At 47.3% G+C, this 139,221-nt stretch overlaps 2 protein-coding genes across 5 annotated transcripts; one reads left to right on the forward strand and one right to left on the reverse strand.

The window, feature by feature from the left end:
* Nucleotides 1-58,107: 58,107 nt before the first annotated feature.
* LOC103643439 (uncharacterized) lies at nucleotides 58,108-64,128 on the forward strand. Its single transcript, XM_008666621.3, has 2 exons — nucleotides 58,108-58,930; nucleotides 63,264-64,128. The coding sequence occupies exons 1-2, from the start codon at nucleotides 58,400-58,402 to the stop codon at nucleotides 63,879-63,881; spliced, it is 1,149 nt and encodes a 382-aa protein (XP_008664843.1). The 5' UTR covers nucleotides 58,108-58,399; the 3' UTR covers nucleotides 63,882-64,128.
* Nucleotides 64,129-64,690: 562 nt separating this feature from the next.
* LOC103643440 (endoribonuclease Dicer homolog 3b) lies at nucleotides 64,691-108,713 on the reverse strand. 4 transcript variants are annotated; one of them, XR_002266402.2, is made up of 26 exons: nucleotides 108,440-108,566; nucleotides 108,182-108,365; nucleotides 107,964-108,077; nucleotides 106,822-106,956; nucleotides 106,526-106,595; nucleotides 105,047-105,111; nucleotides 104,802-104,933; nucleotides 104,511-104,663; nucleotides 103,355-103,490; nucleotides 103,138-103,243; nucleotides 102,853-103,045; nucleotides 102,621-102,781; nucleotides 102,258-102,473; nucleotides 101,294-101,559; nucleotides 100,175-100,449; nucleotides 99,584-100,092; nucleotides 99,396-99,493; nucleotides 99,072-99,280; nucleotides 98,784-98,993; nucleotides 97,946-98,428; nucleotides 97,580-97,861; nucleotides 97,043-97,369; nucleotides 92,094-92,180; nucleotides 91,927-91,999; nucleotides 89,477-91,517; nucleotides 64,691-65,093 (listed from the first exon to the last, which is right to left on the reverse strand). XR_002266402.2 is itself a non-coding variant. In XM_008666622.2 (26 exons), exons 1-26 carry the CDS (start codon nucleotides 108,541-108,543, stop codon nucleotides 64,859-64,861), a joined length of 4,935 nt encoding a protein of 1,644 aa, XP_008664844.1. In that variant the 5' UTR covers nucleotides 108,544-108,713; the 3' UTR covers nucleotides 64,691-64,858. The 4 variants fall into 4 exon arrangements, 2 of the variants coding, with proteins under 2 accessions (XP_008664844.1, XP_008664845.1); XM_008666622.2 differs by having other exon boundaries at nucleotides 91,406-91,517; nucleotides 108,440-108,713; XM_008666623.4 differs by lacking the exon at nucleotides 102,258-102,473 and having other exon boundaries at nucleotides 91,406-91,517; nucleotides 108,440-108,704.
* Nucleotides 108,714-139,221: the final 30,508 nt, after the last annotated feature.

Raw genomic sequence — 139,221 nt, forward strand, 5'->3', positions numbered from 1 at the left:
AAGGGGGTTTTTTAAGTGTTTAATTCCTATACCTTCAGGCTGTTGTACGCAAGACTGTCTGCGAGATCTTCTTTCGTCATGGTGCTTAATCCAGATTCAAGCTTCGGGAAACCAATACTTCTGGCCATTTCTCGGCAGACAGATAGCTCTTTGTTGTCAGGCAGGCAGTATAAGAAGTCATCTTCATTCGTTCCATTGAATATTACTGCCCCCTTCGGATATTTTAGTTCCTTTGCATAATGGATGGCTTCATGAGTTTCTTCTTCAGATAGCTTCTTCCCCGAAGCATGTCGTATCATGTAATCACGCATGCTGGCAGGTGCTTCGGGGATGGCGGTGTCAGTTTCTTCAACTAATACTGGTTCTGGAATTTTTATTGCTTCGGCTTCAAAAGGTTGCTCCTTGTAGGGCTCTGAAGGCCCAGCTTCAGCTTCAGCTTGTTGAGCCGAAGCTTCAGTAGAAGCTTCAGCAACTTCAACACTCTTTTTTGGAATTGTGCTTGAAGACTTAATTGTCTCCAAGACGTCTAGTACATTTACCATTCTTTTCCTTTTTGGGGTCACTGATGGCCCCTTTTGGTTTTTTGCTGTTTCAATATTTACTGCAGGACTCAAAACTTCTAATGTTTTTTCCTTAGTCGGCTTTTTCGCTTCTTCCATTTTTTCTGTGGATGGTGCTTCGGCCATCTCTGCAGTTTCTGGCAGCAAGGTTGGCTGTTCAGCTTCGGTGGCCGAAGAAGCTTCTCCGGTGAACTCAGGCACCGAAGCTGGTTCAATATAGCGTGGCCGGTGTGTGAGGACTTTTATCCTCTTTCTCTTTGATTCTGGCTCGCTAGGATCAGTTGCAGCTTCCTCTTCTGCAGAGGTTGTGTTCTTTCTTTTCTGCCCTCGAGTGGGATAACGATAGTCAGGGTAAAAGAACCCAATTGCATCAAACACCCGATTGAGTCTCTTCTTTTTTCGGCCTCCGAAGGCTGCTGATAACGCAGTGTTCTCAGCCTTCGAATATGCGCCAAGAAGTTCGTCACTTAATATTTCAATGTTTTTCAACCAGTCGTCGTCAGGTTCGACAAATTTGTCCCCATATTTGAATGTGTATTTTAATCTGACTAGTCCGCCTTCGTCGGACTCTTTGATGGTTTCCTTCGGCATTTCCCACTTTTCTGCAAGTGGCCATACCCTGAAGGCAATATGTTCTTGGACCAAGTCCCTTGTCCCAATAAACGAGCAGACTACTCCGAAGGCCCTTTGGCATTCTTCGGCAGCTTCGTTCATTTCGACCTTCGGCCTTCGAAGACCGAAGCGTTGCCAGATTGGTCGCATAATGATATTCTTCACATTCTCTTGATCTGATAGGTCATTCTTCACATAAAACCATTCCGTCATCCAGGCTCCGGGCCACCTCTTCCGAAAGGTCGGCACAGGGCAGCTTGACCCGGAGCGCGCGCCGAAGCTGTAGCACCCAAAGTTGTTGTGATATTGCTCCTTTCCCCAGGGCTTCGTCTCGTATAATAACTCATGAATGTTACAGAAGCTTTTAGCGTTTGGTTCCAAACCTTGGCTCCTTGCAGCCCAGACAAATATCCCCATTCTTATAATGGCTTCAGGAGTAATTTGATGCAAGAAGATTTGAAATGTTTTCAGTACCTCAATAACGAAGTTGCTTAAGGGAAATCGAAGCCCAGCTTTGAGAAAGCTTCGGAAGATTACGACCTCATCTTCTTCGGGGGTGGGGGTAGTCTTTTCTTCAGCGTCAGCCCTCACAATAGTTATATCTCGAAAGTATCGCCCCCTCATATTATCAATATGGCTCTGTTTGATGGCGGTTTTCCCAAAAACCGCGTGACTTGGTCGCCACGGTCGATCTTCGGCCTCTTCCCCGCCACTTTCTACATCAAAACTGTCGCTGTCATCAGTGTCTTCGGACAGACCTTCAAGAATTTCCTTGGTGATCTTCTCTGTATTGGTCTCCGCCATCGCCATAATGAACCCCAAGTTCTTTTCTTCCTCAAGACTCAGCTTCGTCTCAGCAGCGATCTTCTTACCTTCAGGCATCTTCGGAAGCGCTCAAAAACTGTTTCTAAGTCCGAAGCTTAAAAATCAAAAAGATCAGCAAATCTTAGTGCACAAGAGCTAAAAATTTTAGTGGGCCGAAGCAGAAGGCAAGTGTGCGTACCAAATCAGTTCGCGATGTGATCTTATTTATACGCCTAGGGCGTTGAAAATTGAAAGGCCCCGCTTGTCAGTAGATGTTGCTATTCTAGCAAAGGGAAGGTGTTTTTTCGGACCTTCGGCTCAAGGCCTTCGTCCATATCGCAATCTGAATTTATTATTTACAAATTAATATTGCGAGGGGCTACTGTTGGGGGCCTTCGTCCTCCGAAGGTCCTCAAAAACATGATTTGACAATGTTTTCCGAGTGGATTATGTGAACAGGTATTTTCGGATCCAGAATTATGAATATGGAGCACGGCCAGGACGAAGCCTGAACCAGACGAAGGTCGAGTGTAGCCGAAGCTGTGCGCAGGGAAGCTTCGGCGCGATGGCAGAAGGGGGAACCGACTTAAAGATGAAAAGACTTCGGGGGCCTCGACAGATTTCCATAAGCCGTTAACAAATGTAATGGACATGGATGTAATTTTACGTGGGCTGCGTCCCGCGTCTATAAATAGATGAACAGTACTCCCGTACTGTTCACGCTGACTTGGCATTGGCTTTTGCATCACGCTTGTACTTTTTACCTTCTCTCAGGACCAAAGGTACATTTGTAATTTAAAATCATTTCTATTTCTCCATGTTAATAAAATAGAAATGATTTTATGTTAATGTTTGTATTTCATGCTTTATATGAATCCTTCGGCATTACTTATTATATTCCCGAAGGTATGTCTATGATAACCTTCGTCCTAAATCATTATTTCCCGAAGGGACATAATGTTTCGAAGGACGAAGGACCTTAATGTGTAACACTTTTTATGTTGCCTTGTTCTTAATTCGAAGCATTTGAGAACAAGTCACCAACACTAATAATATGCGAATTGACTCAAGCCTAGCTACGGGTGCATAGGTTTCACCAAAATCCAAACCTTCGACTTGGGAGTATCCCTTGGCCACAAGTCGGGCTTTGTTCCTTGTCACCACACCATGCTCATCTTGTTTGTTGCGGAAGACCCACTTGGTTCCTACAACATTTTGGTTAGGACGTGGAACTAAATGCCATACCTCGTTCCTAGTGAAGTTGTTGAGCTCCTCTTGCATCGCCATCACCCAATCCGAATCTTGGAGTGCTTCGTCTACCCTGTGTGGCTCAATAGAGGAAACAAAAGAGTAATGCTCACAAAAATGTGCAACACGAGATCTAGTGGTTACCCCCTTATGAATGTCGCCGAGGATGGTGTCGACGGGGTGATCTCGTTGGATTGCTTGGTGGACTCTTGGGTGTGGCGGCCTTGGTTCTTCATCCTCCTTGTCTTGATCATTTTCATCTCCCCCTTGATCATTGCTGTCATCTTGAGGTGGCTCATCTCTTTGATCTTCTCCTTCATCAACTTGAGCCTCATCCTCATTTTGAGTTGGTGGAGATGCTTGCGTGGAGGAGGATGGTTGGTCTTGTGCATTTGGAGGCTCTTCGGATTCCTTAGGACACACATCCCCAATGGACATGTTCCTTAGCGCGATGCACGGAGCCTCTTCTTCACCTATCTCATCAAGATCAACTTGCTCTGCTTGAGAGTCGTTAGTCTCATCAAACACAACGTCACAAGAAACTTCAACAAGTCCTGAGGACTTGTTAAAGACTCTATATACCCTTGTGTTTGAATCATATCCTAGTAAAAAGCCTTCTACTGTCTTAGGAGTAAATTTAGATTTTCTACCTATTTTAACAAGAATAAAGCATTTACTACCAAAGACTCTAAAATATGAAATATTGGGCTTTTTACCGGTTAGGAGTTCGTATGATGTCTTCTTGAGGATTCGGTGTAGATATAACCGGTTGATGGCATAGCAAGCGGTGTTAACCGCCTCGGCCCAAAACCGATCCGGCGTCTTGTACTCATCAAGCATGGTTCTTGCCATGTCCAATAGAGTTCGATTCTTCCTCTCCACTACACCATTTTGTTGTGGGGTGTAGGGAGAAGAGAACTCATGCTTGATGCCCTCCTCCTCAAGGAAGCCTTCAATTTGAGAGTTCTTAACTCCGTCCCGTTGTCGCTTCTTAATTTCTTGATCCTTAAGCCGAACTCATTTTGAGCTCGTCTCAAGAATCCCTTTAAGGTCTCTTGGGTTTGAGATTTTTCCTGCAAAAAGAACACCCAAGTGAAGCGAGAATAATCATCCACAATAACTAGACAGTACTTACTCCCGCCGATGCTTATGTAAGCAATCGGGCCGAATAGATCCATGTGTAGGAGCTCCAGTGGCCTGTCAGTCGTCATGATGTTCTTGTGTGGATGATGAACACCAACTTGCTTCCTGGCTTGGCATGCGCTACAAATCATGTCTTTCTCAAAATGAACATTTGTTAATCCTAAAATGTGCTCTCCCTTTAGAAGCTTATGAAGATTCATCATTCCAACATGGGCTAGTCGGCGGTGCCAGAGCCAACCCATGTTAGTCTTAGCTATTAAGCAAGTGTCGAGTTCAGCTCTATCAAAATCTACCAAGTATAGCTGACCCTCTAACACTCCCTTAAATGCTATTGAATCATCACTTCTTCTAAAGACAGTGACACCTACATCAGTAAACAGACAGTTGTAGCCCATTTGACATAATTGGGAAACGGAAAGCAAGTTATAATCTAAGGAATCAACAAGAAAAACATTGGAAATGGAATGGTCAGGAGATATAGCTATTTTACCCAAACCTTTGACCAAACCTTGATTTCCATCCTCGAATGTGATAGCTCATTGGGGATCTTGGTTTTTTTCATAAGAGGAGAACATTTTCTTCTCCCCTGTCATGTGGTTTGTGCACCCGCTATCGATGATCCAACTTGAGCCCCCGGATGCATAAACCTACAAAACAAATTTAGTTCTTGACTTTAGGTACCCAAACGATTTTGGGTCCTTTAGCATTAGACACAAGAACTTTGGGTACCCAAACACAAGTCTTGGAGCCCTTGTGTTTGCCCCCAACAAACTTGGCAACTACCTTGCCGGATTTGTTAGTCAAAACATAAGATGCATCAAAAGTTTTAAATGAAATGTCATGAACATTTGATGCATTAGGAGTTTTCTTCTTAGGCAACTTAGCACGGGTTGGTTGCCTAGAGCTAGATGTCTCACCCTTATACATAAAAGCATGATTAGGGCCAGAGTGAGACTTCCTAGAGTGAATTCTCCTAATTTTGCTCTCGGGATAGCCGGCAGGGTATAAAATGTAGCCCTCATTATCCTGAGGCATGGGAGCATTGCCCTTAACAAAGTTGGACAATTTCTTAGGAGGGGCATTAAGTTTGACATTGTCTCCCCTTTGGAAGCCAATGCCATCCTTGATGCCAGGGCGTCTCCCACTATAGAGCATACTTCTAGCAAATTTAAACTTTTCATTTTCTAAGTTATGCTCGGCAATTTTAGCATCTAATTTTGCTATATGATCATTTTGTTGTTTAATTAAAGCCATATGACCATGAATAGCATCAATATCAACATCTCTACATCTAGTGCAAATAGAAACATGCTCAACAGTAGATGTAGAGGGTTTGCAAGATTTTAATTCTACAACCTTAGCATGTAATATATCATTTTCACTTATAAGGTTAGAAATAGTAACATTGCAAACATCAAAATCTTTAGCCTTAACAAGCAATTTTTCATTTTCAATCTTAAGGCTAGCAAGAGAGATGTTTAATTCTTCAATCTTAGCAAGCAAATTATTATTATCATTTCTAAGATTAGGAATTGAAACATCACAAACATGAGAATCAACCTTAGCTAACAAATTAGCATTCTCATTTCTAAGGTTGTCAATAGTCTCATGGCAAGTGCTTAACTCACTAGATAGTTTTTCACATTTTTCCACTTCTAGAGCGTAATCATTTTTAACCTTAACATGCTTCTTATTTTCCTTGATTAGGAAGTCCTCTTGGGAGTCCAAGAGTTCATCCTTCTCATGGATGGCACTAATTAGTTCATTTAATTTTTCTTTTTGTTGCATGTTTAGGTTGGCAAAAAGGGTACGCAAATTATCCTCCTCATCACTAGCATTATCATCACTAGAGAACTCATATTTAGTGGAGGATTTGGATTTAACCTTCTTCCTTTTGCCGTCCTTTGCCATGAGGCACTTGTGGCCAACGTTGGGGAAGAGAAGTCCCTTGGTGACGGCGATGTTGGCGGCGTCCTCGTCGGAGGAGGAGTCGGTGGAGCTCTCGTCGGAGTCCCACTCGCGGCACATATGGGCATCACCGCCCTTCTTCTTGTGGTACCTCTTATTTTCCTTTCTTCTCCCCTTCTTGTTGTCGCCCCTGTTACTGTCACTAGAAATAGGACATTTGGCAATAAAGTGACCGGGCTTAGCACACTTGTAGCAAACTTTCTTGGAGCAGGGCTTGTAATCTTTCCCCCTCCTTTGCTTGAGGATTTGGCGGAAGCTTTTGATGATAAGCACCATTTCCTCATTGTCGAGCTTGGAGGCGTCGATTGGTTGTCTACTTGATGTAGACTCCTCCTTCTTCTCCTCCATCGCCTTGAATGCCACCGGTTGTGCTTCGGGCGTGGCGAAGGTGCCTTGCTCGATGATTTTCTTTGAGCCTTTAATCATTAGCTCAAAGCTCACAAATTCCGAGTCGTAGTCTTCATCCCCTATGAATGGTACCTGTACACCAAACTCAACAACATTCCAAATGCTTGTGTGGAGTGAGGTTAGATGATGCCTCATTTTATCACTCCACATGTTATAATCTTCACCGTCAAAAACCGATGGTTTGCCTAATGGAACGGAGAGTAAAGGAGTACGCTTTGAAATATGTGGGTAGCGTAGGGGAATCTTACTATACTTCTTGCGCTCATGGTGCTTAGAAGTGACGGACGGCGCGTAGGAGCCGGAGGTCGATGGTGATGAAGAGTCGGTCTCGTAGTAGACCACTTTCCTCATCCTCTTTTGCTTGTCGCCTCTCCGATGCGACTTGTGGGAAGAGGATTTCTTTTCCTTCCCCTTCCCTTTGTTGGAGGAGTCTTTCTTCTCCTTCCTCTTGTTGCGGGACTCTTCCGATGAAGTCTCCCCGTGGCTTGTAGTGGGCTTGTCGCCGGTCTCCATCTCCTTCTTGGCGTGATCTCCCGACATCACTTCGAGCGGTTAGGCTCTAATGAAGCACCAGGCTTTGATACCAATTGAAAGTCGCCTAGAGGGGGGGTGAATAGGGTGAAACTGAAATTTACAAAGTTAATCACAACTACAAGCCGGGTTAGCGTTAGAAATATAAACGAGTCCGAGAGAGGGCGTAAAGACAAATCGCGAGTGAGTGAAGAAGTGAGACGCAAGGATTTATTTTACCTAGGTTCGGTTCTCGCAAACCTACTCCCCGTTGAGGAGGCCACAAAGGCCGGGTCTATTTCAACCCTTTCCCTCTCTCAAACGGTCCCTCGGACCGAGTGAGCTTCTCTTCTCAAATCAATCGGGAACAAAACTTCCCCGCAAGGACCACCACACAATTGGTGTCTCTTGCCTCGGTTACAAATGAGTTTTGATCACAAGAACAAATGAGAAAGAAAGAAGCAATCCAAGCGCAAGAGCTCAAAAGAACACAACAAATCTCTCTCACTAATCACTAAAGCCTTGTGTGGAATTGGGAGAGGATTTGATCACTTTGGTGTGTCTTGTATTGAATGCCTAGCTCTTGTAAGGTGTAGAAGTGTGAAAACTTGGATGACTTGAATGAGGGGTGGTTGGGGGTATTTATAGCCCCAACCACCAAACAAGCCGTTGGTGAAGCCTGCTGTCGCATGGCACACCGGATAGTCCGGTGTACACCGGACACTGTCCGGTGCGCCAGCCACGTCACCTGGCCGTTAGGGTTCGACCGTTGGAGCTCTGACTGGTGGGGTCGCCTGGCTGTCCGGTGGTGCACCGGACAAGTACTGTAGACTGTCCGGTGTGCCACCCGAGCGTGCTCTGCTCCTCTGCGCACGCTGGCGCGCATTTAATGCTGTAGTAGGTGACCGTTGGCGCAGACATAGCCGTTGCTCCGCTGTCACACCGGACAGTCCGGTGTACACCGGACATGTCTGGTGAATTATAGCGGAGCGGATTCCCGAAGCTGGCGAGTTCAGAGTCGCTTCTCCTTGGAGCACCGGACACTGTCCGGTGAATTATAGTGGAGCGCCTCTGAGTTTTGCCGAAGGTGATGAGTTTAGCTTGGAGTCCCCTGGTGCACTGGACATTGTCCGGTGGTGCACCGGACACTGTCCGGTGGCACACCAGACAGTCCGGTGCGCCAGAAGGGTGCCTTCGGTTATCCCCTGCTCTCTTTGTTGAACCCTTTTCTTGGTCTTTTTCATTGGCTATTTGTGAACCTTTGGCACCTGTAGAACTTATAAACTAGAGCAAACTAGTTAGTCCAATTATTTGCGTTGGGCAATTCAACCACCAAAATCAATTTAGGAAATAGGTGTAAGCCTAATTCCCTTTCAGCCGCGAGATCCAAAACTCGAGGGCGAAACGACCGTTCCTCGAACGGCTCGCGCATGCACAACGGCTGCCCCGCGAACCACTCGCCCCGTTGCATTAACTTTGCGGCAGGGCGGGCGACACCTTTGGCAGGCGAAGCGGGCGACGCTTCACCTCCGCCATAATGACCACGTCAAAAAAGGTGTGCCACGTCGTTCAATTTCGTATTCTTTTCCTCTTCCCCTTTCTCTCTCTTGCTACAGGGACCAGGAAAGGGATACTCCGAAAGGGATCCTTCTCCGCGAAGGAAGCGGGCCCCGAGCCCCCCTACTGATCAGAGGTTCGAAGGCTGGCCCCTTGGAAGGGTTCGACAGCCGCCTCAGAGCATTCGGGCTCCGCGCCCACTACTGGTCAGAGGTTCGAAGGCTGGCCCCTCGGAAGGGTTCGACAGCCGCCTCAGGCCACTCGGGCTCCGTGCCCACTACTGATCAGGGGTTCGTAGGCTGGCCCCCCGAAGGGTTCGACAGCCGCCTCAGAGCACGCAGAGCGAGGGATGACTCTGGGTACGTTTGATACATAACCAAGGCTCGGGCTACGCTCCCGAGGTACCCTAGGACATTTCTGAGACCAGCAGGAGCGATTCTATAACGGAATCCCATCAGAGGGAGGCATCGAGCCCTCAGACCCTATCGAACGGGACCGGGTCCTGCAAATCACCTGCAGGTACTTTTAGAGCACGCCTCTGGGCCACTAGCCGACCCTTATCGAACGGGGCACGGGCGTCCACTCGGATCACCCGTTAGCAACTCACTGGAGACACCATGTTCGGCGCCCTCCGAGGGCAACATGGCGCTTTCCCCCCCCTCCTCCTTGTGGAAAGGCGACGCCGAGGCGTATGAAAAAAGCCGAGTCTGCCCTTGACCGTCCTCTCGCCCTGTGCCGAGGCTCGGGGGCTGCTCTCGCAAAACCGGCTTCGGCCAAACCGTTGACAGCGTCAACATACCAGCCCGAGAACTCGGAACCTGACTATGCACCCGGGCAACGACCAGTTCACATGAGGGAACAACCAGACCGGTCGAGCCATCACGAAAGGCACTAAGACCTCGAAGGAGTCAAACCACTCCTCCGAGGCCTCGGGGGCTACACTCGGCGGGTGCGCTCGCGCGCACCCACCGGAACAAAATGCAATCGAGAAAGGCCGGTCCCCTTGCAAAAAAGTGCGACAAAGCCTCCAAGCGAGTACCCACACTCCCTTTGAGGCTCGGGGGCTACTATTGGGGACCGTAATTAGGGGTACCCCCAAGACTCCTAATCTTAGCTGGTAACCCCCATCAGCACAAAGCTGCAAAGGCCTGATGGGTGCAATTCAGGTCAAGGCTCCGTCCACTCAAGGGACACGATCTCGCCTCGCCCGAGCCCAGCCTCAGGCAGGAACAGTAGACCAAGGCAGATTCACGCCTCCCCCGAGGGTCTCCTCAAGCAACGGACACACCTTCGACTCGCCCGAGGCCTAGCTCGGGCAGGCTTCGCGGAGAAGCAACCTTGGCCAGATCGCCTCGCCAGCCGACCGGATCGCAGGAGCATTTAATGCAAGGATCGCCTGACACCTTATCCTGACGCGTGCTCTCCAGTCGACAAGGCTGAAGTGACCGCAGTCACTTCGCCCCTCCACTGACTGCCCTGACAGGAAAGCAGCGCCGCCTGCGCCGCTCCGACTGCTGTGCCACCCGCCAGGGTGAGGCTGACAGCAGCCAAGTCCAGCCTCAGGCACCATAGGAATCTCCGCCTCGCCCGACCCCAGGGCTCGGACTCAACCTCGACTCCGGAAGACGGTCTCTGCCTCGCCCGACCCTAGGACTCGGACTCAACCTCGACTCTGGAAGATGGTCTCCGCCTCGGCCGACCCCAGGGCTCGGACTCAACCTCGACTCCGAAAGACGGTCTCCGCCTCGCCCAACCCCAGGGCTCGGGCTCCACCTCGACCTCGGACGACGGTCTCCGCCTCGCCCGACCCCAGGGCTCGGACTCGACCTCGACCTCGGACAACGGTCTTCGCCTCGCCCGACCCCCGGGTTCGGACCCAGCCTCGACATCGGAGGAGCCACCGCCTCGCCCGACCTCGGGCTCGGACCGACCACATCGCAGGGGGGTACATCATTACCCTACCCCTAGCTAGCTCAGGCTACGGGGAACAAGACCGGCGTCCCATCTGGCTCGCCCCGGTAAAACAAGTAATGATGGCACCCCACGTGCTCCATGACGACAGCGGTTCTCAGCCCCCTACGGAAGCAAGGATACGTCAGCAAGGATCCGACAGCCCCGACACATGTGCTTCTACAAGGTTCAAGCGCTCCTCTGACGGCCACGACGCCACATGAACAGGGTTCCAACACCTCTCCGACTGCCACGACGGCATGTACATAGGGCTCTAGCTCCCCTCTGCTAGACACGTTAGCACACTGCTACACCCCCCGTTGTACACCTGGACCCTCTCCTTACATCTATAAAAGGAAGGTCCCGGTCCCTCGTACGGAAAGGGTGGCCGCGCGGGAGAACGGGCTGACGCGCAGTCTCACGCCCCCCCTCTCTCTCCCTCGCGAACGCTTGTAACCCCTACTGCAAGCGCATCCGCCCTGGGCGCAGGACAACACGAGGCCGCGGTTTCCCCTTACTGTTTTCCCCCCTTGTGTTCCTCCGTCTCGCGCCGACCCATCTGGGCTAGGACACGCAGTGACAATTTACTCGTCGGTCCAGGGACCCCCCGGGGTCGAAACGCCGACAAATGTATGTACCTATATTTTAGATAATTGTTCATTGAATAGTTAGTGATGTATCCATTTGATAGTGACATGTCTAGGCATGTTTGTTTTCACTTATAATCAACTCAGATTAAATAATACTATTTAAATAATATAGATGGTAAATAAACATATAAATTATTTGGCTAGATTATATAATTTAGAGGTCATATTATTATAATCTCATAAACTGCTTCCCATATGCCTATTCTATGTTATTTGGTAAAAAGATCCACTGCCCATGACAACTTCAAGAGAATTTAACCACCATTGCCACTCTTTTAAAAAAATGTTACATGTATTTATTCTTGCTCCCGACACACAGAATATGACTAGAATTAATAATCAAAGTTCCAACGACCCAAATTATTTTATCTCATATATAATTTAGATTATGTAATCTATAAGCTGAAACAAATGCACTTTATCATCTACTAGTACAATGCCAGTTCGTTGCGACAATAATAAATTATCTAATAAAAATTGGTGCACAACGATTACATAAACAAGCAACACATATTATCATCGACCCATGACAAGATTAGAGAAAGCATAGAACATGCTTGAATATATGGTTGAATTTATGGTTTACAAGTGCCATTGCCCACCTTTAGATCAAAATAACACGTAAGCGAGATCAATAATAAGAGGAGAAAATATGTAAGTTGGATGAAGTTTGAACTTACATTATGCACACTATGGAAACAAAGTTCTTTACTGAGTACTGCAGGTACTTGGCAAAGAGGACTCAGTGAATTGTTTATCGACAACAACCTCTTTGCCGATTACTTTATGTCGAACACTCGATAAAGAAAAGTCACCGTGACGGTGCCAAGTGGCGCTGACAGAGCCTTTGCCGAGTGCCAAGCCAACAAGCACTCCGCAAAGGGAGCTCCAGTAGGCTCCCATGCCAGTTTCTGTGCCAAGTGTGCGAACTGGCACTTGGCAAAGGAGACTTTGTCAAGTGCTAGGCCAGCAGGCACTCGGCAAAGGGAGCTCCCTTAGGCCCCAAGCGCGGTCTCTGTGCCAAGTGTGCGTGCCACAACCGTAACAGTCGGCAAAGAAGCTTTACTGGTTCCAGGTGTACATTCTTTGTCGAGTGCAATGGTCAATGCACTCGGCAAAGGCACTCTTTGTCGTGTGTCGCACTCACAAAGTGACTAGAGACCCTATTTTTATTTGTTTTTGTTATTCCATCCATCCAAACAAAACATACATATCATTGACATCACACACACACACATATATATATATCACAAAATTATCTCATATATCACCAACACCACTATCTCGCAAAGAGCACAGAGCTCACAAGTTTGTGACAAAGATCACTAAGTTTAGACCAAGTATTACCAACATCAACAAGTTTCACAACATAAGTATCACCAACACTCACAAATATAAGTATCACAAGGTTTATAAACATAAGTTTCATAATCAACACTACGTTTAGAAGATTAGCGAGGTGGCCAGCTGGTCTGGTTCGGTGAAGGGTTGGGCGAATGAGGGTTATTTGATGACGCACGATTGATTATGCACATTGAAGAGATTGCATGTGTGAGACAAGATAAATATATATCTCACAACTAAAAATTTGACAACATTTTATGAAACTTGTCACGCACTATATGTACAAACCTAGGAGCCTTTCACATGAAACTTCTACGGAGGCCGACTATGTTTGCACACATCATATGTGACAGCTTTCATGAAACACTGTCAAATATTTATACATATGATATCATGATATCTCAACAAGTTTCATGGTTTTCTGACTTGGTTTGTGTTTAATACAATTTTAAAACAATTGGATCGCAACTTTGCGGTCATGTTTCACGGACATGATGTTCAAAATTTCTGGTCTATGCCTAAATAAGACCTGATCTTATGCTCAATAACATGAATATCATTTTTGCAATTATTGTTTTCCATTATTCGAGTGATTTGCTGTCCAAATTTGAATTATCCAAAGAAATTCAATTAAATAAACTTAATCTAATAGGTATATCAAACACTTTGAGAAATGTGCCAAAATTGAACATGTAGGTCCAGAGACTGTAGTAATACACCACAAAAAAGATGGGGCAAAAAGAAAAAAACCAAATAAACTATGTCAAGTGTTTGTAGAAGACACTCGGTAAAGACTTAACTTTGCTTGTGTTTTCCTTGGATACTCGACATAGTTAACGGTTGTCAGTTGTCGTATGCTATTGATGACGCTTTAACGAGTGCACTAATGTGTCGAGAGTTGGACACTCGAGTGTTGTTTTATACCGAGTGTTTGGCTCTCGGTAAATAGTACATTATGCCGAGTGTGTCGGTGTTTTGGGTCCGACCGCGCACCCAGGGTTGTCCCTCAAGGTGCTTTGTGGAGTAGGAAGGTGTCACCAACTGTAGCTCGATGGTTCGTGCCAGATGCACGAGAAACAGTGGACAACCTTGTACAGGTTCGGGCCACTTGGAGGTGCGTAATACCCTACGTCCTGGAGTGGATCTTTTATATGGCTGATTACAAGAGAATTATCTAGTATGAGGAATACCAGAGAGTCGAGTGAATGGCTAAAGGTGAGATCTGTCTCTTGAAGGGGTGCTCCCTAGGCCTTATATATTCGACCGTGGAGCTTTACATGTGGATATGATAACTGCATATGCCTAAGTAATAGCGAACCGACCGAGCTTATCTTCCTATAATTCCGCCGACCTATCCCTATTCAGTTCCACGGTAGGAGGGCACCGCGCGGGAAAGTAGGATCAGTGCTGTAGATAATGCTTAAGCTCGGTGAACCATACAGGCTTAAGTCGATCCATCTTTGTGTTGATCCGTTCTGTTGAAAACTCCTTCTGGCCCACGAAGGGATGGCCTTGCGGAATAATGGGCCTGGGGCCTTCCGTGAGGCCTTCTTTTCTTCTAGTGGACCCGGGGGATATCCGTCCCCCACAGAGTGTTGTTGTTTGTCGAGAGCAGCACTCGACAAAGATATCTTTATCGAGTGCTCGAGATTTTGCATTTGGCAAACCTCTGAGCACTTGGCAAAGAACATGTTTCCGGTAGTGGTATGGTTCCCAAATAAGGTAGATATCAAATCCTGTGCGGAGATATGGTCTGCTGGTTTTAGACAAGTCACCACAGAATGTTTCAGATGCCAATTGCTCATTGTCCTAATGTTTAAATTTGACCTTGTTAGAAAAGGTAGGATAAATTGTATGCATTATTGACAGTTTCATGCAACCCTAAATAAGTAATTTCAACGAGAAATTATGATAATCAACAAGGCTCACTTTTATATATGTATTCAGTCTTTTTGCTGGTTCGTTATCACAATACTTCTCTAGATTGCCATTTGAATATGGCTTGGTTATTGTGGTCAAAGAAGGGAACATCGTTCCATCTCTCTTAGCAGCATTTTCAATGGCAACCATGGGAGCATGTTTTAGAGGATGCCATGCAAAATGGCCATCACAAGGCAATGGCTTCTGCTCACAAGTCTTCCTTTTCATCCACCCAAGGATTTATACATGACATTTCCATGTTCAAACTATCGCGTTTGGAAAGAAAGGCTCCTGGAAGTGACAAATTGCTACCATTACTAATTCATTCATTCAAAGAGCAGGTAACATCTACATTTTCTTCAGAAAATGTGTTCCCTTCAGGCGTATCATGCTTGTGTGTCTGGTCCATGGCCTTTGCAACTATTTGCATGCTTCATGGATCAACAAGGATTGCATCATATTAAGCTACATTTCTCATGACATATCAAGGAACAATCAAATTTGTAGCTCAGGAAAACACTATTTTATTCATAGAGTTTCGCACTCTCACTCAACCTCATTCGAGTATTTCCACACACCACCCCAGAATCGAGCTATGCTAGAGGAATCACTAATAATGTGTTTGGTTCTAGGTTTGGATTTGTCCGTTGTTGGAACCGACTAACACGTGGTCAAGCGGGTCCAAACACTAGGGTGCGGGAGTACTCAGGTGCTCAACAAAACAGTAGGTAGGAACTGTAGCGTATTGTTAAGCGTGTCCCATCAATATACAGTGTGGGGATATTTATAGGTAACCAGGTGGGTGGCGTGCCCTTTTGAGGACAATTATGCCCCCGATTACCTGCTACAGTCCCAAAATATTCCCTCCCATGGGGTCATTATAGGTCATTACAGTGATGTTAAATACAACTTGATTAAATGCATAGTAAACTCTACCCCAGAGAGGGGCTTACAAGTGGTCCTAAATGGTCAGCAGGGCGCAGCGTGGGCCCAACCATCGAGAGGTGCGATCCTCACCTGTGAGCGACACCCTTCGCTTTGTGGCGCTGGGTCTTTGATCCTTGCCAAGGCTACGGCTCGGAACCGCCCAAGCTGGCGGCGTCACTGAGCAAAGTCATGAGGAGCCCTCGCTATAAATGGTAGGTCACTTCGCTTCAAAACCTTCGACAGTTCTTGGACAGAGACCTCGACTTTGGTAATGGTCGAAGCGCCCTTCGCCTCTTGTTTCTGTGATAGAACCTATTCAATTTATGTTAAAGAAACCAATCGAGGGGGGCGGAGGACCTTCGCTCCAACATCCATCATGGACTGATCCCGTAAGATGAAGGATCAACTTGTCCGACATTTTTCAAGGAACGAACTCGACCTAAGGAATTACCCTTTTGTTGGTCGCCTGGGGTACTATGAGGAATGACTTTGTGATGGATGACTCGGTCTTGCGATGCAAACCAAACGCCATGGTTAGGCTTAGATGTTGGATCAGATGATTCCTCATGGCTTCGTGACGCAAACCAAATAGCCTGTGAAGGAATAAGGTGAAGAGCGGTGGCAGTGCAGTTACCATTACCAGCTTTGATGAGCGCGTGCCAGAGCTCCTTGTGCATGATTAAGGGTGGTAATGGGCTCAGTTGGGGGCCTTCGGCTTCCGAAGGTCCTCAAAAACATGATTTAACTATGTCTCTGGAGTATAATGTGTAAACAGGTACCTTCGGACATAAATCAAAACCACAGCGTGAAGATGCACAAAGAGTATGAAGGATGGCGCAAGCCGAAGCTATGCGCAGGGGAGCTTCGGCGTGATAGCAGAAAAAGGAACCGACTTAAAAGGGAAAAGGCTATTTAGACCCCGATGGATTGCTATAGAGTTATTAGCAAATGTAAAGGGCATGGGTGTAATTTTACATGGGCTGCGTCCCGTACCTATAAATAGATGAACAGTGCTCCCGTACTGTTCACGCTGACTTGGCATTTACTTTCACGTCACGCTTGTACCCCTGCTTTCCTTCGAGCCGAAGGTACATTTATAATTTGTTATTGTTGATACAGTAACACAAATAAAAATAAGTTGATAATAACATTTAAAGTGTTTATATTATTTTTCATATCTTGTGTATGAATCCTTCTTCATCATTTATTGTGCTTATGAAGGTTTGTCCTTCATAACCTTCGTCTGGAATTCATTATATCCAAAGGGAGATAATGCTTCGAAGGACGAAGGACTTTAACATTTAACACTTTTTATGTTGCCTTGTTCTTAACTCTTAGCATTTGAGAACAAGTCCCCAACATTGGCGCCCACCTCCGGTGAACTCACTTCCACTTTTTGAGTTTCTAACACCTTCGGCAAGCATAGACCTTCGTCATGCCGCCAAAGAAAGCTTCAGCAACAGGGGCTGCTGCTCTGCAGCCGCTGGACCCCAACCAGGAGACCCTCTCTCTTCGGGAGGCCCGAAGCCAGAAGAGGAAGGCCACCAGTCCAACGCCTCAGGACGACGACTTGGACCAAGAGATCAGAAATATGGAGATGCTCCATCAGCAGGTGCAAAGGAAGAAGGAAAAGATGGCTAGGCTGGCGGATCTGCAAAGGCAGATAGACGAAGCCTCTGAAGAAGTTCGCCATCTTACTCAAGATGAGCAGAACCGAAGGCCTCAACACAGAGAGCTTCATCAAGAGGGCTTCTTCAATGAGGATGACTGGTATGAGAATTTCCATCATGGGAATTTTGCTTTTGATGATGCTTCTCCTTTGTCAGCAGAACTGCAGGCTACACCTTGGCCTCCGTCTTACAAGCCACCTCAACTCCCCATGTATGACGGACACTCAGATCCGAAGCAGTTTCTGATGAGCTACGAAGCAAAATATCTTCCTATGGTGGCAATACTGCAGTCATGGCGAAGTCTTTCGTCATGGCCGTCAAGAATGTTGCACAAACCTGGTACTCCTCCCTTCGGCCAGGAACAATCACATCATGGCGGAAGCTGAAGGATATGCTGATCACCAGTTTCTAAGGGTTTCAAACGAAGCCGGTCACTGCTCAAGCCTTATTCCAGTGCACCCAAGACCACGAAGAATATCTTCAGGCGTATGTCCGAAGGTTCTTACGCCTGAGGGCACAAGCGCCAACAGTGCCCAATGAAATTGTCATTGAGGCCATGATTAAGGGGCTTCGGCCGGGACCTTCAGCTCAATATTTTGCCAGGAAGCCCCCTCAGACTTTGGAGAAACTGCTTCAGAAGATGGATGAATACATCCGCGCTGACAATGACTTTCGGCAGAGAAGGGAGGAAGCTTACATGTTCTCCAAAATAGCCAGGGGCTTCGGAGGGAGAATTCATCCTAGACATGTCAGATCGATTCATTCCACTCAGAATGATGATAGGGGAAGCCAGCAGCAGAAGCCGCAATATTCCTCCCAGGCTTCGGGGCAGCAGCAGAGCTATCCTCGGCCTCTAGCTCCAAGGGGCAGAGGTGCCAGGGGCTTCGGAGGAAGATTTGGGGATCAGCCCAGGAAAATTTATTGCCTATTCTATGGTGAGGACAAGGGCCACACCACCAGGATGTGCCATGTCACCATCTAGAAACAAAAGGAAATAGCAGAAGCTGCAGCCCAACAGACCCAGCCGAAGCAAGTTATGCATACTGCTTCGTACCACTCGCCTTATATCCCAGAGTATGTGGGCAACCACCCTGCAGCTTCTGTTGCTTCGGCAAGTCAATCTCAGGCATCTTGGCAACAGCCTCCACCTCCACCACCAATGCAACAAGGCCAGCAGCCAGAAGGGAGTCAACATAATCAACACCAACGAGACTTCAGAGAAGAGTCCGAAGCTCGCACAGTCAACAGTACTGTGCCAGAATCGAAGCACATTTACTAACAAATATCCTACCTCGGCAGTAGTTTTTGCATTCAGTATCATTTTCTTTTTAATAAGGAACAATTATTGAAAGCCTAAGTGTTTTTTGTTGTTTTCAATTTCTTGTAATAGCTTCGCCTTTGCCATAGTACAAATATACTTTCTCCACAGAATAACGGAGTCCAAAAAGTTGCCGAAGCAAAAGAACTTATGGTTACAGGGAGAACCTCCGAAATAACAAAAAGTCGTTCCTAAGGGAGTGCAGTGTAAGTTTTCTGCTCAAAAGTCGTTCCGAAGGGAATGCAGAGCTTACAGCGAAAAATAAACGCTGATTCCGCTGAAGTAAAAGGCGAAGAAGCTCCTAAGGGAGGCTTACAGTGAAAAATAAACGCTGATTCCGCTGAAGTAAAAGGCGAAGAAGCTCCTAAGGGAGGCTTACAGCGAAAAATAAACGCTGATTCCGCTAAAGTAAAAGGCGAAGAAGCTCCTAAGGGAGGCTTACAGCGGAAAATAAACGCTGATTCCGCTGAAGTAAAAGGCGAAGAAGCTCCTAAGGGAGGCTTACAGTGAAAAATCAATGTCGATCTTCGGTAAACATCATTTTGCATAACATCACATCATCATATCATTTGCATAAGCATAACATCATACATCATATTCCATCAATAACGCAAGAAGGGGGTTCAATGTCGATATTCGGAGATTGTTTCGAAGAAACAGTGCCAAGGCACAAAAATAATTATTCAAGAAGCATACCTTCGTCAAACTCTGAAATGAAAAGATCTATTGGTTACTGATTTTACGAAGATTGGATGTTTTCTATGAAAATATGGATATTATTTACGAAGCATGAAAAGAAGGGAAGGTGTTTTTTCGCCGAAGGCTCAAAACGGTATGTATGTAAAGTTTCATGCATCGTAAAGAATTGAACCATAAATAGCTTATATATTACATTCAAAGTTACAAAATATTACACATATTGTTCAACAAATATTACATTCCAAATGTTTTTACAATAACATCTAATCTTCCCTTAGAACTACTTCTGCAGCTTCGTTTAGTAGTTGATCAACAACTTTGTCCATGATAGCTTCGGCCATTTTTCTAATCTCGTCATCCCCCTTTATGTTGGGGTCCGCTAATGGCTCGGCGGGCTCTGAGGGAGGAGAAGGTGCGGCTATGTTACAAAGTGTAGACAAGTTCGAAATCAAAAAGTTACAACAAAAACCCAAAAACTAGTAGTTAATACCTATTCGCCCTTCGAGATCCGCACTTTTCTCAGCGGCCTCTGCTACTTTTCTAGCGTCATGAATACCTTTTTTGCTTCTTCGTATAATTTCTTGAGCCATCTCCCGGCCATCATTTTCCCAGATGTCAGAGAAAAATTTTCCAACAACCAAACTTGCCTCGGCCGAAGGATCTTTTATGTCTTCAGAAGATAAATCGGTTTCGATCTGTGCCAAGGATTTCACGTGATTGCAGCCTTTTTTCTCCAAAACAGTGGCAATCCCTCTAGCACCCGAGAAGGCACATATGTCTCCGCGGCTTTTCAAGACTTCTTCAAAAGCTTCAGCTTCGTGGCTGATCCATCCAATTGGGCCTTCGGGGTCGCCCCTCATGAAATTTTCTTCGCTTGAGAACGCGCCAACTCTGGCGAAGCTGGTCCTCATTTTCTTAACACATTCTATAGATTTTTCATAACACCTTTTCATGGATGCACGAAGCTCCTCAATGTTTTTTTCTAAATGATTTGCCCATTGTTCACTAATTTCTCGTTTTGCTTCTTCAACTGTGCATTCTTCTTTAGCTCTGGCCAGCTGTTTTCGAAGATCCTCAAGTTCGCGCTTCTGAGCCTCGGCTTGAGCTTTGAAAGCAGCTTCGTCTTCTTTTATTTTGTTCACCAACGAATGTAATATTTTATCTTTTTCGAGACCTTCGTTCCTTAGTTCAATTACCTCGGAACGAAGGTTGCTCAAGGCTATGGTACACCCTTCGTCTTCGACATCTTTTTGTGCCCTGAGGGCATTGCTAAGTATAAGGCCCTGCAAAAAATGCGTTAATAAAGTTTAAGCAAATGAAAAATTTTGGTTTCAAGGAATAATACAAAGATCTCATTTTTTACCTTTAAACTATTATACGCTAAGCTGTCGGCCAGCTCGTCCTTTGACAACACCGAGAGCCCGTCTTCTAATGTTGGGAATCCGAAGCTCTTGCTCATCTCCCAACAGACAGAAATCTCCTTGCTGTCAGGGAGACAATACAAGAAGTCTTCTTCTCCGCTGCCGTTGAATATCAGCGCCCCTTTTGGATATTTCAATTTTTGCGCATAGAATTGAGCTTCTCTTTTTTCTTTTTCGCTCAGATTTTTACCCGAAGCATGACGTAATACATAGTCAGAAGCTTCAGAAGATGCTTCGGGAATAGGTGTGGCGATTTTCTCAGATAAAGCTTCTTCTGCAGATTCTTTTTTCGTTTCTTTTTCAATTTCCAAGAATTCCCTCTTGGTAGGCTCTGAAAGCCCAGTTTCAGTTTCCGCTTGACTTTTGATAGCTTCGGCCCCAGTTTGTGTCTTTGGAACTTCGGCAGCTATCCTCCGAGTAGCGCTTGAAGATTTTATCGTTTCCAGTACATCTAGCACGTTAACCATTCTTTTCCTCTTGGGGGTTGTAGTAAGGTCTTTTTGTGTCATCGGCATTGGCAATGGCACCTCAACTCTTGTTGAAGGACTTAAAATTTCCGATGTCTTTGTTTCTTCAGCCCTCAGTTCTTCTATTTTTTCCAACTCCGACATTTTGGCCGACTCTTCAATATTCGACAGGGGAGTCCGCTCCTTGGCTTCGGTGGCCGAAGAGGTCTCACCGACAAACTCAGGCACTGTGGCCGGTTCAATATAGCGTGGCCGGTGCGTAAGAACCTTCATCTTTTTCCTCTTCGGCGCTAGCTCACTAGGAGCGGCTGAAGCAACTTCCTTCGCAGAAGCCGTATCTTTCCTTTTTTGACCCCGTGTTGGGTAACGGTAGTCAGGATAGACGAACCCAATGGCATCAAATACTCGGTTGAGTCTTTTTTTCTTCCGGCCTCCGAAGGCCGTGGACAGTGAAGTATCTTCTGCCTTCGAGTATGGCCCAAGCAGTTCATCGCTTGTGGCCTCAATACATTTCAGCCAGTCATCATCTGGCTCGACAAACTTATCTCCATATTTGAAGGTATATTTTAACCTAACTAGTCCACCTTCATCAGGTTTGCTAATGGTTTCCTTTGGCATTTCCCACTTCTCTACAAGTGGCCATACTCTGAAGGCAATGTGTTCCTGAATCAAATCCCTTGTCCCGATGAAAGAGCAAACTACACCGAAGGCTCTCCGGCATTCTTCGGCTGCTTCGTCAATATCCACCTTCGGTTTCCGAAGGCCAAAACGCTGCCAGATGGGGTGCATGATGATATCTTTAATATCTTCTCGTGCCTTCAAGTCGTTTTTCACATAGAACCATTCCTTCATCCAGTCCCCGGGCCATCTCTTCCGAAAAGTTGGTACGGGACAGCTTGACCCAGAGCGGGCACCGAAGCTATAACAGCCAAAATTGTTATGATATTGCTCTTTACCCCATGGTTTCGTTTCATATAATAACTCATGCATATTGCATAAACTTTTTGCATTTGGCTCCAAACCTTGGCTCTTCACGGCCCATACGAAGATTCCCATCCTTATGATTGCTTCGGGAGTGATTTGATGGAGACAGATTTCAAATATCTTCAAAACTTCCACCACGAAACTGCTCAAAGGAAACCGAAGTCCAGCCTTGAGGAAACTTCGGAATATCACGACTTCATTCTCCTCGGGAGTCGGACAAGTTTTCTCAACTTCGTCAGCCCTCACAATAGATAAATCCCGAAAATATCTACCCCTCATATTGACAAGATGGCTTTGCTTTATGCTTGATTTTCCAAAAACTGCATGGCTTGGTCGCCAGGGTCGATCTTCGGAATCTTCACCACCACTTTCCACATCATAGCTGTCACTATCACCAGTGTCTTCAGATAAACCCTCTAAGATCTCCCTAGTAATCTTCTCTGTATTTGTCTTTTCTATTGATTCAAGAAAGCCGAGATTCATCTCCTCAGAAAGGCTCAGCTTCGATTCAGCGACATCTTTCTTATCTTCAGACATCTTTGAAAATGCTGAGAAAGTGCTCTCAAAACCGAAGCTTAAAAATTTAAAAAGCCAAGCAAGTGTTGGTGCGCAAGGGCTAAAAGTTGGGTGAGCAAGAAGCAGATGGCAAGAAAGCATGCCAAATGAACTCGTGGTGAGCTCTTATTTATACGCGTAGTGCGTTAAAAGCTGGAGGGTCCCGCTTGTCAATGACTGTTGCTATTTGTCGGTGTTTCGAAACCCGGGGGGGTCCCTGGACCGACGAGTGAATTGTCGCCGCGTGCCCCAGCCTAGATGGGTTGGCGCAAGGCGGAACGCGAAGGGGGGAGAAGCAGCCGGAGGGAGACAGGCGTGGGAGGTGGAACCCGCGGCCTTCGTGTTAGCCCCGCGCCCAGGTCGGGTGCGCTTGCAGTAGGGGGTTACAAGCGTCCACGCAGGAGGGAGCGAGCGGCCTTGCGCGAGCGCCGTCCCGTCCTTCCCCGCGTGGCTAACCCTCTGTAAGAGGGCCCTGGACCTCCCTTTTATAGGCGAAGGAGAGGATCCAGGTGTACAATGGGGGGTGTAGCAGTGTGCTACCGTGTCTAGCGGAGGAGAGCTAGCGCCCTAAGTACATGCCATCGTGGCAACCGGAGAGGTTTTGGCACCCAGTTCGCGTGATGTCGTGGCCGTCAGAGGAGCGCTGGAGCCTGGCAGAAGGACAGCTGTCGGGGCTGTCGAGTCCTTGCTGACGTCCTCTTGCTTCCGTAAGGGGGCTCAGAGCCGCCGTCGTCACAGGGCATGCGGGGCGCCATCATTACTCGTATAGTGGAGCGAGCCAGATGGGACACCGGTCTTGTTCCCCGTAGCCTGAGTCAGCTCGGGGTAGGGTAATGATGGCGCCTCCTGTCGACGTGGTCGGTCCGTGCCCTAGGTTGGGCGAGGTGGAGGCTCCTCTGAGGTCGAGGTCGAGTCTGTCTTTCAAGGTCGGGGTCGACTCCGAGCCCCGGGGTCGGACAAGGCGGAGACTGTCGGCTGAGGCCAGGGCTGAGTCCGAGCCCTGTGGTCGGGCGAAGCGGAGTTCGTCGTCCTTCGGGGCTGAGCCCGAGTCCGAGCCCTGGGGTCGGGCGAGGCGGAGTTCGTCGTCTTCCAGGGCTGAGCCCGAGTCCGAGCCCTGGGGTCGGGCGAGGCGGAGTTCGTCGTCTTCCGGGGCTGAGCCCGAGTCCGAGCCCTAAGGTCGGGCGGAGCGGAGTTCGTCGTCTTCCGGGGCTGAGCCCGAGTCCGAGCCCTGGGGTCGGGCGGAGCGGAGTTCGTCGTCTTCCGGGGCTGAGCCCGAGTCCGAGCCCTGGGGTCGGGCGGAGCGGAGTTCGCCGTCTTCCGGGGCTGAGCCCGAGTCCGAGCCCTGGGGTCGGGCGAAGCGGAGTTTCCTATGACGCCTGAGGCCAGTCTTGGCTGTTGTCAGCCTCACTCTGTCGAGTGGCTCAGCAGTCGGAGCGGCGCAGGCGGCGCTGTCCTCTTGTCAGATCGGTCAGTGGAGCGGCGAAGTGACTGCGGTCACTTCGGCTCTGTCGACTGGAGGGCGTGCGTCAGGATAAAGGTGTCAGGCCACCTTTGCATTAAATGCCCCTGCGATTTGGTCGGTTGGCGTGGCAATTTGGCCAAGGTTACTTCTTGGTGAAGACTGGGCCTCGTGCGAGCCGAAGGTGTGTCCGTTGCTGGAGGGGGTCCTCGGGCGAGACGTAGATCCTCCGGGGTCGGCTGCCCTTGCCCGAGGCTAGGCTCGGGCGAGGCGCGATCGCGTCCCTCGAATGGACCGATCCTTGACTTAATCGCACCCATCAGGCCTTTGCAGCTTTGTGCTGATGGGGGTTACCAGCTGAGATTTAGGAGTCTTGAGGGTACCCCTAATTATAGTCCCCGACAGTAGCCCCCGAGCCTCGAAGGGAGTGTTAATACTCGCTTGGAGGCTTTTGCCGCACTTTTTGCAAGGGGACCAGCCTTTTTTGGTTGCATTTTGTTCCGGTGGGTGCGTGCGAGCGCACCCGCCGGGTGTAGCCCCCGAGGCCTCGGAGGAGTAGTTTCACTCCTTCGAGGTCTTAGTGCGTTTCGCAACACTTCGGCTGGTCTGGTTGTTCCCTCATGCGAGCTGGTCGTAGCCCGGGTGCATGGTCGGGTCCCAAGTTCTCGGGCTGGTATGTTGACGCTATCAACGGTGTGGCCGGAGCCGGGTTTGCGAGAGCAGCCCCTGAGCCTCCGCACAGGGCGAGAGGACGGTCAAGGACAGACTCGTCTTTTTTACATACGCCCCTGCGTCGCTTTTCCGCAAGGAGGAGGGGCGGGGGAAAGCGCCATGTTGCCCTCGGAGGGCGCCGAACATGGTGTCTCCGGTGAGCTGCTGGCGGGTAATCCGAGTGGACGCCCGTGCCCCATTTGTTAGGGGTCGGCTAGAGGCCCGGAGGCGCGCTCCAAAAGTACCTGCGGGTGATCTGCCGGACCCGGTCCCCTTTTGACGGGGTCCGAGGGCTCGATGCCTCCCTCTGATGGGATTCCGTTACAAGATCGCTCCCGCTGGTCTCGGAAATGTCCTAGGGTACCTCGGGAGCGTAGCCCAAGCCTTGGTTATGTATCGAACGTACCCAGGGTCATCCCTCGCTCTGTGTCTGAGGCGACTGTGAACCCTTCGAGGGCCAGCCTATGAACCCCTGATCAGTAGTGGGCGTGGAGCCCGAGTGGCCAGAGGCGGCCGTTGAACCCTTCCGAGGGGCCGGCCATCAAACCTCTGACCAGTAGTGGGCGCAGAACCCAAGCGCTCTGAGGCGGCCGTTGAACCCCTCCGAGGGGCCAGCCTTTGAACCTCTGATCAGTAGGGAGGCTCGGGGCCTGTTTCCTTCACGGAGAAGGATCCTTTTCGGGGTATCCCCCTCTCCCGGTCCCTGTTGTAAGAGAGAGAAAGAGGAAAAGGAAAAGGATACGAAATCAAATGACGTGGCGTACCTTTTTCGACGCGGTCATTATGGCGAAGGCGAAGCGTCGCTTGCTTCTCCCGCCTGAGGCGCCGCCTGTCCCGCCTCGGAGTTAATGCGACGGGGCGAGTGGTTCGCAAGGCGACCGTTGCGCGTGCGCGGGCCATTCGAGGACGGATCACGGGCGTGCCGTCTTCACGCCGTGAGAGAGGGTTCTCTCGCTGCCCCTGGATGGGACGTGAGCTTGGCTGACGACGTGACCGCTGCTCCTGCCCGCCTACCACCGCCATTACTACCGGCCCATTTGTGGCCGCATTGACCGTCGCGCCTGGCTGGCACTGCTGGGTCACACGCAGGGTTGCCTCGAGTCGCGGTATTGGCTCCGCAGTCGAGGAGGCACGGTAGTGGCGCGAGTGGCGGTGCAGTTGCTCGCACGTAGCAACCGGCGCGCCGGTTGCATGACGCGTAGGCCTAGACCTCCATGCTGAGCGCGTTGGAGTCGAAGGGGCGCACCCACTTGGCGCGGTTGCATGCCGACTGCATGGCTATCCACCCTTTCACCCGTTGGTCTGGGCGAAAGTGGAGGAATGCTTGTAACCGCTGGGCAGTTGCATGCCCTGCGCGTGGCGGTTTGGCTCCTTCTGCCCTGGACCAGCTTGCATGACGCGTGGGGCCCAGCCCCCGTGCCGTAGGGGGAGGACCTTGGAGCGTGTTGGAGAAGACTCAGCCCACGACGGCTGGGGACGCAAGTAGGGAGAGTTGTCTTTAAAAGGAGGGTGACCCCCTTGAAAGACGACCATGTCTTCGCGCTCCCTTATGCATCGTGTCTTTCCACCTTCCGAGCCCTCAGATGGGGGACGCCCGCAATCCTTCCGCCTTGTCATCGGAGGAACGCAACTTCGTGGAAGTTGGTACCTTTGAGCCATCGTTCGGCTTCAAGGATTTTCATCACGCGGCCCGGCTGCATCCCCTCGCCGGTGGTCACCCAAGATGGTGACCACCAGCCCCTGGATGGGGAGAAGCAAGCCGGGATGCGATCTTGGTCCCGCCCTCAGCTTCAAGGATGTTCATCATCCTTGCTGTGGCGGAGGCTGGGCTGAGCCAGAGCTCTACCTCCCGCGCGGGTTCGTGGGTCAGCCTCTCCTTCAGCATTCAAGGGAGAGGGCGCTCACTGGCCCTGCGAGCGGGGCGGACTTCGACAACGCGGGGCTGGTCGACGACGGGCGTCGCCAGCTTCAGCACGTTGGGCTCGCCGGCTTCGCTCCCGGTGCCCCCTCCCGCCGCAAGGGCAGTTGTCGCACCGTGCACACGGGTGGACCACCCAAGACATCGCGCGCCGCTAGGGCGGCGTTCGTGTTCTAGGGCTGTCCTGCCTTTGCACCGGTACGGCGCCTCCGCGTGGAGGTCGGCACCCCGCTCGTCCGGGAGGATCCGAGTGGGGATCTACTGATGGGCTGACGGCTCCGGTCGTCGGTGCCGAGGTGGATGCGGCTCGAGAAGTCCCCGTCACCGATGGGATCACCGCCACCATCCGCGCTCCGGGCCTCCGGCTCTTTGTACTTGTCCTCGCCCCTCGAGCGTCGGCGTGGGCGAGGGCAAGGTCACAGCGGCGTTCGCCCTGAGGCCATCGCTGCTGTAGTTCGGCCACCTGGAGCGGGGGTCATTGTCGCGGCTGCCGGAGCGGGCGACGGCGAGCCACCCGTCGGCCTTCTGTTGCTCCGCAGGCCCCCCAATCGTGTGGGGTTGTTCGTACCTGCGAAGGTGGAACCGGAGTTCCGTTTGTAATGGCACTTTGAGTGCCAGTGTCTTGTTCATTGTGGCTGTCGGGGCCTGAACATGTATGTATTTTCGGCGCGGAGCCATGTTTTTTCTTCATTTCGAGCACTAAGACTCGCCTGTTGGTTATCTGAACCGCTTCACCAAGCGTGAGTCGCCTCGTGCGAAGGTGACGAGTGAGGTATCCATATCCCGGAGGCGTAGGAGTCCCTCGGCTCGGTCGGCATTGCTGTCCGAGGCTTCTCTTGCTTAGTTAAAGGAACCCCTCGGCCGCTCTTTGATGAGCCAAAGCCGGAGGTAGCGGTGTCAGCACGGACAGAGGCAGAGTTGGCTCGGGAAGAAGATTTGGTCGGCCGGAGCCTGGCCGGGTCGTCCACTGGCGGGACCGACGCTGGAGTTGAGCTACCGAGGCCACAAGTCGGGCTGATGTCTTCGGGGGACAGCTGGCCGAGGCCTCGGGGTGGCCAGCCGAGCCGTCTGCTCGAGCCGGATTCCTGGAGAAGACCTTGGCGGCGATGGTCCGGGTGCGGTGCTGATGTCGTCCTTCAGAGTGGGGATCCTCCAACCGCGTCGCCATCCGAGGCTAGGTCAGACCCCGCCGAAGGTGTAGTTGACGCCGAGGGTGCTGCTGCCCCCTTCAACTGTCGACGTCCGGGCCTGCAGGATTGGGTTGTCTTGTAGCGTGTGTATGTTTTCTGCGGCCGCCGAGGCCCAAACATACCATCGTCGTGTTGTAAAGCTGCATTTCTTTTCCTCTTGTTTGAGTATCCGGACTTATTTGTCGGTAACAGAATTGTTTGTGCGGGCGAGAGTTGCTTTTCACGGAAGGTGATGAGTGAGGTATCCGTATCCCGGAGGCATAGGAATCCCTCGGCTCGGTCGGCCTTGCCGCTTACGCGCACTCTTACTCATCCATAGGGTTCTGTCACCGACGCAGTCGAGAAGGCCCGGAAAATCGTTCTGGCAGAGGAGCTTTCGAGCGTGGAGACTTGTTCGGTCCGCGGAATCACTTATCCGAGCGCGAGTTACTTATCGCAGAAGGTGATGAGTGAGGTATCCGTATCCCGGAGGCGTAGGAGTCCCTCGGCTCGGTCAGCCTTGGCTGCTTACGTGTACTCCGTCGTTTTCAGGATCCACTTTCGAAGTAGTCGAAAAGCACGAAAGGCATTCTAGCAGAAAAGATTTTTTTCTTTTTTGAGGAAAATTTCGACGCAGAGGGGGTTCCCCCCTTCTAGCCCCCGAGGGAGGGTCGAGCTTTGCCGAGGCAAGGCTGACCCTTCCTTGACGACCAGACTTTGTGCGTGAACGAGGTATACGAACAACTTGAAAGCATCTTAAGGGTAGAAGCGACGTAGCTGTTGGATGTTCCAAGCGTTGCTGTAGACCTCGCCTTGACTGTTGGCCAGCTTGTATGTTCCGGGCTTCAGAATTTTGGCGACGACGAATGGCCCTTCCCAGGGAGGCGTGAGTTTGTGCCGCCCTTGGGTGTCTTGTCGCAGCCGAAGCACCAGGTCGCCCCCCTGGAGGTCTCGGGACCGAACCCCTCGGGCGTGGTAGCGTCGCAGGGACTGCTGGTACCGCGCCGAGTGTAGTAAGGCCACGTCCCGAGCCTCTTCCAGCTGGTCCAGTGAGTCTTCTCGATTAGCTTGATTGCTTTGGTCGGTGTAGGCCCTCGTCCTCGGGGAACCGTATTCTAAGTCTATGGGCAAGATGGCCTTGGCCCCATAGACTATAAAGAACGGTGTGAAGCCCGTGGCTCGGCTCGGCGTTGTCCTCAGACTCCAGACCACCGAGGGGAGCTCCTTCATCCGTCGCTTGCCGAACTTGTTGAGGTCGTTGTAGATCCGAGGCTTGAGTCCTTGCAGAATCATGCCGTTAGCACGTTCTACCTGCCCATTCGTCATGGGGTGAGCCACGGCGGCCTAGTCCTCCCGGATGTGGTGATCCTCGCAGAAGTCCAGGAACTTTCTGCCGGTGAACTGGGTGCCGTTGTCGGTGATGATAGAGTTCGGGACCCCAAAGCGATGGATGATGTTGGTGAAGAATGCCACCGCCTGTTCGGACCTGATGTTGTTTAGGGGTCGGACCTCGATCCACTTGGAGAATTTGTCGATGGCGACCAGCAGGTGCGTGTAGCCCCTGGGTGCCTTCTGCAAGGGGCCGACTAGGTCTAGACCCCACAGCAAACGGCCAGGTGATGGGTATGGTCTGCAGAGCCTGAGCGGGCAGGTGGGTCTGCCTTGTGTAGAACTGACACCCTTCGCAGGCGCGGACAATTCTAGTGGCGTCGGCCACCGCCGTCGGCCAGTAGAAACCTTGTCGGAAGGCGTTTCCAACAAGGGTTCGAGGTGCTGCGTGATGGCCGCAAGCCCCCGAGTGTATCTCTTGTAAGAGCTCCTGACCTTCGGCGATGGAAATGCATCGCTGGAGGATGCCCGAGGGGCTGCGGTGGTAGAGCTCCTTCTCATCTCCCAGCAAGACGAACGACTTGGCGCGCCGCGCCACTCGCCGAGCTTCAGCTTGGTCGAGGGGTAGCTCTCCTCGGTGGAGATATTGCAGGTACGGGGTCTGCCAGTTTCGATCAGGCGTGACCTCGCTTCGCTCCCCCTCGATGCGCAGTGCCTCACCCTCGGGGGCCGAGGGTACCTCGGGCTGAGCCGAGGGTGCCTCGGGCTGGGCCGAGGGTACCTCGAACCGTGCCGAGGGTACCTCGGACTGAGCCGAGGGTGCCTCGGGCTCGGCCGAGGCCTTCTCGGGATCGGGTGTGTCGTCGGTCTTGACGGAGGGTTGATGCAGGTCTCGGGAGAATACGTCCGGGGGAACCGTTGTTCGCCCCGGGGCTATTTTAGCCAGCTCGTCCGCAGTCTCGTTGTAGCGTCGGGCGATGTGGTTGAGCTCGAGCCCGTAGAACTTGTCTTCCAGGCGCCGAACCTCATCGCAGTAGGCTTCCATCTTCGGGTCGCGGCAGTGGGAGTTCTTCATGACTTGGTCGATGACGAGCTGCGAGTCACCGCGAGCGTCGAGGCGTCGGACCCCTAGCTCGATGGCGATTCGCAACCCATTTACCAGAGCCTCGTACTCAGCCACGTTGTTGGACGCCGGGAAGTGGAGGCGTAGCACGTAGCGTAGGTGCTTTTCGAGGGGCGAGACGAAGAGCAGGCCCGCGCCGGCCCCCGTCTTCATCAGCGATCCGTCGAAAAACATGGTCCAGAGCTCCGGTTGGATCGGAGCTGTTGGGAGCTGGGTGTCGACCCATTCAGCCACGAAGTCCGCCAAGACCTGGGACTTGATGGCCTTCCGAGGGGCGAACGAGATCGTCTCGCCCATGATCTCCACCGCCCACTTTGCAATTCTACCCGAGGCCTCTCGGGACTGGATGATCTCCCCCAGGGGGAAGGATGACACCACAGTCACCGGATGAGACTCGAAGTAGTGTCGCAACTTCCGCCGCGTCAGGATCACCGCGTACAGCAGCTTATGAATTTGTGGGTAACGGATCTTGGTCTCGGACAGTACCTCACTAATGAAGTAGACTGGCCTCTGGACGGGCAATGCATGCCCCTCTTCTCGTCTCTCAACCACAATCGCGGCGCTAACCACCTGAGTAGTCGCGGCGACGTAGATCAAGAGGGCTTCTCCAGCAGCGAGGGGCACCAAGATGGGCACGTTCGTGAGGAGCGCCTTCAGGTTCCCGAGGGCTTCCTCGGTCTCAGGGGTCCAGGTAAAGCACTCGGCCTTCCTTAAGAGGCGGTACAGCGGCAGGCCTCTTTCGCCGAGGCGCGAGATGAAACGGCTCAGAGCCGCGAGGCATCCCATGACCCTCTGTACGCCTTTCAAGTCCTTGATGGGCCCCATGCTGGTGATGGCCGCGATCTTCTCCGGGTTGGCCTCGATGCTCCGCTCGGAGACGATGAACCCCAAGAGCATGCCTCGGGGACCCCGAAGACACACTTTTCGGGATTGAGCTTCACGCCTTTCACCTTGAGACATCGAAATGTCACTTCAAGGTCGGAAAGGAGGTCGGAGGCCTTCCTCGTCTTGACTACGATGTCATCGACGTAGGCCTCGACCTTTCGGCCGATGTGTTCACCGAACACATGGTTCATGCATCGCTGGTACGTTGCACCCGCATTCCTCAAGCCGAACGACATGGTAACATAGCAGTACATGCCGAAGGGTGTGATGAAAGAAGTCGCGAGCTGGTCGGACTCTTTCATCCTGATCTGGTGATACCCTAAGTAGGCATCGAGGAAAGACAAGGTTTCGCACCCAGCAGTGGAATCCATGATTTGATCGATGTGAGGCAGAGGGTAGGGAACTTTCGGACATGCTTTGTTTAGACCAGTGTAGTCTACACACATCCGCCATTTCCCCCCTTTCTTTCTCACAAGCACAGGGTTGGCAAGCCATTCGGGATGGAATACCTCTTTGATGAACCCTGCCGCCATTAGCTTGTGGATCTCGTCGCCTATGGCTCTGCGCTTTTCTTCGTCGAATCAGCGCAGAGGCTGCTTCACCGGTTGAGCTCCAGCTCGGATATCCAGCGAGTGCTCGGCGACTTCCCTCGGTATGCCAGGCATGTTCGAGGGACTCCACGCGAAAACATTGGCGTTTGCGCGGAGAAAGTCGACGAGCACTGCTTCCTATTTGGGGTCGAGCTCGGAGCCGATCCGGATCTGCTTGGAGGCGTCGCTGCAGGGGTCGAGAGGAACGGACTTAACCGTCTCCGCTGGCTCAAAGTTGTCGGCGTGGCGCTTCACGTCTGGCGCCTCCCTAGAGAGGTTCTCCAGGTCGGTGATGAGGGCCTCGGACTCGGCGAGGGCCTCGGCGTACTCCACGCACTCCACGTCGCATTCGTACGCGTGTCGGTACGTGGGCCCGACGGTGATGACCCTGTTGGGGCCCGACATCTTGAGCTTGAGGTAGGTGTAGTTGGGGACGACCATGAACTTGGCGTAGCATGGCCTCCCCAACACTACGTGGTAGGTTCCTCGAAACCCGACCACTTCGAACGTGAGGGTCTCCCTTCGAAAGTTGGAGGGCGTCCCGAAGCAGACAGGTAGATCGAGTCGTCCGAGGGGTTGGACGCGCTTCCCGGGATGATCCCGTGGAAAGGCGCAGCGCCCGTCCGGACCGAGGACAGATCAATCCGCAGGAGCCCGAGGGTCTCGGCGTAGATGATGTTGAGGCCGCTGCCTCCGTCCATGAGGACCTTGGTGAGCCTGACGTTGCCGATGATGGGGTCGACAACGAGCGGGTATTTCCCCGGGCTCGGCACATGGTCGGGATGGTCGGCCTGGTCGAAGGTGATGGGCTTGTCGGACCAGTCTAGGTAGACTGGCGCTACCACCTTTACCGAGCAGACCTCCCGACGCTCTTGCTTGTGGTGCCGAGTCGAGGCGTTTGCCACTTGCCCACCGTAGATCATGAAGCAGTCGCGGACCTCGGGGAACTCTCCCGCCTTGTGATCTTCCTTCTTAGCGTCGTCGAGGGCCTTGCCACCCTCCGTGGGTGGCCCGGCCTTGTGAAAGTGGCATCGAAGCATGGCACACTCCTCAAGGGTGTGCTTGACGGGCCCCTGATGATAGGGGCACGGCTCCTTGAGCATCTTGTCGAAGAGGTTGGCACCTCCGGGAGGTTTCCGAGGGTTCTTGTACTCAGCAGCGGCGACAAGGTCCGCGTCGGCGGCGTCGCGTTTCGCTTGCGACTTCTTCTTGCCTTTCTTCTTGGTGCCGCGCTGAGTTGGCGCCTCGGGAACATCTTCCGGTGGGCGGCCCTAGGGCTACTTGTCCTTCCGGAAGATGGCCTCAACCGCCTCCTGGCCAGAGGCGAACTTGGTGGCGTTGTCCATCAGCTCGCTCGCCCTGGTGGGGGTCTTGTGACCTAGCTTGCTCACCAGGTCGCGGCAGGTGGTGCCGGCGAGGAACACGCCGATGACATCTGAATCGGTGACGTTGGGCAGCTCGGTGCGCTGCTTCGAGAATCGCCGGATGTAGTCCCGGAGAGACTCTCCCGGCTGCTGGCGGCAGCTTCGGAGATCCCAGGAGTTTCCAGGACGCACGTACGTGCCTTGGAAATTGCCGGCGAAGGCTTGGACCAGGTCGTCCCAGTCGGAGATCTGCCCCGGGGGCAGGTGCTCCAGCCAGGCTCGAGCGGTGTCGGAGAGGAACAGGGGGAGGTTGCGGATGATGAGATTATCATCGTCCGTTCCACCCAGTTGGCAGGCCAGCCGATAGTCCGCGAGCCACAGTTCTGGTCTCGTCTCCCCCGAGTACTTTGTGATAGTAGTCGAGGTTCGGAACCGGGTCGGGAACGACGCCTGTCGTATGGCGCGGCTGAAAGCCCGCGGACCAGGTGGTTCGGGCGAAGGACTCCGATCCTCCTCGTTGTCGTAGCGTCCCCCACACCTGGGGTGGTAGCCTCGGCGTACCCTCTCGTCGAGGTGGGCCCGACGGCTGTGATGATGGTGCTCGTTGCCGAGGCGACCCGGGGCCGCAGGCGCTGTATTGCACGTGCGCCCGGTGTGGACCGAGGCTTCCCGCATGAATCGGGAAGTCGCGGCGCAATGTTCCGAGGGGTACCCCTGCCTTCGGGAGGCGGAGCTTTCGGCCCGTCGAACCGCGTCGTCCTCCAGGAGATTCTTGAGCTCTCCCTGGATACGCCACCCCTCGGTGGTTGATGGCTCCGGCATCGCGCGGAGAAGTATTGCCGCTGCAGCCAGGTTCTGGCCGACTCCACTGGAAACCGGTGGCGGCCTTACCCTGACGTTGTCGGCGATGTGGTGCTGGATGCCCTGGGGGAGATGACGTGCTTCTCCGGCCGGAGGTTGGCCCGCCCATTCCTGCCCGATGTTCCGGCGGATTGGCTCAAGCGTTCCTGCTCCCTCGTCGAGCCTGGCCTGCATCTCGCGGATTTGCTCGAGTTGTGGGTCATGACCCCCCACCGGAACGGGGACCACAGCTAGCTCCCGAAGGATGTCAACGCGAGGCACGGGCCTAGGGGGATCACCGTTCTTCGGTATACCAAGATGGTTGCCTTCGCCGGGACCCCCTAGATCGACGTGGAAACATTCGCGACTTGGGCCGCAGTCCTCATCGTCGAGGCTGCGGCTACCGTCGAAACAGTCGGAAAGGCAGTAGTCGCATGCGATCATGAAGTCCCGCACGGCACTAGGGTTACCAAGTCTGGAGAAATCCCAACAGAGGTTGGGCTCGCCATCTTCCTCGGACCCCGAGGGCCCGTAGGTCGAGACGGCCTTCAGCCGGTCCCAGGGTGACCACACACGATACCCCAAAGGGTTTGGACTCGCCTCTATGAGAGTGTCCACCGAAGCGGAGTTGCTTGGCGGGTCGAGGTTGAATCCAAAAGACGCGAGATGGGAATCGGTCGGTACCTTTTGGTCGACGGGCGGTGATGAAGTCACGTCAGGGACTGACTGCACCGTCGTCTCAGGTACGAGGGTGACGCCCAGCAAGTCCTTCGCGAGCGTGCTGGCGTCGTCCGTTTGCTTGAGGTTGGTGTGTTGCGGGGAGATGGCGCTCGTCTTCGTCTCAGACGCGAGGCCGATGCCCGACGCGCTCTCCGTTGGGGCGCCAGCTCCGTCGACTCGCTCGATAGCCAACGAGGTGTCGCCTCCTGCTTGGCCTTGGTTGCCCCGCCTCCTCCTCCGTCGGCGGGGCAGGGGATGGGACAAGCCAGAATGTCGTCCTTCCACCACGTGGGGAAGGCGTCGTCGATTTCCCCGCCGGCGGGCGGGTTGTCGACCGCCATTGTCGCTGTCGCGCGGCGGGGGAAGGAGTATCATGTCGTAGCTGCCGTCGAGGGACATGAACTCAAGACTCCCGAAACGGAGCACCGTCCCGGGCTGGAGAGGTTGCTGGAGACTGCCCATCTGGAGCTTGACGGGAAGCTGTTCGTCAACACGCAGCAGGCCCCTACCTGGCGCGCCAACTGTCGGTGTTTCGAAACCCGGGGGGTCCCTAGACCGACGAGTGAATTGTCGCCACGTGCCCCAGCCCAGATGGGTCGGCGCGAGGCGGAACGCGAAGGGGGGAGAAGCAGCCGGAGGGAGACAGGCGTGGGAGGTGGAACCCGCAGCCTTCGTGTTAGCCCCGCGCCCAGGTCGGGTGCACTTGCAGTAGGGGGTTACAAGCGTCCACGCGGGAGGGAGCGAGCGGCCTTGCGCGAGCGCCGTCCCGTCCTTCCCTGCGCGGCCAACCCTTTGTAAGAGGGCCCTGGACCTCCCTTTTATAGGCGAAGGAGAGGATCCAGGTGTACAATGGGGGGTGTAGCAGTGTGCTACCGTGTCTAGCGGAGGTAGGCCTGCAAATGGGTTGGGTGTAAATGGGTATTTTAGGTGGGTTTAAGAAATGATTTTGTTTTGGTGGGTTGTAATGGGTTTTAATTATTAACGGGTTGGGTTGGGTGGGTTTATTTTATATTGCGGGTCAAAATGGTTGATACACATAGGTATAGATGGATTTCTATAGGTACGGGTTTCCATGGGTATTCACCAATCAGACTACCACCCTAATCAGTACCATTTTATTTCAGGTTTAGAGAAGTCTTTGATTTCTTTAGTCACACACAGCACACTATATTATACAATTTTATCAGTACCATTTTATTTGAAAATGTGACCAACTATAAAGTTGCATAACCTTTTGAGATCTACAAATTCTATTTTAATAGTTTCTACATCCTAGGCCGTTTACAAAATTTGAATTTTAAATTTGAAAACTCCACACTATTTTTTCAATGATAAGATGATTTCAAATAAAAAAGTTGACAATTACAAAGTTTCATTACATTTTAAGACCTACAACTTTTATTTTGGTGGTTTTTCCATCCGAGGTAGTTTGAAAAATTCAAATTTTAAAATTCAAACATAGTTTTGCATGACAAGATGATTTCAAACCAAAACATTGTCAACTACAAAGTTTCATAACTCTTCAATACCTACAACTTTCATGTTGGTGGTTTTTTCTTTCGAGGTTGTTTTCAAAATTCAAATTTTAAATTTTTTAAATTCAGACATAGTTTTCGTTGACAATATGACTTCAAATGAAAAAGTTGTCAACTACAAACTTCTATAACTTTTCAAGATCTACAAAGTTTATTTTGGTTGTTTGATCATTTGTTCATCTCACATGATAGTTTTTCCATAAACTATGAGAGAGATATAGGTTTTATGAATAAATTTATTTTTAGTTTATCATATGAAAAAATGTTCAAAATATAAAATGTACATCATGATGAGTTATACAAATTTGTAGTTGAAAACTTTTTCATTTGAATTAATTTACTGCTTTAAAATGTGTTTTTTAAATTGTCTTTGGCTAGTGTTGGAAAAAAGCACTCGGCAAAGAGCTCTTTGTCGAGTGTTATATTTTTGACACTCGACAAAGAAGCTCTTTGTCGAGTGTTAAAAAAACTATCAGTATGTATGCAACTATGTTTTTTATGTCACTGAAACTATCTATAAAATTATCACTGTGTATCAGTGTATGCAGTTGGCTTGATGTGAGACAATAAGCTAAACCCACGGCTTTTCCATGGGTTTCCACCCAATTACGGGTTGGTTTGGGATCAATAATGTTATTGGATGGGTTGGGTTTAACTTCCTTCAAGTATTTTTGGTTGGGTGCGGGATGGATATCAAAGTAATTAGATTTGGGTATGGGTGGGAATGGATTGGATTTTTTGCCATTAGCAGGCCTAAGCAGAGGAGAGCTAGCGTCCTAAGTACATGCCATCGTGGCAGCCGGAGAGGTTTCGGCACCCAGTTCGCGTGATGTCGTGGCCATCGGAGGAGCGCTGGAGCCTGGCGGAAGGACAGCTGTCGGGGCTGTCGAGTCCTTGCTGACGTCCTCTTGCTTCCGTAAGGGGGCTGAGAGCCGCCGTCGTCACAGGGCATACGGGGCGCCATCATTACTCGTATAGTGGAGCGAGCCAGATGGGACGCCGATCTTGTTCCCCGTAGCCTGAGTCAGCTCGGGGTAGGGTAATGATGGTGCCTCCTGTCGACGTGGTCGGTCCGTGCCCTAGGTTGGGCGAGGTGGAGGCTCCTCCGAGGTCGAGGTCGAGTCTGTCTTCCATGGTCGGGGTCGAGTCCGAGCCCCCGGGTCGGACAAGGCGGAGACCGTCGGCTGAGGCCAGGGCTGAGTCCGAGCCCTGGGGTCGGGCGAAGCGGAGTTCGTCGTCCTTCGGGGCTGAGCCCGAGTCCGACCCCTGGGGTCGGGCGAGGCGGAGTTCGTCGTCTTCCGGGGCTGAGCCCGAGTCTGAGCCCTGGGGTCGGGCGAGGCGGAGTTCGTCGTCTTCCGGGGCTGAGCCCGAGTCCGAGCCCTGGGGTCGAGTGGAGCAGAGTTCGTCGTCTTCCGGGGCTGAGCCCGAGTCCGAGCCCTGGGGTCGGGCGGAGCGGAGTTCGCCGTCTTTTGGGGCTAAGCCCGAGTCCGAGCCCTGGGGTCGGGCGGAGGCGGAGTTCGCCATCTTCCGGGGTTGAGCCCGAGTCCGAGCCCTGGGGTCGGGCGAAGCGGAGTTTCCTATGACGCCTGAGGCCGGACTTGGCTGCTGTCAGCCTCACTCTGTCGAGTGGCTCAGCAGTCGGAGCGGCGCAGGCGGCGCTGTCCTCTTGTCAGACCGGTCAGTAGAGCGGCGAAGTGACTGCGATCACTTCGGCTCTGTTGACTGGAGGGCATGCGTCAGGATAAAGGTGTCAGGCCACCTTTGCATTAAATGCCCCTGCGATTTGGTCGGTTGGCGTGGCGATTTGGCCAAGGTTGCTTCTTGATGAAGACTGGGCCTCGAGCGAGCCGAAGGTGTGTCCGTTGCTGGAGGGGGTCCTCGGGCGAGACGTAGATCCTCCGGGGTCGGCTGCCCTTGCCCGAGGCTGGGCTCGGGCAAGGCGCGATCGCGTCCCTCGAATGGACCGATCCTTGAGTTAATCGCACCCATCAGGCCTTTGCAGCTTTGTGCTGATGGGGGTTACCAGCTGAGATTTAGGAGTCTTGAGGGTAACTCTAATTATGGTCCCCGACACTATTCTAGCAAAGGGAAGGTGTTTTTTCGGACCTTCGGCTTAAGACCTTCGTCCATGTCGCAATCTGAATTTATTACTTTAACAAATTAATATTGCGAGGGGCTACTGTTGGGGGCCTTCAGCTTCCGAAGGTCCTCAAAAACATGATTTAACTATGTCTCTGGAGTATAATGTGTAAACAGGTACCTTCGGACATAAATCAAAACCACAGCGTGAAGATGCACAAAGAGTATGAAGGATGGCGCAGAGCCGAAGCTATGCGCAGGGGAGCTTCGGCGTGATAGCAGAAAAAGGAACCGACTTAAAAGGGAAAAGGCTATTTAGACCCCGATGGATTGCTATAGAGTTATTAACAAATGTAAAGGGCATGGGTGTAATTTTACATGGGCTGCGTCCCGTACCTATAAATAGATGAACAGTGCTCCCGTACTATTCACGCTGACTTGGCATTTACTTTTATGTCACGCTTGTACCCCTGCTTTCCTTCGAGCCGAAGGTACATTTATAATTTGTTATTGTTGATACAGTAACACAAATAAAAATAAGTTGATAATAACATTTAAAGTGTTTATATTATTTTTCATATCTTGTGTATGAATCCTTCTTCATCATTTATTGTGCTTATGAAGGTTTGTCCTTCATAACCTTCGTCTGGAATTCATTATATCCAAAGGGAGATAATGCTTCGAAGGACGAAGGACTTTAATATTTAACACTTTTTATGTTGCCTTGTTCTTAACTCTTAGCATTTGAGAACAAGTCCCCAACAGGCTCTAAATTTTACACTATAAAATTTAAGGATCGAATCAGATTAGGATTGGACTCTATTTCTATTCATTTTAATTAAATTTTATTAAGTGTTCTAACCTATTGTGAAGAAACATTTGGATCGTAATCCTTTGCCACCCTAGGAAGGATAGATCTGTTGCGTTCAATGTCGATGGCTAGGAAGATGCGGTAGAGCTCTAGCTCCTTGTCGACCATGTACCTCGGAAGTCGTTGAAGCCGATGAGACCGTTGCAGTCATGGTCATAGGCCCGAAGTAGCGCGCGCGTGTAGTCCTTGGTGCATGCACCACCGGTCCCCTCTAGGACGCGCAGCGCAACGAGTTCGACCATGATCAACGTGTAGTTGAGGTGGCCCCACCCCTTGGCGCTAAAGAAACCGAAGACGCTGCAGATCTGCGTCTCTCTCTCCGCCTCTGATAGATCTGTGGTACGGTTAGTTAGATGGGCAGTGCGTGCCCCACAGAGTGAGGGACGGGGGTGGTTGGGAATGAGGGGGCGAAAGGGAGGAGGAAGAGAGAGAGAGAGGAGTGTAGGTTGATCGAAGGAAAATTGAGGGAGGTTTGTGCAAAAATTTGACGTAGGACAACCATTGAAACTAGTGCTTTATAATAGCAAAGAAAAACATTTAACCCTCTCTCTCAAACACATTCATCAGTTAGTTCTACATGCACGTATCCATGGAGGTGAATGCATATGCATGTATGTAAGATTCAGTCAGTATTTGATGAAAAATAGTTATTACTACTCTATTCATCCTAAAATAAAGAAAATCTAAGATATTGTTTGATAAAATAAGAAACATGATAAAATACTACCTTGCACGTCACTAATTAGGATGGAGAGAGTAGTTCAATTATTTCCCCCTTTAGTTACTAGTAAAAGTCTCTGGTTTGGTTTTGGTAATCGAATGGCAACCTAGATGGATTAATATGGGTTTATATTGAGATACATAGGTACTTAGTCCATAGATAGTCTATTATAAGCAATACTTAAATCCATGGTTGAGAGCAACTTGATCATGTTGAAGTGCTCGACTAGTTATGGTGAAGAAGCTCATTGCATATGAGACATAATATAGTGTAATGTGGCTAGGCGGAGAATATTAAGAGATATAGTTTAGCTACGAAGGACTAGGTTGCTAGTGTAAAGGGCAAGTCAGAGGCTCATATGAGATGGACTGTGTAGTGGTGAAGCTGGAGCAATGACTTGATAATGATAAATAGGGTGCAAGGATGAAGAGCAAGTGAAGTTGCAATTGATGAATTGTTGGTCACGTACATTGATTCCTTTAGGGGACCAAAGCAGGGCAACATAATTAGAGATAAAATACCTTCATTCCTCCAATCTATCTAATGGATAGATTGAGGGATAAATGTTATTATAATTAAAGACCTTTAAATAATAGAATAGAAATGCTTCAGAGAGATTATTACTGCTATGTCTCCTTTATTATCTTTTCCTAGCTACAGATAGTTACTTGTATACCTTTAAGAGTTGATGTGAAGGCAAGGTAATCATAGCTTCGGAGGCAAAGCAGTCTGGATCTCCGACAGCAGCCCCATCTGTATGGCATTGTACCTCTATTTATAGTTACGAGCGAGAGTACAACTTCATTCAGAATCACAATTATGTCCTTAGATCCTATACATAGAAACTGCATGATCCTATAGGGGCACCATCGTCTTTTCCTTTATAGACATGTTGACCAAGCCTCCAGGTTTTTTCCCTCGTCTCCTTGTTGTTGCGTGTTCAGACCATAGGGCCGAAGCTTCCTAGCCTCGCCTTCGTGCATACACCGTTCAATCGAAGATTAACTTTATCGCTACTTTGAAGGTCCTAAAACTAACTCAAAAGTTATATGTATATGCATGTATTAATGTTTTGAGGACCTTCGACAGGAGAATGCCCCCAACATGAACCCATAACGCTAGGTGATTACATGAAGTGGATCATAGCATCTACGAAAGATCAAGCCAAGTGTTATTTTTTGTTGATTACAAGTAGTTTGATAGAGGTTGATGTTTAGGTAGCATCATTGCTAAAGAAGATAAAATGTATGGACAAGACAAATATATGATTTGTATGGAATTTTATTTCACTAGTTAAAGGTTGTGTAGAGAATAACCGCACAAATAGGTTTAGGATATGTGGTCGTACTATTAAGAGGATTAACGTATTTATATATTGGTCATCTAGTGCTACTTGAGTGATTTTACTTTGCATACATTGCTAGGATGGAGTGGCGATTAAAAGTTGAGAGAAAAACCTATAAAAATGGTTTGAAAAATGATAAGCCTTAAAGGTGTTGACATGCTATGAGATATCTTTTTGAGTTCACATGGTTTGGGAAAGTGCTTTAGTATGAGCCTAATAATGGGATATATCTTGGATTAGAATTCTTATTTGACCATTATGATTTTGACCAATTATTTAAGTGAGTTATGTAGCCATTTTAATAAGCTTTCAAGAAATTCCAAGGTCATCGAAATCGGAGTTTAGGTGCACAAATTATGGTCATTTTAGTTGAGTTGGGGAACCTTACTTGGAATTTATAATTGCTTGGCCATTTTTTTTGAAAAAAGCTAACATATTGGACACATAGAGAAGTCCCTGTCTCGAAACTTTTGAACTAGGGCGCTCGAAATTTCTAAGGTGGGCTGAGTGGGTGCGTGTTTGATTAGTTTGACTCTACTATTGGGCGTTAGAGAAGAGGCCTAGAATTTTGAGCCTTATGGGCCAGAAATTCCGAGGTTAGGTTGAAAACATGAGTAATGGCTAATTTTGTCCCATCTTTAAATGGACAGGATGATGGGTTGTGGGTTGTTTGCTGAGTACTTGGGAACTTTGTGTTAATCATTTGAGGTGTGTTTTTATCCCTCATCTCACATTTTCTTTGTTGTTAAGTACATTCATTTGTGAGAGAGCACTTCTAGTATAGTTTTTTGAGAGATTGCTTGAGTGGCACTAGGTAGAGTGTCGCAAGCTAGTGGTTCTTATTACTTTTGGAGTGTTCCACCTCGTAGATGGCTTGGTGGCTTGTGGTCTCTATCATGAAGCCCGTGTGAAGTTTGTGCATGGCTCCAGAGAAGGATTTGTGAGGGTGTTGTGCCTGCCATGTGCAAGATCATGAAGAGCAACTCTAGTTGAGCAAGGTGTGAAGAGCACTAATTGGTCCGACATGATCAAAATGCGAGAGCTTTTGTGTGAGGACTCCCTTTGGTGAAAAGAGTGATTTTGTGTGACCACCACTTGCAAGATGAACAACAACAACCTTGGCCATGCCTCAATGGGGATTAAGTAGTTGGTGAACCATAAACCTCACAATAAAAATTGTCATGTCAACTTGTCATCATCTATCATTAGTTTGTGTATCCCTAACACAAGCTTGTATTTACTCATTCATATCTTGTGCTTGTGTTGTTGCTCTTGTGACTCGTTGCTTGTGCAGTTTGCTAGTTGCTCCCTTGTGCTAGTTAACTTATGTATCTAAATATCCTTGCTTGGTTTATATAACTAAGTAGTGGTAGCTCTCTAGTTTAGCTTGTGTAGATTTTCTAGTTGATTAGTGCTAGTGTAGTACTAGTGGTGTTTAGACTTTGTGCGCTTTACTCACTAATTATATTTGTGAGGTTAACTCTCACTATCTTGGTACCTTATTTCTTCAATTAGAATCTTTTGTAAGATGCTTGTGATAAAGATAGGGGTGTAGTCTCAGTTAGGCCGTTTACTTTGTTTCTGCCTTTAGATTGGTTAGTCAATGAAATTAGTTTTTAAAAGGAATATTTATTCCATTTTAGTCTACCATCTTGATCCTACAACTAATTGGTTGTTTCATGTGACACTAAGTTTAAAAGAAATTTCAATAATTTCTAACAAAAAGATAAGGGATGTAGGAGATTAAGCATCCAGAATACCTTGTATTTGATATAAATTTTAAACTCTAGATCCCTTAATTCTAGAATAGAGATAGTAACCAGAGGCATTCTACCATGTCTATCCTCACTAAAAGCATCAACAAAAAATGGTATATTCTAGAAAACAACACTACAAAAACCATAACTAATCACAATTGAGAGAATAGTTGTTGGATACAAAATATTTGTTAATTTATCATGTTGGCAACTATAAAAATAATGTGTCTTGCTTTAAATTACCCAAATTTGGCATTGTAAAAATATATAATCCAAAATATCCTACCATCTATCATTAAATTAGCCATATAACAAAGTATTATGAGTAGATTAAAGTGATCACATTGCTATATAGGAAGAGGAGGGTGTGTGCTTTGATTAGAGCCACTTAATACTATAGCCAACTTTGAACATATAAAATCATACATAATAACTCAAATACCATCTAGATATGAAAATAGATTTTTGTATGTGTATCTCTAGTACAAAAAATGCACCCTATTATATAATCCTAGAAACTAGGTATGTAGTCTAGGAAAGTAAAGACACTCAAATGGAGTGCATAAGTAAATAAAAAAATGTAAATAAGGATATATAATGGAAAATCAACAAGGTGAATTTTTACAAAGATATCGGAAAGTTTGTGCTTTCCAATAATCTTTGTTGGAATCTCTCGCAAGGGCTAATCTTACAATTAAACTGTCACAAAATGGAATATCCTTGAGGGTCGAAAGCTCTTAAGAAAACCATGCAAATTGTCAAGAAAACTACTTTTGCTGGACAATCCTCATGGAAGAACCACCGATAGTTGAGAGAGAAAATTTTGATTACCTTGGGGTCACCTTAAACCAACAGTAATGACCATGGCCATCAACGTTGATAAATGATCACATAGGTCCAAAACTGGTGGTCGTAGGAGCTCCAAACCAACAATGATGATGTTTCTATAGTAGTGAATTACTCCCCATGAATTTGAATTACCTTGATGATTTTTAATAACACTAAAGGAAATTTAAAAATACCTTGGTTGTTTTGAATAAAACCCAAGAAAATAAGAAATAACTTAGTAGTTTGTAATGACATTCAAGGAGACATGGAATTACCTTAGTGGTTTGGACTAGCAATCAAGAGAATATGAAATTACCTTGGCTATTTGGGTTAGCACTAAATAATATGCAATTAATTGGAGGTTCCATTCAATCACCAAGGTAATGATACATCCTTGGGGGTTTAATTTCACCCATAAAGGAAATTGTTGACCATCAAAAATATTACATTTTCTTGTAGTATTTGGCAAATCCATGGCTGGTTAGAGAGTTTTCCCCACATGATAGCATGGGCCTTTTCCTTGCATATCCCTAAGTGCTATTTTTTGTCATCACTTGATAGAGCTTTGGCCAAAACCCTAAGATCCTCTCCTCCTACGGACAATACCAATGATCACTTCACATTCGTGGTTGGACAATCTTGCAAGACCTATAAGGCCGTTACGACAAATCTTAGTTTGTGCAAACACAAACATAAAAAGAGGTGTTCAAACCTCTTCTAAATGTAAGCTAACAACTAAAGCAATGTGCTAAGCATCCTAAACTACTGGCAATCAAACTCTAAGCATGAGCTAGTAGTGGTAGTATTAATCTTCAAAAGCACTCCTTGGATAGTGAAGCTCTCAAATATAATCTATGTACACTTTAGGTAGCATCGACAACCAAATAATGGTCAGTCAAAGTAGGGTATAGATATGCCAACTAAGCAACTCAACTAGCTATTGCAACCATCAATAACATTTTCTACAATTATTGGTTGATAACCATGCCACAACATGGCCTTGTGAATTTTGCCACTAAATAAATATGCATCACTAATGCATTGTGCCACTAAACTAGCCGTTAATAAACATGACACAACATGGCCTAGTGAATTTTGGAATGTTTGTGCCTCCTGTGCATCATGTTGCACATCTCTGTTTTTGCTAGATTGTGATGGTGGCCTCAAAAGTGTGTGGAGTACCTAAAAGGAGTGTAGACAAAGCTAAAGATACTTGGTGGTAGAATGAGGAAGTCAAAATGTCTAGTAAGGATAATAAAAATGCTACATATGTCTATACCATGATAGGAGTGTGGACAACATAGAGAAGTATAAGGTAGAAAAAACACTACAAATAGGTTGTAAGTGCAGAAAAGGGTAGGGAATATGATGATCTTTACCAACTTTTGAGTACCAAGGAAGGATACAGGGACATATATAGGATGGCTAGGGTCCATGAGAGGAAGACAAGGTACTTCAACCAAGTTAAATGCATTAAGAATGAACGGAGCACCTCTTGGTGAAGAAGGATGAGACCATACATAAATGGTGAGAGTATTTTGATAAATTGTTCAATGGGGAGAATGAAGACACATCCTTTTAGCTGGATGACTCTTTTGATGCCACTAATAGATGCTTTGTGTGTAGGATCCAAGAATCTAAGGTTAGAGAGGTATTGAAAAGTATGAAAGGGGGTGAAGTGATGGGCCCTAATTATATCCTAGTTGGGGTATGGAGATGCTTCGGGGACATAACTATAATATGGCTAACCAAGTTATTCAACCATATCTTTCGGTTGAATAAGATGCTTGATGAGTAGAGGACATATTCAAAGTTGTACTAATTACCGATAAATTAAGTTCATGCACCATACTATGAAGCTATGAGAGAGAGTTATCAAGCATCGTATGAGAGGAATAATGAGGATATCTTTGAATCAATTTGGTTTCATGCCCGAAAGAAGGACCTACACATGGTTTTTATTGATTTGGATAAGGCTTATGACAAAATACCAAGGAACATTATGTTATGAGATTTGAATAAACATAAAGTTCCAATGAAGTACATTGGACTCATTAAGAACATGTACAACAATGTTTTGGCTAGTGTTTGAACAAGTGATGAGGACATGGATGACTTATCGATTAGAACACATGACTACATCAAGGATCAACTTTGAGCCCTTACCCTTTTGCCTTGGTTATGGATTAGGTCACAAGGGACATACAAGGGGATATCCCTTGGTGTATGTTTTTTTGTGGATGTAGTGCTACTTGATGAAAGTCGAGTAGGAGTAAATAGGAAACTAGATTTATGGTAGAAGACTCTAGAATCCAAAGGTTTGAGACTCATTATAATTAAAGCTAAATATATATGACGTGATTTCGACACTACTACACATAAGGAAGGATATGTTTGGAAGGTCAAGTAGTGCCTAGAACGGATACCTTTAGGCATTTAGGCTTAATGCTACAGAGAGTCAAGGATATTGACTAAGATGTTAGCCATTGAATCAAAAGTGGCATGGAGCATTTGACATTTTATATGACAAGAGGGTACCACAAAAGGTAAAATGAAAGTTTTAGCCTTAAATAGTAGTGTAGGGTGTTGGCCTACGAAAAGATGACATGTGTTAGCAAATTAGTGTTGTGAAAATGTGTATGTTGCGTTTGACTTGTGACCATGCAAGAAGGAATCAAGAACATAATGATGATATGCGTGACAGGTTAGAGGTAGCACCAATTGCATAAAAGCTTGCCTAACATTGGTTGAGATGGTTTTGACATGTCCAACAGAGGCCTCCAAAAGTACCAGTGGGTAGTGGGATTCTAAGGTGCGACAACAATAGGAAAAGAGGACGACCAAAATTGACACGGGAAGATGGAGTAAAATGAGACTTGAAAAGATAGAATATATCCGAAGATTTAGCCTTAAATAGGAGTACATAAAAAACAATTATTCATGTGTCTGAACCTTGACTTTTGGGTTTTGTTGGGCTTCTAACTCTAGCATATCATAACTTGTTTGGTACTAAAAGGCTTTGTTGTTATTGTCTGATGGTTACTTTCTTTTATGTACCACAACTTATAGTGGTTCTTAGTGCCTTCTTCCTCTATCTTGTACACAACTCTAGTGTTAATGCTCTAGCCATTTGTCGAAGCACCGGACCATATGGCAATCTAATGTTCATCGAGTCTTGGTCCATGTGTGCTACTTTAGTCACTACAACAATCATTTGTTTTATCTGGTGGTGCTATTCTATTTGTTAACTGATTATTTTTGTATGATTTGCTTATATTCTTCACACGTCCTACTCCAAACTTCATTTCTTCGATACCTTGGGCTACTCCTGCATATCGTACAGGTCCTTAACGAATGCTTGATCTTCCTTGAGTTGCATTACCTAAGTACATCACTTTGCATCCATAAGCGATAGCACTAGTATCTAATATACTAGCAAATACTATTAGTCCTATTAGCGATGTTATGACATAATCACTAAAGACACAATTATCTTATTTAGAGGATAATTCATTCTTCATAGATAGTTATTCCTTGTTATAATAGGGGGTTTCCCCTTTCCAATCATGCCTCCATATTTTCCATTGCAGGCAACTTTTTGGATGTCAAAATTGTCAAGATAAAATCAAAGAGGAAGGCAACTAACTTTTTAGGCGGTATAATCAGATTTAACGACTACTATTTTGCCTATAGTATATGAAACAATTTAGGATGGAAAAATACATCTTTTTAATTGAAAAATATAAGTTTTTTGTCCTCTTTATCCATCTCCCTCTATCAAAATGACCAGAAAAGACATTTGAAATGGTTCTTATCCATGTGTTTAATCTTATCCGTCTCTGCCCTGCTTCCATGTGGGCAAAGACCTATATAGAGAATACTAGTTAGGTTCCCATACATTGCTATGGTTTGCATTTATACTTCAGTATATAGTATAAAATGCGAAGACGTGTGTTCTGTTGGCTAGATAGATGTGAACGTGGGTTAATTTGAAACTGGTAGTAGAGAAAGAGGGTCTTGATCTTGATAATTTATCCATAATTTCTAGTTTATTAGTTTCTTTCTAATAACACAAAGTACGTGCACATGTATACTTCACTTCTCCCCTAAAATATAAACCACCAAAAAAATGTTGCCCCTATATCAGTAATAAGCTCTGCTACAACTTACAAGTAATCTGTTATTTTTATACATTTTTGTTATAAAACAAGCAAACATAGTCAATTTATGTATTTCACCTACACATTTCATCCTTTCATACATGCATGTGGTTAGGGATGAAAACGGTCGGTAAACACTAAAACCATTACCGTTTTCATATTTTTTATCGGAAACAAAATCGAAAACGGTAACTCCGGAAACGGAAATGATATCGGTATTTTGGAAACATCAGAAACGAAAGTTTGGTGCGGAAAATACACCAAGAACAGTCGAAACCTAAAATACGATCGGTAAACATATCAAACTTCACAATACAAAAAAGTTGACAAAAGATCACAAAGACCACAAGTTCACAATTCATGATATAACAAGTTCACAATATAACAAGTTCATAAGGATCACAAATTTATAATATAAAAAATTTACAAAGATCATAAGTTCACAATATAACAAGTTCACAGTATAACAAGTTCATAAAGATCACAAGTTCACAGACTCAAAGTTCATAATTCACAATATCCACTCAATCTAGCTGACATGGCATGCTTACTTATGAAATATTTTTTCCTCACATAAAGAGTTTTTTCACAACCTCACAGGAAAACCGTAAAACCTAGTGTGTGGAAAAGATAGATTGTTGGCTCTCTATCATTATATATTACTAATACATAACATGTACATAGAAAATGGTGGATTCATTCGAGAGACCAAATCGTTAATCCTAACTACCTTCCAACACCATCTATCCCAAAAAATTTTAAGGCATTCAAAAAATACAAAAATAAGTAATCCTTAACTAGAGACGTATAGGCGATGCGAAAAATCACATGCTGGGAAATTCCGAAAAATCTAAGAAACAATTCTAAAAAAATCCGAGACACAATTCCGGAAAATTCTGAGACACAAATCCGGTAATTTCCGACAAAAACCGGTAACTGAAGGAAACGGTCGGTAAAACACCACGCCGATTCCGATACCGATTCTGATAGAAAATTCTGAAAACTGATTCCGTTTTTGAAAAAAACCGTTACCGGTGAATCCGATCGAAAAATTTCGAAATCGGTTTGCGGATTACCGAAAAATTCCGAAACCGTTTTCATCCCTACATGTGGTGGAGTCAAACCAAACAAAAAAAGGGTTATGCTGTGGCTTTGCGACTCTGATTCAGTAGAGTAAATCCTAAGCAAACATAGTCAATTTATTTGCTTTACATCATCCATCCGAAATCTTAAATCACAACCTTTTTTGCATGTTGTGTGTCCATGCACGGATCAACGATTAGTGTATATATGAAAAATGTGGCTTATCTTAATCACTTGACCTAGACTCTAGACGAGGATGAAATCATGTGCATACTTCTTTTCCGAAGCACAACGGTAAACATATTCTAGAATCTAGATTATGACCACTGTTTCGTCAACACGCGGGTGTCGCTGGCTGTTTCTAGTGATGTGTTACCAAGCACAACGGTAAACACAACCACAAAATAATCCGCTTCTCTCTTAAGGAATAGTCGCTTCATCTTAGTATTGAAGAAAAAAAAGGAGCAATATATGCGATCATCCAAACGTGGTGATCATAACACTGGTGCCTACTTTGCTTGGACAGAAAGGCAAGAAGTTTTCTTCGATACGAAGATCGAGGGAGTAGGAGTTTCGACTGAATCAATAATCCACAGCAAAAATGATGAGTTGACCAAATGAAACACGACATTTTAATTTGTTTAGAAAAAAGCATCGAGCACATAAATAAGTAAATGGAAATTATATAGTTTATAAATAGAATTGAAAATTACATTTCTTGAAAAAAGTACACAATACATAGGACAAATTAAAATTGCATTACTTTGTAAAATTTAAAATTACACAATGTACAAACAAATAAAACTTACTTGAAAAATAAAAATTTATGTAACTCAAAAAATAAAATCTAATTCTCATGGTGCAGATCTCAAATTATACTCCATTATAATAGTTTTGGAGCTGATCATGCATCGACCTTGTATGGATTACAGTCTCACACTGAAAGATGGTTGGAAAGCCCGTCGGTGCTTCGGGGGTGATAGTTGGTGCTGCAATTAAGGACTCAACTATCCTGAAGTCATCCACGTCGTATGATACTCCACGCTGATCGTCAATGACCATATATTATGCAGAATGATACATGCACACATAACCACAATGAATATTTAGCGGGAAAAAGGAATGACTTGGGGCAATGAGGATATGAAATCGAGCTTTGAGCACCCCAAATACCCTCTCTATGTTCTTCTATGCACACTCGTGGCATGCAGCAAACACTTCGAAATCTGTGGCATGCACCCTTGTTGTACTCATGGCCATCACCATGAAGTTCACATTTGGTGCTTCACCCTTAAGAACACCAGTGAACAACGATGACTGGTTTAGCACGTTCACATCGTTGTTCGACCCCGCCACCCCAAAAAAGCATGCCGAATCCACAAGTCATACAAGGCAAATGCCTCAAACATGGTGGTCAGGGATCCAATCTCACCTTGAAAATTATCCTCTCGATCCAATGGGATAGTTCCTTAGTTTCAGCTCATAAAATCTATACTCCCTATCATACTAGGAAACCACATTTTCTCTCCCTTAGCTAACAATTGTTTGAGATCATCGATAGTTGGATGACGAATTTTCTCCACACTAAACATGAAATAGCACCTCTATGAAATAGGCAAGCATGTGTAGACCAGTTGTGCACTTCTAGTGGGGGACCACTATGATTCAGTGCATCGTTTCTAAGAGTGAAGTAGGGGGAATGCTCACCCAACCTCTCCAAAATTTGAACGAAGAGTCTCCTTCACATGTGGTATCTTCAATGAAACTATAATAGCATGTAGATGCATGGGTCGTTGATAGTCTTGCATCAATTGATCATGGGAGGCTACACATTCATGGTCGATGTAGCTTCAACGTTGTGTCCTTCGCCTCCTTGTTGTTGAAGATTAGAGGCAATCTTTGACGCCTATTGCATTATAGTTTGTTGCGGCAACTCAATCACCTCGCCTTTGATTATGTCAATATCCAAACTTGATGAAGAAATCTCAACAACGCTTTACTTCAACATAACAAGGGTGAGATAAGTATGGTAGAGGATTTTGCAGTGTGAGTTATGTGAATGAGTACAAACATTCCTCCTCTATTTATCTATCAGATTCTAGATTTTTTGAGTTTTTGGGATTTTCTGAAAATTTTGAAATTGAAAATGGCACAAATCAATCTAAAAGTGCCATGTGTGAACATGCGATCGACACTAACTGGTCAGGGTTGATACCGACCGGTGCTCTAGTGGTGGAGGCGGTATTGACTTGTACAGGTCCAACATGGTCAGTACCGACCCTAATGTCGGTCGATAGCCCAGGCAACCATGTGCTCTTGCCAATCAGCGATGAAGCCATGACATTCGATACCAACCACAGGCAGTTCCATGTAAGTGGGTGGTTTAGCCTAGTACTAGAACCATTCTAAACTTGGTAGACAAGCATAAGCCACATGGTGACACCTTCTTTTGGCAATACCTCAACAATGGTAGTGTCTTTAGCATGGTGTCATGCCTCGATGATGGCCCTAAAGTTGCTTTGTCCAAGCACTCATGTCGCCTTTGTCGTGTAGAGGTTTATGGTGATGGGATTCTACATCTGTGGATGGAAGGGCGACACGATTCTATGGTTGCAAATGGAAGGGTGGTGGCGATGGATGCGCGTGACTGGGAAAACTATTAGAGTTTATAGGCCAAGGTCTATTTATCTTATAATAATATTTACAATAAATCTAAAAGATCCATTCCTAAATAGTAGGATAGTTCATTTATATTCTAATAATATTTAGAATAAATGCTAAAAATACATTCCTAAATAATAGAATAGCAAAAAGTTATCTCACATAGGCAGTAAATGAGGTTATTTATAAATTCAAGGGATGTCCTCCTCGTAAATAGAAACAAGATGAAAAGAGCTTTCTTAGTACCAAGTGACCTCAGACTTTCTCGCGCCCTAATGCCAGCGTGATGATGATGTGCAAGGAGAGGGGTGTCTTCAAAACCTCGATCTACTAAAGAACCCAAGAAGGGATGAATCAGGTTTTTGATAGCAGTCTTGTGACTCCTCGCTAAGTTGATCTACACTACAACGTCCTCAAGTCTTCATCAAGCCTTCAGCCTTGATCTCATTGCCAACTACGCTGGAGTTATCCCCTCTATATGAAATAACGAGTTTCCCTCTCATGTTTTATATAGATTTAATTGACTATATGGATATTGATGTTATTGCTATATGTGGTATACCTCTAGTTCATTTAGCAGTTGAATTATAGATTAATTTAGTCTCTAAAGTATGCAACTGTCTAATATTACCAAAACCAGGTAGGTACTTTAAGATGGGTAATAGCTTTGCTGATGCAATGAAATCTGAGAAGTTTGGTGGATCAAACTTTAACATACAGTGCACAAAACTTGATTTACGACTCACTGTCATGGACCCGTCTTGGATTGTGAAGCCTTCGAAAGGTCCTCTAGCTGTAAAAAACATGCAGAGTTCGACAACAATAATGTGATAACAATAGGTTGCATCTTGAGTGTGTTGTCTGACAAGATCTATAATGTGTATATGAGCATAAAGAGCACAAAAGAGCTCATGAAAGCTACCAAACATAAATACAATGCCTTTTATGTTGGATATGAGTTGTATGTTATTGAGCATTATAATAACAACAAGATGGTTAACAATCGCTTTGTTGTTGAACAGTCTGATGAGATACAACTTATTGTTGGTGAGCTTCAGCAATTTGAATGTTTCTTATCTAATCTATTTGTGGTAGGGGTATTATTGCCAAATTACCTCCAACTTGAATGAATTTTGCCATGGCAAATGCATGAGGTAAAACATATTTGTTAATAATTTGTTAGCCTCTCTTGATGTTAAAGTCAGATAAAGGATGGTGCATATACAACATGTGAGGCTGTCTAGTGCTAATATTATTCAACATGCTGAAGAAAGAAGAGAAAGACAAAAATCATACAGACCACTAACTTCAAAAAAGAAGATAAACAAGATGTCATTTGCTATATTTGTGGGGAGACTAAACACTTCGCCAAAAAATGACACACTAGGAAGGGATCAAGAATAGTAAACAAGGATTAAATAAATATGTCAAAATGGTTGCGAGAGATGCTAGAGCAATAGGCTATAGTAATAATTATATTATTTTTAGTATATCAATATACTTAATGGTAGGTTGATATGGGGGTCCACTATTCATGTTTGTGCTAACATATCTCTATTTTTCTTTTTGTCATACCACAAGTGGTGCCTCCACCTTGCTAGAGATTGGGTCACATACTTTTGCTCATGGTATTGGTACAATTGTTCTGAAGTTTATTTTAGGGAAGATTGTGTGACTATAAAATATGCAACATGCGTCAGCAATATACAAGAATCTCATTAGTGGTTCATTGCTATGTCGAGATGGTTTTAAGTTTGTTTGATAAAGCAGTCGTGCATCATTTTGAACTATATATTGGTAAAGGTTATGATAGTGGAGGCTTGTTTCACTTTTTTAATTCATATTTTAATAATTTAGTTATGAACCATATTGATTATTTGGGTAATGATGCTAAGATTAATGTGTGGCACTCTCATTTATGTTATGTTAATTTTTAAAGTATCTCTCAACTATCTACTTCATGTTTAATTTCAAAACTGCATGTGGTCAAAGGTTCCAAATGTCAAGCTTGTGTGCAAGCTAAACAACCAAAAAACACCTTGGTATGGATGAAAGGGGTTTGACACTTCTAAAACTCATATATTATAATATTTGTGAAATAAATGGTATATTGAGTAAATGGGATATAAGTTTATGATGACTTTTATCGATGATGCAGCTATATATTGGCATGCGTCCTTACTGAAAACAATAGATGAAGCATTAGATTGCTTTAGACTCTATAAGGTTGAGATTGAGAATTAATTAGATACAAGAATTAAAAAGTTAAGATTAGATCAAGATGCAGAGTATTTCTTAAATGATTCTTCTCAATTTTGCATAAAAATAGTCATATATGAAAGAATGTCTCCTTATTCGCTCCAATCAAACAGTTGCTAAAAGAAAGAACACTATTACTAACCTAATTAATATTATGTTGGATATTGTGGGTTTATTTAAGGCTTGGTGGAAGGAGGTTGTTCTAATGGTGAATCATGTATTGAATAGAGAGTTCTTATGAAGAACGATGAGATAACTTCATATGAAGGGTAGGAGCAGAGAAAACCATTAATCTCATATTTGTACACATGCAGTTATTTCGCAAAAGTTAGTATATCGAAAATTTAAAAACACAAACTTAGACCGAAAACTCCTCATGGGGTCCTTCTAGGTTGCTCTTATCATAGCGTCGTTTATAGATTTCTAGTTGTCAATCTAAATCACCTGATCTGTTTGTTGATACAATAATTGTATATAGAGATGCTACATTTTTTGAAAATATATTTCCAATAAAATATGCATATAATTCTTCTAATCAGAAAATTGGGTTACCATTTGAGTGATCTATTTCAAATGAAAATATTGAACAATCGCAAGAGGATGAGAACAGTGAAATTGCTTTAAGAAAGAGAAAGAGATAAAGGATTCCAAGGTCCTTTCATGATGATTTCATAGTATACCTCATAGATGATACACCTAAGTCAATTCTAGAAATGTATTCAACACCTAAAGCAAATGATTAGAAAGATGTTGTCTGAAGCAAGATGGATTCTATCATAGTCAATGGGACTTGGGAAATCATAAATTGTCCACACAATTGTAAATTAGTTGGATGCATGTGGGAGATCAAGAAGAAGCTTAGGCCTCATGGTACAATTAAAATGTAGAACAACATGCTTGTGGTTGAAGGGATACATAGAAAGAAGGCAAGTACTTCTTTGATACTTACTCCCTGTTGTTAGCATGACTATAATTTGGATACTCTTATCATTGGCTGCCTCATATGGGCTTCTAATCCTTCAAATGAAGGTGGAGACAACTTTCCTCAATGAAGTGTTAGATGATAAAATCTATATGGATTAGCCTAGAGGATTTGTAATACCTAGATAAGATGGAAACATGTTTAAGTTATTAATGTCTTTGCATGCACTGAATCGAGCATCAATGCAGTGGCATGAAAATTTTGATAATAGTCTTACACAAGCAGACTTTGTTGTTAGTGAAGTTGACAAATGTGTGTACTACTATTATGCTGGGTGTGGAGGAGTTACTATGTGCTTATGTATTAATGTTATATCGATTTTGGGATGGATATTGATGTCATAAGTGAGATGGAACCTTTTCTTTCGTAGAGCTTTGATATAAAGATTTGGGTGAGGCTAATGTTATTCTGAACATCGAGTTAATAAAAAATGAGGGTGGGGTTACCCTTCTGCAATCACATTATATTGAGAAGGTTTTGAGCTATTTTTCTATAAGGAAAACAAACCTTCTCCAAATCCTTATGATCCTAGTTTAGTTCTTTGAAAGAATAAGGGACTAGGAAGAGACTAGCTAAGGTATTCTTAGATAATTGGTTCGCTCATGTACTTAGCTGGTGTTACTTGACTTGATATCTCCTTTGTTGTCAGCAAATTGAACTAGTTTACTACTTATGCGGAAATTGATCATTGGCGCACTTGAGAAAGTTATGCACTACTTAAGTGGTACAATAATTTACGAACTTTACTATACTAGATATTCTAAGGTACTTAAGGGATATAGTGATTCTAACTGAATATTTGATGCTGATGAGATAAAGGCAAGGGGTGGATATGTATTTACTCATAGAGTAGCTATTGTTTCATGGAGGTCGTACACACATATCACATTGATGAAGTCAAGCATGTAAATAGAACTTGTTATATTAGCTACATCTACTATTGAGTTCGAATGGCTCAGAAAGCTTTTGTTAGATTTATCAACTGTGGAAAAACTTATTCCAACTACCCTTATAAACCGCTATAACCAAACAATTATCATGAAAGTGGCAAGTTCAAAGGATAATTTGAGGTTCTTAAGACATGTGAGAAGACAATCAAAGTCTATCAGAAAATTGAGAAAAAAAACTCTTGAGTAATATCTATCGATTATGTGAATACATCTAAGAATGTGGCATATTCATTCATGAAAGGTCTATCAAGGAATGAGATAGATAATGCATCAAAGAAGATGGATTTGAGGCCCACATAAGTTGCACATGGTGGCAACCAAATCTTCATGGTCAAAGATCCCATGAATTAGGATTTAGGAAAACAAGTTATAAGTGTAACTAGGTGAGTATACATTATATTACCCACTCTAGTGAAGATGTATTACTCTCTAGTTTGTAAGGAATGATGTTTTTTGTCTTAAAGTGTTCACATGATTAAGAGCGAGATCCTGTCATATAGGATATTCTTGTACGAATACACCTATATGAGCTTACCATTGGTCGTGGTGAGTTATGTAAATGATTTAAGAATCTCATGAAAGAGATAGGAGTATGACTTAAAAATTTCTACATGAGGAAGTAGCCTTTTAGGCATCATGTATTGTTCCTACACTTAAGTGAGACCAGTTCACACAAGACTACAAATTCAAGGCATAGTCCATTGAATAGTTGTGAGTTGGTGTAACTTTTGAGTTTAGATGGATGCTCAACTTAAAAATTTTCATCATAAAAATGGTATATCAAATAGTGTTTGAGGATATTTCAAGAGTTGATTAGGTTGTTGTCTTTGAGACCCAGTGGAGGATTGTTGGAGTGCATGGGCTAAAGTCATATTTATCTTCCAATAAAATTTAGAATTAATCTCAAAGACCCACTCCTACGTGGTGAGATGATGGAAAATTAGTTCCACATGAATAGTAAAGGTGGTTATCTTGAGCAAGCTCACATATAAATTAGGGGAACATCCTTATCTAAACAAGATGAAAAAAAATTCTATGTTCCTTAGTACTAGGCGACCTCAGGCTCCCTCCATCCCTGACACAGGTGCGACGACGGTTCGTGGGGGGAGAGAAAGCTACGAGCAACTTGGGTTTACCTAAGCAAAAAGTTGTGCAGCATTTTAGCACACTTGTCCTCCTACGAGGGCAAAGGAATAGCACGTAATCGCGGATAGTAGAACGCCTACTTCTCTCTACTAATGAACAACATAAGTTTCCGAGAAGATATAGTCGTTCCTCAGAGTCGCCAATTCCAATTGAGCAACTCCAACAACCTAGGTAAAATGTTTAGATTCGGTAAAAACAAAGAGAAAAATCTAGTTTAAAACGCATCCAACAGATTCACTATTTATCTTTCTTCTGTATCTTGCTTGGTATTTTCTCCCCCTTAGGCCATGTTTGGTTCTACCCCAATCCATATGAATTGAGGGGGATTGAGAGGGTTTCAATCTCTAGTAAGTCAAAATCCCCTCCAATCCGTATCAATCCCCTTCAATCCATATGGATTGAAAATAACCGAACAAGCCCTTACTGATTATATTTGAGGAGGACATACAAACTCAAAAGTTGCATCACCCTCCATCCCTCCTGCATGCACGTTTCGTACGGCCCAACAACTATGGAACAGCGGTTGCATGTGAGGCAAGGAAACAAAATACCTATTGGTTACTTTACTTTTTATTTAGCTATCTATTTCAAATAGTTACTCTACCTTTTATTTCGCTATCTATTTCAGATGGTCTTCTATAACATTATATATTTAGCTATAATTATACATAAGCTCTTGAAGATGCTCTTAATCCCGGTCCGTTTTTAAGCATTTTGGTTGCAAACTTGCGCGCAGCCCCCCTGTCCTCGCTGGCGCCAGTGTTTGTCTGCCTCTTGCGCGGTCACTACAAAGCGGTCTCTGCCACGTTTTCTAATAGGCCCGACCGTGACCTGTTTTTTTTTTAAAAAATTCCTCCTCGCCTTAGCTTTCGCGATCGAGCTGGTCTACCTCTACGTGCCAAGGCCCTGAGTTGCAGTCATGATCCCCACAAGCAACACCGCGTTCGCGTGCGCCTGTAGAAAACTGTGGCCAGCGGCCTCTTCTAAACTCGATCGAGCAGGTGACGCACATAGCTAGCTAGCCTAGCTGAAGTTCTTTATCCGGTCAATTCAAGCCGCCAGATACGATCACAAGAACACAGTTAAGAAGCTTCCAAGCCTCTGATTGCTTCCGGCGCGGTGACATGTCATGTCTCCAGTCTCCTGGGCGCCGGCCGTCGTCGTCGTTGCGGCTCTAGCTGGCTAGCGTGGCGAGGACCATGCCTGCTGTGCTTAACGAGAACGAGGATGGCGCCGCCGCTGCCGATCTCGAGAGGCAGCAGTGCTGGTGCTCCTGCTCCTGCTCCTGCCTGCCGTTATGCCTCTGGCCGGGCGCGTCCGGGTCCCGGGGTCCCAGGAAACCCGGCGGCACGGGAGCGAAGAGGAGGCGGTGGCGTCGCAGGCTCAAGCTGTCATGGCTGGTGTGGCCGTGGTCTCCGAAGAGCGGCAAGGGGGATGCGGGCGGCGGCGGCGATGACAGCAGCAAGGAGGGGATGAAGAAGCGGAGGAGGAAGGACGGGCGGCGCAGGCTCAAGCTGTCATGGCTGGCGTGGCCGTGGTCACGGAGAAGCGACAAGGGGGACGCGGGCGGCGACGGGGACGACAGCAGCAAGGAGGGGAAGAAGCGGAGGAGGAAGGGAGGGCGACGCCGGCTGCTGCTGCTGCTGACGACGACGACGTCGCTGCAGCTCAAGAAGGCGCTCGCGTCGGTCGTCTCCGGGGAGAGCGCCCTACTGCCTGCGCCGGCCAAGGTACGTCCGATCCGATCGGTGGTGGAGTGGAGGTCGATTGATCGTGTCATGGGCGCGGTCGGTTCTCTGTCCTCACCGCGACTACTCACCGCTGCTTGCTCGATGGGTATCGTTGACTTTGTCGTGCTTATTAACTATATCTATATTTGCTCTAAATATTTCGGGTAACTACAAGAACACATATAACTTAGTTTTTATAAATAAATAATAATTATATTTAAATAAATATCTTAATAATTATTTATCTATACTACTCTGTTAAAAATCTAATGTGAGTATCTGATGCTACCATAACTTTGTGGACCCTAGCGCCCACGCAGCAAGCTACTGCGTCTGTTTAGCCCCCGATTCTATCCACGCAGCTACCACACCGTGCAAAAAATGTAGAGCGAGCACTCGAATCCACACTACAGCTCTAGAAATTTGTGGCTAACCATCAGATCACACGTATCTTAGCGTTTAGAAATAAAAAATAATTATATTTAAATAAATATCTTAATACTTATTTATATGATATATAAAAATCGTATCAAAACACTGGTTACTGTTTTAAATATTAGTGCTTAGTTTTGACGTGGACGGTGTAATTAGAGGCTAGTTGTAGGTGGGTGGTTTAACGGGATCGACCGGCGTCGTCGTGGGCTCGTGGCCATGGGCGCCGCGCGAGGCTGCGTCATATCATTGACCCACCAACGCCGTCGCCGGCCTCTCTCTCTCAAAGTGGCGCATCACTGTTGTGACTTGTGAGGTTTTATTTTAGGCGTGCGTGCGACTACGGCTATGGGTTTACGGTTTACTAAAACCTCTTGGACTGGACTGCTAGCCCTGTTTTCCTGACTGAAATCAAGCAGGATCGGTACTAGTGCTCACGGGTCATAATCAATAGCGAGTGGCGTTTGAATTTGAACCAGGCCTTCTCAACAAAAAAAATCATTCAAACGTGAAATAATCATGTTAGGTTCATACCAGATGTTAGTCCGAACTCTTATTTGATGATGATTGAAGCTTCAGCAAGAATTAACCCATCACCACGAACTCTTAAGAACTCTCAACTGATCCTAACGATCAAGTTTGAGCCCTCAGATCCTGTAGAATAAGAGATATAGTCTCCGCAGTAGGGCACTCTATAAACTTAGAGCCTTTTGCTAGATTTTACAACAGAGCAAGAAACACAACAACACAATACTAAAAACCCAGATCACAAGAGCACACTCTCTCTAGAATGACTATCTCTAAACAAAAGGGGTGCTCGGATCTCTTGAAATGGTTTGAAGGTGTTTGCACAAGTGTTTGGCAATGATGCATAGATCTAGTGGAGATTAGTGTCTCGAATGCGCTCAGGGGCGGAGGGCCCAATATGGCCCAACCTAGGCAATATCTTGGACCGGCCCAAATAGAGATTAGTTCTTCCATCTCACTGTCTCAGCCCGTCAGCCGCCATCGCGAGTCAATTGTCCGCGACCGTAAGCGCTAAGCCGTCCGCCGCCCGTCGCCGCGTCCCGCAGGCCGCACTCCCGCTCGGCCGCGCCTGGCCTGCCGGCGCGCAGCGGCAGCGTGCTGCAGGCTCTGCAGCAGCTTGGGCGCTCAGTTGCGGGCTGCTCCGCTGCTGCCTGCTCGCTTGCTGGCTGCTCCAGCCTGGCCGCCTCCCTGCTCGCCTGCTGCCTGCTCGCTTGCTGGCTGCTTCCGCCTGGCCGCCTCCCTGCTCGCCTACTGCCTGCTGGCTGCTCCTGTGCTTGGCTGCTTGGTGCTCGCTCGTGCTGCAGCCTCCAGCTCAAGTGCTCGCCCGTGAGTATTTAAATTATTGAATATAGTCTAGTTCAGTAGTTCATTGCGTGCAGTCCAATTCTAAATAAGAAAACTTGACAAATGCAATTGCCTAGATCTTCTAAACTAGATTCAACTAAAGGTATATTCTTATTTCACTTGTTCAACAATTTTTACTTCAATTTGCCATTGGTAACTTATTTTTTCTTTTCTCTAGATTTTATTCGCTATATGACATTTGGTTGTAAATGGATGGTAATCAAGATGACTATTAAATAAGGTATTTTAACATCTATTACTTATTTTGTAGATACAGGTTATTTTAAACTGTGTCATAAATTTGTATTTTTCGTTGCGTTAGCAACACCTAATTTTTTTTGGCGTCCTCCGCCACTGAATGCGCTGTTTGGGGTATTTATAGCCCCAAACCCCTCAAATAATTATTGAGAAGCACTAGTAGAAAAAGATTCAAAGCTTGCGGGGCGATATAATTTTACAGATGGATTCCGTTATCAACCGCCTGTGTTATTTTTAGTGGCGGTTCCTTAAGAAAACCGTCACTAGAAATAGTATTTCTACATGCGGTTACTTAAGAAAACCGCTTGTAAAAATCCATAATTTTTACTGGCGGTTTTTTAAGGAACCGTATGTAGAAATACGTTTTCTAGTGACGGTTTTATTAAGAAACCGCCACTAGAAATCATTTTTATCCTTACTTTTTCGAGTTTTTCAAACAACCTCGTATGATGAAACAATCAAAAAAGGTTGTAGATCTCTAAAAGTTATGAAACTATGTAGTTGACAACTTTTTTATTTGAACTCATTTCGGTTCTCAAAAATTGAATCTAAGTATGTCAAATTTAAAATTCAAATTTTGTAAACTATCTCGGATGAAAAAAGTGTCAAAATGAAAGTTGTAGAACTTCAAAAGTTATTCAACTTTGTAGTTGACAACTTTTTTATTTGAATTCATTTACGGCCTCAAGTAATTAATTTACACTTAGTTGGTTGTAATATGTGAACAAAAAAACTACAAACTAGAGACAAAGCATGCAATAGACGGAGTGATAGTGGAGGGTATGCGTGAGGGTGAGGTTGGCGGTTCGATTCCTAACAATTGCGACTGGCGGCAGTGGAAAGAAATCGATTTCCACTGGCGGTTTTCTTAACTCAACGGCAAGTAGAAATCAATTTTCACTTTCGGTCCTCATTTACCCGCCTATAAAAATGATGATTTTTACTAGCCCCTAGCACCGACGGTTCTAAGAACGTGAGTAAAAATAGGTTCACAACCGTCACTATAGAGTTTGTTTGTACTAGTGAAGATTGCTGAAAATCAGCTTTCCTTGGGTGCACCAGCCCGGTTCAATGCACCATCGGACCTCCAATGGTCACCTTAATATCAATGGGATCTGCTCTAACCTTGCCTTGTTCGGTGGCACCAAACCGGTCTGGTGCACCACTAGACTTCACCACATGCCTGCCATGCCACCTAGCCGTTGTAGCTAAATGTTGAAAGCTAAAGTTTTTGTTTGACCTGACTAGTCCGGTACACACCGAACTGGTCCGACGTGCCGAAGTGCTTCTGGTCTCCTCTTTAGACCTCTCTAGAAAAGTGGTTCGGTGTGCTACTATACTGGTCCGGTGTGCCAGGCCGCTAGAGTATTGAAAACATGCTCTCTGCGTAAGTGGTCCGGTGCACCACTGGACTAGTCTGGCGCACGAGGCAATCGATGACCTACTGCAGGCTTCTCTGTAAACATGGTCCGGTGTGCCACTAGACAGATGGCTTCCCTTGAGAGTATTTCTATGACTTAGACAAACTTATTTAGAGTCTGTCCATCCAGTCTAAGTCATAGTTTTAGTCCTTTTTCAAATCTCTAATGTAGAATCATGTTCTAGCTTAAACTTAGTATAAAAACACAACTTTTCCAAAATATAACTTTCCAAATTCTCTAAGGTGCTAGAAAACATTTCTATGTACATTTATAACTTATTCCAACCTTTGAATTGTTTTTTATATTTTTATATCCATAGAAGAAGTGCATCACTCTAATTTTTTCTAGCTTTGCTACTGATGTTAGCTGATAACCTCTTCAATTATCTAACTATAATTTATGAGGAAATTTTTTTATATGTTACTGTAATTTTGTACAGTATCTTGTTTGCCATCGTAAATGTCCTAATCTCTTCTATATTACTTGGATGTAGTTTCGTACCTTTGTCAGTTTGTCCTAATCTCTTCTTTACTCTCATTATATTAATTGTCAATTAGTATAAGGTAATAAAATCAGTCGTTGGTCTCCTTATATATCTAGCTAACGTGTGATTGTTGTATACTGTCTATATCTATTAGGGTTTGAGAGTATTTTGTGCAGACAAGCGGATGTCTGTATGAAATGGAGGGGTTCGACATTCGCTGACACCATCATAGGCACCAAGTCAACCACATATATAACTAGCGCTTTACATGTCATCCCACGATCCCAAATAACTCAGTACATCCATCAGTATTCTCTAACGGTCCATGCCATCGCTCAAACGCTCATTGCCATGGCGCACTCCGCAGGTGAGCAGTTTCGGCGACGCCAAGAAGCAAAGCAACCGCAGGCCACGACGGCCAACGGCAGAGGACGCGGCACGCGGAAGCCGACAACCGCAACCCTCGGCAACTGCTGCGACCGCGAGCACCGGATCGACCACGGCGGTGCCTGCTGGTTCTCGGCCGGAGACGACGAGCCAGCCGAGCCCTAAACCAACCGAAGGGTCCGCTGCCTCCGGCCGCACCTGGCGGGCGCCGTCGAGGCGCCAGCGCCACTCGCTTCATCAGCCCGACTGCTCCTGCTCCAGCAGCGGCCTGTGGACGGCGGCGACGACGCTGGGCGTGATCGTGCTCCTCGGCCGCGTCATCGCCGTGGTCTTCCTATGCTCGTGCCTGTACGGCGCGCGCTTCGTCCGGGCCTGGGCTGCCGGCGACGCCGGTGCCAGCGCCAAGGCCCAGCTGAGCGGCGAAGGCGGCGTCGTTGGCGTTGGTAGCAGTAGCCGGTGCTTCAGTGATCCGGTGGCGGTGGCCGGCGACGAGGTCGCGGCGGAGATGTGCACCACGGAGGAGCGCAAGAAGAAGGTGGTCATGGCAGGGTTGCTCGACAGGGCCGGCAAGGCACCCTCGTCGCGCTTTCGTAGGTGATTACAAGCGGACGCTGTAAATGATGCCGTTTAGTTAGGGCTTCAACTGGTGATAGGCTGGTTATCTTTTACTTTCATTTTTTCGCCATGGTGGAGAATTGGCAATTTGACATGAAGAGCTGCTTACACGCTCAATCGCTGGTATATATGAGATTGTTAGGACGACATTTTGTGATTTGCGTGGGCACGTACTAATTGGTTTTGAGGTGGAAATTTTCATACCAATGCAAAATGTTTTGCTCGGCCTATCAAATGATCCGTAGTTTAGAATACACATGTTTCTTAAGTCGCTCCCAGTATCTGTAGTGCTCTAGCTTCAACCCCGAGTGCTCAGATGTTACTGCTAATGCTGAACGTGGAGCTCACCAGTCCCACCGTCTATTTCAAACTAAGGGCTACTTTGAGAACAAGGGTTGATTTGGTGATAAGAAGATCACGGAAGGATTGAAGGGGATTGAGGGGTAAATAAACTGAGGGGGTGTTTGAATGCACTATAACTAATAGTTAGTTGGCTAAAAATTGTTAGTTAAATTAGCTAGCTAACAAATAACTACCTAACTATTAACTAATTTACCAAAAATAGCTAATAGCTGAACTATTAGCTAGGGTGTTTGGATGTTTCAACTAATATTAGCCACTAACTATTAGTTTTAGTGCATTCAAACACCCCCTAATTTCTCCCTCAACCCCCTCCAATCCTCCCGGGTCACCAAATCAGCCCTAAGGGGATTGAGGTAGAAATGAACTAATTTTCTCTCTAATCCTTTTCAATCCCGAAGCGGATTTGAGTTTCCAAACTAGCCCTAACAGTGTTTTGCATCTCCATTTATTCATATTGGTAAGCTCAGTCTAAGTCAATAAATGGCAATGTACTGTACCAGCAAATACTTTACGGAGTATCGAGTGTCTCACAAACATTTTCAACAGAAATCACATTGGGAGGGAGATAGTAACCCCAACATTAATCAGTGTTGTCCATTAACTGGCATTATTATTATTATCCATGTTGCTTGGCTGCGTCTCGCATATGCAGACTCCGAGTTCTTCGAATTTCTTAAGCATTAGCAGAGACGCTGAGTCTTGAGACCTCTTCTTGTCAGTCCGGGGCTCACCTTGAAGTGTAATGACCGTCACATCAGGTATGTGCAAGGTGATAGTTGAAACGAAGCTATTGAAGTTTGTAGTTGTAACCCCATCCAGAACAATAGGAGTCCTGTTGCAACAAAAACAAACCTAAAAATTAAACCAAATGTTGCTCAAATTATCTGTAAGAAAATATTCATCCAGAAAAAAATGCAGCTCAGCTATATAATTACGTATATGATTGTTTAGGCTTCATGAATAAATAAACTAGTATTATATATGGGTGCGTTTGGTTTGAGGGACAACAGTGGATGGGATGTAACCATCCATGAATTTAGGGATAGATATCCATGTTGTCAGTTTGGTTGGATGTATGTGGCTGCCCATGTTTCTGTTTGGTTAGATGGATGAGATGGTAATACTCCCTCTATTTTTTATTTACTGCGTTTTAGTTGAAAAATAAACTATCCGATAACAAATATTCGAAAACAGAACAAGTACTTAACTAATTATATTTATAATGTTTAAAAATAATAACTAATTATACATTAACACTCATTTTATCATGATAGTCATGAATTACAAATAAAATATGTTAATTAGTATCCTAACTAGCATACAAAACATGCAGTAATTAACATATTAGCACTTATCAAACTTAACCTTGACATCATAGTTACTAAGCAATAATATAACACACTAATAATCTTTGATTTTTTACTAATGACAAAGATTAGCAAACATGGATGAGCTCGTCTGGCAATTTTTTGGTGCCAGGGATATCCAACATCTGAGAGAATATTCTCATGTCAGAGACATTTATATCCAGCTTGCTCACAAACCAAATATCACATCCATAAACTGCCATCCTACATCCAGGGATATCCAGCAAACCAAAAGAACCTTATATGAACACTAAAAAAATAGACCAAAGTTTTATTTTGATAATACTCCCTCCGTCCCAAAATAGTATTTCTTTTGGTTCTTGATTTTTATGTCCATATTAAAACAGTTGATAATAGGGTACCCTTGATAATAAATCTCTCTCTCTCTCTATATATATATCTATATATATATACACACACATTAAAATTCTAAAATGAAATTTAACTTGGGACAGAGGGAGTAGTTGTTATGGTGGGCGTCCAGTACAGGTGCCGCAACAAGGCTGGTAGTCCTAATTAGGGGGCTAAACCGGCTTAGGCTAATTGGGTTGTTAGCAAGGCCCTTTTAGCAGTAGAATAAAGAGGCTAAAGGCCTTTTAGGTTAATCTGTAATAGGAGGTTATTTATACCTTAATTGCAATAAAATGAGAACAGGCTGTGATCAACATATTGTTGATCAGCCGCCGTCCTGCCCTAATTTCTTCTCCCCTGCTGTCTTCTCCCAGACCGTGAGAACCACGTCCTCCTCTCATCGCCAACCGCTCAAGGAGCGGCCATCTACCACACACAGCTACAACCTAAGGAGAAGAGGGCATACCAATCTGGTATCGGAGATGCCGGGCAACGACGACAACACTGCCAGCGAAGTCGCATCTGCTGCGGCGCCAAACACCACTAGCGCAGCCCTGGAGCATAAGATGGACACCATGATGAAGGCCCTTGTAGATCTCGCCACCAAGGTGTCCAATCTGGCGCTGCATGTGACAAAAATCGATGGGCGCACAACTCCCATAGTGTCCGCCGCCGGCAACCATCTAGGGTTTCCTTACGGTCTCCCAGGTTATGGCGGCATTCCAGAGACAGGCACCATCGACCTCCACCAGGCCACCACCAGCTACAACTGAAAGGGAAATAGGCTTTAAACCTTTTCCTAAATGATTTTGGTGATTGAATGTCCAACACAAACAATTGGACTAATTAGTTTGCTCTAGATTATATGTTCTACAGGTGCCAAAGATTCAACATAAAACCAATAAAAAGAACAAGACAAGAGTCAAAATAAAGGAGCAAAGGGGCAACCGAAGGCACCCCTGGTCTGGCGCACCGGACTGTCCGGTGTGCCACCGGACAGTGAACAGTACCTGTCCGGTGCACCAGGGAACGCTGACTCCAACTCTTCATTCTCGGGAATTCTCGGAAGCCGGCGCGCTATAATTCACCAGACTGTCCGGTGTACACCGGACAGTGTCCGGTGCTCCAACGGAACGCGGCCTCAGGAACTCGGCAGCCTCGGGATTTCACGAAGACTGCTCCGCTAAAATTCACCGGACTGTCCGGTGTGCACCGGACTGTCCGGTGTGCTAGCGGAGCAACGGTCATCTTCGCGCCAACGGTCGACTCTGACGGTATACAGTGCAGAACAGTACACGCGGCAGAAGTCAGAGCAGAGGATCAGAGAGGCACCGGACTGTCCGGTGTGCACCGGACTGTCCGGTGCCACATGAGGACAAAAGCCTCCAACGGTCGACCAGCTCCAACCCCAACGGATAGGATGACGTGGCTGGGGCACCGGACATGTCCGGTGTGCACCGGACTGTCCGGTGCGCCCATCGCCAGCAGACTTCATCAACGGCTAGTTTTTGGATGTTGGCTATAAATACCACCCCAACCGGCCACTTCAAGGGGTGGGAGTCCAAGCAACATTCCAAGTCATCTAGTTGACATACTCAAGCTCTCCCAACCACCTATATTCATTGATCCATCCTATACACAAGATTTAGTCCACTACAACCAACACAAGTGCCACAAAAGAGAGAGCAAGCAATTGAGAGCTACTCAATTGAGTTTAGCCCTAGCGCCTTGTGAGATTCATTGAGAGATAGTGTGTGCTACATCTTTGTGTTCATTTGCGCGTGGAGTTTTTTGACTCCCATTCGAACTTCCTCCAAAGTGTTGGAGGCTTGTAAAAGCTAGCAAGAGACACCAAAGATTGTGGTGGTCCTTGTGGGATCGAGAGTGATCCTTGAGAAGAAGAAGAGCTCGCCGATCCTTGTGTGATCGGGAGAGAGGGAAAGGGTTGAAAAAGACCCGTCCTTAAGTGGACTCCTCAACGGGGACTAGGCCTTCGAGGGCCGAACCTCGGTAAAACAAATCACCCGTGTTCATTGTGCTTTTGCTTGTGATTTGTTTGCTTTCCCTTACTCTAAGTTCTCTTGCACTATTCTTTGCTCATATCATTTGGTGTTGCTTCAAGTTAAAATCTCATTTAAGAGAAGCAACACCCCGCAAGAAAAGAACTTGAGCTAGTGCTCTTTTTCATCTAAGCTTTCTTGCTTTGTTATCATAGAATTATTAGTTGTATTGATTTATCACTTCCGCATTACTTGAAAGCTACACTCTTTACTAGCAAGAACTTAGTTTTTTTTCCGATAATTGTTCATCTTGTTCTAACCACTAATCAAAGGATCTAGTTGGGGGATAAAGTTTTAATTTTCAGGTTTCGCCTATCCACCCCCCCTCTAGGCGACTTTCAATTGGTATCAGAGCTAGGCACTTCATCTTGAGTCTAACAACTCGAAGTGATGGCTCGTAGAAGATCCCAAAAGAACAAGAAGACTCCTCCAACGAACGCAACTCAAAAGGAGGTAACTCTTGAGATATTATGTGATGATTGTTCTAATTATGATTCATGGTCTACTAGTGTGATAAATGCCTTTAGAACCATACATCCTCAATTAGAACAAATTATTGACAAGAGTATTTTTCCCTCTAGTTTTAATGGAGAAATTAATTCCGAAGAGGATCAAAGATGTTATCGCTTAAACTACCTAGCTCTTGACATCTTAAACAATTCTCTTAGCAAAGAAGATTATCGTGCCTTCATATCAAACTATGACGAATCCATTCCCGATGCGCATGATATTTGGACTAGAATTAAAATCAAGTTTGATGAGTCCAAACATAATAATTCATTTGATGCCTCTACTTCCTTTAGTTGTTGTGATACTAACCCTTGCAAGGAAGAAGGAGAAAATGAACGATGGAGACCAAACGATGAATCCACCTCTCCAAAAGGTTTGTCTTCCCATTTCGATTCCCACATGTGTTGTGTGGCTAATGAAAATGATAGCGGAAGCACCAATGAGGATAAGGAGGAAGAAAGAAGCTTTGTGCATCTCTACGCTCGCCTAAGCCAAGAAGATAAGGCGGTCATGCTCAAACTTCTAGAAAGAGCGAAAGAGCAAAGCGAAGCTCGTCAAAGGCTAGAAGATATTCTCTCCATAAAGATGCAACACTTTGACGAGTTGACTAAAGAACATGAGGAGCTAAAGTGCTCTCATGATGATTTGGTCCAAAGGTATGAAACTATTTCAATTGAGCAAGATAACACTTCACATTGTATCGCTCAATTAGTAAATAGGAATACCTTGCTCAAGGACCAAGTAGAAAAGCTAAAAGTTGAAAATCTAGCTTTTCAAGATAAATATGATATGCTTCTATGTTCTCATGAAAATCTTATGGATAATCATATCATATTAAACATTGCTCATGAGATTGTAATAGAGAACTTAAAATCCCAACAATCTCATTCGTGCACATGTATTCAAATTGATACTATATTACCATGTGCTAATGCTTGTTGTTTGTCAACAAGCAAATCTTCCTTTGAGCTAAAATTTGCAGGAACAAATGATGATACATATCAAAAGCTCAAAGAAGAAAATGAGAGGCTAAAGATGAGCTTGACACAACTTAAAGGGAAATGCATCGCTCAACCTTCTCAAGATAACCGTGATCACATGGTGAAGAAGCTTGAGACGGGGACAACCGTGGCATGCACTACATCCCTTGAAGAAAATGTCAAGGATTTGAGGATTGCCAAGAGGAAGAAACAAAAGATGAAATTCAACACCTCCTCCAAAAGCCTCAACCACGCCTTCACAAAAGGTAACATCCAAGGTAATGATCAAGCCACACTTCACATTAAGAGGTGTAGTGAATGCTTTGAAGAGGGGCACTTGATTAGGTCATGTCCCTATATTGATGGCTTGATTATTAACAAGGATGATAGACTTTGTTTTACATGCTCCAAGAAGGGACACTTTCTTAGATCTTGTCCCCATTTAAAACAAAAAGGCATAGGGTTAGAAAAGAAAATTTTTACTAACCATGTAGCAGGCAACAAACAAGGAAAGAAGAAATCTTCAAAATTTGGAAAACGCCTGTGCTACACATGCCGAAAGAAGGGACATCAATGCAAAGATTGTCCCATTGGTAAAAATCCCACTTCTAACTTGTCATTTGATTCATATATAACTAGGCAACCCAAGATTGCAACTTGTGCTCGAAAGGTAACGAGTTTACCAAGCGCTAGCACAAAGGACACTTGGGTTCCTAGATCTTTGTTTACTAACCCTAACGGACCCATCAAACGATGGGTACCAAAATAAGCTTGACAAGATTTGTAGGAGAAGGAGATGATATGAACCCTTGGGGTGCTTGAGGGAGTTAATTCAATTCTTATCAACTCAAGCTATTAATCTACAAATGATCTACATATTCAAGATTGACCCAAGGTTACTTCAGTTTATTGTATTCAAAACTCATATCATCTCGGGAAGATATTAATGTTGTAGGAAATAAAGAATCATCATGTGCGGAATATCAAGGCCTACAACATGGAGGAAAGTCAAGGGGTGGTAACATTTATATTCTTAAGTGCAATTATCTTAATTTGTCATGTGTCTTGTGTAGTCACATAGAAATAGAAAGCATTTAAGGATGTTTTAAAATCATGTCATCATTCTTTGAAGAAATTCCTCTCATATGGTAGATTGTATATTTATCAAATTCTATATTATGACAATCTACATGTTTTTAAATTGTTGCAAGTTCACATGGCATGTCTTTACATTAACTATTCTATTATTGCCATGTTCTAGATATAGAGAGATATTTCATGTTCTTAAAAGAATAAGGTGTCATGTAAGAAATTCAAATACTTAGGACACTTATAAAAGGAAAAATTCTCTCTATAGCTAGAAAAGTGAGACTAATAGTTTTATCTAAGTAATTTAAGTAGTCTCACTTGTAGAGAATAAGTTTCTCTATGGAAATGCGTATCTCGTCATGTCTAGGAAATTCTATCCAATAATTCATGTTGTATCTCTTATTGCTTAATTGGATATGATTCTTTCACATTTATCGCTTTCCAAATCATGATTTAGATTTATTCCTATAATCTCAAAGGATTATTTATGCTTGTTTTATGAGTTAAAATTGAGCATAACATCATCTATGAATAATCTAGTTCATGCTATGGAGTTTCCATGTTTTGTTAATCTAACTTCTCCTTCCTTACCAAAATGATTACAAAAATTGGAAACTAGTGCTTGTGTTGCTACTAACACTTCTCTTGAGTTCAATTATGAAAATCTACAAGAGAGAAAGTACACAAGCCTCATGGGTTGAGCTTCACCCAAAGGAAGAAAGGTAAAAGCAAAGGTATGGGAACTCATCTTCTTAAGTTTGGTTCCCGTCTCAATGGGTGTTTAATCTAAATTATCATATTCTACCCTTGAGAGGAATAGATTCTTTATTGGACCGAAATTAACTAAGTATGCATTCAAATATCATTTTCTTAATGTTCATGTCCATTAGAATCTATTTTATGCCTTTGCGATATTTATATATATGTTATCATATTGATTTGCTTCCAAGTGATGATTAACTAACTTCAATATGATAAAGTAAAATCTCCAATGATTATTAAAATGCTTAAAAGGTGCTCACTCATTCCTCTCAAATGAAATGCATTAATGTTAAGGATTTTACTTCTTGTCTGTGTGACTTGTGGATGATGAATTTTGTATGCTAATTATCTAAAGTAATCATCCTTCACCATATACTCCCTTGCGCTATTAACATGTCTCTTGAGTATTTTCAATAAGTTTGGAAGGAAAAAGAGACAAATATAAAGGGAGGACACTCAAATGAAAAAGAAAGAACATCAAGGACAACAACACCTACTTGGACAATAAGGTTTTCACAACAATCAATGGTGTGGTTGTAAGCATTCTAAACCCTTTTTCATTATGGAGTTACCCGGCTTAAGTTGTTTATTGCAAAATTTATGAGCCTTGATCAAGATGTATAATGATTCTCCTTTTATGTTCTTAAAATTGAATGCATTGAAATCAATTCTCTCAATTACTTGATGCATATCTTTAGGGGGAGTCCATTATTATATCTTGATTATGTTGAGACTATTGCTTTATCTTAGTAATTTCATATAGTCTCTTGCTTGAGAATAATGTTTCTCATATAGTATGCTACTTCACATCAATCAAACTTGTTAAAGTAATATCGCTTTTATCAAGGATTGTTGCTTTCATTTCTAAAAATAGCATGCTTATTGGATTCTCCTATTTTTAAGCTTGATTATTTAATGCCTTTGTTGTTTTCTTGATCGCATATTGGTTGATCATTGAACAACTTCAAGTATCACTTATGCTTCTTAGTGCCTCATGTAATTTTAATTGTCATCTATCTTGATATGCACTAAGGAAAAAAAGAGAATTCATGATTCATTTATGCAACTTGTGATCCATCTGATATATGCTAACAATAACTTGAAAAAGATCACTAGTTGTAGAACTCTCTCTTGTGCAAAGTATTTCCATATATTGTCTTTGAGTGTTGGTCTTAAGCAACTAAGAGTAAGGACAAAGCACAATGAAGAGAACGTCTCTATGAGAAGGTACAAAAGGGTAAAACCACTTCCTTTCATTTAAACTTGTACCTAAATCTTCCTCTTATATACACTCTTTGCATATCTTGTATAAAAGGAAGAGAAAGCATGACCTTTGCATTTATCCCTGCTTCATACCTAGTTTAACCTCTTAAAATTTCACTCATGCATTATTGCATCTTTGCTAAAACTAGATGAAGTGGTTCTATTGTCAAAGAGCTTAAAGCTTAACCTTGTAACGAGGATAAGCTACCTTTGTTCCAAAGGTGGATGGTCCTTAAGTCTCTTTGAAATCTTTAAAGGAAAATGCTTAAAATGTTTGCAACATGCTTTCATAAGTGCATAAACTGTCTTGAGCATCACACATATACTATGACACAATGCACTTCACTTTCTCTATGATATAGACTTGTTCTCATTAACCTAATTATGTGCAATTGGCATTTAAAGCCATAATATGTGTTCCTCTCCATGCACATACTTAGGGGGAGAAATCTATATTATATAGAACTATGATCATGCTTAATTGACATATCTCTTGATGATATCTCTTTCATTTTGGTACAAATGCATATATCCTATTATTCCCGTACCATGACTACGACTAATATGTTTCCAAGTATATTACTATGATAAGTCGTAGATTGAAAGGGAAATGGAGTCTTCGGCGAAAACAAAGGCTTCCACTCCATAAATCATACTTCGCCATCACTCCAAGCAACTCTCTATTCTTTGGGGGAGAAATGAGCATCAAAGAAAAGGACTTCGTCTCTGGAGAGAGTAAGAGCCCAAAGCTAAAAGACCGGACTTCGCCTTTGGTATAATCTTAACTCATTTATTTATGCCCAAAGGGGAAGATAACACATTGAGGGCTCTAATAATTCCGTTTTTGGCGATTCATGCCAAAAAGGGGGAGAAATGAGCCCAAAGCAAAAGGACCGCACCACCACCACCAAATTCAAAAACTTAGTGCTTTCCAAAAGTATTTATCATTTGGTATCCTATTGTGTTCAAAAGGGGGAGAAAGTAGCATTTCAAAAATTGATATATCAAAACCCTCTTGAACACTAAGAGGTGGATCTCTTTTAGGGGGAGTTTTGTTTAGTCAAAGGAAAAGCATTTGAAACAGGGGGAGAAAATTTCAGATCTTGAAAATGCTTTACAAACTCTTATTCATTTACCTTTGACTATTTGCATAAGATCTTTGAAATGGATTTACAAAAAGATTTTGCAAAAACAAAACATGTGGTGCAAGCGTGGTCCAAAATACTAAATAAAATAAAGTAAGAAAGCATCCATGCATATTTTATGAAATGAATATTGGTTTAATTCCAAGTAATCTTTGCACCTATTTTATGCAAACTAGTTCAATTATTCTCTTATATATTTGCTTTGGTTTGTGTTGGCATCAATCACCAAAAAGGGGGAGATTGAAAGGGAAATAGGCTTTAAACCTTTTCCTAAATGATTTTGGTGATTGAATGTCCAACACAAACAATTGGACTAATTAGTTTGCTCTAGATTATATGTTCTACAGGTGCCAAAGATTCAACATAAAACCAATAAAAAGAACAAGACAAGAGTCAAAATAAAGGAGCAAAGGGGCAACCGAAGGCACCCCTGGTCTGGCGCACCGGACTGTCCGGTGTGCCACCGGACAGTGAACAGTACCTGTCCGGTGCACCAGGGAACGCTGACTCCAACTCTTCATTCTCGGGAATTCTCGGAAGCCGGCGCGCTATAATTCACCAGACTGTCCGGTGTACACCGGACAGTGTCCGGTGCTCCAACGGAACGCGGCCTCAGGAACTCGGCAGCCTCGGGATTTCACGAAGACTGCTCCGCTAAAATTCACCGGACTGTCCGGTGTGCACCGGACTGTCCGGTGTGCTAGCGGAGCAACGGTCATCTTCGCGCCAACGGTCGACTCTGACGGTATACAGTGCAGAACAGTACACGCGGCAGAAGTCAGAGCAGAGGATCAGAGAGGCACCGGACTGTCCGGTGTGCACCGGACTGTCCGGTGCCACATGAGGACAAAAGCCTCCAACGGTCGACCAGCTCCAACCCCAACGGATAGGATGACGTGGCTGGGGCACCGGACATGTCCGGTGTGCACCGGACTGTCCGGTGCGCCCATCGCCAGCAGACTTCATCAACGGCTAGTTTTTGGATGTTGGCTATAAATACCACCCCAACCGGCCACTTCAAGGGGTGGGAGTCCAAGCAACATTCCAAGTCATCTAGTTGACATACTCAAGCTCTCCCAACCACCTATATTCATTGATCCATCCTATACACAAGATTTAGTCCACTACAACCAACACAAGTGCCACAAAAGAGAGAGCAAGCAATTGAGAGCTACTCAATTGAGTTTAGCCCTAGCGCCTTGTGAGATTCATTGAGAGATAGTGTGTGCTACATCTTTGTGTTCATTTGCGCGTGGAGTTTTTTGACTCCCATTCGAACTTCCTCCAAAGTGTTGGAGGCTTGTAAAAGCTAGCAAGAGACACCAAAGATTGTGGTGGTCCTTGTGGGATCGAGAGTGATCCTTGAGAAGAAGAAGAGCTCGCCGATCCTTGTGTGATCGGGAGAGAGGGAAAGGGTTGAAAAAGACCCGTCCTTAAGTGGACTCCTCAACGGGGACTAGGCCTTCGAGGGCCGAACCTCGGTAAAACAAATCACCCGTGTTCATTGTGCTTTTGCTTGTGATTTGTTTGCTTTCCCTTACTCTAAGTTCTCTTGCACTATTCTTTGCTCATATCATTTGGTGTTGCTTCAAGTTAAAATCTCATTTAAGAGAAGCAACACCCCGCAAGAAAAGAACTTGAGCTAGTGCTCTTTTTCATCTAAGCTTTCTTGCTTTGTTATCATAGAATTATTAGTTGTATTGATTTATCACTTCCGCATTACTTGAAAGCTACACTCTTTACTAGCAAGAACTTAGTTTTTTTTCCGATAATTGTTCATCTTGTTCTAACCACTAATCAAAGGATCTAGTTGGGGGATAAAGTTTTAATTTTCAGGTTTCGCCTATCCACCCCCCCTCTAGGCGACTTTCAACAACTCCACCATCATCCAACACATTACCAGTCCACCAAATCCCCATGCCCCACTCGCCGTCACCTCTTCCATCGTTTCCACCATACATACCACAACAGCCATTACAACATATCCCAACCCATCCCACCCCGCAGTCTTTCGACGCAGGAGCTCCGCGACACTACAAGATGGAGTTTCCAACATTTGATGGGAAGGAGGATCCCCTCGAATGGTTGAACCACTGCGAGCAGTATTTCAGAGGCCAACGCACGATTGAGGAGGACAAAGTGTGGCTCGCCTCCTATCACCTCAAGGGAGCAGCACATACCTGGTATTTCATGGTGGAACGAGACTGTGCAACGGTGACATGGCCTCAATTCAAAGAGCTCTGCAATGAGCGCTTTGGTCCGCCACTACGCACCAACCCATTAGGCGAACTGGCCCGTCTTCGTTTCCGGACAACCGTGGATGATTACCAAGAGCGCTTCTCGTCACTGTTGTGCCACACCTCTCCGTTGGCACCTGACCAACAAGTGCAGCTCTTCACGGCGGGATTGCCAGAGCGGATTAAAATCGATGTCGAGCTGATGAACCCACAGAATCTGCAGCAGGCTTCTCGACTAGCAAGGGCATATGAACGTCGCTCTCAGGTCATTGATAGTGCTCAACAGCCCCAGCAGACTGGCAGGGCCCCCAGACCATCTGGTCGGCCACTGGTGCTCACACACATGACCGACAATGCTGCCAAGAATACACCCCAGCAGCCACCAACACAATCACCAGTCTCGTTCAAGCGCCTCACCCCCGCCGAGATGGCGGAACGACGTAAACAAGGGCTATGTTACAATTGTGACGAGCCCTATGTACGAGGCCACCGCTGTCCCAGGCTATTCTATCTGGAGGTCACAGACTTTGCTGACGATGAGATCAAGGGTGACACAGATGATGACCAGGAAGAGCAGGACCCAGTGGTTTCCCTACATGCAATAACTGGGATTAGAAGGGAGGACACCATGCAGCTGCGGGTAGTCCTCAACGGTCAGGAGCTGCTGGCCCTACTTGACACGGGTTCAACACATAACTTCATCAACTGCAAGGCGGCACAACAGCGTGGGGTTACTTTGGAACCCACACCAGGTCGCCATGTCAAGGTGGCAAATGGAGACCCAGTTTTCTGCCAGGGAGTAACTCGTCGCGCAGCCATTGACATCAACAAGGAGAAGTTCACCATTGAGGCATATGCAATTCCCTTGGATACATTTGAGATCATTCTAGGGACAGCATTCCTGAGAACATTGGGACCAGTATTATGGGATCTCTAGGACCTTTGCATGGCCTTCTGGCATGAAGGTCGGCGCATACTGTGGAAGGGTTTGGGGTCCGTCCGAACAGACACCACTACACCAACCACATGTAGCATCAGCACTGAACCCAAGCACATGATGGATCCTTTGCTGCAGTCCTTTGAGGATGTCTTTGAGGAACCACAGTCAGTACCGCCAGCCAGACATTGTGACCACAGGATCCACCTGAAACCAGACACTACACCAGTAGTTGTTCGTCCATATCGTTATCCCCAATTGCAAAAGGATGAATTAGAAGCTCAATGTGCAGATATGCTTCGTCGTGGTATCATCCGACACAGTACATCTTCATTCTCAGCCCCGGTCCTCCTAGTGAAGAAGCCAGACAATACATGGCGTTTTTGCATTGATTACAGAGCCCTCAATGAACACACTATCAAGGATAAATATCCTATACCAGTGGTTGACGAGTTGCTAGATGAACTCCATGGAGCTCGATTCTACACTAAGTTGGACCTCCGTTCAGGGTACCATCAGGTCCGTATGCACAAGGATGACATTGAGAAGACAGCCTTTCGTACACATCATGGGCATTTTGAATTTTTGGTCATGCCGTTTGGTCTTACCAATGCACCAGCGACGTTCCAGAGCTTGATGAATTCTGTACTGCAGCCCCTGTTGCGACGCTGCATGTTGGTTTTCTTCGATGACATATTGATATACAGTCCGTCCTGGTCAGCCCACCTTCAACATGTCAGAGCAGTGATGACTTTACTTCGCACCAACAGTTTATTTGTTAAGAAATCTAAATGCAGCTTTGGAGCCACTTCTATTGTATACCTGGGACATGTCATCTCAGAATCAGGGGTCTCTATGGACAGTGACAAAGTCGAAGCAATTACCGCCTGGCCAACACCTAAATCAGCTCGTGGGCTGCGAGGATTTCTGAGAATTGCGGGCTATTACCGCAAATTTATTAAGGACTTTGGCACAATTGCAGCTCCCCTAACCAAACTCCTCAAAAAAGACAGTTTTGCATGGTTAGCAGAAGCAGCCACAACCTTTACAGCACTCAAGGAGGCACTGTCTACAGCACCGGTTTTGCACCTTCCGGAGTTCACCAAATCATTCATCGTGGATTGGGACGCATCCGGTTCAGGGTTTGGGGCAGTGCTACATCAAGACAACGACCCAATTGCCTTCTTCAGTAGACCGTTCGCCACACGACACTTGAAGCTCGCTGCTTATGAACGCGAGCTCATCGGTCTGGTGTAGGCAGTACGTCATTGGAGGCCGTACTTATGGGGCCGTCGTTTTCTGGTTCAAACAGACCATTTCGCCCTCAAGTTCATGTTGGACCAGCGCCTCTCAACTGTTCCGCAACACCACTGGATTAGTAAACTGTTCCGGTTTGATTTTTCCGTTGAATATCGACCCGGACGTTTTAACACAGTGGCGGATGCTCTCTCCCGCAGGGACGCTGAAGCAATGGAGTCCCTAGCCATATCTGTACCATCGTTCCAGCTATATGATGAAATACGCAGTGATGGCAGCAGCAGACCGAAATGGAAACAACTACATGAACAGATCCTCAATGGCACCCAATCGACGCCATGGCACATCCAAGAGGGCCTAATACTACATGGGTCCAGGGTATTTGTACCACCTACATCAACAACAACAACAACAACAACAACAAAGCCTTTTTATCCCAAGCACGTTGGGGTAGGCTAGAGATGAAACCCCGTATGAAAACCTCAGAGCTCAACCCCAAAGAAAAAAAGGGGAAACAAAGGCAAAGGAGAACCGAAAAACGATGAAACGGGGAAACACATAAAAGAGATAAAACCCACAAGAACCAGCAAGATCTAAATGGGCACAAGAAAAGGTCAAACGATTAAAGAGGAGAAGCGAAACTATAAATCAAGGTTCTGGCACGTGAATTGCACACTTCCACCCCTTCCTATCCACGGCGAGCTCTTTATCAATATTCCACTCCTTCAGGTCCCTCTTCACAGCCTCTGTCCACGTCAAGGTTGGTCGACCTCTACCTCTCTTCACATTCTCGGGACGCCTAATTATTCCGATATGCACCGGTGCCTCCTCAGATCTTCGTTGGATATGTCCAAACCATCTCAAACGATGTTGCATAAGCTTCTCCTCAATTGGCGCCACTCCTACCCTCTCTCGTATATCATCATTCCGGACTCGGTCTCTCCTTGTGTGGCCACATATCCAGCGCAACATACGCATCTCTGCCACGCATAGTTGTTGGACATGTCGTCTTTTAGTGGGCCAACATTCTGCTCCATACAACATAGCCGGCCGGATTGCTGTCCTGTAGAATTTGCCTTTTAGTTTGTGTGGCACCCGGGGGTCGCATAAGACACCCGCCGCTTGCCGCCACTTCAACCATCCAGCTTTAATTCTATGACTGACATCCTCATCGATGTCTCCATCCTTCTGAAGCATTGATCCTAAGTAACGAAAAGTGTCTTTTTTGGGTACCACTTGCCCATCAAGACTAACATCGCCATCTTCATACCCCGTGGCACTGAAATCACACTTCATATATTCCGTTTTAGACCTACTAAGCCTAAAACCTTTTGCTTCCAGCGTCTGCCTCCACAATTCCAACTTTTGCGAAACACCACTCCTACTCTCCTCAATAAGTATCACATCATCGGCAAAAAGCATACACCACGGTATATCTCCTTGTATGTCCCTTGTGACCTCATCTATCACCAAAGCGAAAAGATAAGGGCTCAAAGCCGACCCTTGATGTAGTCCTATGTTAATTGGAAAGTCATCGGTGTCCCCATCACTTGTTCGGACACTTGTCACAACATTAGTGTACATATCCTTAATAAGATTAATGTACTTTGTTGCTACTTTGTGTTTTTCCAAGGCCCACCACATTACACTCCTAGGTACTTTGTCATAAGCCTTCTCCAAGTCTATAAAGACCATATGCAGGTCTTTCTTTTGTTCTCTGAATCTCTCCATAAGTTGTCTTAGTAAGAAAATGGCCTCCATGGTTGATCTCCCGGGCATGAAACCGAACTGATTTTGATTCATATTCTACAGCTAGCACATGGCGCGGGACATGGGGGGTTCCAAAAGACATTACACAGGCTTCGCGCAGACTTCTACATTCCAAATGACAGAACTCTGGTTAGTGACTTTGTCAAATCATGTACAGTCTGCCAGAAAAACAAAACCGAGGCCTTACACCCAGCAGGGTTGCTGCAACCCTTAGAAGTTCCCTCACAAGTTTGGGCAGACATAGCGATGGACTTTGTGGAAGGCCTCCCAAAGGTGCACGGCAAATCAGTCATACTAACTGTGGTGGATCGGTTCTCCAAATATGCCCATTTCATTGCCCTGGGACATCCTTATACTGCAGCCTCAGTGGCACGAGCCTTCTTTGACAACATAGTCCGTCTTCATGGATTTCCACTTTCCATTGTCAGCGATCGTGACCTAGTCTTTACAGGCAGCTTCTGGCGCGATCTTTTCAAGGTGGCTGGGGTCAAACTCTGCATGAGCACGGCTTTCCACCCCAAGACAGATGGACAGTCCGAGGTCGTCAATAAAACTATAGCCATGTACCTGCGATGCCTAACAGGAGATAGGCCGCGGGCGTGGGTCGATTGGTTGCCATGGGCGGAATATTGCTACAACACTGCCTTTCACTCAGCTCTCCGCACTACACCATTCCAAGTGGTCTATGGAAGGTCACCACCACCCTTACTGTCGTATACACAAGGAACAACAGCCACAGATGCAGTCGATGATCTATTAAAAGACAGAGACATTTTTCTCTCGGATGTTCGAGAAAGATTACTGCAAGCACAGGCATATGCAAAACGACACTATGATGAACACCATCGTGAGCTGGAATTCCAGGTGGGTGACTGGGTATGGCTGCGACTTCTACACAGCCAGGCACGAGCACTAGTTGGCAACAAGAAGAGCAAACTGGGTCCAAGATATGCAGGTCCGTTTCAGGTGCTGGAAAAGGTGGGCACGGTGGCTTATCGGCTGCAACTTCCAGATGACGCTCGCATCCATAATGTTTTCCATGTTGGCTTGCTCAAACCCTTCAAAGGTGATACGCCAAGTGCTCCTCCAGCCCTCCCAGAGATGCACCAGGGGAGGGTCCTGCCAACACCTGAGCGCGTGCTGCGCGCACGACTACGCCGCCAAGAATGGCACCTTCTTGTGCAGTGGTCCGGGTCTTCAGCATCAGAGGCAACTTGGGAACCACTGGCTCGGTTTAGAGAAAGCTACCCCAAATTTCAGCTCGAGGACGAGCTGTTTCTCGAGGAGCCGAGAGATGTTATGGTGGGCGTCCAGTACAGGCGCCGCAACAAGGCTGGTAGTCCTAATTAGGGGGCTGAACCGGCTTAGGCTAAGTGGGCTGTTAGCAAGGCCCTTTTAGCAGTAGAATAAAGAGGCTAAAGGCCTTTTAGGTTAATCTGTAATAGGAGGTTATTTATACCTTAACTAATAAAATGAGAACAGGCTGTGATCAACATATTGTTGATCAGCCGCCGCCCTGCCCTAATTTCTCCTTCCCTGCTGTCTTCTCCCAGGCCGTGAGAACCACGGCCTCCTCTCATCGCCAACCGCTCAAGGAGCGGCCACCTACCACACATAGCTACAACCTAAGGAGAAGAGGGCATACCAATAGTGGTTTGGTGTTTGGTGATCAATATAATTATTTGGACTAACATCATTTGCTAGCATATTTATTTATAGCTCAAAGAATGCAATGTGAACTTGGATAAAGGCAAAGAGGTAATTAGAAGATCAACACTTAAAAATAGATAAAGACTCATTGAAGATGTACAACAACATACAAGAACCCAAGACACAGGATGGAACCAAGCAGGATGCTAAGAAAGGAAGAACAAAAGGGATTACAAGTCTGTTAGACTCTGGTAACCAGATCATCAAACCATAAGCCCATATTGTCCTACTCACAGACGCCTTAGACTATGGCCCGGACAACATCGAACTAAACAGAGACAATGTTCACTGAGAGGGTCCATTAGTCTGTAAAGGACGGGAAGGCGTCAGACTCTATACTATAGTCCAAAGGAGGTCATCGGACCAATCTGACGGGGAGATGTTTGTAGGCGTTGGACCGTGGAGACTATAGTTCGACGAGAGTCCAACTGGAGGACGTTGTACCAAAAGCTCAACTAGTCGTTGGGCTATAACAAGCAAAATCAAACGACTAGTACATATGGCAAGATCAGAAAGCGTTGGACTATAAGCAGTGGTCCAATGATAGGTCGTTAGACCGTTCGACAGTATATAGACGGGTAGCAACTTTTTGCACTAGCTAGTTCTAGCGTTGGAGGCTATATATATCCACTCAACCGACCATTTGAGTAGGGTGAGAGCACCCAAATGCTTAAAAATCACTTAGTGATTGGTGTAGGTATTTTATGAAGTGCTTAGGTTAGTTAGACCACTACCATTAGCGCTTCCTCTATGTTTAGTCCTAACAATAGAAGTGAGGTTAGGCACACCTCTTCCCCTTTGATGTCTACATGCACCATTGTATTGAGTTGTACCGGGAAGGAATGTAAATCTTGTGAGATCACATCAGTTGTGTTTATGGTGTGGTCATACCATGTATTAGAGAAAACAAGATCCACAATTTTTCTGCTAGAAACTCGATAGTATCCAAGGGAGGCAACAATTGGAACACCACTTGCGCGTGGAGAAGGCCTTAGCCTATTCACAAAGTTACCTAACCGGGAGCTTGGCCCCGGCGTGGACTTTCCTTGCGTCGGGTTCCAATGAAGACTAGGGGAAAGCTTGCACACTTCTCGATACCTTGGTAAAAATATCAGTCATTGATAGGAATTTGTGTCTCTATCGCATTTAAGCTTTCGCGCATATATATATATATATATATATATATATATATATATATATATATATATATATATATATATATATATAACTCTAGTTTTGTGATTTACCTTGCTAGCTTAGTTATAGGCTAATAGATAGGTTTAGAACCTAGTTCCATGAATCTTTGCGGTAGAGATAACAACACTTAGTTAAAATTGTAATTGCACATAAAATAGATTATTTTTTGCATAGGTTTTGACTAGAACAAATATAGAGGTCATAGTTAAGAGAGAAATTGAATTGCTTAATTCACCCCTCTCTTGGTCGTCATCATTCCCTTCAATTTTAGTATCAGAGCGAGTGGATCATTTAAAACTTTTGACTTAACTATCATTGAGCCGACACTATTTAGAGAATGATGGATACCTCTAGGCCACCTCACTTCAACAACACTAACTTCTCTTACTATAGTACTAGAATGACTTGCTACTTAGAAACTGTTGATGTAGGTGTTTAGAGTCACTCGTGATAGGATTAAGCCCATTAGGAATTCTAGAAAACCAACCGCGAGCATGGAAAAGAAATTTATCTAAATGCTAGAGTTAAGGATTGTTTGTTTGAACCTTATAGCATTGATATGTTTAAATAGGTATTTACATTAACAAAAGCAAATGATATTTGATTAAAATTACATGAGCTATATATCCGCATAAGCAATGTTTGTGAGAAAAACATTGCCTAGCTAAGCAAATTTATAATTCATTTGTAAAGAAAGAAAATGAGTTTGCTAGAGACATGCATTCTCATTTAAATTTAATTATTAATGAGCCAATTCTATTAGATTAACAAAGATAGGTGATTCAGATATTGTGAGAAAGATCGTCTCCATATTTCCATATAATAAATATGTAAGTATCATTGCTATCCTTCACAGCATGGAGGACTTGAGCACACTAATCCTGACGTTTATCATTGATAAGTTGGTGAAATTTAAGATGTCATGAAAGATGAGTCAAGAATAAGCCACTTCATCAAACAAAGATACAACTCTCACATGTAAAAAACTCAAATCCAAGCTTCTCAAATGAAGATAAAAGATGAGGAGGATGAGGATCAACTCTACCTCATCTCTCGAAGTTAATAAAGATACAATCAAGGGAGTCAGAAATGTGACGAGAATGATTCACAAGATGAATTTAATGGTTGTGCCCATTCAAGTTGAAGACATCCTATTCAACATTGATGGAAAAGAAAAAATGGATGTTTTGGATACGACAAAGATTGTCAAAACAAGCTCACACCAAGAACAAGAAAAAGAGGTGCTAGGTTTAAGCTCTAATATCAATTAAGACTTGAGATGATTCATCAAGTGAAGATGAAACCCAACATCCACTAGTTTGGCAGAACCACAGAGAAGGGGGAGATGGGGGGAGTAGAAGGAACCTTGAGATGACGAGCTCATCTCCTCAATGGTGCAGGTCTGCTGGAGCTTGGGAAGGGGTAGGGTGGAGACTGGAGACTGCAGCTGGTGAACCTTGAGACAACCGCCGCAGGTGGAGACTGCAGCAGGCGAGCAGGGAAGGGGCAGGGTGGTGTAGCCGTTGATGATGTAGCCGCCGGTGAGCTATAGGTCTGAAGGGGCAGCCATTGGTGAGCTGTAGGTCTGAAGGGGTAGCCACCGACGACCAATTGTGAATAAGGGCAAGGGCTGGAACAGTCGGGTTGGCAAGAGAGGAGAGTAGGAGACGTAGTGCACTGTTTGGCGGCTAGGTATTACAGAGAAGAGTGGGTAGTCTAAAGTATACTGTAGTGGGCTAAAAATGGCCCAATAACAAAACCCTAGCCAAGACGACCAGGAAACAGTAATCGGGTGATTAGTCGGACGACCAAGACGACCAGCCTATCTAGTCGAGTCGTCCAGCTAATCGAGCCCAAATAGCCGACCAGCCCGGACGACTTGAAATCATTGCTACTATTGATAAGCGCCTATTTGAGAAAAATGAGAAGTTAAAGTTAAAGTTAGCTCGCTCTCAAAATGCATATGGTGGGTTACTAAATAAAATAGAAATCCTTAGCATACACAATGATAAGCTAACTAACAAGCTAGAAGCTATCGATAGGATCCCCAAGGCATCTAAAACTGAAACAATCAAAATTGATAAAAAGAATGCCTCTACTTGTTGCAATGATTTGGTAGATATAAACTCACCTTTCCAGATAAGTTTGTGTTAAGAATGTTTTTGTAGAAAATGCTCAAATGAGATTGTAAGGGAGAATGATCAACTCACCCAAGAAATGTCTCGCCTCAATAAGGACTTGGCCAAGAGAAAAAGCAAGGCAAAATCAACCTAACATCATAAACATAACATCACCAAGGGGGTGAAGAAGCTTGATAAGGGAGAAATCGTGGTTTTGCTTCGTGTGCCGCAAGGAAGATTGCTAGTGCTTTTAGTGCAAGGTGAAGAATAGGGGAGTAAACAAGTGGCAAGCAAGCAAGCTCGACAACACCTACATAAACAAAGTAAACAAAAAGACTACAACACCATATCTTCTCAAAGAGAAAAATGACAAGGTGCTAGCATCAAGATGAACAAGCAAGCCAACACAAGAGGGACCAAACGAATTTGAGTGCTAAAGGAGATAATTTTCACAATGAAAAGCACCAAAAAGGTTCAAATCACAAGAGACAAGTGAAAAGCCCAATGGACGTCTGAGAATTCGGAGACTTCGCAAAGTTGGAATGCATAACATAGGGTGTATCATATTGGATTAAGTTTATTGTCTGTTTGTTGCCAAGTGGGCTAATAAAGACTATGGATCTAAATTCTACATCTGTGCTAGATAACTACATTTTTATTTGAATTTTGTGATATACGGAAATACGTACACCCGGCGTCACAGGGCACGCGACGTACGGCGCGCGGCTGAGCGCGCAGAACGCCTGATCCAGCAGGCAGTCGGGCCTAGCGGCTAGATTTAGAAGGAATAAAAGTGATTGGTGGCTTTCCTTTATTAGTCCTGGCCTATGGCCTTATATTCCCTGTAAGCACTCGTGATTGGGACAAGAAAGATTTATCCCATTATCCAGCTCCCTCTCTCTCTCTCAAGCCGGCAACAGGGGGCATAACCCGTTGACGAAGAACGCCGTTCCTGGGGGCATAACCCGGTCGGCAACACGGACGGCGGCTACGACCTTCGGAGTCGTGGTCCTCCTACCCTCGGGCCCGACGCCCTTGACAACCTGGTATCAGGAAGTCGACGATCCTCCACCACCACCCCCAGTCCTTCATCCACCGTAGCCGCACCACCCTTCCAGCCGACAACACCAGCCCCCACCTCCCCGTCCACCGCTACGTCCAGATTCAACACCATGGGTGACTGCGCTCAACCCTCCATGGCCGACGTCATGAAGATGCTACAGACCCTGTCCTCCAACATGTCCAAGATGCAGTCCGACATGGATAGCATGCAGGAGAAGGTCACCTCCGCGGCCGACTCCGGCAGCCACCAAGATGGGCAGCACCGCACGGATCACCCGCCGAGGTTCCAGAGGATGGAGTTCCCGCGCTATGACGGCAAGTCCGACCCGCTGATCTTCATCAACAAGTGTGAGTCGTACTTTCGACAACAACGCACCATGCCGGAGGAAAAGGTGTGGATGGCGTCTTACAACATGGACGACGTGGCCTAGCTGTGGTTCCTCCAACTCCAGGAGGATGAAGGCACGCCACCCTGGGATCGCTTCAAGGAGGTCCTCAACCTCCGGTTTGGACCGGCGTTGAGATCGGCGCCGCTGTTCGAGCTGACGGAGTGCCGACGCACGGGATTGGTGGAAGAATACTCCAACCGCTTCCAGGCGCTTCTTTCGCGTGCTGGCTGGCTGCACACATGACGGCGCCCGCAGCCTTGCTGGAGGAGCTGCTGACCACGTTCGGTGGCCTCTTCGCCAAGCCCTCCGAACTGCCACCGCCGCGTGCGCGTGACCACAACATCGTTCTTAAGTCGGGCACGCTGCCGGTGGCGGTCCGGCCGTACCGTTACCCGGCGGCCCACAAAGATGAGTTGGAGCGACAATGTGCAGCTATGATCGCATAAGGCATCGTGCGTCGCAGCGACTCCGCGTTCTCATCCCCGGTCCTCCTCGTCAAGAAGCCCGACGGGTCGTGGCGTTTCTGCTTCGACTATCGGGCGCTTAACGCGCTCACGATCAAGGACGCGTTCCCTATCCCCATCGTCAACGAGCTACTGGACGAGCTCCACGGGGCGTGCTTCTTCACCAAGCTCGACTTGCGCTCCGGGTACCACCAGGTCCGCATGCGGCCGGGTGACGTGCACAAGACGGCGTTCCACACACATGACGGCCTCTACGAGTTCCTGGTCATGGCGTTCGGGCTGTGCAACGCTCCTGCCACGTTCCAGGCCCTGATGAACGATGTCCTGCGCCCCTTCCTCCGCCGCTTCGTGCTGGTGTTTTTTTGACGACATTTTGATTTACAGTCGCACATGGGCGGACCACCTTCGTCACCTGCGTGTTGTCTTCGGTGCGCTTCAGCAGCACCAGCTCTTCATCAAGCGCTCTAAGTGTGCTTTCGCGGCCTCCTCCGTCGCGTACCTGGGACATGTCGTCTCGGCGGCCGGAGTCGCCATGGACCCCGCCAAGGTGCAGGCGGTGCGGGACTGGCAACAGCCGCGGTCGGCACGTGCGGTTCGCGGCTTTCTCGGTCTCACCGGGTATTACCGGAAATTCGATGGCGCGCCTCCGCAAGAGCCTCCAGCTCTACCTCCGGTTCGCCACGGCGCCGTTATTCCAGAGCCAGAGCAAGCAGTCAAGATGCGGCTGCTCAGGGGAGTCCGGCAGGTCCTCATTCGCTGGCAGGGAGCCTCTCCGGCATCGGCCACCTGGGAGGACTTGGACACGTTTCGCGCTTCCTACCCACTCTTTCAGCTCGAGGACGAGCTGCCTCTTGAAGAGGGGAGAGATGTGATGTACGGAAATACGTACACCCAGCGTCACAGGGCACGCGACGTACGGCGCGCGGCTGAGCGCGCAGAACGCCTGATCCAGTAGGCAGCCGGGCCTAGCGGCTAGATTTAGAAGGAATAAAAGTGATTGGTGGCTTTCCTTTATTAGTCCTGGCCTATGGCCTTATATTCCCTGTAAGCACTCGTGATTGGGACAAGAAAGATTTATCCCATTATCCAGCTCCCTCTCTCTCTCAAGCCGTCAACAGGGGGCATAACCCGTTGACGAAGAACGCCGTTCCTGGGGGCATAACCCGGTCGGCAACACGGACGGCGGCTACGACCTTCGGAGCCGTGGTCCTCTTACCCTCGGGCCCGACGCCCTTGACAAATTTACATTTGTTTCAATTGGTATCTAGTTTATCTTTTATACCTAGTTTTGCTATGTGTTTCATTGTAAATTCTTGACATGCATACACTAAGATAATCATATGGTACTGGTTTAAAATATTTAGGAGCACGACAAATAGCTCTCAAAATTCCTAACAAACGGAATCAAGACTATTCAAGTGGCATTAATATTATCAAATGGTATCATTTGGCTTATCTAATATGTGATAAAGCCTAAATTATAGATGACTTACTCCAAAATCTCACCTAAGTAAGTCACACTCATGTGACATTTTCCTTTAAGTGGTATCTTAACCTTAAAATCCAAAGTGCATGTCTCATACGAGTATTCAAAACTTTTATGCATACTTTTAGGGAAGGCCACTCTATAAGTTGGTATCTTTGAGATTAACACATTTTTTCTCGAATACGCAAGAGAGATGTGTATCTTTGTATTAGGACAGAAAAAGAGAGTGGGTCCAATACAAACTTCATGCCAAACCCTAGACCAAAGGGTTGAAGACACAATCACCTAAGAAAATACCATAAAACACAACTCGGGTAGGACATGACCACTACGAACCAACTACTAACCCCCTCCAATTCAAACTTTTTCATAAATATTTTCATTTGGTATCAAGTCGTGTTGGTATCAATCATACACAAAAACTAACTACTGTGGTTAAATTGTATTTGGATAGGGAGAGTTTTTTAAAATACATAGATGTTATCCTAATTTGGAAGAATGGTTGAAGAAAGAGAGAAAATGGATTATGGAGCTAGGGAGAGACTTAAGTCCATAATACCACAATATGAGAAAAATTAGCATTGGAAAGAATTTTTTATTTAAATATCTACAAGTGGTATCTTTAACCATCATAAAAATCTTATATTTGCATTTGTATCCTAGCAAATAGATTGCATTTTACATTCTGTTATTTAATATTTGCTTACTTTGGTTGCGTTGTTATCAATCACCAAAAAGATGGATATTGTAAGAAAAATGGATCAAGACCCATTTGATAATAGTGTTTGGTGTTTGATGGTCAACATAACTATTTGGACTAACATTATTTGCTAGTGTATTTGGTTATAGTTTAAACAATGGAAAGTGGGTGAACGAAGGCAAAGATGTAATCTAGAAGATCAACACCTCAAGAAAGACATTCGAAGACAAATTAAAGATGTACAACAACATGTAAATGCCTAAGACACATGATGGAACCAAGTCGAATGTGAAGACCACAAAGAACAAAGAACAAAAGGGATTATATGACGCCGGACTTTCGCAACTAGAGCGACATACCATAATATCATACTATTCTTCTCATAGACGTGTCGGATGCAACCGTTGGATCATGGCCTGAACAACATTGGACCAAACAAGACATTATTCACTAAGAGGCTTCACATGTTAGTGTAAAAGGTGGGGAGGCATCAAACTATAGACTATAATCCAAATGAGGTCGCCGAACTAGTCCGGCGGTGTCTAGAAGCTCTTCAGGAGCTGTCTGCAAGGCATCAGACCATGGAGACTATAGTTCGCCGAGCATCAGACTAGAGGGAGTGAGACAAAATTCTCAACTAGCTGGATTGTAATAGACAGAATCAAACGATTAGTACACATGGTGCGATCAGAAAGCATCGGATCATAAGAAATGGTATGACAATAGGCCATCAAACTGTTCCATAGTAAACAAATGGTTGACAACTTTTTCCAATGGCTAGTTCTGGTGTTCGAGGCTATATATATCCACCCAACTAACCATTTAAGTAAGTTGGGAGCTAAGAAAGATAAACATTGAGTTGAGACTGAAATATAATAGCTTTAGACACCAAAGTGCTTAAGGAATCAATCTGTGATTAGCGGATGTGCTTTGCAAAGTGCTTGGGTTAGTTAGACCGCTATCATTAGCATATGCTCTGGGTTTAGGTCTGGTCATTAAAAGTGAGGTTAGACACACCTATTGTCTCTTGGTTCTTGTGTGTACCATTGTATTGAGTTGTACCGTGAGGGGCTGTAAGTCTGTATTTATGGTGTGGTCGCTATTAGAGTGGACGTACTAACCAGTTTAACCCAAAAGCTTAAACTTTTAGGAGAAGGTAGGCAATCCATTATACACTTCAACACCCTCACTCATGTGCAACTAAAGAGAAAGGCGCGAACATGGGAATAAAGAAGAGGCACCTACCAGGATTAGAACTCGAGACCTCTGGCTCTAATATCATGTTACAGTGGACACACTAAACAGTTCAACCTAAAATATTAAGCCCTTAAAAGAAGGTAGACAATCCACTTATACACTTCAATAACCGCCATGCCACAACTAGAGCACCACTTGCGCATGAAGAAAGCCTGAGATGCTCATAGAGTTACCTAACCAGAAGCTTGGCCCTCGCGTGGGTTTCCCTTGCATGGGGCTCCAACAAGATTATGAGAAAGCTTGCGTGGTTCGCGATATCTCGATAAAATACCAAAGTCGTCATCAAGAGTTTATATCTCTATCGTATTTAAGCTTCCACATTTATACTATGTTTTTTGGTTGTGTGATTTACCATACTAGCTTAGTTATAGGCTAGTAGATATATTTGGAACCTATGTTGCATAACTTTTTGTGGTAAAGATAACAACACTTAGTCAAAGTTGTATTGCACATAAAATAGTATACTTTTTGCATAGGTTTTGACTAGAAGAAATATAGAGGTCATAGTTGAGAAATTAGATTGCCTAAACCAACTAACTTTCTAAAGGTAGTCTTGTTTGAACCATTATTATTAAAAGCTAAAGACAAAGAAATAGAAAAACTTAGGACCCGTTTTGTTCCTTTAGTCCAGATACTAAAGTTTAGTTAGGGGGACTAAAGTTCAGTCTCTACCCTGTTTGGTTCTAAGGACTAAAATTTTCAGAATGCACTAAATGAATCATAAGATGACTAAAATACCCCTTAGCATTCTCCTGCCAATAGTGCAACTGAAATAAAGAAGGGGCAAAAAATGAAATTAATATGGTTTAGTCCCTTTTAGTCACTCATTGAGAGACTAGAGACTAAAACAATTTAGTCCCTGTTTTAGTCCCACTGTTTGGCAATTTAGAGACGAAATGTGACTAAAATGGAGAGACTAATCTTTAGTCCCTCAAACCAAACGGGGCCTGAATATGAATCCCCAAAGCTCTTGTGAATGAAGTTTGACATTCTTTTACAAGAAAGTAATGTTTGGGTATTACTTGGCATACCTAAACCTTTGTTCCACAAATTCAAATTCTGGAATTGGCCACTGTAAACTCTTGCATAGCCTAAAAAGTGCAGTCCGAGGTCCACCTTTGTCCATTTTGAGAGGAAGAACAACTGAAAGCATATGAAAGGCCATGACATCTGAGTAATGCTAAGTATTTTGTGGCTGCTAGAGCTAGGTATAGAACAAATCTAATTACTAATATTTCCTATTTGATACCCTGACCAGTGAGTACCATATACTCCATTCATCCAAATCATAGTTCATTCTAGCTTTGTCTTAATTCAAACTTCCCTAACTTTGAAGAAGTTTTAATAACACTATATTAATACCTCAGGTTCAAGTAAATGCACTATGAAAATATATTTCATGAAGGATTTAATGATACTAATTTGATGTTGTAAATGTCGATACATTTTTCTATAAATTTGGTCAAAGTTAGAGAAACTGAACTTAAGATAAATCTAAAGTGAACTATAATTTGGAACAGAGGGAGAGTAATTAACCAAAACAGGGCATTACCTGCTGCTCTCGCTGAGGAAAGACCTAGGCTAAGAGTGCCATTCATGTGAGGACAATCATGTCGCGATTCCAACTACAGAGATGCGATACTATTCATTACTCAGAGAATCAGAATTAAGTTCATTACTTTGATGTACCATTTTGTGGGAAACACTTTATAAGCTTACATTTGTCAATTCTGATTGCAGTTTTGAAGAGACAATATCCAATTGATTAGCCTTCGAGATGCATTGTTTAAGAGAGAGACCCCGTTTCTGCATTCAGAAAAAAATTAAACCAGTTCTAAAATAGTCAGCAAAACATACTCCATCCTTTCAAAAAAATACATGACGCTCGAGAGGCAGATTTTGCCTACAGTTCAAGCCACCGGTTCAAACCATCATGGATTTCCGACAGGAAGGAGTAGCATCTACTGCCAAAGCAGTCATTACAATAGAATAGAAAGTTACACCCAAGGTGTGTAGTTGAAGTTGAACTACCCATTAGCATCACAATGTGTTAGCATGGGCTATATGAGGCAGGTCCCTTGGGTTTAGGGTAGTGCGGCTGCACATGCATGTTGCCTTGTGCGCCCTCCCCTAGTTTGGTTAATTGGTTCTAACAGGCAAGGATCTTCATTGTTTCCTATTGTCTAGGATAGTTTCCTATTCCTGTAAACATCCTTGCCTATATGTACTCGAGCCTTTGCTCCCATTAATCATTCAACATTTTCCCAATACACTGTCTTTCATGGTATCAATTGTCAGGGTTCCACATCGGATTTCTTCGCTTCCGCCCCAATAAGCGTGTCGGCTTCTCTGCCGTGCAGCGCCCGTCTTACTGACCTATAGCGCCCGCGCGCCACCCTCCCTGCTGTGCAGCGCCATGCTCGGCATTGCGCCTCCGTCGCCCAAGGGCGACACCGCCCAGGGCGGCTACCGCCGGCCTCGTCGACTCGTCATCCTCGGCCATCCACACCCACGTCCAGCAGGACGAGATCGCCGCCCGCCGGGCCACGGAAATGGTCAGCGTCGTCGCCTTGAAGCGCCAGCGGGCCTACGACGTGGCCCTTGCCCGCCTCGCCGCGACAGAGGAGGAGGCTCGCGCCACTGGCATCGCCCTTGCCCCCCGCTCCACAGGGACAAGTCCTCTATGCCCACGCCTGTGGATCTCCATGGCGCCAGGCTACTGCAGGAGGCCGCCGCCCTCCACCTCCACGCCAAGGTCGTCGTTGTCACCAACATCCAGAGCCTCGTCCACATCGTCCTCAACGTCAACTCTGGCCACCTCAACCGTTGGCGTCATTAGTTTTTACTGACCCTCGGCAAGTTCTCCCTCTAGGATCACGTCCACCTCGACGCCCTGGTCCCCTCTCCGGATTGGGATCAAATGGATTGTGTCAAGTCCTAGAACCTCGACTGCCTCACATACGACCTTGTCGAGATTGTCTCCTCCCAGGGTGGCACTGCCCGGGACACCTGGCTCGCCGTCGAGTTCGGTTCCTTGGGAAACGGGAGATACACGCCATCCAGCTTGAGACAAGGTTTCACAACTTCGTCCAGGGCGATCTCCATCGCCGAGTACTACCGCCGCCTCAAGATGGCCGACGACCTCGGTGCCCTCAAGGAAGTCGTCTCGGACCGCACCCTCATCCTCAATGTGATTCGCGACCTCAATGAGCGCTTCACCCATGTCGGCGCCCTGCTTCGTCACGCTCGACCCTTCCCCTCCTACCTCGACGTCTGCGATGACCTCACCCTGGCAAATCAGCGGCCTCTTATGGTCGTCGCTCTTGCCGCCGCCACCAAGTCCTCGCAACATCCCCCACAGCTCTCCGACTTCAACTCGCGGGGTGGGGGTGGCCATGGGAACAGCTCCAAGAACAACAGTAGTCGCAGCAAGCGTGCCGGTGGCCACGACAGCGGCAGGCAGCAACAACAGCGGGTAGCAGCAGCCCGACACCAAAGATGTTATGCCGGCGGCTGGCCCTTGGCCATCGGTCTACAACCCGTGGATAGGCACCATCCACATGTGGCCCGGCACACGTCCTCCTCTGTCGCCAATTTCCCAGCCTCGTCCTCAGCAGCAGGCCTTCGTCGCCCAGCAGCAGCCACCTGCTGCTCTTGCTCCTTCTGCACCAACTAAGGGGACCAATGGGCTCCGCCAGGGTTCTATCACCCCATGGTCGGCCTGCCCTCCAGGGACAATCAGTCGCTGGCCTCTGGGTTTAGCACGGAGACGCTGCAGCAACCCCCGTCCACCGAGTGGTACTTCAATTCAGGTGCTACTTCCCACATGACATCTTCTTACAACAATCTTTCACACACTTTTTCCCTGCAGTATCCTACTCCTTCATCCATTGTTGTCGGCAATGGCTCCCTGCTTCCTATGGTTGACACTGGCTGTACTGAATTATCTCACTCTTTATTTCTTAATAATATCCTTGTGTCTCCACAAATTATTAAGAATCTTATTTTAGTTTGCCAATTACTATCAACAACAATTGCTCTGTTGAGTTTGACCATGCTGGTTGTTCTGTGAAGGATCTGCAAACTCAGAACATGATCATCAGGCGCAATAGCTCTAGGGTCCTGTACCCCTACACCTTCCTCCAGCTCAATCTTTTGTCGCCAAGGCCACCTCCCCCCTTGGCACCGCCATCTCGGTCATCCTGGTCATGAAGCTCTATCGAAGCTCGCGTCTAGTGTCTCCATTCATTTAGAGATTCCTCCACTTTATGTCATGCTTGTCAGCTAGGGCGCTATGCTCACCTGCCCTTTCATGTGTCTACCTCTCATGCATCTAATAAGTTTGATCTTATACATTGCAACCTTTGGACATCTCTGGTTGTCAGTGTGTCTAGTTATAAATATTATTTGGTCATCCTTAACAATTGCACACATTATTTGTAGACTTCGTCGTCATCGCCTGTTGCGTCCCCATGCCCCGCCTGCATTTCGTCAGCGCCCCGCGCGGCGTAAATGTCCCCGGGCGCCGCCACGCGTGGCTCACCGCCAGGCTTTCTACCTCTCCAGGCTCCGGCGCGCGTCATCACCAATGTCTACATGCGCCGGGAACCCACGGATCTTGTTCTGTCGCCAACAGCATCGTCTCCAGCACCAGCGCTCCCGTCACCGTCTCCAGCACCGCTTCCCAAGGGTGTTGTTGATGTCCAGCAAGTGACCAACCAACACCTGATGGCGACGCGCGCTAAGCGTGGCTTTCGCGTTCCAGCCCTGTTCCATGCTGCACAACTCTCCCTGGTGCCCAAGACCTATCGTGGTGGCCTCGCTGATCCGAGCTAGCATGCCGCCATGGAGGAAGAGCATGTCGCCCTTCAACATAACCACACTTGGGATCTCGTGCCTCGGTCACCTCATGCCAACGTGGTGACATGCAAATGGGTCTTCAAGCACAAGTTCAATGCCAACGAGACACTGGAGCGGCACAAGGTATGATGGGTTCTTCAGGGTTTCACCTAGCGTCCAAGTGTGGATTTCTTTGAGACATTCAGTCCTGTGGTGAAGCCAGCTACGGTTCGCACAATCCTCTCCCTGGTACTATCCCAGCGATGGCCTAAGCACCAGCTTGATGTGAAGAATGCTTTTCTACATGGCACTCTGTCCAAGACTGTGTACTGCATTCAGTCATCCGGATTGGAAGACCCTACACATCCAGATCTTGTTTGTCGATTGAACAAGTCCCTCTATGGTTGAGGCAGGCTCCTCGCGCATGGTTCAACTGATTTGCCACATATTTGCTCTCCCTTAGTTTTGTTGAGGCCAAGTCAGACATGTCACCCTTCGTCTTTCAGTGTGGATCCGACATTGCTTATTTGCTGCTCTATGTCGACAACATTGTCCTCACCGCTTCCTCCTCTGCCCTCCTGCGTCATATCATCTTAGCCCTGCAACAGGAGTTCTCCATGAAGGATCTCGGTGTGCTGCATCACTTCCTTGGTATGCATGTTCAGCCCTCAGACGATGGTCTTCTTCTTAGAAGCAGTACATGGTCGAGCTCCTTGAGCCCGCAGGGATGTCAGAGTGCAAGCCCTGTCTGACACCAGTTAACACCAACCCGAAGGTTGCCTCAGCAGATGGTGCGCCGGTGACTGGCGCCTCGGATTTTCGTTGTCTTGCTGGTGCACTACAGTGGCTCACATTCACTCGGCCTGATATTGCTTATGTTGTTCAGCAAGTTTGTCTTGACATGCATGCTCCTGGGACCACATCTTGCTGCACTTAAGAGGATTCTTCGATACATTCGTGGCACCCTTGACCTTGGCCTCCTGCTGTGACCATCTACAACGACTGATCTTGTGGTCTATACTGATGTTGATTGGGTGGATTGCCTGGATACACGCAAGTTCACCTCAGGCTATGATGTGTTCCTTGGTGACAACCTCGTCTCCTAGTCCTCCAAGCGTCAGAACATTGTCTCGAGGTCTAGTGCTGAAGCTGAGTATCACGTTCTGGCAAACGGAGTTGTAGAGGCTACATGGTTGTGCCAGCTCCTCTTGGAACTCCACGTCCCTCTTCGTCAAGCTACATTGGTGTACTGTGACAACATCAGTGCTGCCAACATGACCTCCAACCCCGTCCAGCATCAACGCACCAAGCACATCGAGATTGATCTTCACTTCGTCAGAGAACGGGTTTCTGCTGGTGATCTACATGCCCTGCATGTGCCGACGACATCACAGTATGCAGACATCTTCACCAAGGGCCTCCATCAGTCTTCACTGAATTCAGGACCAGTTTGAACTTGTGCAGTGGTTGACGATCTGACTAGGGGGGTGTTAAAATGGGCTATGTTAGGCAGGTCCCTTGGGTTTAGGGTAGTGCGGCTGCACAGGCATGTTGCCTTGTGCGTCGTCCCCTAGTTTGGTTAATTGGTTCTAATAGGCAAGGATCTTCCCTGATTGGATTGTCTAGGATTGCTTCCTATTGTCTAGGAGAGTTTCCTATTGTCTAGGATAGTTTCCTATTCCTGTGAACATCCTTGCCTATATGTAGACGAGCCTTTGCTCCCATTAATCATTCAACATTTACCCAATACACTGTCTTTCACAATGGACCTGCCCAACCCCTTAAACTAGACATTTCTTGATATTTTGTTTCTGTTTGAAAAGATATACCTTCATGTCGACCAAAATTCGGGCTGCTGCATTTGCCTTTGCGGTTTTACCATTTCTGTCATGTCCTTGTGCTATCAGTTGTTCATCTCGCAACTGCACCTTCATCTCAATAATTAACTCTTCTCCTTCACTAGTACATTTTGACTCTATGAAGCAACCAAGGTGACTACATAACTCCAGCAACTCCCGATAAGGTGGCAACGCAAGCTTATCAGGGGTAATCATTGGAGAAAGTAACGGTTCAACAATCTTCCAAACCAGATCAACATCAAAATTTACATCTATAAATATTGCACCAGTAATACTTTCCATGATGTCTCCAAGAACCTGTGCAAGGAAATTAAAATTAGCTTCCTATGCCTTGGAAAGTTCTACGTTGCTGAGTAAAAATAGATAAATATTGAACAAACAATGAAAGCACAATTTTTAATGGGAACACAAAGGAGAGCTCCATGTTATTCACTCAAATATATAAAAATACAATAAAGAAAAATAGGCTGCTAATCCACAAACAGAAGTAGAACTAAGTTTTCTAACCTTAGGTGCTTTGCATGTAGCTTGTTGAAGGAATTGATTCTCTTTACCATGGTACTCCAAGTTGGACCTGACATATTCTGTTACTTGTTCCAAAAGTATTCCAGATCCATGCTGTAGATGATTATGAATATTGTTTCTTACAACTGCTTGTGCAAAATTCTCATTACTAACCGAAGCGGAACGCAGGTCTGTCAATTCTCCAGGATCAACATCAGTGTGGGTAGCATAGAGATGCTGTGTGATTAATAGATCCAGCACAGAATCACCAAGAAATTCCAGACGCTGTTACAAATCAGAAATTAAGATATGTATATCAATGTGACTTAAATGCAATAAACTAATGTACTGAAACTCTGCTTCACTGACCTGGTAACAATAGTCAACTCCTAATTCCTGTACAGATGGATGTGATATGGCTTCAAGCAGAAGGCCTTTGACCGAGAAGTTGTACTTCAGTTTTGCTTCCAGTTCCTCAATATCTTTTATTTTTGATAAATAGCACATTCGAGATGCATTAGAATTATATTTTGCTTTCTGCACTAGTTCCATATCACACCTGACATCAATACCAAACCACCTCATAACCCAAATTGCAGCAGCGATGCCACCACCAACATAATATGCTCCAACTAGTGCTTCAACACAATCAGATACTGTTTTTGAGCACATCCATCTGTGGCCTCTGTCACATGGTTTTCCCACAACAAAAGATGGATCGTCACTGATATAACCTCCATTAAAAGGAACAAATGCAGTTTCGATTCCACAATTACAAGGAAAAGGGCGCAATGATATCTGTCCAGGAGCAACCCAACGACGAGGGTCAAATGCAGCATCACGTATATAACCCTGAAAGCATTAGTAGATATACATTAAATAAAAACAAACCTAATAAAAAGGAAAGACTTCAAAGAAAAGATGACACAAGTGATTAGGCCTATAATAGGAAACTACAGATGGGTAGCACAGAACATGAAAATGTCTAACTGGATTAGTCTATCCATTCTAGCATGAATAGCATGTATCTTATTCCTTCGGGATAAACCTTCTGGGAAATTCCAAGTTTTGTTAAATGACGACAATGAATTATTGGTGTCACTCTCAGACAAAACTGGTTCAATTATGATGTAAGAATATTGACAGATCCATTTATGAACTTCAGCAAAATGATCACACAAATGAACTTAGGCTTGAAAGCATCTACCTGCAGGGATTGCCATATTCCATGTTTATGCAGTGTCGCATTGCATACCGCCTTGGATCTCATATCAGAGAGATGGCCTTCATGTTTCATTGGGTATCTTAGGAACAGATCACATCCTATTACATATTTCAGTACTGAGTCTCCTAATAACTCTAACCGCTCCAGAGAAAAGGACTCGCAGCACCTTAAAGTTGTTATAGCTTCCAAAATCTAGCATGAAGAGAAGTCATTATATGCATTACTATCCTTAACAAATAAAACAATATGTAATACCATGAGAGAACAGACCAGAGAACTTGGTATGCGTTGAATGTAACTAATGTTGCTGCGAAGCTGGCTGGCTAACATTAAAGACTGAACCCGATGCATTACAGAAGGGAGCAAGTAAAATGATTTGAGAATATCAGTTGCGACATCAATATGGATGAGTAGTTCAGGTGGAACTCGGGCATGAATTTGCTCTTTTTCTACGAGCAGAGGATTGCCAGTTGAACCATCTGCCATAAATTGGATGGAATACCATGTAAAAGCAGAGCCAAAGTAACACAATTACCATCTCAAATTATGCAACAGAAAAAAGGAAAGAATGCTACTACATCGAGACTACAGTACCTTGGTACTTCATTTTTGAAAAAAGTAAGTTGTGTGCATTGTGACTTTGCTTTAACAGCAACAAAGGTTGCCCTGGATGTTGAATAACAATACCATACCTACATATAGTTGAGAACGGAGAAATTAGTGAGCAAGCATAACATAGTGGATCCATCCTTGAATTGACAAAATTAAAAATGAGCAACTACTTTTGATGGTAGTAGTCCACAAATGAAGCAAATGGTGAAGCTTTCCCATTATACATCTCATCAAATGAGTCATCTGCAGTTTTATCTAAAATCAAGTCAAGAACAGAATAGATCCTCCCAGTATGAAGAGATAGTACAACTGAATCTTTGACTGTGGAAAAATGAAGAGATTTATTGGCCAGATGAATGATGTCTTCTCCCTTGTTGCTTCTTTTATGTGAACATAAGTTTTCATGGTTGAGATTTCCATCTTCTAGATACAAATTTCTCAACTGCTCTACTGTACCAGAGCAAGACTCAACGGCTTCCCAGTATATGTTTGGATCATGTTGTATCTGTGAAGAGTTCCTCAAAGGCAAAAGTAAGTACATGTTGTCTGAGCCCCATTGTATTTCATGACCTTTTGTGAAAATAAATTCCCTTTGCAGTTCATCCGTTCGGGAACCATGAAATAATCTACCAAATATACCATTGAAGAAGAATTCTTGGAATAATTTTCCTTTACACAGCTGACAAAAAAACTAAGGAAAGTAAGCCACTGGTAAACTTAAAAAGAAATCTAGCAACAGGAGTTGCGGTTTCTTGAATAACCTGCTCTTTGTTCAGTTGAATTTTTCCACAAGGAGTCATGGTGGTGTACACCATTTTATTAGGTATAAGGAAGAGATCTATCTCTGAACGTGCCACATCATCATCAAGTACTGATTCCATTAAGAGAACGAACCCAGCATAAAGTTCACCTTCTTGATCACAACGAAAATCAAATGTGTAAGCATTCAGAATCACAGTTTCACTTTCATGGATCCAGTTTCCAGATAGACCATGAACATTTATCGTTCCATGAAGCTCCTTTCGTTTAGTTGTTCCTGCCAAAATGGTGAAAGGGCAAGGGCATGAAAAAAATATAAAATCTTCTTCAGAAGGAGAAACACTTGTAGCTGTTGCTAATACTTCATGGGAATGCTACTGCCAACTTCCATTTGCAAAGTAAGTATTCAGTGATTGCTCAATCAAATGTCAAAGATAACAAATGAGAGATAGTTACATAAAGGTGACAGGGTTCAATGGTCTGGAGACATTTTCTTAATAAACAAGTTCACAAAGATAACAACATATATGAAGAGAGTTTCGGCACAAGTAAATATGATGCACCATGCAAGGAAACAAACAGATTCAATCACCACTAGTTCATCAAGTTCTATCTTTTTTTCTCGACGTGCAGGAGAGCTGCGCATCTTTATATATTAGAGAGGAGAAAAACGGTCTTACAACTAGAAGGGGGGGGCATGCTAGGCCCCAAAACCACACACACAAAAGAACTATTACATATTAGAATCTAACTCGACCCGATGACAATGACATTAAGAGCTCCCACTAAGCCTAAATTCCCAAGATGTTTCGCTCCAGCCATCACCCAACAAACTAACTCATCTAAAAAACTTCTTTGCACTTTGCTTATGCTTATGGAAAGAGATTCCCCATCAAAGATGACCCGGTTCCTTTGTAGCCATAAGCGCCATGCCCCAAGAATAATGGCACTGTCAAAAATAAAAAGTTCATGCCCGTTCTGAGTCACAACCACTATAAACAGACTCACTCACTGTACAGTATTTTATTGTTGAAACAGAGCTAAATATATGAAGAGGTATTCCTCTCAATAAAACATTGATGTAAGCACGAAGCAACACTTGAAAGACATTAGAACCATACCTGGTCCAGAAACACATTTTTTATCTGTTGTGTCTGTATCAATATCCATAGGCTCTTCAGTCAAGGGTACTAGATGATCATCGAGTTCTCCCAGCTCGTGCAGTTTCTTGCATGCCTCCAGGCATACAAGCTGCTTGGCTAAATTACATGAACTACTTGGAGGACCAACTATACTTCGAAATGCAGCATTGTGAGGCATTGTCAAGGTACATTGATATGACCCATCCTTAAGACCCACCTCAAAGCAAGGCTTTGGCAAGTAATACCTGGAGAGGAATCCTATCGTGAAGCACCATGTTTATGCAACGAAAATACAGCAATATCATGGGGTAGGAGGTGTAGTTATTCCATTATGAGTGACATTTCAGTTTGATCAACTTTTCAGCCCACATGCAAATACTACCCATAACAGGAACAAATCCAAATGAAAGTTTAAGCATAACAGTCATGCATATGTTGAAACAGAGTGTTAGAGATATAGTGATTGTATTATAATATGGCTGGGTTTCCTGTTATCACAGAGATTAACAAACAGATAAAATAGGCAGACCCAGTGCCAGGGGCTCCACATGAGTGGGATCTGAGGAAGGATTAATAAAACAAGGCAAGCCATCTCCCCCTGCAAATGATGAGAGACTGCTTCGAACCCACAACCTGATTACTCAGTGAGACAGCTTTCACCACAGCGCAAAAAAAACCTACCTCACACATACACAACGACACCGTAGCCCATATGAGAACGACCGAGACCAGGCCTTAGGCCTGTGCTTTGGCATGGAACAGATGAGGGAATTTTTTTAACCCCAGCCTAAAATTCACTCCCACGGGATGTCGAACTCAGGACCTGGGGAGTTCTACTTATACCACCTAACGAACTCAGTTAGAAGCCCTTTCGCTTCACCACAGCACAAGACCTGCCCTTTGCAGATCAACGAACATAAGCAGATTAAAAGCACAAGCATACCTATCTTTAGGAAGCTTCTCACAATATTTATAAATTAGGTTGACACAGCATTCTGCGGTGATAGTTGCTCCTGTTGATTCAACATGGTATATGTACTTCTCTTGGAGAGGCAAATCAAGTGATGGAGTATTTGGTTGTTTATGCAGTGCAAAGGTTTTAACATAGTATTCAGTTCGTATTATACGAAATATGTGTTCCTGCTGCGCCAAGTTACCCCTGAAAGTTCCAGACCAAGCATATAAGAAAAGGTTTAAGAACAGGTGTAACTCAGGAAGGGAGAAAATATTGGTGACCATATAAACTTTTTTATAGCTAAACAGCCCATATCAAAAAAAAAGTTAATTAAATGTGGCAATGTTTTACCTTTCAATCATAAGAACATAACTTGAACTGCTTTTTCTGGCACGCCCACGAGACTGGACATAGCTACAAACAGTTCTGGGTAAGTCAAAACGTATCACACAGGAACAGTTAGGTACATCAATACCCTCTTCAGTGACATCTGTTGTAAAAAGCAAATTCACCTATAAATTGACATAAAAGTTAGTATATCATTTGAATATTCCAATCAAATTGCACTAGCAAAATATAATACCTTCCCAGCTCGGAACAAATCCAAAGTAAATCTTTGTACTGCTGGGCTCAAAGCATCTTTTGATGTACTCCCTCCAGTCAAGTATGAAATTGAAAAACGAGAGAAGTTCACATTTCCTCTCATAAACCTTTCAACAGCTTTGGCTGTCGTAATTCTTTCTACAAAAATCATGCAAAGCACTTCCTCTGACGAGCTGTAGAGACAACACATGTAAATGTATCTTTGTACGAACAAAAGACTAAACAAAAGAATAGAATAAACATCTTAAGTGGACTAAGGTATTACCCAAACGATTTGAAAATGTTGATCAGTGACTCCACTTTAGAAGAAATATATCCCTTCTTAGTTAGTTCCGCAGAACCAGATTCTGATTTCATCAGCTCCCCATAACCTATTATAGAACAATGCCACAAGAATTAGAAAACAAATATTGATACATAAAAACTGTAGTTTCAAAGCTGGTGACAGTATCGTAAGAATTCAGTAAAATAATGCATCATACCCTGTGGCAAAAAATCTTCAATCAAAAATAAAGCTTCTTTGAAATAGGAAACCTGTAAGTTGAGGCTCTCTTTAGAAAATACGCAATCTTCAGAATCATCTATGGTATTAATGCTTTCATTATATATCTTCACCACCTATCAGAGAAATGTAATAAAGAGTTAGCATATAAACATTCAAATTGTACCAATAGTTACTCTGGTTAATAAGATTGCTAGATAAATGCATGTATGATTTTCTAGAACGAACAACATAGTCCTTCAAAACTGAAAAAAAAAATCTAAAGAAACGAAAAGGCTACAGGTGAATGTTCAGAACATACGATCAGGACCACATATTTTCTAATACAAATGGTACGGTATGGTAATATGGTTTGCAGTGCAAATGCTACATTATTAAGACTGGCAGGGAAACAATCAGAAATTTTTCAGAAAGGAGGGCAAATGTATTCACTGAGTGGAGCCTGTTAGGAGAGTGAAACCCTAACCCTAAATAGGGTTGGGGATGTATTAATAGAGAGTTAGGTGGGCCTATGCACATTACAATAACAGCACACACGCAATACATTCTAACAGAGCCTTTTTTTTCTTTTGTGAAACAAGGGAAAGGGTATTTTAATGGTGTTTCCTACAACAAAGGTGACCTATTAAATTAGCATTGCCAATTTCTTAATCCAGTATATTCCCTGGCCAGGCCAGAGTCAATGGGATTAATTAACAAATGTGTAGGAATTAGGAGTCACTAAGGACACAGGAATTTATGCAGCTACTAATCAATGGCAACAACTAATATGCAAGCAGTCATTAGGTGCAAGCGTGTAAGCAGGTCTTTTGGTCCATTCGATCTAGATCCAACCGTATGTCATATTTAGCACATAAACCCTTCCACTACCACGTTGGGCTGCTTTATAAAAAAACCCTAACAAACCACGATTACATCTAGGGTTGGATCTAAATCGAATGGACCAAGAAACATGCTTGCACGTTTGCACCTAATGGTTGCTTGCATATTAATTGTTGCCACTAATCAATATCAATAAATAGAATGTAGCACAATGCCACAATGGACATTATTTTTTTATCGAACGCGCAGGACACAATGGACATTATAACCCTTCAGTAAAAAAAGAAATACTTGGTGCTTAAATAAAACAATACCTCCAAAGTAACAATTGGACCAAGAGTATTTAGTTCGTACAATATCTTCCCATGGCATCTGGACAAGCTCTTTCTCGACATCTCCAATATACTATCAGTGTCTTCAAATTTATTAGGAGATGATTCTTGCAGTCTAACCAACAAACCATCAAACTGCCCAACAGTACAATATTTATATAAACCTATACGTAAGTACAAGCAGAAAAAGATACTAGGTATCTAGGCTGTGGCTACGAAAAACACATTTTTCTAGTGAATCAGAAGAAATATATAGTTGGTTGGTTAAGTCACCTCCTCAAACAGCATCTGTAACTTTGATTCCAGATTATCCAAATCAAACAAGTAAGGGTCATAGTATTTATTCACAACTTTTGCACCAGTTGAAAAGCTCTCAAGTTCATTCCTATCTTCAACAATATATACCTGGGATAACGTGTAAGATATTTAAATCAGTTTGCTGCTGCAAACTTGGGTTTCCTAAAAGAACTCAGTAAATTTAAAAATTAAGGAAACATTAGCTGCAAGAGAGAAAGAACCTTGGCATCCAATACTAGCTCAAGTTGAGCAATCTGTGCTTCACAATCTTCTATAGTAGAAGCTCCTATAAAATATAAGGTTTTAGCTTATGTGCTTCACAACCTTCTATACATGAGGAAGACTATGTTAGTTTGGAAATCAAGTAATCCTCAGGAAGGATAAGTTGGTATTTAGGATCAATGCTACAGAGAGACAGAGATATTGATAAAGATGTTAGCCATAGAATCAAAATAGGGTGGATAAAGTGACGTCAAGCATATGACGTTCTAGTGACAAGAGGGTACCATAGAAGCTAAAGTGTGAGTTATAGGACAACAATGAGACATGTTATGTTGTATGGTGCAAAATGTTACCATATAAAAACGACATGTTCAATAGATAAGTGTTGCGGAAATACGTAGGTTGCGTTGGATTTATGACCTACAAGAATTGATCGAGTCTGGAAAGATGATATACGTGATAGGCTAGGGGTGGCACCAATTCAAGAAAAGCTTGTCCAACACCGATCGAGATAGTTTGAGCATGTCCAACAGAGACATCTATAGGCACCAGCGCGTAGTGGAATCCTAAGGCACGATAGTAATGAAAAAAGAGGTCTAGAAAGACCGAAGTTGATACACAAAGAGACAGTACAAGGAGAATTGAAAGGAATATACTTAAAGATTTAGCCTTGAATACGAGTACATGGAAAACAGTTATCCACATACGTGAACCTTGACTTGTGGCTTCTCTTGGCTTTTAACTCTAACTTATCCCAACTTGTTTGCAATTAAAAGGCTCTGTTGTTGTTGTTTATAAATAGAAGGTTGTAGTAAATACTAAATGTAAAATAGAATACCATGGCACATTTAATAGTAGGAATGTGAATCCAAGAGGACAATATATTCTAATAGTGCTCCCGTGCTACTGGCTGCGTGACCCTACCCAAATAATAGCTAGGGATCCAAAAAATGTGAATCTACCATAATTAGTAACAAAAATATATGCCTAAGAAAACAGTCATAGATCAGAAACAACTTTGACTCAGTAAATTAGTCATATGTAGCTTCCAGTAGGATGAATAGTAGCCCTAGAAAACAATTAACAAGGAAATGCAGAGTGCACCCAAGAAGTAAGTTAGATGCACAAAATCACAAAAAATTAAAGCATCAACTAATCATGTAAGCTAGATAACCTAGAAATTTATACTGCTGAGAAGTAGAGCAGCATTAGTACAAGAGAGAACACCACACTCCCAAAATGCACTGTCTTGTGATGCATAAAACATGTATCAATATCAGAAAAAAGAAGTGTTATACACCAAAATGGAGTATGAATGTACCATAAATTTATCAAAAGAGTTTTTATGCAGTATGACAAAAAAAGGAAGACAATTATAGTCATAAAACATGATAATTAAAATAACAATACAGCATAATTGCTGAAACGATTGACAAAAAGAGAAATTACACATGATTGTCATATACAGAAACTCCTACCCTTTTTAGAAACTGGAGACGCCGTCATTCCAAATATAGCTGGCCTCCACTCCGAATCAATGTAAAATTCCTTTAAACACAAGCCGAGTTAAAGACATTAGGACTTTTGCATGACATTTATTTAGAAAATGTGATACTAAGGCTTAAGCAACCCATGTACTATACAAAAAATGCAAGGGAGTTTGGAACAAACACCAACAACAACAACAAAGCATTTCAGTCTCAAGCAAAGTTTGGAACAAAGCCTATCTAAAAATATAAGTCAAAACAAAGAAACGATCTTCAAATTGTGTTACCTTCATTATTAGTGAGTATGGATGGTTTCCACAAGCACGATGGCATTCATCAAATATTAACAAGCTCATCACACGCATTGTTAGAAAAGCATGCCTGAGAGCATCCAATAGTATCTGTGGTGTCATAACAACAATCTGAGGGAGAAGAAACGGAAAGAGTCATGGCTTGAGTAAATACATATTCCAAATCATAGATAGCACTTTGAATTTGAACTGAAAAGCGAATAATCATATAAATGACTGAAATCCAAGAGAAGAAAATGCATTAAAAAGCCATGTAAGTTCATCACAATGGCATATTTATAAGGATTATGAGAATTTGCTGATGTAGAGAAGTATCCATGTAGCAACGGAAAGATGGAGGATATTTCATATGTATATGTACTTCAGCCAGGACTGAAGAATATTTTTTGTCAAGAACTACTGCATTTATGAAAAAAATAACGTCAATCTACATTGACTCAGGATGAGCACTACTCACAAAAAGCAGTGCTGTCAACACTAAGGATCCGATTGGTTGCCTGCATGGTCCAACCTGGCTCAAATTTGTGAGCCTGGCCTATCTCAACCAGACTGGCTACATGCAATTGCATGGTGTTTGGTTACATGTATCTAGTTAGCCTAGCTAGAAAGAGATGGTGTATGGTTGTTTGTATAGAGATATGATGCATGAAATAGAAGCCGCTAAAATTATTTTGCTATAATATTTATTTTGTGCAAGTACACTTTTATAGACCTTATTTTATCTTATTGTGTTTAATATTCTTTGAAATATATTAATATTACTCCATATGTGCTAATCACACACTAATAAAATCATTAGCTGGTTAAGAAGCTGCATTCAAATGGGCCTGGCTCCACAAAAACGTCCAAAATCTACATATTTACGGAGCCAACGTGAAAGCCCCTTTTGCATGTGGCGATACAGGTTACCAAACAGCAGTAGCCTGCATCTCGTGTGTCTGGCTGGAGCATATGGAGGCAACCAATCAGACAGCCCCTACAGGACGCTTGCTGTTCCAGGCCATTAGTCAGGCAGTTGGTAGGCACGGTAGTCCATAAATCTCACAGTACATCACAATTGCTCAATTACTGTGTCAAGCTCAAGCATAGGGCAGGCTTCAGTGAACCCTGGCGCGTACCTCCTTAGTCCCAATTGCTTCCTTCCAGCGCTTGGCGTTCCAGTGGCCAACCCCCGATGCCCCATGGCACTCCACCGCGTCGAGGTCTGTATACTCCCGAATCACCTCGAATTGCTGCAGCACAAACACGGAAAGGCAACCGCTTCCCTCATCAACAACACAGCCTCCAGCCACCACATTCCCGCGTGGAGAAGACAAACGGGCCACCAGACGCGCACCTGGTGGACGAGGTGCACGGTGGGCGCGAGGAATACCACGATCCGGCGCAGCGCCTCCCCAGCGCGCGCGCGGAGGACGTGCTCCCGCGCGAGCATGATAGCGACCATGGTTTTCCCAGAGCCAGTGTCTAGCACCGCGATGGTGTTCCCGCGCAGCGCCGCAGCGAACACCTCCACCTGGTACCTGCAAGCGAGATAACCCACATAAGCCCAGGCCCCGACACGGCTGCGCAGCGCGAGATCAGAGTCGATCAGTACCCCCGCGGCTGAAGCCGCTTGTGCGGGCGGCGAGGAGGCGGGAGCTGCGCCGGCGGAGGTGGGGGCGGCAGGTCGGCATCCTCGGAGGTGGCGGCGTCCGCCATTGGTTCGGTGCGGGTGGAGTGGCTGTGGCGGTGGGGAGCGCATGGCGCGGTGGGGGTTTATAAATCGGCATAGCCAGGAGGAGCGAGACACGGCGGAAGGGGGAGAGAGGAGCTGAACTGGGCGAGAAGGCGAAGTGCGTGAGGCGGTGGGTGTGGGTGGCGCCGTGGCCGTGGCCTGTGTTCGTTCGTTGGCTGGGCCCCGGGAGACGGCGGGGGGCAGGCGGCCGCTACCGTTACCGTTGCGAAGGCGGACTCCAGAGGCCGGAGGTGCCAGGTACGGACGGGTTCCCGCTGGCGCTGATGAGCGGCTGGCACGTGGACCCATAATGTTACATGGCACGTGCCTGCGAAATGAACGCGAAATGCGTTTGTTGGCACATGATTTCGCCTCAGCCTAATACCGTCGTGACGAACCTCTCCATTCTTGTGTTTAGTTTTACTTAACAGAACTGATGCTTTTGTTAGTATAATAACGAGCAGCTCGGCATCCTTTCACTTGAAATCTGATTGGTTGCTTCTAATCTCCTATTAGCTTTAGCTTGCATTATATCTCCCATGTTTGTTTACCCTCTATATTATATAATCTAGCTTAAATAAGTTAAGAGACAAACAAACAACATAGATTATTAAGTGGATTATATAATCTAGATTATAATAATCCATAAACAACTCATTAGAGTTTAGGACTAGTTAATATATTTACACACTAACACATCCACACTCTCTCTATTCCAAAATGTTAGTTTCGTCTAAGTCAAACTTCTCTATCTCAGATCAAATTTGTACAAAAGTATATTAGCATATACAATACTAAATAAAGGTACCATCAAAACATATTTCATGGTGGATGTCATGAAATAATTTAATGTTTTAGATGTTGGTGTATTTTTTCTATAAACTTAGTTAATATTAGAGAAGTTTGATTTAGAACGAAGCTAGAAGGTGCAGCAGAGGGAGTACAATGGTGGCAGATAAACACTATCATTCGAAGGGCACACAGTCAAGAGTTTCACTTGAATATGGTAGACGGGTAGCAGTGGTTTACATTCCTAGCCAAGTATAGCGATCTTTTCTCTATTCTCCTACTATCGTGCTGGGTAACTGTTATGAGCTATCTATATACCATCTATCATTGCTAGTAAAAGTTAATTTGTGGGCCGATAGGATATAGAGTCGTTGTTTATATTGAAAAAACACACTTATGGTCAACAGTTGCATGTATAAACTGTTAGGTGTTAGAGTACCCATTTAAAATTTTAGGATTAATCTCTTGTAATTACATTTACACCTATGTGTAATGGGCCAGGCCCAACAAACTGAGTCTATTAATACAACTCACAACCTTGGTTAGGGTTAGAGTTTCCCACGAGATATAGAGTTAGGTTAGTTTTCCACTTTTCTCTCCCCTCCCTCCCCACCCCAACCGCTGCACCAGCAGCCGCAGCTAGTGTCCCCATCGTCGGCCGCCCTTTCCCCAGCCGACGACGTCCCTAGCCGTGGTCTCTCCCTCCCCCGTCGCTGACGCTCCTGCAACCACCGCCCTCTCCCTCCCCTTCCCTCCGTCGTCGCCAAGCAGGTCTGCGCCAAACCTGCCACCGGCCAGTCCCCTCCCTAGCCCACCGTCAGCTGCTCCTTCTTCCTCCGTCGGCCCCTTCATGGATCCGCCGAGCCATCCTCGTCGTTGCGGCCGCCGCGGGCGCTAGGGACAAAAACGGGACGGATACAGCCGGATACAAGGTCATCTCGTATCCTACCCTAATGTATTTCTCTCGGATACGAGACCGGATACTGGTGGAATTTCAAATCTTGAGAATGCTTCTTGAAATCATATTCTTATACTTTTGGCTATTTGCAAAAGAATTTGAAAAGGTTTTTCCAAAATATTTGCAAAAACAAGAAAGTAGTGCAAATGTGGTCCAAAATGTTAATAGAAGAAAGCAATCATGTTTATTCTTAGACATATGTACAAAGTCTTTCAATTGGTTTAACTCTAAGTAACATATGCACATCAATCATAATTGCAAACCAGTTACAGCTTTACACTTTATATTTGCTTTGGTTTGTGTTGGCATCAATCACCAAAAAGGAGGAGATTGAAAGGGAAATGGGCTTAATCATTTCCTATAATCAATTTTGGTGGTTGACGCCCATCACAAACCACGTGGACTAACGAGTTTGCCTATATGTCATTTATCTCAGGTGGATAAGGTTCAACACAAACCAAGAAAGAAATTAAGTTCGAGACTCAACAATATTTGGAGCAAAGAGTTGAGAGTGTGCTAACAGTGGCGCACCGGGCAGTATCCAGTGCACTAGGCCGAGCTCCACTCGAACAGCTCACTCTCGGTAATTTCCAAGGGGCACTCCGCTATAATTCATCGGACTGTCCGGTGTGCACCGGACATGTCCAGTGAGCCAGCGGAGCAACGGTAACCTGCGCCAACGGTCGTCTGCCAAAAGGTGAACAATTGTGAACAGTGCGCGGCTGAGGTCAGAATAGCGAAGTCAGAGCACACCGGACATGTCCAATGCAGCTATAGGACAAGAGTTCCAACGGTCAAGTCACTCCAAACTCCAACGGGCGTGCTGACGTAGCACGCACCGGATAGTGAACAGTGGTTGTCCGGTACACCACCGAACTGTCCGGTGTGCCCATCGCCAGCAAAAATAGCCAACGGCTAGGAAGTGGTTGGAGGCTATAAATACCCCCCAACCACCTCCTTCAATGGCATCCAAGTTTTCTGAACTCCATATTCATTGCAAGAGCAAAGCCAAACACTCCAAGACATATTCAAAGCATTCAATCCACTCCAAGCTCCCAAAATCAACTCTAGTGCTTAGAGACTTGTGAGTGGATTATTTATGTTCTTTTGTTGCTCTTGTTGCTTGGATTGCTTTCTCCTTCCCATCCTTATTTCTCTAAGTGCTTTGTAAAGCTAGCAAGAGACACCTAAGTGTGTGGTGGTCCTTGCGGGGTCTTAGTGACCCAATTGATTAAGGAGAAGGCTCATCCGGTCTAAGTGACCGTTTGAGAGAGAGAAAGGGTTGAAATAGACCCAGCCTTTGTGGCCTCCTCAATAGGGGCTAGGTTCTTTAGAACCGAACCTCGGTAAAATAAATCACCGTGTTCACTTGCATTGATCTTCACTTGATTTGTTTGCCCTCTTTCCTCTCTCTAAAGGTTCCTTGGTAATATTGATTTGACTTTGCTCCCAAACATCATCCGCATCAATTGAGCAACTCTTAGCAAGAGAAACAATCTTCCGCACTCAAAATTAATTCTAACGCTAACCCTAGTCTTAGTGCGTGTTTAAAGTTTATAAATTTCAGGTTTCGTCTATTCACCCCCCCTCTAGGCGACTTTCACTTCTTTTTAGGCATTTTGATATGAGTTGAATGCCTAGAGCTAGAAACCTCATTACTATATATAAAAGCATGATGAGAAACATAATGAGGTTTTCTAGCATGAATCCTCCTAATCTTATGCTCAGGATAGTTTTCAGGATATAAAATGTAACCCTCTCTATCCTGAACCATGGGAGCCTTACCCTTGACAAAATTTGAAAGCTTGTTCTTGGGGGCATTAAGTTTGATGTTGCTTTTGCTCCCTTGTTGGAAGCTAATGGCATCCTTAATGCCAGAGCGTCTCCTATTATAAAAGCATGCTTCGAGCAAATTTAAAATTTTCATTTTCTAATTCATGCTCAGCAATTTTAGCATTTAATTTAGTTATGTGATCATTTTGTTCCTTAATCATAGCAATGTGATCATTCATAACATCAATATTAACGTCTCTACATCTAGTGCAAATGGTGACATGTTCAACAGTAGATGTAGATGGTTTGTATACATTCAATTCTTCAATCTTAGCAATCAAATTATCATTCTCAATTCCAAGACAAGAAATTGAATCATTGCACATACTAAGTTTTTTGGATAAATTTTCACATTTTTCTACCTCTAGAGTATAAGCATTTTTCAATTTAACAAATTTCTTATTTTCCTTAACGAGCAAGTCCTCTTGGCATTCCAAGAGATCATCCTTCTCGTTAATGGATTATATCAATTCATTTATTTTCTTCTCTTGATCCTTGGTAAGGTTTGCAAAAAGAGAAGATAAACCATCATTATCATCACTAGAGCTACCCTCATCATCAGATGTAGTATATTTAGGGGTATCTCTAGAATGTACCTTCCTTTCCTTGCTCTCCTTAGCCATGAGGCACTTGTGGCCGACGTTGGGGAAGAGAAGTCCCTTGTTGATGGCGATGTTGGCGGCGTCCTCGTCGGAGGAGGAGTCGGTGGAGCTCTCATCAGAGTCTCATTCCTGTCCCATATGCGCCTCGCCACCCTTCTTCTTGTAATATCTCTTCTTCTCTATCTTCTTCTTTCCTTTCTTGTCGTTGTCCCTATCACTGTCACTTGTATATGGACATTTTGCAATAAAGTGATCGGACTTACCACACCTATAGCACACCCTCTTGGAACGGGGTTTGTAGTCCTTCCCCTTCCTTTGCTTGAGGAATTGTCGAAAGCTCTTGATGATAAGAGCCATCTCCTTGTTGTCGAGCTTGGAGGCGTCAATTGGTAGTCTACTTGGTGTAGACTCTTCTTTCTTCTCTTCCGTTGTTTTGAATGCAACGGGTTGCACCTCGGGTGTGGAGGTGGTGCCTTGCTGCAAGTTGACAATATGTTTGGAGTCTTTGATCATAAGTTCAAAGCTCACAAACTTGCCAATTACTTCCTCGGGAGACATTTGTTTATGTCTAAGATCTCCATGGATTAGTTGCACTTGAGTAGGATTACAAAAAACGAGAGAACTTAGAATATCCTTAACCATTTCATGGTCATCCCACTTCGTGCTCCCGAGGTTGCGCAATTGGTTGACCATCGTTTTGAGTTGGTTGTACATTGCTTGTGGCTCCTCTCCTTTGTTGAGGACGAATCGACCGAGCTCTCCCTCGATCGTCTCGCGCTTGGTGATCTTGGTCACCTCGTCCCCTTCGTGCGCCGTCTTAAGGACATCCCAAATTTCTTTGGCATTTTTTAACCCTTGCACCTTATTATACTCCTCTCGACACAAGGAGGCGAGGAGTATAGAAGTTGCTTGAGAATTAAAATGCCTTATTTGAGCGGCTTCATCTGAGTCATATTCCTCATCGCCCACCTATGATGCCTGCGCTCCAAACTCAACAATTTCCCATATGCTTTCGTGGAGTGAGGTTAGATTGTGCCTTATTTTATCACTCCACATACAATAATCTTCACCATCAAAATATGGTGGTTTGCTTAGGGGTACCGAAAGTAAAGGAGCGTGTTTAGGAATGCGAGGATAACGAAGAGGCATCTTACGATACTTCTTATGCTCTTGGCGCTTCAAAGTTGTTGACTCGACGACGGATGTGGAAGGTGATGAAGAGTCGGTCTCGTAGTAGACCACCTTCTTCATTTTCTTTTTCTTCTTGTCACCCTTCCTATGTGACTTGATGGAGGAAGCATATTCCTCCTTGTGCTTGTTGTGGTCTCCTTCGATGGAGTTTGTTCCTCATTCTTCCTTCTCGAGCCTTCAGGCTTGTCGCCGGTGACCATCTCCCTCTTGGCGTGTTCTCCCGACATCACTTTGAGTTATTAGACTCTAATGAAGCACCTGGATCCGATACCAATTGAAAGTCGTCTAGAGGGGGTGAATAGGCGAAACCTGAAAATTATAAACTTTGAACACTCACTATGCCCGAGATTAGTGTTAGAAATAAATCGGAGTGTGGAAGATATTTCTCCTTGCCAAGAGTTGCTCAATCAATGCGGATAACCTTTGGAGCAAACTCAAATCAATATGGGCAAGGGAATTTTTAGAGAGAGGAAAGAAGGGAAAACAAATCAAATGGAGATCAACACAAATGAACACGGTGATTTGTTTACCGAGGTTCGGTTCCAAAGAACCTAGTCCCCATTGAGGAGGCCGCAAAGGCCGGGTCTATTCCAACCCTTTCCCTCTCCCAATCGATCACACAGACCGGTCGAGGCTTCTCCTTAATCACTTGGGTCACTAAGACCCTACAAGGATCACCACACACTTAGGTGTCTCTTGCTACCTTTACAAAGCAATTAGAAGAATAAGAATGAGAAGGAGAAAGCAATCCAAGTGACAAGAGCAACAAAAGAACATAAATGATCCTCTCTCAAGTCTCTAAGCAATTGAGTAGATTTTGGAGCTTGGAGTGGATTGAATGCTTTGATTGTGTCTTTGGAGTGTTTGCCTTTGCTCTTGTATTGAATGAGAAATGTAGGAGGCTTTGATCGCTTGAATAGAGGTGGTTGGGGTATTTATAGCCCCAACCACTATTCCAGTTGTTGCTGTCAATGGGCACACCGGACAGTCCGGTGGTGCACCGGACATGACACTGTTCACTATCCGGTGGCTGCCACGTCAGCAGACCGTTGGGGTTTGGAGCGGTTGACCATTGAAGTCCCTTGTTCTCTTGTGGCACCAGACAGTCCAGTGTGTTCTGACTTCACAGCTCTGACTTCTGACTTCTGCACTGTGGACTTTTACTGTTCACTGCAGTCGACCGTTGGACGTAGTTGACCGTTGCTCCATTGGCTCACTAGACATGTCCGGTGCATACCGGACAGTCCGGTGAATTATAGCGGAGCATCTCCCAGAGAATCCCGAGAACAACCAGTTTGCGAGTGCACCGGACAAACACTGTCCGGTGCGCCACTGGCAACACTTCTATTAGTCTTTGCTCCAATCTTTGTAGAGTTCCCCAACTTATATTCTTTGTTGGTGTATGTTGAACTTTATGCACCTGAGATCAATGATAACTAGGCAACCTAATTAGTCCATATAGTTTGTGATGGACGTCAAACACCAAAATTGTTTATAGGAAATGTTTTAAGCCCATTTCCCTTTCACCTACTTCTACAACTTTATCATGTTCCTCATAAAGCAAATCTCTTTCTTTTCTAGCAATCTATCTTTTTTCTTTCAAGGCATCAATTAATTCATTAATTTTGTCTACTTTAGATCTATCCAAGCCCTTAAAAAGATCACTACAATTCACATCATCATCTGTCGGCGTTTCGAGACCGGGGGGTCCCTTGGGCCGACGAGTGAGTGTCGCCGCGTGCCCCAGCCCAGATGGGTCGAGCGCGAGGGCGAGCGCGAAGGGGGGAGAGCGAGGCGGCCGGAGACCGGCGTGAGAGAGGTGGGAATCCCGCGGCCTTCGTGTTCGTCCCGCGCCCAGGTCGGGTGCGCTTGCAGTAGGGGGTTACAAGCGTCCACGCGGGTGAGGGAGCGAGCGGCTTCCAAGCGAGCGCCTGTCTCGTCCTCGTCCCCGCGCGGCCAACCCTCTCTAAGAGGGCCCTGGTCCTTCCTTTTATAGGCGTAAGGAGAGGATCCAGGTGTACAATGGGGGGTGTAGCAGAGTGCTATGTGTCTAGCGGGGGAGAGCTAGCGCCCTAAGTACATGCCGTTGTGGCAGCCGGAGAGATTTTGGCACCCAGCTGGTGTGATGTCGGGGCCGTCGGAGGAGCGATGGAGCCTGGCGGAGGGACAGCTGTCGGAGCGGTTGGGTCCTTGCTGACGTCCTCTTGCTTCCGTAAGGGGGCTGAGAGCCGCCGTCGCCACAGAGTATGCGGGGCGCCATCATTGCCTATCTGGCGGAGCTAGCCAGATGGGACACCGGTCTTGTTCCTTGCGGCCCGAGTCAGCTTGGGGTAGGGTGATGATGGCACCTCCTGTTGACGTGGCTGGCCTGCGCCCTAGGTTGGGCGATGTGGAGGCTCCTTCGAAGCTGAGGTCGAGTCTGTCTTCTATGGCCGAGGCCGAGTCCGAGCCCCTGGGTCGGGCGAGGCGGAGGTCGTCGGCAGAGGCCAGGGCGGAGTCCGAGCCCTGGGGTCGGGCGAAGCGGAGTTCGTTGTCTTCTGGGGCTGAGCCCGAGTCCGAGCCCTGGGGTCGGGCGGAGCGGAGTTCGCCGTCTTCCGGGACTTAGCCCGAGTCCGAGCCCTGGGTCGGGCGGAGCGGAGTTCACCGTCTTCCGGGACTTAGCCCGAGTCCGGGCCCTGGGGAAGGATCCTTTCTGGGGAACGCTACGACAGTGGGGAGGATCGGAGTCCCTCGCCCGAACCGCCCGGTCCGCAGGCCTTCAGTCGGGGGAGACGAGACCGGAACTGTGGCTCGCGGACTACCGTCTGGCCTGCCAACTGGGTGGAACGGACGACGACAACCTCATCATCCGCAACCTCCCCCTGTTCCTCTCCGACACCGCTCGCGCCTGGTTGGAGCACCTGCCTCCGGGGCAGATCTTCAACTGGGACGACCTAGTCCAAGCCTTCGCCGGCAATTTCCAGGGCACGTACGTGCGCCCCGGGAATTCCTGGGACCTCCGAAGCCGTCGGCAACAGCCGGGAGAGTCTCTCCGGGACTACATCCGGCGATTCTCGAAGCAGCGCACCGAGCTGCCCAACATCACCGACTCGGATGTCATCGGCGCGTTCCTCGCCGGCACCACCTGCCGCGACCTGGTGAGCAAGTTGGGTCGCAAGACCCCCACCAGGGCGAGCGAGCTGATGGACATCGCCACCAAGTTCGCCTCCGGCCAGGAGGCAGTCGAGGCTATCTTCCGAAAGGACAGGCAGCCCCAGGGCCGCCCACCGGAAGATGCTCCCGAGGCGTCGACTCAGCGCAGCGCCAAGAAGAAAGGCAAGAAGAAGTCGCAAGCGAAACGCGACGCCGCCGACGCGGACCTTGTCGCCGCCGCCGAGTACAAGAACCCTCGTCGACCCCGTCATCGGCGATGTCAGGCTCACCAAGGTCCTTATGGATGGAGGCAGCAGCCTCAACATCATCTACCACCGCAGCCCCTCGGGCATCCTCCAGCGATGCATCTCCGTCACCGAAGGTCAGGAACTCCTGCGAGAGATACACTCGGGGGCTTGCGGCCATCACGCAGCGCCTCGAGCCCTTGTCGGGAATGCTTTCCGACAAGGCTTCTACTGGCCAACGGCGGTGGCTGACGCCACTAGAATTGTTCGCACCTGCGAAGGGTGTCAATTCTATGCGAAGCAGACCCACCTGCCCGCTCAGGCTCTGCAGACGATACTCATCACCTGGCCCTTTGTTGTGTGGGGTCTGGACCTCGTCGGCCCCTTGTAGAAGGCGCCTGGGGGCTACACGCACCTGCTGGTCGCCATCGACAAATTCTCCAAGTGGATCGAGGTCCGACCTCTGAACAACATCAGGTCCGAGCAGGCGGTGGCGTTCTTCACCAACATCATCCATCGCTTCGGGGTCCCGAACTCCATCATCACCGACAACGGCACCCAGTTCACCGGTAGAAAGTTCTTGGACTTCTGCGAGGATCACCACATCCGGGTGGACTGGGCCGCCGTGGCTCATCCCATGTCAAATGGGCAAGTAGAGCGTGCCAACGGCATGATTCTACAAGGGCTCAAGCCTCAGTTTTACAACGACCTCAACAAGTTCGGCAAGCGATGGATGAAGGAACTCCCCTCGGTGGTCTGGAGCCTGAGGACCACGCTGAGCCGAGCCACGGGTTTCACGCCGTTCTTCCTAGTCTACGGGGCCGAGGCTGTCTTGCCCACAGACCTGGAATACGGCTCCCCGAGGACGAGGGCCTACAACGATCAAAGCAACCAAGCCAGCCGAGAAGACTCGCTGGACCAGCTGGAAGAGGCTCGGGACAAGGCCTTACTACACTCGGCGCGGTACCAGCAGTCCCTGCGACGCTACCACGCCCAAGGGGTCCGGTCCCGAGACCTCCAGGTGGGCGACCTGGTGCTTCGGCTGCAACAAGACGCCCGAGGGAGGCACAAGCTCACGCCCCCCTGGGAGGGACCATTCGTCATCGCCAAGGTTCTGAAGCCAGGAACGTACAAGCTGGCCAACAGTCAAGGCGAGGTCTACGGAAACACTTGGAACATCCAACAGCTACGTCGCTTCTACCCTTAAGATGTTTTCAAGTTGTTCATATACCTCGCACCCACGCAAAGTTTAGTCATCAAGGAAGGGTCGGCCTCGCCTCGGCAAAGCCCGACCCTCCCTCGGGGGCTAAAAGGGGGGAACCCCCTCTGCGTTGAAATTTTCCTTGAAAAAAGATCTCTTCTGCCGGAATATCTTTCGTGCTTTTTGACTACTTCGAAAAGTGGATCCTGAAAACGACGGAGTACACGTAAGCAGCCAAGGCTGACCGAGCCGAGGGACTCCTACGCCTCCGGGATACGGATACCTCACTCATCAGCTTCTGCGATAAGTAACTCGCGTTCGGATAAGTGATTCCGCGGACCGAACAAGTCTTCACGTTCGGAAGCTCTTCTGCCGAAGTGATCCTTCGAGCCTTCTCGACTGAGTCGGTGACAGAGCCTCATGGACGGGTGAAAGTGCGCGTAAGCGGCAAGGCCAACCGAGCCGAGGGACTCCCACGCCTCCGGGATACGGATACCTCACTCATCACCTTCCGCGAGAAGCAACTCTCGCTCGCACAAACATCCCTGTTGCCGACAAAAAAGTCCAGATACTTGAAACAAGAGGAAAAGAGACGCAGCTTTACAACGCAGCGAGGGTGTGTGTTCTGGCCTCGGCGGCCGCAGAAGGCACACGCTACAAGACAATCTAATCCTGCAGGCTCGGGTCTTGACGCTGGAAGGGGGCAGCAGCACCCTCGGCATCGACGACACCTTCGGCGAGGTCCGACCTAGCCTCGGACGGCGACGCGGTCCGAGGATTTCCACTCCGAAGGACGACGTCATCGCCACGCCCGGGCAATCGCTGCCGGGGTCTTCTCCGGGAATCCGGCCCGAGCAGGCGGCTCGGCCGGTCGCCCCAGGGCCTCGGCCAGCCATCCTCAGAGGGCGCCAGCCCGACCCGAGGCTCCGGCTAGTCAACTCCAGCATCGGTCCCGCCAACGGACAACCCGGCTAGGCTCCGGCCAACCAGGTTTCATTTTTGAGGCAACTCTGCCCCTGTTCATGCGGATATCGCTACCCCTGGCCTCGGCTCGTCGAAGAGCGGCCAAGGGGTCCCTTTAACTAAGCTAGAGAAGCCTCAGACAACAAGGGCGACCGAGCCGAGGGACTCCTACGCCTCCGGGATACGGATACCTCACTCGTCACCTTGACATGGGGCGACTCACGCTTGGTGAAGCGGTTCAGACAACCAACAGGCGAGTCTTAGTGCTCGAAAATGAGGAAAAAACACGGCTCCGCGCCAAAATTACATACATGTTTAGGCCTCAACAACCATAATGAACAAAAACACTGGCATTCAAAGTGCCATTACAAACGGAACTCCGGTTCCGCCTCCGCAGGTACGAACAACCCCACTCGATGGGGGAGGGCCTGCGAAGCAACAGAAGACCGACGAACGGCACGCCGTCGCCCGCTCCAGCAGCAGCGACGACGACGACTTCTGCTCCGGGGGGCCGAACAGCGGCAGCACTGACCTCAGGACGGGTGCTGCTGCCAGGAGGCCCCCGCCCATGCCCAAACTCGTGAGGCAAGGACGGGCAGAAGGCCGTAGAGTTGGAGGTCGGTCTGTGGGCGGCCCTGGCTATCTCGTCGGCGGAAGAACCTCTTCCAGCTGCCGTGGCAGACGCCGGCGCCGCGAGCGGCTCTGAAGCCACTCGCGTCCGAGAGCCAGGCACGGTGCAGCTGCCGGCGCCACGGACGACGACCGCCCTTCCCTCCAATCACTGAGTGAAGGAGCGGGCCACCGCCCACGCAGGGGCCGACCCCAACTCGGCACACTCCCCTCCCCAGCCCTGGTGATGAAAATCCTTGAGGCTGAGGGAGGGGCAGAGGCCGCAGCCCGGCTCGCTTTCCCCCACCATCAAGCTGGAGGTCACCATCTTGGGTGACCGCCGGCGGAGGGGTGCAGCCGGGCTGCATGATGAAAATCCTTGAAGCCGAACGATGGCTGAAAGGTACCAACTCCCGCGGAGTTGCGTTCCTCCAACGATGAGGCGGAAAGACGACGGGTATCCCCCATCCGGGGGCTTGGAAGGTGGAAAGACACGGTGCATGAGGGAGCGCGAAGACATGGTCTACTTCCAAGGGGGTCACCCTCCTTTTAAAGGCGACTATCCCTACTTGCGTCCCCAGCCGTCACGGGCTGAGTCTTCTCCAACACGCTCCAAGGCCCTCCCCTGCGACGCTGGGGCTGGGTCCAACACGTCATGCAAACCGGCTCAGAGCAGAAGAAGCCAAACCGCCGCACGCGGTGCGCACGACCGCCCAGCGGTTACAAGTGACCCTCCACTTTTGCCCAGACCAGCGGCCGAAAGGGGCGGGCGGCCATGCAGGCGGCATGCAACCGCGCCAAGTGGACACGCTTCTCCGACTCCCGACATGCCCAGCATGGAGGCCCAGGCCCACGCGTCACGCAACCGGCGCGCCGGATGCTTCATGCAAGAAACTGCACCGCCACTTGCGCCACCACTGCGCCTCCTCGATTGCGGAACCAATACCGCGACTCGAGGCGACCCAGCGCACGACCCAGCAGCGCCAGCCTGGCGCGGCGGTCAATGCGGCCAAAAATGGGCCGGCAGTAATGACGGTGGCAGGCGGGCGGGAACAGCGGTCACGTCGTCAGCCAAGCTCACGTCCCATCTGGGGGCAGCAAGAGAACCCCCTCTCACGGCGTGAAGACAACGCGCCCGTGATCCGTTCCTCGACCGGCTCGCGCACGCGCAACGGCCGCCCCGCCAACCACTCGCCCCGTCGCATTAACTCCGCGGCGGGACAGGCGGCGCTTCTGGCAGGAGAAGCGGGCGACGCTTCGCCTTCGCCGTAATAACCGCGCCAAAAAAGGTACGCCGCGTCGTTCGATTTCGTATCCTTTTCCTTTTTTCCTCTTTCTCTCTCTCTCTTGCAACAGGGACCGGGAAAGGGGGATACCCCGAAAAGGATCCTTCCCCAGGAAGGAACCAGGCTCCGAGCCCATCGGATCCTTCCCCAGTAGTCGGGGGTCGGAACCGGGTCGGGAACGATGCCCATCGGATGGCCCGGCTGAAGGCCTGCGGACCGGGCGGTTCGGGCGAGGGACTCCGATCCTCCCCACTGTCGTAGCGTCCCCCACGCCTGGGGTGGTAGCCTCGGCGCACCCTCTCGTCGAGGTGGGCCCGACGGTCGCGGTGATGGTGCTCGTTGCCGAGGCGGCCCGGGGCCGCAGGCACGGTGTTGCGCGTGCGCCCGGTGTAGACCGAGGCTTCCCGCATGAATCGGGAAGTCGCGGCATGAGGTTCCGAGGGGTATCCCTGTCTTTGGGAGGCAGAGCTCTCGGCCCATCGGACCACGGCGCCTTCCAGGAGATTCTTGAGCTCCCCCTGGATTCGCCGACCCTGGGTGGTGGATGGCTCCGGCATCGCGCGGAGAAGCATCGCTGCTGCAGCCAGGTTCTGGCCGACGCCACTAGATGCGGGTGGCGGCCTAACCCTGGCGTCGTCTGCGACGCGGTGCTGGAAACCCTGGGGCAGATGACGTATTTCTCCGGCCGGGGGTTGGCCCGCCCATGCCTGCCCGACGTCCCAGCGGATCGGCTCAAGCGCTCCTGTTCCCTCATCGAGCCTGGCCTGCACCCCGCGGATTTGCTCGAGCTGTGGGTCATGGCCCCCCGCCTGAACGGGGACCACAGCTAGCTCCCGTGGGATGTCAACGCGGGGCACCGGCCTAGGGAGATCACCATCCTCCGGCATGCCGAGATGATTGCCTTCGGAGGGACCCCCTAGATCGACGTGGAAACATTCGCGGCTTGGGCCGCAGTCCTCGTCGTCGAGGCTGCGGCTACCGTCGGAACAGTCGGAGAGGCAGTAGTCACATGCGGTCATGAAGTCCCGCATGGCACTGGGGTTGCCAAGTCCAGAGAAATCCCAACAGATGCTGGGGTCGTCATCTTCCTCGGACCCAGAGGGCCCGTAGGTCGAGATGTCCGTCAACCGGTCCCAAGGCGACCGCATGCGAAACCCCAAAGGGTTTGGACTCGCCTCTACGAGAGCGCCCGCCAAAGCAAGGTCGCTAGGCGGGTTGAGGCTGAATCCGAATGACGTGGGATGGGAATCGGTCGGTACCTCTTGGTCGACGAGCGGTGACAAAGTCACGTCGGGGACTGACTGCACCGTCGTCTCAGGTATGAGGGTGACGTCCAGCAAGCTCTCCGCGAGCGCGCTGGCGTCGTTCGCTTGCTCGGGATCGGCATGTCGCGGGGAGACGACGCTCATCTTCGTCTCAGGCGCGAAGTCGATACCCGGTGCGCCCCTCGTTGGGGTGCCGGTGCCGTCGACTTGCTCGACAACCGACGAGGCGCTGCCTCCTGCTTGGCCTTGGCTGCCCTGCCTTCCCCTCCGTCGCCGGGGAAGAAAGCGGGACGAGCTCGGAGGTTGTTCTTCCACCACGCGGGGAAGACGTCGTCGATTCCGCCGCCGGCGGGCGGGCTGTCGGCCGCCATTGTCGTTGTCGCGCGGCGGTGGAAGGAGTATCATGTCGTAGCTGCCGTCGAAGGACATGAACTCAAGACTCCCGAAATGGAGCACCGTCCCGGGTTGGAGAGGTTGCTGGAGACTGCCCATCTGGAGCTTGACGGGAAGCTCTTCGTCAACACACAGCAGGCCCCTACCTGGCGCGCCAACTGTCGGCGTTTCGAGACCGGGGGGTCCCTTGGGCCGACGAGTGAGTGTCGCCGCGTGCCCCAGCCCAGATGGGTCGAGCGCGAGGGCGAGCGCGAAGGGGGGAGAGCGAGGCGGCCTGAGACCGGCGTGAGAGAGTTGGGAATCCTGCAGCCTTCGTGTTCGTCCCGCGCCCAGGTCGGGTGCGCTTGCAGTAGGGGGTTACAAGCGTCCACGCGGGTGAGGGAGCGAGCGGCTTCCAAGCGAGCGCCTGTCTCGTCCTCGTCCCCGCGCAGCCAACCCTCTCTAAGAGGGCCCTGGTCCTTCCTTTTATAGGCGTAAGGAGAGGATCCAGGTGTACAATGGGGGGTGTAGCAGAGTGCTACGTGTCTAGCGGGGGAGAGCTAGCGCCCTAAGTACATGCCGTTGTGGCAGCCGGAGAGATTTTGGCACCCAGCTGGTGTGATGTCGTGGCCGTCGGAGGAGCGATGGAGCCTGGCGGAGGGACAGCTGTCGGAGCGATTGGGTCCTTGCTGACGTCCTCTTGCTTCCATAAGGGGGCTGAGAGCCGCCGTCGTCACATAGTATGCGGGGCACCATCATTGCCTATCTGGCGGAGCTAGCCAGATGGGACACCGGTCTTGTTCCTTGAGGCCCGAGTCAGCTCGGGGTAGGGTGATGATGGCGCCTCCTGTTGACGTGGCTGGCCTGCGCCCTAGGTTGGGCGATGTGGAGGCTCCTCCGAAGCCGAGGTCGAGTCTGTCTTCTATGGCCGAGGCCGAGTCCGAGCCCCTGGGTCGGGCGAGGCGGAGGTCGTCGGCAGAGGCCAGGGCGGAGTCCGAGCCCTGGGGTCGGGCGAAGCGGAGTTCGTCGTCTTCTGGGGCTGAGCCCGAGTCCGAGCCCTGGGGTCGGGCGGAGCGGAGTTCGCCGTCTTCCGGGACTTAGCCCGAGTCCGAGCCCTGGGTCGGGCGGAGCGGAGTTCGCCGTCTTCCGGGACTTAGCCCGAGTCCGGGCCCTGGGTCGGGCGGAGCGGAGTTCGCCGTCTTCCGGGACTTAGCCCGAGTCCGAGCCCTGGGTCGGGTGGAGCGGAGTTCGCCGTCTTCCGGGACCTAGCCCGAGTCCGAGCCCTGGGTCGGGCGGAGCGGAGTTCGCCGTCTTCCGGGACCTAGCCCGAGTCCGAGCCCTGGGTCGGGCGGAGCGGAGTTCGCCGTCTTCCGGGACTCAGCCCGAGTCCGAGCCCTGGGTCGGGCGGAGCGGAGTTTCCTATGGTGCCTTTGGCAGGGCCTGACTGCCTATCAGTCTCACTCTGTCAAGTGGCACTGCAGTCGGAGTGGCGCAGGCGGCGCTGTCCTTCTGTCAGGCCGGTCAGTGGAGCGGCGAAGTGATGGCGGTCACTTCGGCTCTGCCGGGGGGGGGGCGCGTCAGGATAAAGGTGTCAGGCCACCTTTGCATTAAATGCTCCTGCGACTTGGTCGGTCGGTGCGGCGATTTAGTCAGGGTTGCTTCTTAGCGAAGGCAGGGCCTCGGGCGAGCCGAAAATATGTTCGTCGTTGGAGGGGGGCCTCGGGCGAGATGGAAATCCTCCGGGGTCGTCTGCCCTTGTCCGAGGCTAGGCTCGGGCGAGGCGTGATCGAGTCGCTCGAATGGACTAATCCCTGACTTAATCGCACCCATCAGGCCTTTGCAGCTTTATGCTGATGGGGGTTACCAGCTGAGAATTAGGAGTCTTGAGGGCACCCCTAATTATGGTCCCCGACATCATCAGACTCATCATCGCTAGAAGAAGTGCACTTAGGAGTGTCATGTGTACGTACATTATTCTCCTTAGCCATGAGACAAATATGTCATTTGTTGGGGAAGAGGGAAGACTTGTTGAAGGCAGAGGTGATGTCCTTCGTCATCGAAGTCGGATGAAGAGCAGTTCAAATCCCACTCCTTGTCGATGTGTGCCTCGCTCTTATTCTTCTTATAGAATTTATTATTTTCATTGGCGTTGTCCAAGCCACTAACCTTGTTATATTCATCCTTGCATAGAGATGTTAAAAGCATAGTAGTAGCTTGGGCATTTCTATTAATTTGCTCATGAATATGAATAGCATCATCATTGTTATCATAATGCATTTTGTTTTCTACTATGTCCCAAATGCTAGGGTGGAGTGAAAATAAATGACTATGCATCTTATGACTCCAACATGAATAATCTTCCCTATCAAAGTGAGGAGGCTTGCCAAGCGGAATGAATGGATAATAAATGAGCATTTGAACCAAAAGGAATGCGAGAGTAATTAAAAGACGTCTTAGAGTAGTTTTGTTTGACCGTCTTTTTCTTGGAGTCGTCCTCCTCCTCCTCGTTTGGTGAAGATGAAGAACCATCGTTGTCATAGTACATTATTGTCGGCGTTTCGAGACCGGGGGGTCCCTTGGGCCGACGAGTGAGTGTCGCCGCGTGCCCCAGCCCAGATGGGTCGAGCGCGAGGGCGAGCGCGAAGGGGGGAGAGCGAGGCGGCCGGAGACCGGCGTGAGAGAGGTGGGAATCCCGCGGCCTTCGTGTTCGTCCCGCGCCCAGGTCGGGTGCGCTTGCAGTAGGGGGTTACAAGCGTCCACGCGGGTGAGGGAGCGAGCGGCTTCCAAGCGAGCGCCTGTCTCGTCCTCGTCCCCGCGCGGCCAACCCTCCCTAAGAGGGCCCTGGTCCTTCCTTTTATAGGCGTAAGGAGAGGATCCAGGTGTACAATGGGGGGTGTAGCAGAGTGCTACGTGTCTAGCGGAGGAGAGCTAGCGCCCTAAGTACATGCCGATGTGGCAGCCGGAGAGATTTTGGCACCCAGCTGGTGTGATGTCGTGGCCATCGGTGGAGCGATGGAGCCTGGCGGAGGGACAGCTGTCGGAGCGGTTGAGTCCTTGCTGACGTCCTCTTGCTTCCGTAAGGGGGCTGAGAGCCGTCGTCGTCACAGAGTATGCAGGGCGCCATCATTGCCTATCTGGCGGAGCTAGCCAGATGGGACACCGGTCTTGTTCCCTGCGGCCCGAGTCAGCTCGGGGTAGGGTGATGATGGCGCCTCCTGTTGACGTGGCTGGCCTGTGCCCTAGGTTGGGCGATGTGGAGGCTCCTCCGAAGCCAAGGTCGAGTCTGTCTTCCATGGCCGAGGCCGAGTCCGAGCCCCTGAGTCGGGCGAGGCGGAGGTCGTCGGCAGAGGCCGGGGCCGAGTCCGAGCCCTGGGGTCGGGCGAAGCGGAGTTCATCGTCTTCTGGGGCTGAGCCCGAGTCCGAGCCCTGGGTCGGGCGGAGCGGAGTTCGCCGTCTTCCGGGGCTTAGCCCGAGTCCGAGCCCTGGGTCGGGCGGAGCGGAGTTCGCCGTCTTCCGGGACTTAGCCCGAGTCCGAGCCCTGGGTCGGGCGGAGCGGAGTTCGCCGTCTTCCGGGACTTAGCCCGAGTCCGAGCCCTGGGTCGGGCGGAGCGGAGTTCGCCGTCTTTCGGGACTTAGCCCGAGTCCGAGCCCTGGGTCGGGCGGAGCGGAGTTCGCCGTCTTCCGGGACTTAGCCCGAGTCCGAGCCCTAGGTCGGGCGGGGCGGAGCTTCCTATGGTGCCTTTGGCAGGGCCTGATTGCCTGTCAGTCTCACTCTGTCAAGTGGCACTGTAGTTGGAGTGGCGCAGGCGGCGCTGTCCTTCTGTCAGGCCGGTCAGTGGAGCGGCGAAGTGACGGCGGTCACTTCGGCTCTGCCGGGGGGCGCGCGTCAGGATAAAGGTGTCAGGCCACCTTTGCATTAAATGCTCCTGCGACTTGGTCGGTCGGTGCGGCGATTTAGTCAGGGTTGCTTCTTAGCGAAGGCAGGGCCTCGGGCGAGCCGGAAATATGTTCGCCGTTGGAGGGGGGCCTCGGGCGAGACGGAAATCCTCCGGGGTCGGCTGCCCTTGTCCGAGGCTAGGCTCGGGCGAGGCGTGATCGAGTCGCTCGAATGGACTGATCCCTGACTTAATCGCACCCATCAGGCCTTTGCAGCTTTATGCTGATGGGGGTTACCAGCTGAGAATTAGGAGTCTTGAGGGTACCCCTAATTATGGTCCCCGACAGTAGCCCCCGAGCCTCGAAGGGAGTGTTAGCACTCGCTTGGAGGCTTTCGTCGCACTTTTTTGCATGGGGACCAGCCTTTCTCGGTTGCATTTTGTTCCGGTGGGTGGGCGCGAGCGCACCCGCCGGGTGTAGCCCCCGAGGCCTCGGAGGAGTGGTTTCACTCCTTCGAGGTCTTAATGCCTCGCGCAATGCTTCGGCTGGTCTGGTTGTTCCCTCATGTGAGCTGACCGTAGCCCGGGTGTACGGTCGGGTCCCAAGTTCTCGGGCTGGTATGTTGACGCTGTCAACGGTTCGGCCGGAGCCGGGTTTGCGAGAGCAGCCCCCGAGCCTCTGCACAGGGCGAGAGGGCGATCAGGGACAGACTCGGCTTTTTTACATACGCCCCTGCGTCGCCTTTCCGCAAGGAGGAGGGGGGAAAGCGCCATGTTGCCCTCGATGGGCGCCGAACATGGTGTCTCCGGTGAGCTGCAAGCAGGTAATCCGAGTGGACGTCCGTGCCCCGTTCGTTAGGGGTCGGCTAGGGGCCCAGAGGCACGCCCAAAAGTACCTGCGGGTGATCTGCCGGACCCGGTCCCCTGGCGACGGGGTCCGAGGGCTCGATGCCTCCCTCTGATGGGATTCCGTTACAAGATCGCTCCCGCTGGTCTCAGAAATGTCCTAGGGTACCTCGGGAGCGCAGCCCGAGCCTTGGTTATGTATCGAACGTACCCATGGTCATCCCTCGCTCGGCGTCTGAGGCGGCTGTGAACCCTTCGGGGGCCAGCCTTCGAACCCCTGATCAGTAATGGGCGCGGAGCCCGAGTAGCCTGAGGCGGCCGTGGAACCCTTCGGGGGGCCGGCCTTCGAACCTCTGACCAGTAGTGGGTGTAGGGCCCACGCGATCTGAGGCGGCTGTCGAACCCTTCGGGGGGCCAGCCTTCGAACCTCTGATCAGTAGGGAGGCTCGGAGCCTGGTTCCTTCCTGGGGAAGGATCCTTTTCGGGGTATCCCCCTTTCCCGGTCCCTGTTGCAAGAGAGAGAGAGAGAAAGAGGAAAAAAGGAAAAGGATACGAAATCGAACGACGCGGCGTACCTTTTTTGGCGCGGTTATTACGGCGAAGGCGAAGCGTCGCCCGCTTCTCCTGCCAGAAGCGCCGCCTGTCCCGCCGCGGAGTTAATGCGACGGGGCGAGTGGTTGGCGGGGCGGCCGTTGCGCGTGCGCGAGCCGTTCGAGGAACGGTTGTTTCGCTTCGCGTTTTTGAATCCCGCGTCCGGTCCAGGCGGAACGTTGGAACCGGTCTCGCCTTGGTCTTTATATACCCGGGAGAGGGTCTGGTGACGGTTCTTTGCTCCGCTTCCTGCTTCCCTCTTAGGTTTTCGCAACCCGAGAGACTTAGCCAGAGAAGAGGAAACCGCCCTTCCTGCCCCTTGCGCCGCCGTCCCTTCCTCTCGGTGATGGCTGACCGGGTGACCATCATCTCGCCGCGCGATCCATGGCCTTTTTCCACGGTGACGACGAGTGATCTGGAGGATCTGGTCGGCGAGGGTTTGCTTCGCCCTCTCACCGATGAGCAGCGACCGGAATGGATTCCTCCCGTGGGCGGAGCCGCTCCATCCCCATCGCCGGGGTACATCGTGAGCTTCGTCTCCTTCCACGAGCGGGGATTCGGTGTGCCGGCGGGCCGCTTTATGCGGGCGATCCTGTACCACTATGGGGTGGAGTTGCACAACCTCACCCCCAACTCCATCTCGCAGGCCGCCATCTTCGTAGCGGTGTGCGAGGGGTACTTGGGGATCGCCCCCCATTGGGATTTGTGGACCCATCTCTTTTTCGTGGAGCTTTTTGCCTCGCCGACGGGGGAGAGGAAAGTCCGCGCAGCGGTGTGGGCCTGCGGCTGCACCCTCCTGCTGAGGCAGTCGCGGGCGTCGCTGTATATTCCTGCCATCCTCGCGTCCTCGAACAAGGGGTGGCAGCGCCGGTGGTTCTACCTCCGGAATGACGGCGAGTTGCTCCTGCCGTTCTCCCAGCGAGTAGTCACCACTGCCACCGACGCTTGGCGCCACGGGACCCCGCACGAAAGACAGAAGAACCTCGAACCCCTTCTCCAGGCCTTGGAGGCGTTACGGAAGGGGGGACTCACCGCTGCGGGAGTGATTGCCGCCATCCACCGTCGGAGGGTGCTTCCCTTGGCAGAGCGATGGCTGTCTCTTTGGGAGATGACCCCGGAGGCTGACTGGGAGGGCTCGCGGATGTCCTCTGATCCTCTTCCCTTCGACGCCCTCCAATGGCGGGTGTCCGTCGCGTTGGGGAAGCCGGACCCCCACGCCTTCTCCCAGCTTTTGATGCGCCCCGACCGAGGGTGCGTGACTCTGGTGAGTGTCCGCTCCTTCCTTCTTCATACATCGGGTCGCTCCTGGTTCTTACGATCGGGGTTTTTCCCCCTTCTTCAGGAGGTGGGGTGGCACAAGCCTTCCCTGCCACGGGTCCCGCAGGATGCGGTGGACCGAGCAGCGCGACGGGTCGCCGCGAAGGAGAAGAAGAAGAAGAAGGACGCGGAGAAGGCCCGGGCCCGCGAGCGGAGGCGGGCTCGAGACGCCTTGGAAAAGCTCCATCGCCGGCAGGAGAGGGAGGGGCTCCCGAGGGAGCCGTCGCCGGAAACGCCCGACGACGACGATGATGAAGATGATGACGAGGAGGACGACATGGCCGCCTGCCTTGGCCTCAGCCCCGGCTTGGGGTTTGGCCAGGAGCCGTCAAGCTAGCCCCCGAGCGGGCTGACGCCGTCAGTCCCCGGAGTCGGGGCGTCGGGGTCCCGGCCCGAGGGGCGGGGGCAACCCGAGAGGGCACCTGACCCCTCGGCTGGAGGAGCTGAGGCGACCCCGGGGGGCTAGGCCAGGGCGTCTGCTCCCCGAGAGCCGCCGCTCGCGCCGGCAGCGCAGGGAGGCGACCCTCAGGTCACCGTGACAGCGCCCGGGCATCTGCCCCCCGGGCGTCCAAAGCAAGGGTGGTGCCGAGGTTGCCGGCGAAGCGGACCTCGGCGGCGGTTCCGGGGGCCGAGATCCAAGAGACTTCCCCCCAGGCACGGTGGATCATGGCCCGGAGCGGGTAAGTATCTCGGAATGTCCTCGTCCTGGCTTTCCATTCATATGTCCCGGCCGTGATTTTTCTTTTTCCCTCAGCAAGCGAAGCCATGGCCTGATCGACCTGGCACCCCGGAAGGCCCTTAAGACGACGCCGGCCTGTGCGGCCAGCGCCGCTCCGGGCCTTGCCGTTCAGACGACCTTCTCGCAAGGCGTTCCACCGCAGGGGGCTCGGGCGGCACCGGTCACCGTGGAGCAGGTTCCCGAGGCTGGCTCTTCTGCCGAGGCGGCCATTGTGATAGGGGAGGCGGCTGGCGCTGATGTGGTCCCGAGCCCACCGGACGTGCCGGCCATGCCGGCGCCTGCCGCTACCGAAGTCGCCGTCGTCCCAGTCGGAGAGCGACCGGTTGCTGCCAACGTTGAGACGGCTGATGCGTCGGCGCTTGGTGCCTCGGAAGAGGGGGGCGCAGAGGCGCGATCCGTCCCGCCGGGCGGCAGCCTCGTCGCTGTGCGGCAGAGCTTCGAGGGCCGGCGCCAGTTGCTCCGGTTCCGGACCCGTGAGGCCTCGGACCCCGTCTTCGTTCTCGACGATGAACGGGAGGACCAGTCCTGGGATGAGCTCCGCGAGTGTGCTGAAGCAACGGTGGGGTCGCTCCGGTCGTCGCTGGAGGTTTTCTACAGGGACGTCCCCAAAATCCTTCAGGTAACGGTTTCAGGCATACCTTTTCTCTTCTGTGACCGAGGCGTTCTTCGTGACGCCTCGCTTCCTTCCCTCAGGAACTGACAGATCGGAGCGCCGCCAAGTCGTCGTTCATCCGCCGTGAGGTCGACGTCTAGGGCTCGCTGTGATCCCTGAGGACCTCGCTTGCCTGGGCTACTGCGCGCCTTTCTCAGCAGGGTGCCGAGGTAGCGGACCTCCAGTTGCTCTGCACTGACCTGAGAGCCGAGGCGGCAGCGGCGCGCGCGGAGGCGGCCGCGGCGCGAGCAGAAGCGCAACGGCAGCGGACGGAGTTCGACCGGGTCGTCGAGGAGCGGGACCAATCTCGGGGCCGGGCTGCCGAGGCCGAAAGCTGGGCCGAAACCCTTGCAGCCGACTTAGCCGTAGCCCAGGTCGCGGCCTCGGAGCAGCGTGCCCGATCCGGAGGTACGCCTTGGCCATCCTTGGTTCTCATTCCTGTTTGTTTCCTCTGCTTGTGTTTGAGATCTTTCTTCTGGTTGTTCGCAGAGCTCGAGTCTGCCCTTGATGAGTCCGCCAAGGCGCTTGCCGAGGCGCTTGCCGGGGCGGCCGAGCAGAGGGAGGCCGACCACGCGGCTATGTCCGAAGCCGTCTCGGACGTTTATCGGATCCTTGGCTCCGGCGACGTCCCCTCAGGAAGCTCCCCTCAAAGTCGCCTTCAAGCCTTGGGTGATCACGTGCGCGGCAGACTCCGCGAGGCGCTACACCACGGCGTTAGGCGGGCCTTCGCCGTGCTCGCTTCCCACTACGTTGTGGACCTGGAGCGGGTTAGTGAGGGGTATTGTCTTCCTGACGAAGACGAAGCTGCCCTGGCAGAAGTCCAGCGGCTCGACGCGGTCGCCGCGGGTCCGAGCGCAGTGTTGGCGACCACCTTTGAGGCGGAGATCCTCCCCCCTGCACCGTCGCCGGAAGCCGAGATAGACTTTACCGAAGGCGGGGACGGAGCTGAAGGCGCGACTCCTTCCCAAGGCGATGCCTAACTCTGTTGGAACAGTTTCTGTTGGATGCGCGTGTGTCTTTCTGCGGCCGCTGAGGCCTGAACACTTTGTTTCCATTGCATGAAGTCGTACTCCTCTTCCTTTTATTTTGCGTGTCCGGCTTTGCCTGTCGATAACAGGGTGGCTTCCCGAGTAGGGGTCATTTTTCGTGGCGGGTGATGAGTGAGGTGTCCCTAACCCGGAGGCATAGGAGTTCCTCGGCTCAGTCGGCCTTGCCACTTACATGCACCCACGTTCGCTCCTTGGGGCCCTGCTTCTGACATAGCCGGGAGAATGCAAAAGCCCGAAAATTTTGGATGCGGAGAGGTACACCCAATCTTGACGCAGAGGGGTTCCCCCCTTTTTAGCCCCCGAGGGAGGGTCGGGCTCTGCCGAGGCGAGGCTGACCCTTCCTTGACGACTGAGACTTGTGTGGGAGCGAGGTATACGAACAGCTTGAAAACATCTTAAGGGTAGAAGCGACGTAGCTGTCGGATGTTCCAAGCGTTGCCGTAGACCTCGCCTTGACCGCCGGCCAGCTTGTACGTTCCGGGCTCCAGAACTTTGGCGATGACAAGCGGCCTTTCCCGGGGGTGCGTGTAGCCCCCGGGTGCCCCCAGCAAGGGCTCGGGGTGCTATGCGATGGTCGCGATTGATAGTCGCCTAGAGGGGGGGTGAATAGGGCGAAACTGAAATTTACAAATATAAACACAACTACAAGCCGGGGTTAGCGTTAGTAATAAAGAAACGAGTCCGCGAGAGAGGGGGCAAAGCAAATCCCAAGCGAATAAGCAAGTGAGACACGGAGATTTGTTTTACCGAGGTTCGGTTCTTGCAAACCTACTCCCCGTTGAGGAGGCCACAAAGGCCGGGTCTCTTTCAACCCTTCCCTCTCTCAAACGGTCCCTCGGACCGAGTGAGCTTCTCTTCTCAAATCAAAGCCAGGAACAAAACTTCCCCGCAAGGGCCACCACACAATTGGTGCCTCTTGCCTTGATTACAATGGAGTTGTGATCTCAAGAACAAGTGAGAAAGAAAAGAAGCAATCCAAGCGCAAGAGCTCAAATGAACACGGCAAATCACTCTCACTAGTCACTAGGGCTTTGTGTGGAATTGGAGAGGATTTGATCTCTTTTGTGTGTCTAGAATTGAATGCTAGAGCTCTTGTAGTAGTTGAGAAGTGGAAAACTTGGATGCAATGAATGGTGGGGTGGTTGGGGTATTTATAGCCCCAACCACCAAACATGACCGTTGGCTGGAGGCGTCTGCTCGATGGCGCACCGGACAGTCCGGTGCACACCGGACAGTCCGGTGCCCCTGCCACGTCATCACTGCCGTTGGATTCTGACCGTTGGAGCTTCTGACTTGTGGGCCCGCCTGGGTGTCCGGTGCACACCGGACATGTACTGTTTGATGTCTGGTGCACAGGTATGGGCATGTCTGACGTCTGCGCGCGCTGCGCGCGCATTAAATGCACCGCAGGGAGCCGTTGGCGCCGAAAAGAGCCGTTGCTCCGCTGGTACACCGGACAGTCCGGTGCACACCGGACAGTCCGGTGAATTTTAGCGGAGCGGCTGCCACGCGAACCCGAGGCTGGCGAGTTCCGGAGACCGCGCTTCCTTGGAGCACCGGACATGTCCGGTGCACACCGGACAGTCCGGTGAATTATAGCGCGCCGGCTTCCGAGAATTCCCGAGAGTGAAGAGTTGGAGTCTGAGTCCCCTGGTGCACCGGACAGGTACTGTTCACTGTCCGGTGGCACACCGGACAGTCCGGTGCGCCAGACCAGGGGTGCCTTCGGTTGCCCCTTTGCTCCTTTATTGAATCCAAAACTTGGTCTTTTTATTGGCTGAGTGTGAACCTTTTACACCTGTATAATCTATACACTTGGGCAAACTAGTTAGTCCAAAGATTTGTGTTGGGCAATTCAACCACCAAAATTATTTAGGAACTAGGTGTAAGCCTAATTCCCTTTCAATCTCCCCCTTTTTGGTGATTGATGCCAACACAAACCAAAGCAAACATAGAAGTGCATAATTGAACTAGTTTGCATAATGTAAGTGTAAAGGTTGTTTGGAATTTAGCCAATATAACTACTTACAAGATATGCATGGAATGTTTCTTTCTTATATAACATTTTGGACCACGTTTGCACCACATGTTTTGTTTTTGCAAATTCTTTTTGTAAATCCATTTCAAAGATCTTTTGCAAATAGTCAAAGGTAAATGAATACGAGTTTGTAAAGCATTTTCAAGATTTGAAATTGTCTCCCCCTGTTTCAAATGCTTTTCCTTTGACTAAACGAAACTCCCCCTAAAAGAGATCCACCTCTTAGTGTTCAAGAGGGTTTTGATATACCATTTTTGAAATACTACTTTCTCTCCCTTTTTAACACAATAGGATACCAAATGATAAATACTTTTGGAAAGCACTAAGTTTTTGAATTAGGTGGTGGTGCGGTCCGTTTGCTTTGGGCTCATTTCTCCCCCTTTTTGGCATGAATCGCCAAAAACGGAATCATTAGAGCCCTTGAAGTAATTTCTTCCCCTTTGGTCATAAGTAAATGAGTTAAGATTATACCAAAGACGAAATCCGGTCCTTTTGCTTTTGAGCTTTTACTCTCTCCCCTAAGGATGAAGTCATTTTCTTTGATGCTCATTTCTCCCCCAAAGAATAGAGAGTTGCTTGGAGTGATGGCGACGTATGAGTTACGGAGTGGAAGCCTTTTTCTTCGCCGAAGACTCCAATTCCCTTTCAATATACCTATGACTTGGTTTGAAATAGACTTGAAAACACATTAGTCATAGCATATAAAAGAGATATGATCAAAGGTATTCAAATGAGCTATGTGTGCAAGCTAGCAAAAGAAATTTCTAGAATCAAGAATATTGAGCTCATGCCTAAGTCTGGTAAAAGATTGTTCATCAAGTGGCTTGATAAAGATATCGGCTAGTTGATCTTTAGTATTAATGTAAGAAATCTCGATATCCCCCTTTTGTTGGTGATCCCTAAGAAAATGATACCGAATGGCTATGTGCTTAGTGCGGCTATGCTCGACGGGATTGTCGGCCATTTTGATTGCACTCTCATTATCACATAGCAAAGGGACTTTGGTTAATTTGTAACCGTAGTCCCGCAGGGTTTGCCTCATCCAAAGCAATTGCGCGCAACAATGACCTGCGGCAATGTACTCGGCTTCGGCGGTGGAAAGAGCGACCGAATTTTGCTTCTTTGAAGCCCAAGACACCAAGGATCTTCCCAAGAACTGGCAAGTCCCCGATGTGCTCTTCCTATTGATTTTACACCCCGCCCAATCGGCATCCGAATAACCAATCAAATCAAATGTGGATCCCCGAGGGTACCAAAGCCCAAACTTAGGTGTATAAGCCAAATATCTCAAGATTCGTTTTACGGCCGTAAGGTGGGATTCCTTAGGGTCGGATTGGAATCTTGCACACATGCAAACGGAAAGCATAATGTCCGGTCGAGATGCACATAAATAAAGCAATGAACCAATCATCGACCGGTATACCTTTTGATCCACGGACTTACCTCCCGTGTCGAGGTCGAGATGCCCATTTGTTCCCATGGGTGTCTTGATGGGTTTGGCATCCTTCATCCCAAACTTGGTTAGAATGTCTTGAGTGTACTTTGTTTGGCTAATGAAGGTGCCCTCTTGGAGTTGCTTGACTTGGAATCCTAGAAAATACTTCAACTCCCCCATCATCGACATCTCGAATTTCTGTGTCATGATCCTACTAAACTCTTCACATGTAGACTCGTTAGTAGACCCGAATATAATATCATCAACATAAATTTGGCATACAAACAAGTCATTTTCAAGAGTTTTAGTGAAGAGTGTAGGATCGGCCTTGCCGACTTTGAAGTCATTAGCAATAAGGAAATCTCTTAGGCATTCATACCATGCTCTTGGGGCTTGCTTGAGCCCATAAAGCGCCTTAGAGAGCCTATAAACATGGTTAGGGTACTCACTGTCTTCAAAGCCGGGAGGTTGCTCAACATAGACCTCTTCCTTGATTGGTCCATTGAGGAAGGCACTTTTCACGTCCATTTGATAAAGCTTAAAGCCATGGTAAGTAGCATAGGCTAATAATATGCGAATTGACTCAAGCCTAGCTACGGGTGCATAGGTTTCACCGAAATCCAAACCTTCGACTTGGGAGTATCCTTTGGCCACAAGTCGAGCTTTGTTCCTTGTCACCACACCATGCTCGTCTTGCTTGTTGCGGAAGACCCATTTGGTTCCTACAACATTTTGGTTAGGACGTGGAACTAAATGCCATACCTCGTTCCTTGTGAAATTGTTGAGCTCCTCTTGCATTGCCACCACCCAATCCGAATCTTGAAGTGCTTCCTCTATCCTGTGTGGCTCAATAGAGGAAACAAAAGAGTAATGTTCACAAAAATGTGCAACACGAGATCGAGTGGTTACCCCCTTATGAATGTCGCCGAGGATGGTGTCGACGGGGTGATCTCGTTGGATTGCTTGGTGGACTCTTGGGTGTGGCGGCCTTGGTTCTTCCTCATCCTCCTTTTCTTGATCATTTGCATCTCCCCCTTGATCATTGCCATCATCTTGAGGTGGCTCATCTTCTTGATTTTGCCCTTCCTCATCTTGAGCCTCATCCTCATTTTGGGTTGGTGGAGATGCTTGCATGGAGGAGGATGGTTGATCTTGTGCATTTGGAGGCTCTTCGGATTCCTTAGGGCACACATCCCCAATGGACATGTTCCTTAGCGCAATGCATGGAGCCTCTTCATTACCTATCTCATCAAGATCAACTTGCTCTACTTGAGAGCCGTTAGTTTCATCAAACACAACGTCACATGAGACTTCAACTAGTCCAGTGGACTTGTTAAAGACCCTATATGCCCTTGTGTTTGAGTCATAACCAAGTAAAAAGCCTTCTACAGTTTTAGGAGCAAATTTAGATTTTCTACCTCTTTTAACAAGAATAAAGCATTTGCTACCAAAAACTCTAAAATATGAAATGTTGGGCTTTTTACCGGTTAGGAGTTCATAGGATGTCTTCTTGAGGATTCGGTGAAGATATAACCGATTGATGGCGTAGCAGGCGGTGTTGACCGCTTCGGCCCAAAACCGGTCTGGTGTCTTGTACTCGTCAAGCATGGTTCTTGCCATGTCCAAAAGAGTTCGATTCTTCCTCTCCACTACACCATTTTGTTGAGGTGTGTAGGGAGAAGAGAACTCATGCTTGATGCCCTCCTCCACAAGGAAGCCTTCAATTTGAGAGTTCTTGAACTCCGTCCCGTTGTCGCCTCTAATTTTCTTGATCCTCAAGCCGAACTCATTTTGAGCCCGTCTCAAGAATCCCTTTAAGGTCTCTTGGGTTTGAGATTTTTCCTGCAAAGAGAATACCCAAGTGAAGCGAGAATAATCATCCACTATTACAAGACAATACTTACTCCCGCCGATGCTTATGTAAGCAATCGGGCCGAATAGATCCATGTGGAGTAGCTCAAGCGGCCTGTCGGTCGTCATGATGTTCTTGTGTGGATGATGGACTCCAACTTGCTTCCCCGCCTGGCATGCGCTACAAATCCTGTCTTTCTCAAAATGAACATTTGTTAATCCTAAAATGTGCTCTCCCTTTAGAAGCTTATGAAGATTCTTCATCCCAACATGGGCTAGTCGGCGGTGCCAGAGCCAACCCATGTTAGTCTTAGCAATTAAGCATGTGTCGAGCTCAGCTCTATCAAAATCTACTAAGTATAGCTGACCCTCTAACACACCCTTAAATGCTATTGAATCATCACTTCTTCTAAAGACAGTGACACCTACATCAGTAAAAAGACAGTTGTAGCCCATTTGACATAATTGTGAAACAGAAAGCAAGTTGTAATCTAAAGAATCTACAAGAAAAACATTGGAAATAGAATGGTCAGGAGATATAGCAATTTTACCCAATCCTTTGACCAAACCTTGATTTCCATCCCCGAATGTGATAGCTCGTTGGGGATCTTGGTTTTTCTCATATGAGGAGAACATTCTTTTCTCCCCGGTCATGTGGTTTGTGCACCCGCTGTCGAGTATCCAACTTGAGCCCCCGGATGCATAAACCTACAAAACAATTTTAGTTCTTGACTTTAGGTACCCAAACGGTTTTGGGTCCTTTGGCATTAGAAACAAGAACTTTGGGTACCCAAACACAAGTCTTGGAACCCTTGTGTTTGCCCCCAACAAATTTGGCAACTACCTTGCCGGATTTGCTAGTAAGCACATAAGATGCATCAAAAGTTTTAAATGAAATGGCATGATCATTTGATGCATTAGGAGTTTTCTTCTTAGGCAACTTAGCATGGGTTGGTTGCCTAGAACTAGATGTCTCACCCTTATACATATAAGCATGATTAGGGCCAGAGTGAGACTTCCTAGAATGAATTCTCCTAATTTTGCTCTCGGGATAACCGACAGGGTACAAAATGTAGCCCTCGTTATCCTGAGGCATGGGAGCCTTGCCCTTAACAAAGTTAGACAAGTTCTTAGGAGGGGCATTAAGTTTGACATTGTCTCCCCTTTGGAAGCCAATGCCATCCTTAATGCCAGGGCGTCTCCCATTATAAAGCATGCTATGAGCAAATTTAAATTTCTCATTCTCTAGGTTGTGCTCGGCAATTTTAGCATCTAGTTTTGCTATATGATCATTTTGTTGTTTAATTAAAGCCATATGATCATGGATAGCATCAATATCAACATTTCTACATCTAGTACAAATAGATACATGCTCAACAATAGATGTAGAGGGTTTGCAAGATTTTAATTCTACAACCTTAGCTTGTAATATGTCATTTTTAGTTCTAAGGTCGGAAATAGTAGCATTGCAAACATCAAAATCTTTAGCCTTAGCAATTAAATTTTCATTCTCTAATCTAAGGCTAGCAAGAGATGCACTCAATTCATCAATCTTAGCAAGCAAGTCAATATTATCATCTCTAAGATTGGGAATTGAAACATTACAAACATGTGAATCAACCTTAGCATTTAAAATAGCATTTTCATTTCTAAGGTTGTCAATCATCTCACGGCATGTGCTTAGCTCACTAGACAATTTTTCACATTTTTCTACTTCTAGAGCATACGCCTTTTTAACCTTAACATGTTTCTTGTTTTCTTTAATTAGACAATCCTCTTGGGAGTCCAAAAGGTCATCCTTTTCATGAATAGCACTAATCAAT

The sequence above is a fragment of the Zea mays genome, chromosome 1, assembly GCF_902167145.1.
Source record: "Zea mays cultivar B73 chromosome 1, Zm-B73-REFERENCE-NAM-5.0, whole genome shotgun sequence".
NCBI classification, from domain to species: domain Eukaryota; kingdom Viridiplantae; phylum Streptophyta; class Magnoliopsida; order Poales; family Poaceae; genus Zea; species Zea mays.

What these genes read in the sequence shown, in the direction of transcription:
- LOC103643439 (XM_008666621.3), top strand. Translation starts at nt 58,400, where the DNA reads ATGCCTGCTGTGCTTAACGAGAACGAGGATGGCGCCGCCGCTGCCGAT. An exon ending in TACTGCCTGCGCCGGCCAAG is followed by an intron (nt 58,931 to 63,263) that starts GTACGTCCGATC and finishes CGCACTCCGCAG; the next exon opens with GTGAGCAGTTTCGGCGACGC.
- LOC103643440 (XM_008666622.2), bottom strand. Translation starts at nt 108,543, where the DNA reads ATGGCGGACGCCGCCACCTCCGAGGATGCCGACCTGCCGCCCCCACCT. An exon ending in CATACTCACTAATAATGAAG is followed by an intron (nt 106,596 to 106,821) that starts GTAACACAATTT and finishes TTGTGTTTAAAG; the next exon opens with GAATTTTACATTGATTCGGA. An exon ending in GAGTTGACTATTGTTACCAG is followed by an intron (nt 97,862 to 97,945) that starts GTCAGTGAAGCA and finishes GATTTGTAACAG; the next exon opens with CGTCTGGAATTTCTTGGTGA.